This window comes from Dermacentor andersoni, chromosome 3, assembly GCF_023375885.2.
Source record: "Dermacentor andersoni chromosome 3, qqDerAnde1_hic_scaffold, whole genome shotgun sequence".
Classification (NCBI taxonomy): Eukaryota; Metazoa; Arthropoda; class Arachnida; order Ixodida; family Ixodidae; genus Dermacentor; species Dermacentor andersoni.
Window position 1 is genome coordinate 126041798 of NC_092816.1, and position 144179 is coordinate 126185976.

The 144179-nt window shown below is 46.8% G+C and overlaps 2 protein-coding genes across 2 annotated transcripts; both read left to right on the plus strand.

The window, feature by feature from the left end:
* The first annotated feature begins 13389 nt into the window (after window positions 1–13389).
* Window positions 13390–66622, plus strand: LOC126537932 (neprilysin-1-like). The gene is made up of 10 exons (XM_072286892.1): window positions 13390–13566; window positions 23692–23901; window positions 26662–27096; window positions 28325–28462; window positions 44110–44289; window positions 46660–46819; window positions 47401–47499; window positions 59950–60228; window positions 62721–62952; window positions 66538–66622. The coding sequence occupies exons 1-10, from the start codon at window positions 13390–13392 to the stop codon at window positions 66620–66622; spliced, it is 1995 nt and encodes a 664-aa protein (XP_072142993.1).
* Window positions 66623–74908: 8286 nt separating this feature from the next.
* On the plus strand, window positions 74909–76779 carry LOC129386239 (neprilysin-1-like). Its single transcript, XM_055073940.1, has 2 exons — window positions 74909–75050; window positions 75536–76779. The coding sequence occupies exons 1-2, from the start codon at window positions 74922–74924 to the stop codon at window positions 75872–75874; spliced, it is 468 nt and encodes a 155-aa protein (XP_054929915.1). The 5' UTR covers window positions 74909–74921; the 3' UTR covers window positions 75875–76779.
* Window positions 76780–144179: the final 67400 nt, after the last annotated feature.

The window sequence follows — 144179 nt, forward strand, 5'->3', positions numbered from 1 at the left end:
TTTCTGAATTATGTTACGCACTTGTATTTTGTAATGCGTTAATCATAATGTTTATGACTCAGTTATGCACTGTAGTTACGAAGTGACACACTGGGGCTGCACATTTCATTTAATTAAATACAGGGACACATTTTCGAACCTATTGGGAAGTCGGAGAGACTGCTGCTAGAGAGAAACGACGTCACTATCTGTCTAGCCAATGGCCCACCACACCTTTGCTGTGATAATAATGACATCATGATCTTGTCTTAACCCCATCCCCCTCTGTGTCCCTTCCCTGCAATAATACGCAGATATAATGTATGTTTGAAATGCATAAGCATTTCTATGTCTACCCAACAAGAAATGTCTCCGTCCATCATGCAAGGCGAATGCAATGGCTCACACCCCCTTAAACAATGGCTCATACCCCTACAGTAAAGTTTTTGGGATCGGACCATGAGTGTTTCGCCTAGGCATACACAGCTTCACTGTAAAAAGAATGAACGCCTTTCTGCTAGAGACCAAGACAATCATGAGGTGTATTAACAAATGAAAGTTTATTGAACATGCCGAGTAAATGCTGTTCGACCAGCAATAAATCGTATTTACACAAAAAGCAGAAGCAAGATCTGATGTGTGTCCATACAGATCCCAACAGGAAACGCATCCATCTCTGAAAGTGTAACAGCGGCCATGCTGACACAAGATTCTCCCAGTGTATTTGCATCTACAGCATCCATAATTTCTCTAGGCAGCCGATCTCCACAGAATGCTAGCTTCTTCCTCTACAATGCACTCTCCACATCTGAGCGTGCATTGTAGAGGAAGAAGCTAGCATTCTGTGCAGATCGGCTGCCTAGAGAAATTACGGAAGCTGTAAATCTAAAAATGCTGGGTTAATCTTGTCAGCACGGCCTCCTTTAGAAATGGATGCATTTCCTGTCAGGAAACGCACATGCATTTTTGCTTCTCCTTTTTGTGTATGTTCAGTCCATTGCTTGTAAGCGAGCATTTACTCGGTGTGTACATTAAACTTTTGGTTGTTAGATCATCTCGGTTTTCTTGTTTGTCCTATGTGTTCTCTGGTGCCATTTGCAGCCAGGCTATTCATTTTTTTTTTAGACTGCAACAAGTCACTTTAATGGCCCTCATGATACCTTATAAAATCTTTTATTTGGCCAATGTAGCAAGAATGTACAGTGTGAAGCAGTAAGAACAGGGTATGCTAACTTCTAATTAAAAGGTTTATTGTGAAAATGCAGTGATCTATAAAGGTTACCACAAAGTAGTACAGCAATAAAACCTGATAAAGACTAGTGCTTGATGAAACCAAACATAAAAGCGGGAAAAGGAGAAAATACATATAGATATACAAGTCCAGGGGAAAAAAACATTGTGATCACCAAGTGTGCATGTGATTACCCTCCAGGAAACTCATTTTTTTCCCAATGGCATGGAAGTGGAAGAATGTGCTTGCATAAGCAAGCTGTCAGTCTGTCTATTGGAATAACAACAGTGTTTCTTGAAAGGTGCCGGCATGCAGGATTGGCAATTGTAATGATTTTTTCCTGCACTTGGAATTTTTCTCTATTTTCTTTCTGTAGCATATTTATTTATGTTTGGCTGCATCAAGCACCAATTTTATCTATCCTTCAAAGATGTCTTTCTTTTTCTGGGGAAAACTCGGGGAAGGCAGGAGATGGAAATTCAAGACGATGAGCAACATGAGAACAAGGTGAAAGTAGGAGCCAACGTTTCCACACGTGGACCTTGAAGAAGACAAGTCCACTTGTCGAAACGTTATATGGGGTTTAAGTTTATGTAGTGTCATACTACTGTTACACTGCTATTGCCAGATCAGTGTACTATATGTGCCTTATGTTTGCTTGCATCTTCATGATTAGCAACCTCCTCTGTGTGTTTGGCAGTTGCATGCAGTCTCCTGGCCTAATTGTTTGCCCCCATATTCCACGGTATGGGCCTGTTATGTTTCAAGTTCAGGTACTCCCGAGGTTGTGTTTCTGAAGGGAGGGGTAGCCGTCTTTGCATCTTATATGCTAGCTGGCATAGTATCTTGGGACGAGGTTCTGAGCTCTTGAGACAAAGAATTTGTGCTGCAGGCTGCAACCCTACTCTGTCTAGGTGCTTGTTCGTTAGCTCTTTCTCATGGAGGTCTTCAAGCATGGTACAGTTGGAAAGACCTGTTATTACTGCCCGATGCCTGTATTCGATGAGTTGTCTTTTTTGTGTGCTGCTGGTAATGCATACCGTACCACACCTTGGACACAAGCACAGCATCTGTGATTTTCTATAGTATCCACTCGTCCACCCCCATTATTTCAAGATTATTCTTTTCGCCAGGTGTGGAAGTTGCGCCCAGGCATTGCATAATTGTTTCACCCACGTGCTGGCTCTGCCGTCATGGGCTTACACTAGCTGAGGATTTGTGGATGTTGACTTGCGGGCATATTTGTCCAGCTATGTGGATCACAATGTGCAATCTGGGGTAGTTCTTGATTCTAGTCTTTCTTTTTTTGCCAACGTCGATATGAGCTGACTTATCAGAAAGCGAGGCCAGACTGGCCAAGAAAGTCTGCAGTGTTGTCGAGGGCTTGTTGAATCATTCTTGATTTCTGCATAAGATAGCTTTCCCATAGACTGTAATACACCATAGGCTGTAGTGTTTCTTGTAGTATGCCTGTGTTGTTGGTGTGCGTGGGCCTAATGTACCTCCAACTCTCACCTGGAATTTTCTGTCTTTCAGAAAGTTACTGTTTAAGTGCTCTACCAGAAATGTTTTTGCTCATCGTTCCTCTTATTAGAGCAGCATGAGCTACTGCTGTTAAAAGCCTCTTCACTCTCTTCATTCTTTCATAAGCGGTATTACACAATGTCCTGCAATAAAGTTTCTGCTGCTTATGGCCCACTCATATCTGCCAGAAGGGACAACTCTTGAAAAAGGTTTTTTTTGTGCTATGTGTGCGACGTAGTATGAGCATTCATGCCTTGACATTTATACATCTGTAGAACCAGCTTCCTGACAGAGTACTTGCTATACCTGATCATGCTTATTTGTGCAGTGCTGTTGAACAATACATATTGGTGCAATGAATATTTACACACTCGAATTATCATGAAAGATGGTTGTTTTACAATTCTGCCCTTTGCTTTCTATTGGTGTTAGATTTTGCTTAAGTATGCCCCCCTATGCAATAGTATTTTGAAGTTTAAGGGTTCAATATAAGGTGGTGAACTAAATCTAAGTGCAAGAGCTTTTTTTTACCTATCACTCCCATCGAAATGCGACTTCCATGGCTGGCAAATCAACCCCTCGCCTTGTGTTAGCAGCAGAATGCTATAGCCACAGTGGCAGGTGAACAAGTTGAAGAACGATATGTCTGTCTATAATTTCTTTTTCTTGCCTGTATGTAAGTAAAGTTTGGAATAAAATTGTCATTGCAAAAAAAGCCCAGTTTGTGGTCCTTTATTGAATAAACCACATATTGTGTATAGTTGAAATGCAGCAATTTGTTCTAAAATCCTCGGGTGATGTATGTTCTTGCAAGTAGCATGGTATTTCATTACTTATAAAGATAGTAATCGCAGCGGATATCGTTATATGGGTTTACACACTAATATATGTGATCACAAACTTATTAGAAACTTACTAGAAACATGTAAGGCATGAATGTTTCTGCACACTTGATCAGCTGTGAACATGCAAGAACTGCTTGTACTGGCTGACTTCACTGCACAGTTTTGATTTACTTTTCTTCAGCGTGTCGTTTTGTACTGGTTTATCCCCACAAGAACAGGCCGTTTGCCTGCTTTTCGCATTGTTGCACGAGTTCTACATAATTGTGCAGGAGGGTACGTCGTCACTTTGCCACTATAGCAAGCAATTTAATTAATCTACTAGCTGTACAGTTAATTACCTTGCAGAGCAAGTGAACAAAGTCCGCAACATAGTCTATGTTTATTGGTTTCTGTGCAAGGAAAAAAAATTCTCCAGAGAAGAGGTGCAACTTAACATGCACGTAATATTTTATTCAAACCACGAATTTAATGCTATCGTAGCAAATTCATTACGATAGCCTACACTTTTGCTCTGTCAAATTTAATAAGAGGCAAGATAAGCTTTCAAGATGCATCGGGAAATTCATGCTTGAAAACCGACAAGAAAATGCAACTGAACAGTACCGCGTTCAGCGCAACGTTGAAACTTCGGGTGCTTTGCTGTCTTGTCATTTGCCCTTGCCGAGGTTGAAATAATTCAAGCTGCTCCGTAAGCGCGATTTTACAAAAGAACATTGTGACGACCTCGTCGTCTGCTGGGGATCGAACACCCCCTAGCACTGACAACTCGCAAAGGCGTACGAAGCAAACGTGAAAATGCACTTCATTTGCTGTGTAGCGTGTCAACAAACGCGTAGCAATCGGAGAATGCAATCTGCGGTACAAGTTTTTTTATTCTCCCTGCGCGTACGTACCGAATTCGACGATCCACGTCTGCGCGCATTGCACTTGTCGTACGAGACGCCATTTTCCAAAACAAACCGGCGAAATAGCTCCGTTGACAGCTCTCCGCGCAATTTCGACGGAAAATCGCAGCGATCGGTGCGACGGTGCGACTGTGCGACCAACCGGTTGGTCGCAGCCGAAAATCGGGGGGTCGGCACTGCGACTGCGATTTTCATCGCAAACGACGGAAATCGCACTTCCGGTGCGACGAAAATCGCATCATGTGAAACAGGCTTTAAAGGCGACGCCGCGAGCGACGGCGCGAGTTGGAGCCCCGTTTCTCCTCTGTCGGGACGTCACGGTGTCACGTGGTATGGCATGGGGTCACTAAAGGTGATTGAAGGCGACACCGCCGCGCCTGAGGGGCTGGGTTGAGCTCTAGTAATATGCTTCGCATAAAATGCGGACGAGCGTAACTTCGCGATGCCCCTTTTTACCAGCTTTGAGGGAGCTGACGCGTAATGGAGCCACGGCTTATTGGCCGTATTTCCAGTATATCTCGGAATAAGAATATAATATCGAAAGAGCATAAGCTTCCACTAGACGGCAACTTATGAGTAAAAACGTTTGGTGATATGCCCTGACCTACGAAAGATAGTGCGCTTGATGTGCCACAGATGTTGCCATACATATGCTCACTTTCTTCTGAACAAAACAACTTTGTAATCCTGCACTCATGTGTCTTAGCCTCTTCTCTGTACTCGTCTTGTGCGCACGAAGCTGCATTCATGTCCTGCCAATATGACCAAACAGTCACCGCAGTGACCTACATTATAGAACGCGGGAGCGTCGTATCCGAAAATCCGTTAATTTAGAGCAAGTATTCGCACACTTGTAAGCTTTATAACTCTAGATGAGCGCTGCAGGCTTGAGTTTGATATATCACACGTATTATGGCCGGAGTGCGCAATCTCAAACGCAATCACTCCCGGTCGAATGGAAAAACATACTGTCGAGGTATATATGCTATTCTGAACGCGCAGCAAAAGGCAAAATTTAGCGCTCATTGCGTTGTATGTTGCGCAACAATGGTGGCAAACTGCGCACGCGACACATGCACAATCGAGTATTGGATCCTTTTATCTACACAAAAATAACAAAGTAAGGCGCAGATGTAGTATGGTTGCAATGATATAAGCGATAACGTTATAAGACGTTTTCGTTATATGTGGTTTTGTCAACCGATTACCTACGCTGAACGAACTGAAAGACGTTTCACGTCGAAACTGCGAGTTGAGCCCCTTTGTAAAAATACAATACAATACAGTATTATATAAATTTGTTTAAAGAAAAGCTGTGAGCGTTTTGAACGTGTCGTTCATGCAAAAGCATTCCTAGGATGGGGTGGGCGGGCATACTTTACCACGTACGCAAAGTTACAAATGACAAAGAAAAAGGCATTCGCTAATTAAACTATATTGTGTTTTTTGTGTTGTTGCGTGGCAGAACCTTAGTATGAAATTAAATATAAGCATCCGAGCCCCTTTCATGCGCATGCTGCTATAACGAAATTCCTTTTTATTGGAATCTTTAAAATAGCACACAACTGAATATTCCTTAACAAATTTCAATGCTCAATCCAGGCTACATTAATACCGAGCGCACCAGAAGTGCAGAACACACCGGCTCAACGTGCAGCGAATTTAGAAAGTTCGTCAAAGAAACTGCGTGCTTTCTTACCATAAACGTGGTTCGTACACTCGCCCGTGTGGACACTGTCTCAAACAAAGCAAGGTGCACGCAACCTGCTCGACCTTCAATAATCAGCGACTAGAAATTAGTGATCACGTTAAAAGTCAGTGAATAGGTTTATTCCTAGTGTGCAATTCATGGTTACTCTTCCCATCTTCTCTTTATCTCTGTGCAATCAACAGAACAAGGCCGCGGATACCTGAAATAGAGGGTTCACCCACTTTCGGGGATCAGCAGCTTGGTCTCTCTAAAAAAGGTTGATTCACCCAATATGCGCGATGGATCCAAATCTGTCACCCACAGAAATGACTGGTTCTACGATTCGTATCAATCTAGTGGACGCCACACATGGTTTTCATTGAACCACAAGAGAAAACGCGAACACACCACGCTCCGCATCAGAAAAGCATCACCACCGCAATATACTAGCCTAATGAACACGGCCAAAAATAAATTAAGCGAGACGATGGTAAGTGTTGCCATTCCCGCAATAAACGTTGCACTTTCGGCGAATCATACGTAGCCTGCATTTCTCCGTTATGCTAAGCGTGGGGACGAATCCCGCATAATTGCAAAGGGAAAGTGCAAATCAGCACTCGCAGAGCATTGGTTCGGAATCGGCTTGAGATAGCGGTTGACAAAGACAGTGCGCCCAGTGGTAATTTCCAGCAAGTGGCGAACCAGGAAAACTTGAAATACCATGACGCTGCATAGCGCATGTGCCCATAATGATCTTTTGCAAGCCCCAATATGCAAAAGCAGTACTGCTGAATTGATGGTGCCGTAGTATAACGCTATCTCCCACAGTAATATGTTATTTCATTCTTTCCATGCTTTTCAATACGTCAAAAGCAGACTTCGAAAACAATGAAATCACAAAAACTGTTACGTTTGCAGTTTGTTGCAGAAATAATAATTGAAGTCTGTCTGTAAAGTTCGCTGGTTGGAAACATTAACGTGAACGGGACAGATCAATCACATTATTTATGTAACGCAATTCACTCAAGCTATCCGAGCACCGCACAGATGGCTCCACAATTCCTGGAGGCTCAGCGCATCGTAAACAAAGACGCAGTAACATGAAGCTGCAGCACTGGTAATGTCAGCGCTATTAAATTAGGCCACGTTCTATAAACATTACTTAAACAGTTGCTATTTGCCTACCCATTTTCTCATTGCGGAATACGGGTTGAGGATGGCGTAAGAAGACCGCTTCTAATGAAACTTGTATTGAGTTCATTAGTACACACAGGTAGAATTAAAGTTTATACGAAAATCGTGCCTCTATAATATTGATCGACTATTACTGTGAATAACTCTAAATGTAACTACATGTGGTAAAGGGGAACACTCCAATCAAAATACAGCCACGCGGCAACTTGTCAGGCGGCTACTCCCCAAAGTCGCACTTGTTGGGCTGGTTCATAGGTGTTCATAGGTGTTCATAGGTGTAGGTTCACGCGTCCAAGAACTCCACCATGTTCATCAAGGGTACTATGCAGCTGGAGCGGCCTGGAGCATAACGTAGAGATGGGGGGTGCTTGTATTCGCACCACTTGATGCAGTTACTTATGAAGAACAAGCACTCGGCAGTCACGTTGAGGCCTGGGAGCGTGATGTAGCGCTGGAGACCCGGCAGTGAAGTGTAGGCAGTGTACCCAATCCTTGTGCCGACCAAGTCGCATATATTCTCCGAGTCCGAAGTGTCGTTCACCGTCGCTTGTCGGGCAGTAATTCTCTGCTGCGAATGGCCATGAAAGGAGTTGACACAAAATTTGAGCCTAATTTTGATGCTTTGTTGATTAATGCGCTGACACGTAATCTTCATTTGAATCATGTAGGCAACAAAGGCGTTTTTATGACGAGCCACAATATTCGGATGCTCCTGCAAAGAGTGAATGACAGATAAATTGAGGAATGTCTGAAGAATTATACGATAAGGAAAACCGATTTCAAGCAATGTGGTAGATAATCGAAAACTAAGGTTGAGTGCACTGAAAACCCTATATCACGCTCAAAGCAATTCAAGGAGTGATGCTTGTGTGGGCATGTGCAGATATATGCAACAGAAAACATTTCCTGTAGTAATTTTTATCGGAGCCATTGGAGCCCTTTGTAGGCAAATAGTGTTTGTATCACAGTTGCAAGTACATTTTCGCAAAATAGGTTTTGGTATAGCCAAAACTGCAATAAATGCCTAATAAGTATTACAGGAAAATTCTACACCATGGGTCACTATATAATCACGTTTTTCCACGCTGGTGCAGCTAAGTGTAACGTTGAAATACCTTTTCATACGCCAAATATCTAGTATCTGGCGCACACTAGGAGTCACAGTGCACTATGTTTTACATATAGTTCACTTCTCACAGAGAAGTTCTCTACTTACATATTTGTGTGAAGCCGAACTATCTTCTTGAAGTGACCTACGCAATATTGTTAGGGTCTAAGAGCTTATGGGAGCTGGACGAATGCACTTCACCTAGGCCATTTAAAGGCCGGTAGTGTGTGAAACTACGGTATAATATGTTGGACCAGAAATAGTTAAATCTTTCTTACTTGTCATTACAAAAGAAAATCTCTGGCTTACTTTTCAGTAAATATGGCTAGGAAGAACCTTTTTGAGCCGTACTTCCCAAAATGTAAACAAAACAGAAGCTAACCAAAACACCTAAATTTAAGTTTAGGGCAGAACGAATAATTGTTCCTATTTCCCAGTATTCAGATTTATGTTAAGTGTATAGCAGCTGTGTCTTACCAGTATTCACGTACGGGGCAGAAACCTGGATGCTTACGAAAAGGGTTCTACTAAAGTTGAGGACTACGCAACGAGCTATGGAAAGATGAATGATAGGTGTAACGTTAAGGGATAAGAAAAGAGCAGATTGGGTGAGGTAACCAACTCGAGTTAACGACATCTTAGTTGAAATGAAGAAAAATAAATGGGCATGGGCAGGAAATTTCATGAGGAAGGAAGATAACCGATGGTCATTAATTGTTACGAACTGGATTCCAAGGGACTGGAAGCGTAGCAGGGGGAGGCAGAAGGTTAGGTGGGTGGATGAGATTAAGAAGTTTGCAGACACGACATGGCCACAATTAGTACAAGACTGGGTAATTGGAGAAGTATGGGAGAGGCATTTGCCCTGCAGTGGGCGTAACCAGGCTGATGATGATGATGAGATTCATGTGACCCGTGGGCAGGCTGTCATTGTAAGGGTAACTGTCATCAGATTGCTCAATGTGCCATTGTCTGTGGCGATACACAATATCTCACACTTAAATCTCAATTGCTTTCGACTTGCAGGCTTGCCTTCCAAGTCTACCGTCGAATTCACGTTGCCTTGAAAGACACTTGGTATTAACACAAGGAACAATGTTGTTTTGAGCTCTCTTCAAAACAAAGTCCTCTATTTCATTTTCATGGTGTCAATTTTTCACATTGAAGTTGCAGATCACGCCACGCTATTTCCTGCATGAAGTGATCGTGTATGAGTTTGATGAGATTATGTTCCTTGAGGCCCCTGTGTCTATTGGCAATTCTTATGATGAGCCCAATAGCGTTGTTGGTTTTGGTGATGAGCTTCTGAACCGTAGAGGCATTGACGTCTTTAGTCTCTATGATCCTACCCAGGACTCTGACTTTGTTGACGCACGGTATGGCGTGTCTCGAAGTGGTTCGTACGATAATTTCTTGGTTATAGTCGAAGTCTGACGAGTATGGCCTGCGGCCTTTCTGCGTGGGTCTGCGTACGAGCAGCTCCGACTTGGTAGGCGAGCATCTGAGTCCTGTGGGAATTAGAAATTCTTCTATGGCGTTCACTGCTTCTTGCAAAATGTCCTGCACCATGCCCGGGGTTCCTTTGGACACCCACATGGTGATGTCATCTGCGTATATGGTATGCTCGAGCCTGTGGATCTGCACTAGTTTCTCAGCAAGTCCCGCCATGGCAAGGTTGAAAAGCATAGGGGAGATGACCTAGCCTTGGGGGGTGCCCCTGCTCCCCAGGGAGAGTGTCCCCGTGGAGAGGAGCTTGACCATTATGGACTATGGCTCCTTAATCTGCCACAATCCCATGCGAGGCTCGGACACGACACAAGGCAAGCAGACACGACACCAGACCTAACATGGTCCGCTAGGCCCAGTACCAGCCAATGGAAATTTCTACAGGACCCTCTTGGCAGTGACCATATTCCAATTGCCGTCCCAGTGAGAACAAATGGTTCCTCGTGCCGCGCGTCGTCTTACAGACGGGATTGCACGAGTACGCACTGGGACAAATATTGGATGCTGCTACAAGAAAATGGCCCAGTTCACAATCTTGACTCCTTAAAGCAAGCTATGACGCGTGCCAAGCGCACAAGAACTAAGACGCTGCGGGTTTCTCCGGATCAACCTGATCCGAATAGGCACCTCCTGCATCTATGGGACCGCAGGCTCAGACTTCTGTCTTCTTATCGAGCGAAGGGGCGCCCCCGAAGACTACGAACTAAACTACGCTCTTTACAAAAGGAAATCAAGAAGTATACGGGAGAGCTAGCTTCCGAGCATTGGATGCAGGTGTGCGAGCAACTCAACGGATCGACTAATTCAAGTAGGGCGTGGGTTATATTGAGATTTCTTCTTCGGAACCGTAAAACCTCAGACGCCTCAGGCCATCTTACCTTGAATGAAGGCATCACCAATGCCTAACCCGCAGAGAGAGCGGCAGATGGTACTATTTGAATTGGGAAAAATATATGAATATATTTGGGAAACATATATATGAATAGAACCTATGCGAGGAACGATGACCAAGACGGACACGATGATCTAAACCAGCCCTTCATGGTCAGCGAGCTCGAAGACTCCACACGCATAATGAACATCCGTGGGGCTCCAGAGGTTGATGGAATCACGGCACCGCACATTCAAAACCTTACCGAAGGATGCAAAATTACTCTTCTGGCGGAGTTTAACCGTATATGGAAATAATGAACTATCCCACAAGAATGGCGGCACTCTATTGTCAAGCCTATTCCGAAACCGAACAGACCACCGAACGGCCTGGGAAACTTAAGACCAGTTTCGCTCAAATCATGTCCGTGCAAACTTTTGCAGGGCATGGCGAACGCAAGGTTAATAGGGTGGTTGAAGGTAAATTGTCTTCTGCCAGACACTCAGTACGGATTCCCGCCTGGTCTTTCTAGTCAGTGCATTATGATCCGCCTAAACGAAGACGTGCTCTATGTCTCGTCGTCGTGTCCTCGCATAGTATTTGGGGTGGACATCAGGAAAGCTTTCGATGGCCTTCCCCACGCATGTATCATGCTGACGATACAAGAAATGGGCATAAAAGTCAACATGCACACCTTTATTGCTGCGTTCCTGCGAGACAGAACGTTTCAAGTTCAAGTAGGCAGCGACCTCAGCTCCTATCATCATAACGGGTTTGGAGTCGCACAGGGAGACGTAATCTCTCCAACATTATTTAACACCGTCTTCGTAGCTCTTCCTGCAAAACTAGAGACAATCAGAAGCATTGAGCACGCTATCTAAGCAGATGATGTGACGCTGTGGACTACGCGAGGTTCTCTAGGAGAACAAGAGGAGGCCATGCAGACGGCGTTGAATACCATCGAGAACTTCACGAGTTAGATAGGGCTTACACGAGTACCGCAGAAGACTGAGTTTGTCGTTATCCATGCTGGGAAAAGGTCACAGTTGAAGGACGAGGATAAAGCCAGCGTCCATCTCTCCGTCGGACCGACACCCATTCTCAGGAAGCGGGTCATCCGCATACTTTGTATGTTTTTAGATGAGCAGTGTATATCCATAACGTGGTACAATTAAACAATAAAGGTCACCAAGCAGGTCACTCAAGTCCTCCTCAGGATTTCCAAGCGTACAAGAGGCGTCAAAGAAAAAGAAATGAGACACTTTGTGCGGGTTTTCCGGCATTCTGGCATCCTTTGTGGGCCCCTTTTCACCCCATCACTCGAACACAGCTACATACTCTGGAACCCCTCAACAACGAGGCAAGGTGAGTAATGACAGGATTGTCAAAGTACACGCCACTCCCTGCACTCAAGAGCTGCAGCGCCTTGGGTGACATCGCTGATGTTACTTCAACGCACGAGCATAATCATCTGACACGCCCGAAGCCCACAAACGCAGGAAGGGCCACATTGGTTAAAATTGAGCATGAGATCTCTAACCTTGCGGCACTTCCCCGGATATCTTCTCCTTGGGCGCACGTACCAAATGCGTATCCGAAGCCGCTGCCGAAGAAGATGGGACAAAATCAATTGGCAAGACAGGCCCGCGCCAAACGCCACAAGACATATACGCACCAACTACGTGAGGGGGGCAACAAGTCTGGCAGGTGCCATATAGTCTACGTGGATGCTTCTATCGGAGGCCCAGAGGAGTAGCCAATGTTCACTACGGCGTGGCCTAATATGGAAGCAACCGAACGGGCCAGTAAACTCCACCTCACAAGACATGTTGTTCACAGCTATACGGCAGAACTGTATGCTATCCTGGATTTTGCCAAGCATGCTGAACACACAGTCAATAAATTTCCAATAGAGGCTAAGCACCACTGCAGAGTGTTTACGGGCTCTCAATATGTCTTTAGAGCTTGCCAGGACACTCGTACAACAACTGCTGTGGTCCAGCAACTCCGCCTCCACGTGCGTCGTCTGCGTGACCAAGAACCAAGGTCATAATTTTGAATTACATTGGATTCCGGGGCACACGGGTGTACCAGGAAATGAACAAGCCCACCGACTAGCACGCGCCATGCTACTATCCGTGCTGTCGAAACAGCCCGAACAATTACTGAACAAGGTACCTGAAGACACGGAAATACACAGTCAGTGATACGATCCCATGGAAGCAATAGCCGAAGCCAAGTGCCACCGGCGCCGCTATCTCTTTACTACGCCCAATCCCATTGACATTCCTCCTCTTCCCTTCCAGGCTGTTACTTGATGGCAGCAGGTTCTGCTCCGTCAGGTACAGACTCGCACCCTCCTTACTGCCATTCCTCGTGCAGCCTTTTCGCAGAAAGGACTAACCTTGTGGCCTGGAGTGTTCGCGGGCGGGTACCTGCAGCCCATGCAACACCAAAGCGGACCTCGAACACTTAATCTGGGACTGCCCGCTGTATTTTGGCCCAGGCAAAGGGCCCTTGCTTCGCTCCCAACGGAATGGCGACCGACCTCCCTAAAGACCTGGGCGCTACCGAGACGCTGCAGTGCTGCGACCGCCAACGAGCTCTAGAGGCCACAACACAGTACGAATTCCTGGATGATCCTGAGGCTCCAGCCACTGGGACCAGGCTTCTTCATCTCGAGAGTACTAGCGAAAGCATGAGACCTCATGGTGTAGATAATTAAGTTCCCCATGGTTTCCCTTACCTTCTCAGTCCCGCGACTGCCCAAGCCAATTCACCGCAGCCCTTTAAAGACAACAATTATGAATAAAGAAGCGTAAACAACAACCAGGAGCCTTTTCATAAGCACACGGATTGCAAGCCACTGTCGTCAAACGCCACGCGATTACCAGGGACTCACAGGTAACTTGGAACAGAGGTTGTGGGGCCCATCTCTATACCAACGAAGCGGCTGCCCATGAGTCCGCCACGTCTTCCGCTCATAAGACCAGCGTTGACAGAGAGAACCTTGCCATATGGTGATAGTACCCGAACGAGGAGTTCGTTCGGAAAGTATTTTTTATTTGACATTATTTTTATTTAATGCACTCTCAGGCCATTGGAATTAGAGAGGAGAGTGGTTACATGCATACAAATCAAGAAAAAATAGGAAATGAAATACAAAGAATAGAAGTATTGCAATAAAAAGTTAACAGGTGTGTCTACTGACACAATATTAGCTAAGGCGTTCTTGAAAAGCTGGTAAACTTTGATGATGTCTGTCAGTGCGGGAAGGTGATTCCACTCTGCTGCTGTACGAGGTATAAATGACTGAAAGAAAGCGTTAGTTCTGCAAAATGGGACAACGATCTTGTAAGCATGATCTAATCGCGAATATCGGTGACGTGGGGGAGGAATTATGTCACTACGCAAGTGTGGATGATGAAACATCTTTTGGAACAGACAGATACGAAACGCTTTGCGACGTAAGGCTAGGCTAGGGATGGCAGATTAAAGCTTGATTTCATTGTAGATATGCTAGCGGTCCTGTTATAGTTGGAAAGACTGAAACGAACCTAGTCATTACGTCCGTATTCTAGATTCGGACGTATTAACCTTTTGCACAACAGCTGTGTCAGGGATGAGGGCGCTTTAGAAAACTTTAGAAAAGCAAGAAGTTTGGGGTCTATGTTCATGAGCTGTAGGTTGTTAAGTAGCAGTTTGTGACACACTTTATCCAAAGCTTTCGAATAGTCAAGGAAAATGCAATCTGCCGTTGAGCGAGCATCAAGAATTAGGTGCAGCTTATGTATGAAGGAAGCCAGCTGCGTTTCACAAGAATATGTTCTTCGAAAGCCATGCTGTGAACTTGAAAAAAAATGAGTTTGACTCAAGAAAGTTAGCAAGCTGTGAATTTAGGATATGTTCCAATATTTTGGATGGGACACTGGTTAGTGAAATAGGCCGATAATTGAGAGGAGAATCCTTGTCGCCTGATTTATAAAGTGGAATCACCTTACCGACTTTCCAATGAAGGGGCAGGTATCCTGTGTCAAGCGATTTCATGGAACTTAGGCCATGGCCAGGAGCAGAGGAGAGACGCAACGATTTAATAACGGTTTCGACGTCACGTGGTTCAATTGTAATTGGAAACTTAGCCTGGTAATCATAACAAGGTGCAGTGGGTGGGGAGACATTCCAGGTTACAGAAAAGTTTTGGATAAATGTTTCATTGAGGACGGACGCAATATGAAAACAGGGTATTGCATTCCCAGAGTAATCTACAAGAGTTATGGTGTTGTCATCTTTTTGGTTAATAACGCGCCAGAATTTCTTGGTATCATTTGTTAACATGGACGGCAGTGCGTGTGACATTAATAAATTATTTCTGGCGTTTCTTAGCGCTGATACACATTCGCTTGAAGGCAATCGGTACGCACTCCAACGAGCTTCACTCGAGGAAATCTTTGCCGACCTGTACAATCGACTCTTCTTATTTGATAAGCGTCGTATATGAACATTATGCCAGGGAGCGTCTGGTTTGCTAGTTACGATGCGAATGTGAATGTACTTGCTGGTTAGGTAAGTAACGTTTTCTACGAAGATTGCCGAGTTAGTTTTTACTGTACGACTACCAAAGCTCTGGAGGAAAAGATCGAGGAATGAACATAATTCTCTATTAATCGCGTCAATGTCTGCTTTATTGTAATTACGGATGGTTAGTTCTTTAGACATGTTTAGACGACAGCAAGAGACAGGTTACGTTGGGGAGCTGCGGACCGACGGGAGCGACAGGACAACACTCGCCGCCAATGACAAGGCAGTCAGCGCCGATGATTAGAGCATTGGAAGCCATGCTCTTGACGGTGACATTGAAGTTGAAGCCTCACACGTGCAGAATGCAGTAGACCTCAGAGAGGCCAACTATTGAGGCCTTCCCATGAACCACGCTCTCGGGACCATTCCCCGCAGGGACAACGTCATCGAAGAGCTGGGTCTTCGAAGGAGTCCACGGCACTGGAGGTGTCATGTCGTGAGAGGTGGGCGCGCCTGATTTGAAACACGCAGGGACGTAAGCACAAACTTTTCTTTTCGTCTTCTTCTTATGCACCCAAAGGTCTGTCTAAGTGGCCGCGATGGCTAAGTGGCAGTACGATTCGCAGAGCATACGCACTCATTCTTGTAGGCCCTCGGCCTAGCACAAGTCCGTTATTGAAGTAATTGAATTTATCCAGGTACAATGTGTCCAAAGATTGGCAAAGGACGACATACACACACCCTGTAGCCATGATAGGATGTGATTGTAATTAGAATAGATGAGAAAACATTATTATCATACGCGGAAACTCAAATACCAAACCTTCCAGCTGCCGTTTGTTTTTGAGTGAGCACGCGGCAGACACACACACAAAAAAAAACCCGATCAACTAGAGGCTAATAGCTGCCCTGTAATGTTTCTGTAGAATTCATGTCATGATGAATATCGGCAGCATCATGATAACAATCGAGCAATGAGCAACATACCATAGTCCTCAAGTCGCATTTAATTAACACGTGTATAAGTAGTTGTGAGGCATTCCTCGATTCAGCTGCATGCGACATACTCCGATATCGTCAAACTTTGCATTGGCATTCAGTGGCCAGAGTTCTTATGAGCATGGAGGCATGACGGCGACGCTGTGACACCGACGCAGTGACAATAGAATAACGAAGAAGGATTGATTACGACGGAACGAAAAGGACGTATAAAGAAGGTGGCATGACGACAGCAATATGCCGATCATTAAATTAAGGCGATTCTTAAATTACGACTACGCCATGAGCAGAATCAGCCGAGGACGCGTGTATGACGAAGGTGGTATGACGGCGACAGTATGTCGATAACCTGATGAAGAAGAGGGAAGGACCACGACGACATGACCCAGACGGCAAGACAACGATGATATATCAACCGATGCTTGATAGCGTCTGCATGACAACGATGCAATGACGACGATGGTATGACAATGGCGGCATAGTCAAAATCTAATGATGAAAGCACGATTACGATGGAATGGCGAATACGGTGGCATGACGACAATGTAGTGGCTATGCCAAAGTGATCAAGTGAAACGAATGCGTTACGACGATGTTTAGGAACTGTACGACGATGACGAGAAGGAGAGCTTGATGTCGGGCTGGGTGTCACTGTGTGCGGGGTTGCAGTGACGAAGAGGGCATGAGTAAAGTAATATCACGAAGCTCGAATAAACGTAATGCAGGGAGCCTGACGACATCATGACCAGGAACACATACCTAGTGGCCTAAGCAAGTAGACAACTTATGTAACAGGGTTGGCATAAGAGGCTATATAGATTAATAGCAGATACGTTCAAAACAGCTGAAGTGGGAAAAAAAGTGATTTGCGCACCAAAAAGCAAGGTTTCGTTGTCTTTATGTGGTGACAACAATTTGTCAAAATCTGCGCGTGGGCATCCGTCATAAGGTTAGGAAGAGAAGAAGACGAAGAAGAAGGCTGTGTCCAGGTAACAAGCACCACCTTATTGAAGCAGAAAGAAAACTGCCGATATGCTGTCACCAAAAACAGGGATGACGTTTCCAGCTTTTGAAAGCACAGACAAGGTAGAGTGCCCTTTCATATCCTTCCTTGCTTTCGCGTATGACGGGCGCATGGGCCATGTTAGGGGCTCCTATTCAAGCACTTAGACTGATGAGGGAATCGGTTTGCACTTATGAGCAATTGCGCAAGGATTCGTTACTGATGTCTTCCTTATTTGTCGATTCACCTGGGTTGCAAGTTCCGTGCTGCATAACGTGATATTCCCTTCGCGCTACCTAAGAAGTTGTGTATCCCTCTAGCAATAAGAAAACATCGAAAATCAAATTGAGAAGGCCGAGACAAGTGTTCACTGAATGATACACTACTGCGCTAGGCTCTAACGTGTTTCACTTGGGTGTTGAATTAGGTTGGTATTGGCGCGGCCCCCATTAAAGGCAGCGCCGGAACAAAGGGAACAAGGCACGTCGGGACGGCAGCCGTAACAGCAGACACGGGCCATGCTGCGTACTGAAGCGAACATCTGATTTATTGCAGGGACGGCCGGTTTTATAGATGTGCCGATTAGTGTAACGCCGCTTGAAGGCAAGTGAATCTGGATCCGAAAACGAAACCCATTAACCCACAACACCACAGTGATTCATTTGACTATTTGGCCTCAAACATTCTTGCTTTACTTGCAGAATAAGACGAAAAGCAACGACCGACGATGGAGTTAAGTGTATTAAGTAGTTGTAGAAGTACCTGCAAGAAATAGCAATGTTGTTAAAACCGGCAAACTTGCTGGTAGTTCATCCTATTTAGTATAATGTCTCGTTGCGCGGCCCGTGTTATGAGGAAGTTGGCGATTCCGGTAGGTGCACTCTTGCTGACAGGAAATGATATAACATAGCGTAACTGCAAGGAATAATCCTGTTATTATCAATGTCACGAACCTATTTATGACGAGTGCTGCATTTCTTCACACCACCTTGCCACAACTATAATTGACAACATTTCGACATGTTATTTTTTTGTTCGATATATCGCACTTTCAATCTATCATTGCGTACGGAGTAGTTTGGAAAACAGCACAAATATACCAGGAACGAGAAATATATATATGTAAATATATATATATATATATATATATATATATATATATATATATATATCATCATCAGCCTGGTTATGCCCACTGCAGGGCAAAGGCCTCTCCTATACTTCTCCAATTACCCCGGTCATGTACTAATTGTGGCCATGTTGTCCCTGTAAACTTCTTTATCGCATCGGCCCACCTAACTTTCTTCCGCCCTCTGCTACACTTTCCTTCCCTTGGAATCCATTCCGTAACTCTTAATGACCATCGGTTATCTTCCCTCCTCATTACGTGTCCCGCCCATGCCCATTTCTTTTTCTTGATTTCAACTAAGATATCATTAACTCGCGTTTGTTCCCTCACCCAATCTGCCCTTTTCTTATCCCTTAACGTTATACCAATCATTCTTCTTTCCATAGCTCGTCGGGTCGTCCTCAATTTAAGCAGAACCCTTTTCGTAAGCCTCCAGGTTTCTGCCCCGTACGTGAGTGCTGGTAAGACAGAGCTGTTATAGACTTTTCTCTTGAGGAATAATGGCAAACTGCTGTTCGTGATCTGAGGATATCAGCCAAACGCACCAAAGCCCATTCTTATTCTTCTGATTATTTCAGTCTCATGATCCGGATCCGCAGTCAGTACCTGTGCTAAGTAGATGTATTCCCTTACCACTTCCAGTGCCTCACTACCTATTGTAAACAGCTGTTCCGTTCTGAGACTGTTAAACATTACTTAGTTTTCTGCAGATTAATTTTTAGACCCACCCTTCGGCTTTGCCTCTCCAGGTCAGTGAGCATGCATTGCAGTTGGACCCCTGAGTTACTAAGCAAGGCAATATCATCAGCGAATCGCAAGTTACTAAGGTATTCTCTATTAACTCTTATCCCCAATTCTTGCCAATCCAGGTCTCTGAACACCTCCTGTAAACACGCTGTGAATAGCATCGGAGAGATGCCTGCCTGACGCCTTTCATTATTGGGATTTTTTGCTTTCTTTATGGAGGACTACGGTGGCTGTGGGGCCGCTATAGATATCTTTCAGTATATTTACGTACGGCTCGTCTACACCCTGATTACGCAATGCCTCCATGACTGCTGCGGTTTCGACTGAATCAAACGCTTTCTCGTAATCAATGAAAGCTATATATAAAGGTTGGTTATATTGCGCACACTTTTCTATCACCTGATTAATAGTGTGAATATGGTCTATTGTTGAGTAGCCTTCACGAAATCGTGCCTGGTCCTTTGGTTGACAGAAGTCTAAGGTGTTCCAGATTCTATTTGCGATTACTTTAGTAAATACTTTGTAGGCAACGGACAGTAAACTGATCGGTCTATAATTTTTCAAGTCTCTGGCGTCCCCTTTCTTATGGCGTTTTTCCAAGATTCCGGTACGCTTGAAATCATGAGGCATTGCGTATACAGGGTGGCCAGTTTCTCTAGAACAATCTGCCCACCATCCTTGAACAAATCTGCTGTTACCTGATCCTCCCCAGCTGCCTTCCCCCTTTGCATAGCTCCCAAGGCTTTCTTTACTTCTTCCGGTGTTACTTGTGGGATTTCGAATTCCTCTAGACTATTCTCTCTTCCATTATCGTCGTGGGTGCCACTGGTACTGTATAAATCTCTATAGAACTCCTCAGCCACTTGAACTATCTCATCCATACTAGTAATGATTCTGCCGGCTTTGTCTCTAAACGCATACATCTGATTCTTGCTAATTTCTAGTTTCTTCTTCACTGCTTTTAGGCTTCCTCCGTTCCTGAGAGCACGTTCAATTCTATCCATATTATACTTCCTTATGTCAGCTGTTCTATTCTAGCTGTAGGGTTAGGGGCTTTCACACATTGGCGTTTTTTTATCAGATCTTTCGTCTCCTGCGATAGCTTACTGGTATCTTGTCTAACGGAGTTACCACCGACTTCTATTGCACACTCCTTAATGATGCCCACAAGATTGTCGTTCATTGCTTCAACACTAAGGTCCTCTTCCTGAGTGAAAGCCGAATACCTGTTCTGTAGCTTGATCTGGAATTCCTCTATTTTCCCTCTTACCGCTAACTCATTGATAGACTTCTTATGTACCAGTTGCTTCCGTTCCCTCCTCAGGTCTAGGCTAATTCGAGTTCTTACCATCATATGGTCACTGCAGCGCACCTTGCTGAGCACGTCCACATATTGTATGATGCCAGGGTTAGCGCAGAGTATGAGGTCTATTTCATTTCTAGTCTCGCCGTTCGGGCTCCTCCACGTCCACTTTCGGCTATCTCGCTTGCGGAAAAAGGTATTCAGTATACGCATTTTATTCTGTTCCGCAAACTCTACTAATAACTCTCCCCTGCTATTCCTAGTGCCTATGCCATTTTCCCCCACTGCCTTGTCTCCAGCCTGCTTCTTGCCTACCTTGGCATTGAAGTCGCCCATCAGTATACTGTATTTTGTTTTGACTTTACCCAACGCCGATTCCACGTCTTCATAGAAGCTTTCGACTTCCTGGTCATCATGACTGGATGTAGGGGCGTAGACCTGTACAACCTTCATTTTGTACCTCTTATTAAGTTTCACAACAAGACCTGCCACGCTCTCGCTAATGCTATAGAATTGCTGTATGTTACCAGCTATGTTCTTATTAATCAGGAATCCGACTCCTAGTTCTCGTCTCTCCGCTAAGCCCCGGTAGCACAGGACGTACAGGACGTGTCCGCTTTTTTGCACTGTATATGCTTCTCTATATATATATATATATATATATATATATATATATATATATATATATATATATATATATATATATATATATATATATATATATATATATATATATATATATATATATTGATTCATTTTTGAGGCCAACTTTAAGTGAACTGTCAGCTTTTGAGAATGCTTCCGCACGTGAATTCTAAGGCCACAATTGTATTGTGAGAATTACTTCTGACATTTTGCCCAAACCATGGCCGACGATTGTCAGTGCAAGCGAATAGCCGGATACATATTAAAAGCTACTCGCTTTATTAAATAAATGATGTGTTGGTTGCGTATGTTTGTTACAGTGACGACATTTACGTGGCGGTTGTTGTGTCATTTCATAATGATGTAATGGACAGAGCCATTGTTCCGCATATCTACTGCGCCATGTTGTCTGCAGGGACGCAATCACTGCCGTAGAGCGTCACTGCCACATTACTCTCTCATGGGCGCCCTTTACCGCCTCTGCAAATGGAGAGAAGGGAATGGGAAAAGAGGAAAGCTATCTATGCCAAGCGCTGCACTGCAGCATCTAAACCTTCAGAATAAATAGCAGTTTCGCAAAAAAAAACGCAAAGCATCTATTGCCATACCAAATTCATAGACAGCTATAGGAATTTTGTATAAGTTTATGGGTCGTGTAAACTTGTAAACATTCGCTTGCTAGCTACATAAACAAACGTGCTGTCACGCCCGCACAATCTAAGGTGAACACGTCTCACTCGATGACCGCGCACAATGGCTATCAAAACGCTGGAGTGAGAAAGCACGGGCGCAGCAGCGAGCAAAATTACCTTCGTGCTGCTTCTCCCATTAACGCGAAGTATGTGGCTAGCAGACAGTTCACACGAAGCTATCAGCACTATGCGCACATGTGCCTACTGCAGATTGCTTTGAAGATAAGACCACGCGCGTTCACGCCACCCGGAGAAGCCGCCGATGTAGGGCGCCTGCTGCGTGACCCGCGGCGGGAGACGGTGCACTTCCTCCCCGCTTTCCTGCGTTGCGCGAGAGATATCGAGCCACCGTCGTCTGCTCACCCTCGCACGCATTAACTGGCGCATATAGCGTGGGGCACGCGGCGATAATTTTATCTTCCTTGGAATTGTTACGGAACAGCACGGTGTCTGCCACGGCTACGGTTCAAATGTCCCTGGCGTGTGCATACAATATCTGTGGCAATCAAATACTACAGTTGGCGTTTGGCGAGGAACGCGCCACGCAGCTCAGTAGCGAGACAGCACCCGCCTGTTGCATCGGCGCCATTGTACCGACGGTGGAAGTGAAACTACCGACCACCAGCCACGGAAACAGACGTAAGTGGCAACGAAAGCTGTTCGCTTTACGAAAGACACGTCAATGCTACCTTTAGAAAGAACATGGAAACCACACGGTCATTAGAAGGTCTTAGACTTCGGGACCAAAGTGGCCTGGGGACCGAAGATAAACGCTGGCGGCAACTGCGCATGCTCATAACCCAAGCCAGTCTTGGGTTCTTGCGTTCCCGTTGACCCTAGAGAGTAAAATCAAAACTAGCGTGGATCCCTAAGCCGTCTTGGGTCACCCTCGCGGCGTCGCTTTCCTTAAAACAGCATTCTGTTGGTTTTCACTTGTATGGAACGCTTTCCTTCTTTTTTTTTTTTTTTGCTCTCAAGCGCCATTTTCCCTACTGCGGCATCGCAAGACCTTGACCCAAAGTTGTCTGCGTTTGACCCATATCTTAGACGCTGCTGTTCTTGTAAACCCCAAAAGAGCAGACCCACGTGGCTTGGGAACACAGATCCTTCAGTCTCAATTCTAAAGTTCCTTATTGACAAAATATTTACGTGAGTCGCGACATAAATATGTGTAGAATTGTGTAGATGCCACACGTTTTTCACAGTTTTCATGATTTGCCGCCATTCCACGGGGCTACACATTTGGTCTATTTCTTCCCTGAGTATGAGCATAAAATCTGTCGTAATCATCTTTGCCCACCCACCAACAGCGAATTTCATCCTTTTCTTAATAGCTTTGCTATCGTTGCTTTAATAGCTAACAAAGAAAAAATGCTGCCAACGCAGCTGTCGGCTTGTGCACACCACGGATCACCGAATGTACCATTGCATCAGAGGGCTGCGCGCAGCTCCCACCATCTCGTACTGGCACGCGGTAGTACGCTGCTCGCGAAAATTCGCCGATTTACACGCACTACCCAATGCGATTGATTCCGAGCTGAAATATTTTTCTCCAAATTTTGCGCTTTCAACTTGGGGGTGGGGCCCTTACGCGGGTGTGGCTCGAGCACGAGTGTATATGATACGTTGTATAGTAATCACGCATTTGACGACTCTTCGGCGGGGACTGTCGAAGAAGAAGACCCATTTCAAAAGAGATTGCAGCGAGCGTTTGTCCTCGTGGGCTCTTTTTGCGACAAAACTGCCTAAGTTGTTCTCCAGGTCATAAATATTTATTCTTTCTTGAACTGCTGTTCCCATAGGTGAGCATCCACCTGCAGGAGTCAGACATCTACTTGTTAACGCCCGTTGGAGACACTCAGGAAGACAACGAAAAGCGGCAAAGCGGGAGCAGTCGGGATTCCATCACGCTAATGGTCTGCGTGTTCGGCCTGCTACCAGGAATTATGATCACTGCACTCCTGACCATCTATTTCCTCTCCAGTGATTCGCTATCCGAAGCTACCATGAAGGTGAGAGCGGTGTCACTATCCGAGTTTAAACGGCGAAGAAAAGAGAGAGAAAAATAAAGAAATAGGGAGACATATATTGCAAACATTAAAATTTAGGTGAAACGATGTTGTTAACGCAGTTCACCTGTTTATATCCTGGGGGTATTTTAGTGGACTCGTCCATTTCTACTGCGGCTGAAATTCTGAATGGCTGGGCTGGGACACGTGTTACAAGGAGACAGGAGCTTACACATAGTCAGTCCTTCAGTAGCAGACGAAATGGACATGTCCACTAGGTTAACACTTACACAATACAGCAACCGACGGATGCCGTGACCAAGTGACCATGGATAGAAACTGCCCCGAGAACTGTCCCACTTTACGAGTGCGCTACCTCCAGTGTTTGCACAAGTTACCCAGTCGGAAAGCAAACAATACGATGCACCAAACACAGTGAAAACGAGACATAGAAAGCAAAGCTTCAATATAGATAATATAAGCTTAAATTTCAAAGTGATAATACTTCAATGTCATAATGCTTCAATATCTCTCGGCAAAAGACACGTTGGCTGGCTGGTTCGTTAGAATCCCTGATAGAGTTTATAAGCACAACCGAACAAGGATGTAGAAAGAAACAGATACAGAAGCGCTGCCTCTTTGTATCTATTTCTTTCTACGTCGTAATTAAGTCGCGCTTATACACTGTATAATAGACTAGGGAAAAATACACAAATCGGTCATTTGACTCGAGGCCACGTTTCAATTAGGAAAGTAGTCTTTGTCGGGGCACTGAAGAAGCAAATTACTTTTGTGGAAACGTTAGGTTCTGTGAAATTCATTCGTTGACCACTGTTGATTCCTTCAACTGCGCATCTTCGAGCGCGCGTCTGTCTGGTTCGAAATACCATCCAATATATCTTTCAGTGATCGCAGCACAACCTCTAATACCTGCTGATCAGGAATACTTTCCAGCGAGCAGAATTATGCGCTTTTCTGTCTACATGACATTTGGAAGGGCTGCGTACCTAAACCACCAATTAAAATTCGAAAAAAAAAAGAAAATGTGTAGATCCAAAGCACATCTTGGAATCGATGAAGTGATGCTTTCGTGCAGAGCTTAACTAAGTGCCTTACATTTGGCCATCTCATTTTTGCTTGTTTGGTGCGAAGGAAACGTGCGGGCACCTGTGTTCTCTCCCACACCCGTGCTGCACAATGTAGCCCACGAGGCACTTATCGGGAAGATCTAGTTTACGTTCTTACTATAGAAGCAAACGTGCCATTGTAGCAAACGTACGATTGTAGCCTAATGATTATATAATTTATTCGAACATAATGACCAGAAACTCTTCGATATTCAAGTTGACAATAAAGCGGAAACATCCCAGCTGGGCAGGGCTATGTAATGTGTAGGGTACATAACTGTAGATCATTAGACCAACATGATGGGTACCAAGGGAAAAGAAGCACAGTCTAAGATGGCACAAAATCGGAAGGGATGATTAAATTGGTAAATTTGTTCCTGCAATTTCGAACCATCGAGTGCAAGAGGGGGATAATAGCGATCGCTCGGAGGCGCCTTCGTCCTGCAGTACGTACAAATATATGTTGGAAATGATGAGAATAATGAGTAAAGCTACGGGCTGCTGCGCAGGGAGACTGAGGTTCGATTCCGCTATTGGGCTCATTTTCAATAATTTTAATGCGTGAGAATTATTTGGCGACTACCCCCGATCCCTCACGCGAAAAGTGATGCGAACAGTGTAATGCTGCGCATGTGCACAAAATAGTATATTTCTCCAAGGCAAGACATTTAATCCTTACAATATTGTAAATGTACATGACTAGTAGCTTTATAAGCGATGATAGTTATATTGAATCAAGAAGGCAAATAAATTTCATCAGACAGAATACCCAATTGGATACATAGGGCTCCGTAGAAATGCATGTGCAATATTATAGTAGGGGTGCGCTAATTGATATGTGGCAGTATGTTTTTGCATACTTAGACAACTGTAGTGGAGATTCTGTATACTTTTGGTTTTATATGATCTATTCAGCAAAACAGCAGCAGCATAAAGCAGCCACCGTCAGGAAAGTCCAGGAGGGGGCGCAATGAAAACTTCCTTTAAAGAAAGAAGGGGGATGGTCGCAAGGCTTACGGCAAGTAATGACGAGAGAGTGAGGCGTTGAATCCATGTAGTTGCTTTCAACGCATGGTGTAGTTCCAAGTCTACATTTCACAGCCTGAATCAAGCTGTTGCAAATCTTGGCGGAGTAGGATGCACAAAAAGCATAATAATATCTTTCGCCTCGTTAACGTTTAAACTTATGCTGAGAATACGTGTTTTATTAAATATACAGCCTATTGCAGTGAATCATAAAATGATAAAGCCAGCACGAGCTCACAGGCATAAATAGAGCGGTTTTAAAGTATGCGGCATATTACTCTACTTACCTATGCAGCCTTTACCAGAAATAAACAAGTTGAAGTGAGTAGAGCAACTTCTTTAGGAAGCCTATGTTGCTTGTGCAAAATGCAGTACGTGCAGAAGTTGTTTTTTGCGGTTGTAAAATTTATCGATCTTGTCAAGCTGCACATCCATTTTCCTTTTCTACATCATTACAACGCCGCCACGCCATCATAATTCTAAAAAAAGAACTAGGGGTTGCCTTGTTCCAGTTTCTAAATACATGATAACAGTTGTAAAGATAGGCTACGTAATAGCAATTTGGTGCTACAGGTAGGTAATCTTATCACTGTGTTATTCCCGCAAACAGGGTACGCAAGCGCCAGAATCTCCGGGTGGTAGCATGGTTGTGCCGAGCGTCGAGTCAATAAGCACCCGGCAGTCACACACAATGGAAGCTCATGGACCTCTTTCCACAGCCAAGACTGTACCTATTCCTATGGCATCACCTGTTTTGGGGACTGAAACGGCACTCCCGACAACTGTTTCAGCTGACACGGCACTCCCGACAACTGTTTCAGCTGACACGGCACTCCCGACAACTGTTTCAGCTGAAACGGCACTCCCCACAACTGTTTCGCCATCTGTTGGTGCGAGCGACAACGTATGCACGACTGACGAGTGCCACTTCATGGCGCAGTGGCTGCGCCAGAAGCTGGACCCCGAAGCAGACCCGTGCGAAGACTTCTACCGTTTTGTATGCGGCACATTCAAGGAGGGGCCGGGCCCTAACGTCTTCACTAGGGTATGCCACGATAGGCTACATGTACCGTTGCGGTGTGAAGAGCTTTTGAGCCAATTGATTGTTGTGCGTAATTGGACCTGTACAGGTGATGCGTCAGACGCAGCTGCTGATGCTGATTGCGTAGGAAGGTCTCTGTACATTTAGTTCAATACAAAGAGAGGGGGAAGAAAAAGCATGCTGCTCAAGCCAGTGTTTGGATGAGACAACATGTCCTCGCCGTGAAAAATACTTTCTTTTCAAAAATTCTTCCCTACACCGATATTTTTTTATCGCTCTACCGACTTCAAGCCTACATATTTCTAGGAACTTCTATACACTTGGGATCGCCTTACACCAGTCACTTCACTGAATACTTTAAACAGAGTGCAAGCAAGGACGGCGGACCTATCGGAGGCACAGTTAAATGAACTGGTTGCACTTACTTAAACTCTGGAAGGGTTACCAAGTTAGTTGCGGTGGACATCATTAGATCTGTAATCAATAACCACAAACCAGCTGGAACCTTTACGTGATTAATTCGCTTGTGAGGTTGCCACATGGCTGGTTTTCCAAACAAACATTCGCTAAAGTTTAATCCTGCAGTATGTGCACTTGGCGTATCGGTACTTCGTAGATTGTCCTTCTTACTCGTGCTACGAACACCGCTACCAAAGACTACCTGAATGTAGCGCCTTTTACAATGAGTTTTGAGCATTTTGCTCCCCAGGTAAATAACGATCGACACCAACGTGACAGCTGCTCATTCTTTGTCGCCTAGTTACGCCTCTTGTAGAATGAACGTGGTAAAAACCGGGCAGTATTTTGGATAAGATACCTTAATAAAGATGTCAATTGATGAAATTAATTATTATTGCGACAGTCATAAATACTGACGGGCAGATGTATATGTGTGGTTTTTATCCTAGATGTTGCTCCCAGGCGAAGTAAGAGTAAGCATCAGATTACGAGTGCGGCCGCTATCAACTTCTATCAGGCCACATTTGCAAGAGCCTAATTGTAAGCGATGTTTCCCTGCAACGTTTGTGATGTGCTGTGCTCTGTATTGCAAAATTGCGCGAGCATAAACTCCTTTTTACCGATTCTAGGCCTGAATAAACGTATGATTAGAGTAGTATCCCGTTACGCAGTACGGCATCTATACGGTCAGATCTACAGTGACTTGGCAACCTTGGATGTAAATTTTATGATGTGTAAAATTGCTCCGTTTCTTTTTCGTCAACTCTCTCAGGCTACTCATACTATGATAAGCATCATAATAGGAGCCGCGTACGCTGCCCGAGTTCCAGCCACTGGTCAGACTTCATGGCAAAAAGCTGCCGGCATGTTCCAGGCCTGCGCTTCCCTCATCGCGACAGACCGATCCGAGGTATGTGTGAACGGTATTGTACGATGAAGGCCGGAAGCTTTTTGATAGAGATCAGTTTGTGGAACTCTGCCATGCCAACAACATTTTTTACCGCACTTTCTTATTGTGCATTCTGCTATAATATAGCTAATTGTCGCACTCCGTCTTTCATTCTGTCACTTTTACAACCAGCAATTTTTTGAATAGAAGCACATAACATTAGCTATAATATTGAACTAGCCACCGGTTTAGCGATTCGAAAGCTGATTTGTGCACGATTAACTTATTACACGGTGCACTCAGTAACGATCTTTAGAATATTGTTTACCTGAAAGCGTGCGTATGCTTTGTACATACGCACATAGTAAGTAAATAGTTGCACAAGAGCTCCCAGTTTTAACGGTTCCCTTTCTGTGCGGCAGATGGCAGGCAAACCAAACTGCTTATTCCTTTTGCTTACCTACGAACGTATTATCCTTCATAAGCTCTCTAACTCGGTAAGCCCCGTGGTTTTTGCGAGCAAAACTGTAGTATGTCTACAACCAATGAAAGGATACGTACCAATGAAGTTAACGATCAAATTATTATGACAATGGCGTACACGTTCACACCGTAGAAATCATAAAGCCCTGCAGTTAGGCTTCATGTGGTGTCCGTGTCGTATTTTGTGTTGTCGGTTACCTTGTTGAAACATATTCTCAGGCTGCGCTTCCCAGCACAGCGATTTAACCTTTGTAAGGCCAAATAGCACCTATCCGCTCGATATAAATATTCCTTGGCGCCTACAATAGAAGAAAACATTTCTTAATATGTACTCTACTGCAAAACTAAACCGTGGGGAAAATGCAAGATTGCTGTACAAGCGAAAATTGCATTGACAATATATATGCAGGGATGGAAGGCTGATGTGAAGTTGCATTTAGAAAAAAAGATCCCGGTGTATCACTAAAAAAAAATTTGAGACATCTGCAAGCTCTCTCATAGAATGAAAAACAACTTGAACCGGATTGTTCATGAAAGTTGAGATCCGCAATCTTCTTGTGGCAGGAAGAGCACATTTTCAGAAAACGATGCTGTGACATATTGACGCTGCAGTTCTAAACACACCACGGAAGAGCAATGCGAGGGATGACTTATCTGGTGGCAAGATTGTATTAGTCACGTTAGCTTTGCTCTAACGAATGTAACGGTTGCACTACTCAACTGAAAGTTCCACTAGCAAGTATGTGCTCGCGAGGCTTTCTCTTCTACCTAACAATAAACCTAAACAGTGTATGTACCATTACTGAGGTGCGTCACTGTCCGAAGGTGGAACATAACAGGCAATATTTTGGCGCAATCAGCTGTGTGGAAGACAAAATCTTGCATTTTTCTTTTTGCTCTGCAACAGCATACTGATGTCCACAATTCGGCACATTGTAGTTGAAAAGGTCAACGCAGGGAAGGAATATAAAATAAGTAAGGATTATTTTAGGAAGACAGCGGCGGTTTCTCGTTTTGATGCAAGACAATGCTTTATAATTGAAACATTATAGCCTGCGTCAACAAACAATATAGCACGATGCGTGAAGTGAGATTCTGCATCGGCAGCTACAATTCCCGAAAAGACAGACAGGAATTGTAGGATGCTACGTCAGCTATAACGCACGGCCAATTTACCAGAACTGCTAGATACGGGGCATTGGATGTTCTTTTCCGCTTTTGCCTCACACCCTCGCCTCTTGGAAGATCGCAAAGGTTGGCCTTTAGGGTGTAGTTGGTGCAGCGTTGTCGATGTTTCCGTGAGAATTAGACACGAAGAACGGAACGTTGATAGACATGGCTGAAGTATTAACCGAACCATTTTATTTTGTCTGAGAGCTGCTGAAAATGCACTTTCAACCATGAACGCAGCTAAAGAGATGAAAAGCGAAGACCCCCAAAAAATCAATATGTAGGAAGCATTCCACCAAATATGTCAGATATTCCGCGATAGGAAATCACGCTTATTTCTATTGAACGAATACCATAACACAGATAACCGATTCTTAAAGATATATTGTGCTCCTTTGAATTCTTTTGAGCTTGTTATCGCTTCCTTTCGCAAATACATGCGCTTGCACAAGGAGAACTCGACAACCACAATCTTGGCAATGCACCCCAAGGCGCTCGCTAACAATTCATTCTATTATACGTATGTTGTCGAAGTTCGTGTACCCTCCAATTATTTGCTCCAAGCATTAGCTCCGGTCCTTCGTAATATATATGTATATATATATGTATATATATATATATATATATATATATATAGTGTATATTAGCAACTGGTGTATATGGGGTTCAGGCAACTGCCAGACTTCGTCTTCCTCTAGTCCAATTCAACTTCTTCCTTCCCTTCACCGTAACATCACCCTCCCGCTGGAGTAGCTCCGTCCCGGTGCAAGTTATAGAGCCTCACTTAATGGGCGGACATAGGGCTTGAGCCTGGCGACGTAAACAACATCGCTGGTGACGTAGGCAGGCACTGAAGGCTGACCGACTGCGGCGATCTCGTATGTAACGTTGGACAGTTGGCGTAAGATCTAGCACGGACCACAATAACGGGAAAGTAGTTTTTCCGACAAGCCGATGGGACGTGAAGGCGTCCAGGGAAGGAAAAGGGAACCAGGTGAAAAATGGTAGTCTCGGTGCCGAAGGTAGTCGCGTCGCTTGTGTGAAGCTTGCGAGAGTGTGAGGCGATGACGGGCGACATCTCGTGCCTGGGCGGCTTAGTCAATAGCATCGCGAGTGTAACCAGTGCTGGGCGATTGTACTGCAGAAGGTAACAACGTGTCAAAGAGCAAGGTGGGGTCGCGGCCAAACAAAAGGTAAAATGGTGAAAATCCGGCAGTGTCGTGACGGAACGAGTTGTATGCGAAAATGATGTATGGTGAAGCGACGACGCATTCGCGGTGATCGTCGGAAACGTACATGGCCAGCATTTTAGTCAGCGTGCGGTTGAGTTTCTCGGTGAGGCCGTTCGTTTGAGGGTGGTACGCGGTAGTAATCTGGTGTTCTGTAGAACAGGAGCGCAGCAGATCATCGGCGACCTTCGATAGAAAGTAGCGGCCGCGATCCGTCAGCAACTGGCGAGGGGCGCCGAGGTGCAGGATTACGTGGTATAGCAAGAAACCGGCGACATCTGTAGCGCAGCTGGTTGGTACCGCTCGTGCTATGGCACATCTCGTGGCATAATCGGTTGCTGGAGCAGTCCATTTGTTTCCTTTGAGGGAAATCGGAAAGGGGCCAAGGTGGTCTAGGCCCACACGGAAGAAAGGCCCTGTAGGGATATCAATTGGTTGAAGCAAACCAGTGGGAGGCATAGCAGGCGTCTTCCGGCGCTCACACAGGTCGCAAGAAGCGACATAACGAACGCCCCACAGAGCGTTAATCTTCGGCCAGAAGAAGCCGTGCCGCAGCCGGTTGTATGTGCGAGTGATGCCCAGATGTCCAGCAGTAGGAGCGTCGTGAAGTGGCTGGAGTACGGCGAGTCGAAACCTTGGGAACGACTAGGAGGAGCTCCGGGACGTCACCAAGAACGCTACAACGGTATAAAGTTCCATCGCGCAAGGTGAACATCAGGAGGGACAGGTCGTTGGGTGAGGAGGTTAGGCGTTCCATAAGTGTTCGAAGAACAGGATCTTTGCGCTCCTCGTCGTCAATATGGAGGAAGCCAGACAGGGATAGAACACTGATGTCCGAGTCTGCATCGGTATCGTCAGGTTGATCCACGGGATTGCGGGAAAGGCAGTCAGCGTCTTTATACAGGCGCCCTGAGTTATACATAATAGAAAATGTATATTTTTGTAGACGCGATGCCCAACGGGCAAGTCGTCCAGTTGGGTCCTTCAAAGAGGACAGCCAGCAGAGGGCGTGATGATCGGTTAAGACGCAGAAGGTTCGACCGAAAGGGTACGGCCGAAATTTCGCGACCGCCCATACGAGAGCGAGACATTCTCTGAGTAATGGTGTAATTTCGCTCGGGCATGGAAAGAAGGCGGCTAGCGTAAGCGATGACACTGCCTTGGCCTTGTTAACGCTGAGCGAGGACAGCGCCGGTGTCATGGCCACGCGAGTCAATTCGTACTTCAATGGGCGCAGAAGGGTCAACGTGTGACAGAATTGGGGAAGTTGTAAGCCGCCTGTGTAAGACGTCTTTCTCAAGAAGGTCACTGAGAGGGTGAGCGGTGTCAGCGAAATTTTTCACAAATCGCAGGAAACAAGAGCACAAGCCCAAAAAACTACGTACATCGTTTGTTGAACAAGGTACAGGAAAATTTCACACGGCGTGAACTTGCTGTGGATAAGGTTGGATTCTGGCGGCGTTTACGAGATGGTCGAGCACGTTAATTTCACGGGGACCGAAATGGCACTTGGAGGAGTTTAGCTGAAGGCCAGCCCTGCGAAACGCGGAGAGGATGGTTGTGAGGCGCCGCAGGTGGCTCTCAAGGTTCGACGAAAACAAAATCACATCGTCGTGGTAACAGAGGCATGTAGACCACTTCAAGCCGCGCAAGAGAGAGTTCATCATGAGCTCGAATGTAGCTGGAACATTGCATAATCCAAAGGGCATGACTTTAAATTGGTACAGACCATCCGGTTTGACGAAGGTGGTTTGCTCCCGGTCCATCTCATTGACGCTAGCCTACCAATAGCCGGAGTGGAGGTCAATTGATTAAAAGTATTGGGATCCGTGAAGGCAGTCAAGACGTTCATCACTGCGAGGTGGGGGATAAACATCCTTCTTTTTATCCTGTTGAGGTGACGGTAGTCAACGGAGAAGCGCAACGAGTTGTCTTTTTTCTTTACTAAGACAACCGGTGATCCCCACGGGCTACTGGAAGGTTCAATAATGTCCTTTTCCATTATCCTGTCTACCCCTTTGTGTATGTTGGCCCTTTCTGTTGCGGAGACACGATATGGCCGCCTATGAATGGGGCTGACATCACCGGTATTGATGCGATGCGTGACAACAGATGTCTGGCCAACTGGACGGTCGTCCAGTTGGCCAGGAAGGTCAGGGGCGATCTTCTCAGAAACATCGTTCGCTTGTGTCGAGTACGGAGGAGTGGGTGACAAAGGTCCGTTGGCGCTGAGGAAGGATTCAGAGGTCAAAGAAGAAATCTCAAAATCTTCCAAAGGAGTGATATGCACTATGAAGATGCCGTGTGGCCGCACACGCGACGAAAATCCAAAATTGAGGATGGGCACACGAGCGCAGTTTTTGCAGATCCGGATGAAGGTGCTCGGTAGGGCAATAATGCGCGACAAAACCCCGTCAGTAAGCGCCGACACGATGTAAGCGCCATCAGGTACGGGAGGACAGGGCGTCAGGAAGACATTTGTAGCCGCCTGTGGAGACAGCCTTGCAAACTCAGCGGAATATAAGCGGCGTGAAACACAAGTTCTTGCGTCGGCAGGAAGCGGCCGAGAATTAGGTCGTGCAGACAGTGTTACAGGACAATAAATATATATATTGAAAGGGTGTTTATTGATTGAGGGATGGCCAAGTAGCTCATAATCACCAGTCCCAGCCTTTGGCATCAGCAGCTCGAGCTCGGGTCTCACGCCGCAGCGGTGGCAGTGCCCACAACGCTACATGCTTATTTTACACTATAATTGCCTCCGTGGCGAAGAGGTGCCATCGAGACAACCTAAGGTGCTCACACGATGAGGAGATTGCGGTGCGGCTTCCGGCGGCTTCTGTGAACCGTCTGGCGCCCACGGCGGCTCTTGTCCGAAGATGGCGTCACCGGTTCGACTACATAGTTCACAGGTGGTGTACACTCGACGATCCAGAACGGAGCCTGATATTTCGGAGCAAGCTTTGGGCTAAAGCCTCGAGATTGGAAGGGTAGCTGAAGCCAGTGGTGAGAGCTGACGGCAAGGACTATGTGGGCTGATCGCTTTCGTGGCTATCTTTGTGGATGTGTTGGGTATCCGACGTGAATGAGCAAGCCGGTGGACGGCACTCTTCAGCATGGTGAGCAACTTCTGAAAGAGGGGCAACTGAGAGGAATCCAGATGATATGGTAGTACTATGTCCAGGGTAGTGGATGTTTCAGCGTCATAAAGAAGAAAAATTGATGAGAAGCTTGTGGTAGCCTGACGGGCGGTATTATAGGCGTCCGTCACGAAAGGGAGGGCGTCGTCCCAATTTGAATGAACGGACACCACTCGCATTGGGAGCATGTCATCAAGAGTGCATTTGACTCCTTCTCTTAGACCGTTAGTTTCTGGGTGATACCACGTACTGGCGCGTAGAATAGTTCAGTACGCGGCGAGTAGCTCATAAAAACCCTCCGACAAGAACACACGGCCTCGGTTGCTTAGCACTTCTCGCGATGCACGGCGCGTATCATGAAATGCCCTAAGATGAACGTGGTGACGTTGCCAGCAGCGGCCGAAGCAACATCAGCAGTTTCGGTGGATCGTGTTTCATGGTTGGCTGTCATAAATATCCAAAGATTTCCGTTAGCAGCGCATGGAAGAGGCCTGCAATGGTCAATGCCATCCCGGTCAAAAGGGCCTGCAGGAGACGGTAAAGGTTGCAGAGGGCCTGTCGTATGAGGAGATGTCTTGCATCGCTGACAGGCTGCACATGACCGAATGTATTTGCGGACATAAATATACATGCGGCATAAGTATACATGGACATAAGTATACATGCTCGTAGGTTTTCAGGACGCTAGCATAAGCTTCATGTGGGTCGGCGTGGAAATACGTGCATATGTCGGAACGAAAATGGCGAGTGATGACTAGCAGCCGTTTGCGATTGTCTGGCTGATAGTTTCGGCGGTACAAAGTTGCGTCCAGTAGCAGGAAATGGGTGGCTTGGCTACGAAGGGCTCGATGGCATGCAGCCTTTGAAGAACTGGTGACATTGTCAATAAAAGACTCAATCCACGGATCTTTTCTCTCTTCAGACAGTCAGTAACAGCAAGCGTAGCAACGGGTCACTCCATGGATAGGGCTGGCGTTCCGTCAGATTGCATGTGTGATTGGGAGAGCGCATCTACGTCAGAATGTACACGCCTGGAGTGGTAGGTGACGTGAATGTCAAATTCTTGGAGCCGAGTAGCCCAAGGTCCAAGACACCCTGACAGGTCTTACAGTGATGGAAGCCAGCACCGCGCTAGGTGGTCTATCACAACTTCGAACGGATGACCATACATGTAAGGGCGAAATTTGTTTAATGCCGAAACTATAGCCAAAAATTCTTTTTCTGAGACAGAATAATTGGTTTCTGTCTTCGTGACGGCACGATTCGCACATACAACCACTTATTCCGGGAAGCCAGGCTTGCGTTGCGCAAGGACAGCTCCAACACCAACGTCACTGGCGTCTGTATGAATTTCGGTCGGACCTCTCGGGTTGTAGTGCCGTACAACAGGCGGTGAGGTAAGTACACGACGGAAAGTGGGGAAGGCTTGGTCACATGCCGGTGTACAATCGCGAAGTTCACTAGGACGAACCAGGAACTTCTTCAGAGGTGTAATGATGTAGGCAAATTGCGCACAAAGCGACGAAAATAAGAGCAAAGCCAGACAAAACTTCGGAGGTATTTCACTGTAGCCGTCCGAGGAAACTGTGCCACAGCACGAAGCTTGTGAAGGTTGGGAAGGACGGGAAGGACGCTGCCTTTGGAAACGACGTGGCCAAGTATGTTCAGCTAGCGGGCTCGGACGCGGCACTTCTTCAAGTTCAGTTGAAGGCTGGTGGTGGCAAGACAAGTTAGAACTTCGCGTATACGAGACACGTGAGTGTTGAAATCGGGGGAGAAAACTACCATGACGTCCAAATAACACAAACATGTCTTCCATTTGAGGCGTGGCAGAATATTGTCCATCTTTTCGAATGTCGCGGGAGCATTGCATAGGCCGAATGGCATTACCGTAAACTCATACAGTCCGTCAGGCGTAGTCAAAGCTGTCTTCGAGCGATGGAATTCATCCATCAGGTCTTGGAATAGACCATTCACAAGTGCAAAGAAGAAAAGAATTCGTCAGCGTGTAGACAAACCAGGGCGTCATGTATACGCGGTAGAGGGTACATATCTTTTTTGCGTAATCTTGTTGAAGCGACGATAGTCCACAGAGAAACGAATTGAGCCATCTTCTTGCTTAACTAGTACTACGGGACGCAACCATTGACTGCTGGATGGATTGATAACACCATTTTTAATGTTTTGAACTTGCTGGGTGATGACACGACGCTCATTAGATGACACGCGGTACGGACGCTAGAGTAATGGTGCGTGGTCTCCCGTATCAATGTTGTCAGAGATGGTGCTTGTGCAGCATAATGCCGCTTGGTTCAAGTCAAAAGAAGTGTGAAAATCAGTTATAAGAGTAAGTAGCCTCTCACGTTGTGTCGGCTCGAGGTGATCGGTAATAGATTGACAAAAAACATCCGGTGAAATTCGCTTAGATGACACATGGGGCGTCAGTGGTGTTACATTAGCAGTATCCATGTCATCGGCAACAGGCAAATGCACAATAACGTCAGCGTCTACAGTCTGCATGGTACCAATAGTCTCGACATAGTGCAAAGCCAAAGTGTACGAATTTGGGTTAGAAACCAGTATTTCTGCAGCACCATGGCGAACCGCGAGGAGTGCGAAAATCAACAATATAGGCTGGTGCGACTGAAGAAGGCAGCACGTGTAAACTTGGCCATCGCGTGGGCAAGCGATGCGCATGAAACTGGGACAAATACAGCACTGTGAGTAGGAAGATCCGTATCCGAAGCTACAAAAATCCTACGAACATCATGAACTTATGAACTTGAAATTCGTGAGATGGCAAACCGCATAGAACGGAGAACTCAACCTCAGCACGTGCGCTGTCAATGACGGCATGATGGAGCGACAGAAAAGCCCCACCGAGAATCACGTCGTGGAACCAACAAGTTAGCACAAAGAAATCAATCGAATACAAACTGTCTCGAATCAGCACCTTGGAATGCACATAGTGACTGGCTGAGCTTGTGCACTGTCTGTTCCAAGCGATACTACCGAATGGGTCATGGTCAGTTTCGCTAATGCACAACAAAGTTTTTCACTAATCACGGATACAGCAGTACCTGTATCGACGAGCGCAAAAGATTTGGTGCTATTACCAGATTTGGGCAACAGAGATTTGGGCACTCCAATACCGTTAGCGGGCAAAAACGAGGACTTTTATGTTCCGACGACGACGCAGTTCGTCCCTGTGGAACTACAGAAATCAGATTTCTACCTCAGTATTACTGTCACTGGGCCTACGACGCATGAGTGAGAGTGAGCGCAGATGAGGGGAAGGCGAGCGACGAGTTCCATAGAGCTGTGACTGCGGAGCTGGTATGTCATTAGCAGCTTAAACTTGCGGTGCCGGCTGTTGAGGCATACGGTGGTTGGAAGCCGTGACTTCTGTAGCTGGGAGGTCGCGAGGTGCCCGTCAAGCTCGGCAAGCGCCGGCGGCAGAAACACACTACATGTCCCGGGGTACCACGGCGTAGCATATTGGGCGGTTCTCAGCAGTGCGCTAAGGATTTGTAACCTGCTGCTGTGCCCTTAAAATGGGAGCCGCCGTCTGGCGAGGCGAAGGCGGAGGAGAGAACACCAGCGGGCGAGGCACCGAAGGTGGAGGATAGTGCCCAGGAAGACAAGGCGCCCGTACAACGGCTTCAGCATACGTCAGAGGCGTTGCCACGGGATCCGGCTGACACGGAGGTGGAAGGGCTTCGCTCACTTGCTCCTGGATTATCTGTCGGATCGCTGGAGCGCTGCAGCGCCAAAGCCTTCTCCGACCACGGAGAAGCCTTCTCCATGGTCGGCAAAATGGAGAGCTGTCGCGCGACCTCCTCGCTCACAAGTTGCCTGGTTGTCGCCAATAACCAATGCTGCTAGCGAATCGTCCGTGGCCGGTGGGTGCCGAGCTAAGATGCGCTGTTTCCGTAGCTCGTCAAAACTTTGGGACAAATTGATAACTTCGGCGACGGTACCCGAATCCTTCGATAACAACATTCGAAACGCGTCCTCATCAATGCATTTCATAATGTATATTATGCTGTCCTGTTTTGCCATTGACGGATTCACGCACTTACACAGGTCAATCACATCTTCGATGTAAAAAGCCACGTAAGCGTTGTTTAGCGCGACGCTTGCGCACAGCATGCACCCTAACACTTTTGCAAAACAAATCTTGAATGCGCTCCATGTTTGGAAATCGTGTTCGTGGTTTCAGAACCAGAGGTTTGTGACGCCGGTAAAGCAAAGCAGCACGTTGTGCAACTTGGTGGCACAACGTGCTGCAACGTCCTGCCACTTGTGCTGGCTCCCCTGGTCGCACGATGACAACCAATCCTGCACGTAACCACCATCGGTGCGGCTAAAGATGGCAGGATCACGCTGGCGCAACACACCAAAAACGATGACCGCTGGAGACTGGTGTGTCTTGCTGGGTGCTTTCGTCAGGCATGGTCGCACCAGTGGGTAGCATCCAGCTTCGGAGTTCCAGTTTTCGATGTTACCCGGCACCTCCACCAAATGAAAGTGGGTTTATTGAAGCTCGTTCGAGGGATCGCGAGTAGCTTTTAATGACCCGTTCTAACTCTTGGCATCGTCAGCTCGAGTTCGGGTCTCGCTCCGCAGCGGTGGTAGTGCGCAGAGCGCTACACACACACACACACACACACACACACACACACACACACACACACACACACACACACACACACACACAAACACACACATATATATATATATATATATATATATATATATATATATATATATATATATATATATGTATATATATATAACCTAGGGTAAGGAATATTTATGAAATATTATTGTCGCATTGTTGTCAAAACATGTGCACCCATGTTTTTCGCTGAGCTCCTCTGTAAACGCTGCATGTGTTACTTTAGTTGGTCTATGAACCTACTTTTACAACCATCCGGTTCCGGAGTGGATTCTTACCTTTTTTGACATGTGTGCTGATGATTCATGAGGGGTGCAGTCACCTTTCAGCGAAAGTCTGTCTGCGGTCATGGAGCTTGCTTGTTTATTTAATTATTTTTGTCTAGCCACGTCGCATGATTTTCCGTAAACCCTGTTTTGCTGTATATGGCGTTGCTCTTCAAACCTGTTACAACTATCCTATCGCATATTTTTTTTTCTTGGTATGTACTCTGGATTTGCCACGAGCGCTGGCTCCGTACAGTAACAGCGTGTCTTCGCAGTTAATAAACGCATAGAGGGGCTCTCTAACCTGTGTAGGTATTTAAGCACAATGCCTTGCCGTTCCATGTATTCCCTGACAAAGGCCGAAATAAATAATAAATAAAGCTTATTTTTGTCCAAGTAGTTCAAATTATGGGTGTCATGGTGTTTTTTACGCCTTATGTGGAACACTAAATGCTTAACAAACGATTCACGCCTGCATCTTATTATGTTGGATGCGCTTTTATATAATAATAAATAAATGATGTCAGGCTGACTACAAATAGGGAAATAAAATTGTGAAATAGCATCAAACGAAGAATAAATTATTTACAGATGCGGCCAGCGTTTCTGTTAGTAGCTTTGCTTTTAACCGTCCAGACACAGTAGAAATATCCAAGAAGTTGGAGAAAGGTGCTGCAACAGGACGCAACACATGAGGATTAAAGTTCAGCTACACATATAATATTTTATTCAGCGTTACGACAACGCATACGCCTGCAGACTTTCAGGTGGAAAAATATTATTCAAGGAGAAGACGACATGATGTTTCTACTGCGCCAACCAGTCTCCTACGTGTGTGCTTTGGCAGTATGACGGTAGTAGCGTCATTAGTTTTTTTTTTTTACAATTTCCTGTTCTTTAACGGATGCTGTTTTGTTCTCAAAGGACTTTGAGAACACAGCTTTCATCACGCCGGATGGCTTGTACGAATTTACCGAAATGCCACTCGGGCGGTACAACGCGCCCACTACTTTCTAGCGTATGATGCACACCATCCTTCGTAACTAGAAGTGGAAAACACGTCTGTGCTACTTTGATGATATCGTTGTGTTTCAGCCAGATTTCCCGACCCACATCGTTCGCTTGCATGAGATACTGACCTGCCTCCCCCCTGCTGACCTCCAACTTAACACCAATAAGTGCCGTTTTGCTGCCCGCAAGTTAACAAAATTGGGAAACGTCCTTATCCAAGGACGGTGTGCTTCCTGTCCCAGCCAAGCTTCGCGCGGTCGCAGAGTTTCCGATACCCACTACTCTTAAGGCACTCCGCAGGTTTATAGGGCTCTGATGTTACTTTCGGCGTGCTGTGCGCAATTTTGCAACTATCATCGCACCACTGACCAATTTGCTTACCACTACCAACGGCATCTCCGTGTGGCCAACTTAATGTGACGAAGCCTTCAAACAACTACGTTGCCTACTTACGTCGCCACAGATTCTTCAACACTACGATCCCACAGCGCCCACATAGGTACACACGGTGTTACGGTTGGCGTCGGGCACCACGTTTCGCACTAGAAATCGTCTCGTCCTTGCCCGGTCGCCATGATGTATCGGATGCCTGAGCCCGCCGACAACGCCACGCTACCCCATTAGTAACGTCGGTCGAGCTTCAATAGGCAAGCGTCGCTAGAACTCGGCAGCAGTACGATATGCTACCCTGGAGTACGCAAAAAACTGACTGGCAGCGGTTGGGATCCGGAACCCTGGAGACCCCAACTTGAACGACAACTATGAGATCGTAGCCTCTTCGTCCTGGTGACAACGTTCGGGAGGAAGGTGTCTGGATTCATGACTGCATATGGTGAGTGCATGCCTTTTCTTCAATAAGATATCACTTGGCTTTACGTATTTTTTTTTAAATATACAGTGCAGTGATTTTTTTTACCGTTGACCGAAATTTTGAGTACGTCAAGGTTGTTATCGAGTGAAGAGTTAGCAGTACCAAGGGCAGCCATGAACTTGAAGGCACTGAAGAAGCCGTACTTGTTGAGCTTGGCCAGTGAGTTGGTCCTCCAAATTGCCGAATCGATGAGAAAGCCGGAGATCATAGAGGAGATCGAAGCGATCGGGGCAGACGACGATGAACTGAAGGAATGCCTAGAGAGCATTGCAGAGAACGAGGTCGAGCTTCGAAAGGCAGGCGTCGCTACAACTCGGCAGCAGTACGATACGCTACCCTGGAGTACACAACAACGGACGCCAGCGGCATCGGACTTGGTGCAGTCCTTGCACAACGGAAGGACGGCTATGACGAGTACGTCTTCGCGTATGCGAGCCGCACTTTAAACAAGGCCGAAGCCAACTACTCAGTAACAGAAAAGGAGTGCTTGTTCATTATTTTGGCTCTCATGAAATTTCGTAAACATCTATATGGTTGCCCTTTTGACATTATCGCCTACCCCCATTACCTTTGCTGCCTGTCCTCGTTGAAGGATCGTCAGGCCGTCTAGGCCAATGGGCACTTCGCTTTGAAGAATATGACATCCGGGTTGTCTACTGATCGGGCAAAAAGCACTCTGACGCCGATGCACTTTCCTGATCACCGTTACCTTCTGATGTAGTTTCAGTGTCTCCGCTCTTCGCATCCATGTCAGCCTTCAACGCCGCTGATATGCCAGACGAGCAGCGTAAGGATGCCCTGCTTTCAACTATATTGAATATCCTCTACGACCCATCTGCCACACCCTCTTCACGAACACTTCGTCGCCAAGCCGCTCACTTCGCTGTACGAGACAACTTCCTTTACCGCAGAAATTATTTGCCTGATGGTCGCAAATGGCTCCTTGTGATACCACGAGACCTGCGTTCTGACATATCCGCATATTTTCATGCTGCTCCTCATAATGGTCATGCCGGTGTTCTGAAAACGTGTACTGTTTCTACTGGCACGGCATGTATCACTTCATGCATGGCGTGCCAACGGCGATAAATTCCCCAGCGCCCTCCTGGTGAGCTACAGCCGCTGCCTTGTCCAGCTCGGCCATTCGATCGCGTCGGCATGGACCTATATGGTCCACTTCCCTGCAGCTCCTCGTGTAACCGATGCATAATTGTAGACGTCTGCCACTTTGGGCGCTACGCCGAGACTGCCGCACTCCCGGCAGCCTCTGGGCACGAAGTTGCGTTTTTCATCTTGCGGAACTTTGTTCTTCAACAAGGCACACCAAGCGAACTGCTCAGCGACAGGGCACGTTTCTTCTTGTCCGAAGTAATCCAAGCCCTTCTCGCTGCATGCAGCATCGTTCACCGCAAGTCTACAGCCTACCACCCGCAAACGAACGGCTTGACGGAGAGGTTCAACCGCGCACTTGGTGACATGCTAAACTATGTACTTCGCCTCAGACTACAGTAACTGGGATATTATATTGCCGTTCGTCACGTATGCCTATAATACGGCCACACAAGCTACCACTGGCTTTTCGCCCTTTTTTTCTGCTGTATGGACGAGAGCCCTCGTGTACTATGAACACGTTGCTCCCATACCGACCCGACGCTTCCGAATCCGCTCCTGTGTCTGAAGCCGCCAAATACGCCAAGGACTGTACGCAGCTCGCGCGAATCCTTACGACCGCTGCCAAGGTCGTAGAAAGCTGCGGCGTGACAGTGGTGCGCTTACACTATTTTTTCCGACTGGTTCCCTTGTTTGGTTGTGGGTCCCGCCTCACAGCCCTGGCCTTTTTACTAAACTCCTTGCACGTTATGATGGCCCCTACCACGTCATAGACCGTACCTCCGCTATCACCTACGTTGTAGAACCTGTGACGCATTCACCCGACCTTAGGCAACGTGGGCGCGACACGGTTCATGTAAACCGACTTAAACCGTACTATGACCCCCTCATCCTACCTACGCCGTATATCGCCAGGATGGCGGTTCGTGTACGGCCGGTGCAACTAGACTGTGCCTAGTGCCTTGTAATAAATCGTCATATTACACGGGTTTGACTGTTTGCTTCACAGTATCTGCTTCACAGTGTATGCCTGCATATAACAATATGCTGGAGAAATAGTTTCTCTTCACGCGAGAGGATGCGTATCCATTGAGGAAGAGATATGGGCGCACCGCTGCTAGTACTTGTGTGCCTATTTCGCATGCGAAACTGGGCGAAGAGTTTCATTGCCTTTGGGGGGGGGGGGGGAGTGGGGAGGAGGGCATGAGCTTCTTCGGGTCCTCCTTTGAATACGTGCCTGGCTTCTTTGACTAGAGTTCAGATAAAAGAATCATGACCTACAAAAAGCACGTTGACAACCTCCAGCCTTTGTCGTCGTTTCTGCTGCTACAACCCTGTATGGCATGTACCTAAGACGAAAACGGCTATTCCCGTGAAAGGACGCGGAGTTGACCTGCTACGCTCATCACCGCTGCAGACACGCTTTTAAAAAGCATTTGTACTTCAACAATTGACCACGCAAGACTAAAACACATCTTTTATTGATTTAGGCTTGTGAAGTGTACGTGCTTCATGCTCGATGATGGTTTCGGTTAAACACCATAGGTACACCTATTCCTCAGCGGACTCCCTTTTGACAATGGTGTTATGTGATGACTGCATTTTTCAACTTATGCCAGCAGGGCACTAAAAAATGAACGACAACGCTCAGTTAAGATTGCACCCACAATGTTTTCTTTGGCGATCAGCTGGGTTTTGTTCCCGCAGACGGCTTACCTTGTGGCGTGGATGACTTCAATTGATTTGGACCTGAACAACCAGACTGCGCTACAGAGCGTCGACCCAAAAGACATGATGGTGCGCTGCTCACTCGATTTCGGAGTCCAGGCAATCATTTCCATCAAACTTCTCGAACTTTTCTTCTTCAAGAAGAAGAGGGGAATTTTGGTGAGCCTACTTTACTCCTATTCTTACAGACTCTCAGGAAATCAGAGTAATTTTACGGTGTATGTTTGCGTTACACTTCGTCATTATTGTGATAATTTCTCCTCAGTGAAATTCACAGTGCACATCTGTCCTTCATGGTAGTGACGGTAGCAATTAAATCGCGATGTCGGCAAGCACGCGGCTCGGATATAGCATTTCAGAATGCTGAGCGTGCTCTCATCCCGCGTTGTTTTTTTCACTGTTCTGCGGAAAGCTTTCAAAAATTACTTGCATTGGGTGTGCAAAACTTCACATGCTATGTGTGGGCACTCAATAATTTTTGAACCGGTGGATGTGCATGAAAAAAATGTGTGGTATTTTTAACTGTCATTATAATGAGGCACAAATTGAATGGAGTGACACTCTGATTTAGTGCACAGCAATAAATTTCCAGAAGTAGACAAGTTAAGCCCATCACTTTATAGTGTGTAAACATCTAGCTATATAAAGGCAGCAGTATATATTGCACTCTGCCCATTCAAGAATCATGCTCAATGTGTGTATTTTCTATCATAAATTTCTATATTTCCTTTGTATGTCGAGTAGATGGACGCGCTTCTATGTTCGTGCCTAATATAAATGCCCATACTTGTGGACAAAACTATTTGTTCCAGCGGCAGGTTTTCATTCCGGAAGAAGCTGCGCCGGAAAAATAATTCCAAGCTTATCGATTGCTCATTAACATTCACGTTCGCTTTAGGTGTCCAGCGCATCCAAGTTCTTTCGAAATAAATAATGATAGGAGTAGCTCTCCCAGCTCTACGGTACGTTTCTGTGTTTGCTACTGGCGGGTTATGCCGTGTTGAGCCGTATAAGTGGTATGATGCCATGTAAGCACAACGGCTGTTTCACATATAACTACATGAACGACCAAATCTGGTGCAGCCGCATGCATCGTTGTAAAATCCAAAGAAGTATGGTTGTAATTCGTGCTGGCTCTTCTATTTCAGTCGTTCAGATAGTGAAACTCCCTTGCTGCTCCACAAGGGATCGGTGCCGTTCATCATCTAAAAAAAGAAATGCCGTGCCTGTATGCTTTATAAATATATTTTGAACTCTTTAGAAACACATGCTGCGTCAGCCTAGAAGCTTCGGCGTTGCGCTACATTCCTACAGGTGGCGGGTTCAAATCAGGCCGTGGCAGCTGCATTTTTAAAGGAATGAAGTGCAAGAAGCCTCATGTACTTAGATTCAGGCGCAAGTTAAACAACCCCAGGTGCCCAAAATTTTTCCGGATCCCTCGACAGCGTACATTACAATCATATTGTAGTTTTGGCGCGTAAAACACCAGGATTTATTCAATGTTGGATTTCCACAAACGATATACAAGGATTTCCTACAGAAACGAAACGTTCTCATGGACCTTGAGCACGCAAATACCGTTAATTACCTGTCACGACGTGGGCCTTGTGCAAGCGTATAAAATCAGAAGTTATTTGGGTATAACAATAAAGAGGTCAAAATAATATAGAGGCAAGGCTATTCGCAGCTCGATCAATGTCACTTCAACAGTTACGTCATTTCATTCGTGAAACAAAAAAAGTCGTTGTTGCATACTGACACGAGTACTTGTTTACTTGTTTCGGGTGGCCGCTTTTCAGCGTCTAACAAATGTTATGGCTCAGCGCGGAATGCGCACGCATGTATCAAAATTTCCCCGATGTTATGGATGGTTGTTCTTGCTGTCTCTTGCCAGAGAAGCTTCCGTAACCTGACTGAATGTGCGACAGGAATTGTGGAGAACTTTCGGGGAGACGGGGGCACCAGTGATTACTTTGGAACCTTCGATGACCTATGTACAATAACCGGCGTGGTAGACCGGCAGAGCAGATTTCGGCAATCGCCGTCTGCGTTCAACGCTATCGCTGTGCTTTGAGCGTAAATTGCTTTCATGGGCACAAGTTCGCCCAATAAAAAGATAGTTTCGTCATTCACAGTTTTGCCGCTCTATTATTTACCGTCACTACTACAAGACAATACAATGCTTCTGTAACAGCTTGCGAAATAAACGGCAGCAAAGCCGCGTCCCCCATTCCTCGTCCGGGGTCCCGTTTCATGCAATAGCCTCACGCACCCACGGCCGCGTCCTTGTATTTGGTTTGCCAGACAGCAATAGCAGCAATCGTAATTGCTCGTTCTCCGTGCGTCGGACTTGGTGGAACCGATCTGCAGAGGTTTTGCAATGACAGCGGCAATCGGAAGGCGGCAGACATTACACAGTCACAGAATAAAATTGGCATCATGTGAACTACTTTATTAGGTAATTCTGTTGTGATATGGGAGTGAAGCGTGGAACTGTTATCATCATCAAGATCCCCTGTTCTCTTGCAGCTGACTTACAGCGAAAGAGACTCTGAGCGGCTGGCTTCAGTCAGGAATGTTTCGGAAAAGGCGAAGTTGCGCGATTACGTCCAAATTCTCAGCTTGTACGGCTTGGACTCAAATGAAACGGAGAGACTCGCTTCCCTCATCAGCAAACACGAGTCAAAACGTGAGACATCTTTCATTTGTAAAGCACTTCTGACATAAGAACAAAGCAATTTATTGAAATCTGGTTAAGCTCCCAATGCTTTTCCAAATCCTGAACAACCATGGAGAGCATGTATTCGCAATGAAATTTGTACGTTAAATTGCCTTCTAAGAATATTCGCTGAATAAACTTGATTTCTATTTTAATATAAGCGGGTGCAGTCGGTCGGATTAAAGACATTCTTACAAAGAAAATCGTACTTGTGAGTTCCGACCCAGAAGCTATTTCTTTCCTCAGAAGAGTTACATCTGCCTAATGCTTTGCTATAAAACGCCGTCGGTATTTTGAGCAACATCTTTGAACACCTCGTTCGAAGAAGCTGAAATAAGATAGCCAGTGGCGACATATTCCTTTCGGAAGCGATTCCGCATGCATTCCTACAATTATGTTCTCCGTATTAATTTTTCGACAAAGATGAAGTTTTCGCACCAATTGCCTGTTTATTCCGCACGATTCAAGAAAAAATGTTTAAGAGTTCGCCAATGCAAGGTTTTTAGACTATGAATTCCTTTCTTCAAATGTTTACTTCTTGCTCGTTTCAGTTGACAACATCGTCTTGAATGAAAATATGGCGCAAGCCAAGATGTTGCTGGGAAATATTCGTTCTATGGGGATGCAGACACAACCGTACGTCAAGGGAGGTGCGTATATATATATATTCACACGTGTACTTATCTTTAACGGGCGACCACGTTTCGCCGCCTGAGAAATGTTATCGCACAGCGCGGGACGCGCCCGCATGTATCCGAAGTTACTGGAAAGTTATCGATGCTTCTATCGGCTGTCTGTTGTCGCCGAACCTTGTGTTATCTGATTTCATCGCCTGACGCGAATGGTGTAGAACTTTGTGGAAGGCACGCGGGTCCCAACGATTAGTGTGGAACATTCGACGACTGCTGTATAAAAGCCGACGCGCTTGACCCGCCGATCAGATTTTCGACGATCGCCGACAGTGTTCGCCGCTATCGTTGTGCTATATGTGTAGCCTGTTTTGTGGGCACAGGTTCGCCCAATAAAAGTTAGTTTTGTCGTTCACAGTATTGCTAATGTGTTCTTCAACGTCACCACCAGTGACATCTGGTGGAGGTGCTTTACGTTCATGTACGGGACGCCCCCGACAAGCCGTAATCCAAGCCCGGACCGCAAAGACAACACCAACGTCGTCCAAGGACACCGAGCAAGCCGCCGGCTACAGCATCTGCCCCCGGAACACGGTCGCCTACCATATACGACCAAGAAGACTGTCCAAGAAGATCGTCCAGAAACGACCAAAAAGACATCCCCAATGGCAGCCGTAGCAGCCCCAATTATTCTTCAGCAGCCCAGGGAACCACCGACATTCCGCGGTTCCACATTTGAGGACCCGGAAAGCTGGCTGGAAACGTATGAGAGGGTGGCTACGTTTAACAGCTGGGAAAGCGACGACAAGCTGCGACATGTCTATTTTGCATTGGAGGACGCCGCCAGGACATTGTTCGAGAACCGAGAAGCCACCTTAAATACCTGGGACCTGTTCCGAAGCGCCTTCCTGCAGACATTCGCAAGCGTCGTGCGCCGAGAACGAGCCCAAGCGCTATTAGAAACCCAGGTGCAGCTACCTAATGAGACAACCGCGATTTTCACGGAGGAAATAGGCCGTCTGTTGCGCCACGCCGACCCTGAAATGCCCGAGGAGAAGAACGTCCGCCTACTCATGCGTGGTGTGAAGGAGGAACTTTTTGCCGGAATGGTACGAAGCCCACCGAAGACCGTCGACGAGTTTCGTCGCCAGGCCACCAACATCGAAAAGACACTCGAGATGCGAAACCGGCAATTTGACCGCCGCACGAACTCGACAAACTACGCCGGAGTTCAGTCACTGGCCACCGACGACCTACGCGAGACTATCCGAGCGGTCGTGCAGGAGGAGCTACAGAAGCAGTTCTTATCATCACAGCCTCAAGTGGGTTCGATTGCCGACGCCGTACGTGAGCAGCTCCAACAACAACTCGGAGTAGCCCCTGAATTGGAGCAGCCTCATCCGCAAGCGATGACCTACGCCACCGTCACCCGCCGTCAAGGTCCTCCTCCACGACCGCGCCAGGGCCCCGTAACGCCACAATTCCGTCGACCACCACCGCCGATGCCAGCACGCCCAGCCGTCGCCCAGCGCAGCTACCCGAGGAAGACAGACGTTTGGCGCGATCCTGACTACCGCCCTCGCTGCTACCACTGCGGAGAAGCGGGTCGCGTCTACCGACGATGCCCATACCCGCAGATGGGACGGCGAGGTTTCGCCGTCAACGCTCCGCGCCCGTAGCAAGGTGAACGCCCTCGCGATATCGCTGACTACCTCGCCGCTACTCAGTGGAGCTCTCGACGACCGTCGCGTTCGCCATCGCCAGGCCGCTACCTGTCGCCGCAGCGCCGACCATACACTGGCCCAGCCCGGGGCCGGTCAGCGAGCCCATATCCGGAAAACTAAAGACAGCAACCGATGGAGGTGCGGTTGCTGTTCGTCGAACTGACGAAGATCCTCCGCGGCCGACGAAGGCACCGAAGAAACTTCCTCGACGACATAACGACACGCCGCCGTCCCGACGAAGTCTGAAAGCAAATAATGCGACGACAAAAGACGACCTGACGACGTCACATACCAGCCACAGGTCAACGCGACGCAGTCGTGATCCGCCGCCAAGACCAAACTGTAATGCAAAACAAAGAACCACCCACCTCGACGTGGTTCTCGACGGCCACACAGTCACCACCTTAGTCGACACAGGGGCTGATTACTCCATCATGAGAGGACACATCGCCGCCCAGTTGAAGAAAGTTAAGACTACATGGGAAGGCCCTCAAATTCGGACCGCTGGTGGACACATAACGCCGACTGGAATGTGCACGGCAAGAATTACCATTCACGACCGGACTTACCCTGTCACCTTCGTTATCCTCCAAGAGTGTTCACGAGACGTCATTCTCTGTATGGACTTCCTGGACCAACACGGCGCAATCATCGACCTGAAGTCGAAGTCAATAACGCTGTCGGAAGATCATGCGATACCACCGTAGAGCCTTCCTATTCACCGCGCCTTGAGTGTGCTCGAAGATCAAGTGAGCATCCCGCCTCGCTCTAGCATCGTTATTTCGGTCGGCACCGAAACACCCGCTGACGTAGAAGGCGTCATCGAAGGCGACCAACGTCTACTGCTCGACCGTGAAATTTGCGTCGCAAGAGGGATCGCTCGACTGCATGGAGGAAAGACGAAAGTATTGCTGACAAACTTCAGCCAGGAGTTCAAGCGCATCAACAAGGGCACGATGAGGGCATACATCGAGGAAATTCTGGAAAACAGCAATGCGTTTGTCCTCTCGGATTCTGCCGCATCTACCCCGACGACCCTAGTTCCCGAGCCAGACTTGGACATAAATCCAAGTCTCCCCATGATTAAGCAACAACAGCTCAGAAGTCTACTTCGACAATACAAAGAGTGCTTTTCGACATCATAAAGGATTCGACGAAGCCCAGTCGCAAAGCATCGCATAATAACCGAAGAGTGCACTCGACCTCTCCGCCAGAGCCCATACCGAGTTTCGACGCGAGAACGTGAAGCTCTAAGGCACCAAGTCGACGAAATGCTGCGCGACGACATCATCTAGCCCTCCGAAAGCACGTGGGCATCTCCTGTAGTCTTGGTGAAAAAAAATGACGGAACCCTACTTTTCTGCGTCGATTATCGTCGTCTGAACAAGATCACGAAGAAGGACGTATACCCCTGCAACGGATAGACGACGCATTGGATCGGCTCTGCAGCGCTAAATACTTCTCCTCGATGGACCCCAAGTCTGGCTATTGGCAAATAGAAGTCGACGAAAGAGATCGCCAAACGACGGCCTTCATTATCCCAGACGGCCTCTACGACTTCAAGGTTAAGCCATTCGGACTGTGCTAGGCGCCTGCAACGTTCCAGCGCGTCATGGACACGGTTTTAGCAGGATTGAAGTGACAAACCTGTCTCGTTTACTTGGATGACGTCGTCGTCTTCGCCGGAAATTTCGACGATCACCTGACGCTGCTTGCGACAGTACTAGAGGCCATCAAGCCATCAGGGCTCACTCTGAAGCCGGAAAAGTGCCGCTTCGCTTACGATGAGCTTCTGTTTCTAGGCCACGTAATCAGCAAATCTGGTGTCCGCCCAGACCCGCAAAAGACAGCTGCCATCGCACAGTTCCCGCAACCCACCGACAAGAAGGCAGGGCGTAGATTCCTTGGCATGTGTGACTACTACAAGCGCTTTGTCAAGGACTTTTCACGCATCGCTGAGCCGTTGACACGACTAACTATATGTAATGTTGAGTTCAAGTGGGAAAAGCCTCAGTCCGATGCATTTGAAGAACTCAAACGACGCATGCAGTCGCCGCCGGTTCTTGCGCACTTCGACGAATACGCCGATACAGAAATCCATACTGACGCCAGCAGCCTAGGCCTCGGTGCCATTCTAGTCGAGAGGAGAAACGGAGTCGAACAGGTGATAGCATATGCTAGCCGGTCACTGTCAAAAGCGGAAGGCTACGACCGGAAAGGAATGCCTCGCCATCGTTTGGGCTACAGCTAAATTTCGCCCTTATCTAATGGCAGGCCTTTCAAAGTCGTCAGCGACCATCACGCGTTGTGTTGGCTAGCGAATATAAAGGATCCTTCAGGACGACTGGCGCGGTGGAGCCTCAGACTACAAGAATACGACATCACGGTAACCTACTTGTCCGGACGAAAACATGCCGATTGCCGATTGCCTATCACGTGCCCCCATTGACCCGCCGCCGCAAGATGACGAGAATGACGACTTATTCCTTGGAATGATAAGCGCGGAAGACTTCGCTGAACAGCAACGCGCAGACCCGGAGCTAAAAGGCCTCGTCGAATATTTGGAGGGGCACAACGGCGTTGTCCCCACGGCATTTAAGCGCGGATTATCTTCCTTCACGCTTGAAAACAATCTACTCGTGAAGGAGAACTTCTCACCAGTCCGCGCCAACGACCTTCATGTTGTTCCGTCGGCGCTGCGTCCAGAAGTACTGCGGGCCCTACATGACGATCCGACCACCGGGCACCTCGGCTTCTCCCGGACGCTATCGAGGATACAAGAAAGGTATTACTGGCCGCGCCTAACAGCTGACGTCGCCCATTATGTCAAGACATGCCGAGACTGTCAACGACGCAAGACGCCAACGACAAGGCCAGCGAGACTGCTACAGCCGATCAAGCCTCTTTGCCGACCTTTTCAGCAGATCGGGATGGACTTGTTGGGACCGTTTTCGACACCAACTTCCGGAAATAAGTAGATCGTCGTGGCGATGGACTATCTCACCCGCTTCGCTGAAACCAAAGCTCTACCGAAAGGAAGCGCAGCCGAAGTGGCGAAATTTTTCGTCGAGAACATCCTGCTGCGACATGGTGCTCCAGAAGTCCTCATCACCGACAGAGGAACGGCTTTTACAGCAGAGCTCACGCAAGCCATTGTGCAATACAGCCAGATAAGTCACAGGAGGACAACTGCCTACCATCTGTAGACGAATGGTCTCACGGAGCGCCTGAAGAAGACCCTCGCCGACATGCTTGCAATGTACGTCGACGTCGAGCACAAGACGTTTCTTACATTGCCTTTCCATGATGAAATGCCTTCCGCCACACGCCGCAAGCTTGGTGACCCATTCATATCATTGCGTTGGCTCTCGGTTCCAAACTTGTGGCTCACTATAGCGTTCGGTATTGGCCACATATCCGCGCGATGCCCGGTTTAGTGGATAATCCTGCACACTTGGCTGGTTGGTTTGTAGATTCAGCACAGGGATTCGCGACCCCATGAAAAAAAGACCATATTGGCGGAACACCACCATTGATAAGCATAATGGCTGTTTTGAACAAACCAAGCATTCTCATTCGCTCGATCACCAGCCCTGGTTGTGTACCCGGTGGTTGGCGATGAGTTCCTCCGGCGTGGTATTGGGCGGGATAATGTGCATTATAATGTCCCCCCATCGACGCGCCACCGCTGCTTTTGTTAAGTAGCGCCAACCTTTGAAGTGCGCCGCTCTTGCCTGATTCATTGCTCAAACCACTTCTGCTTCCTAGGTTTTCGTTTTCGGTCATAACACTTCCGAGATTTCCCGCTCCTAAATTTACCTTGTTGCACGCTCGCATCTCTGATCAGGACTGATGTCACTTCCGCTTAAAGCCAGAAGCTTCGACTGCGTAAGATCTGCTTCAGGCTTAAAGCTGACGGTAGGGAGCAGTGAGGGAGGTGCTTGGAAAAGGAGGGTACGTTGGCGGTGAAAAGGGGTATGGAGAGGCTTTAGTGTATATCTCAAATGGATTCTCTGGGTGCGCCAGATACACGTTAAATGGATGTGTTCAACCCAAATGTGGAGGTGGGCGAATTTCCTCCCCTGTTCGGGCACGTGGTAGAGCGACGTCTAAATGAAGATGATGTTGGAGCCACGACATATGTGTGGTAGAAAACAGGTGCAGTTGCATTGCCATTCGCCGACGTCGAACACGGCCATAGACAGCTCTGGTTCGAGTAAGTTTCGACAGCAAAACCATTGAACGGCCTCCTCACAATTTTAATTCTGTACCTCAGTAAGACCGGAAGGGGTAGTCGTCTTCTTTGACGATGCCTCCTCTTCTTATGGCTATTCAGAGACGAAATATCTCTCGGCACTTAGGTGACCGTGTCATGTTCCACCGTTTTTTTTCTCTTTTTTTTCTGTTGCGCCTGTTTATTCTGTCGTCGTGACAGGACCACCTGCCAGCCATCTTCTAGCCATGCGTCATCATTCAGTGCGCTTTGGCAGGCGGCCAGAATGCCCTCCCACTTGTTCACTCACTTATTCAATTCGTTATTCACTCACTCACTCACTCACTCGCTCGCTCGCTCGCTCGCTTGCTCACTCACTCATTCACTCACTTAGTTCCTCACTCAAAAGAATGTCACGGGCGGTGATCCTGTCCTCGGCGCTTGCACGATGACGGTGTGGCTATCTAGTGTGCACAGGCTACCCCTACCCTTGCTGCAGGGTTGTACGCCTTTCTTTGTAAACGTATTCACTGTATATAGATTCCCACAGTACCTTTGTCGGTAGAGGTGCGGGGTCAGCTCGCTACAACACAGGGAACTAGATCTTCACACAGGAGGGCATGTTGCTGCCACCGCAATGACAGACGAAGCGACCCAGTAAGAACAAGGCCCGTCACTTGTCAGTCTCTTGGATCCTTGTTATCCCGGTGCTTTCAACGGCACAAGCGGCGTGGACGTCGATGAGTGGCTGGCTATGTGTGAGTGCTTCAGCAACAATAAATAGTGCCAACCGACGATATAGCTTGCGAATGTAATCTTCTTTTTGGTGGACACTGTGGTCTCTGGGTCTACACGCATCAGGACGATTTCACAGGCTGGAACGTTTGTGAGCAGAAATTACGTGATCTATTTTAGAAACCAATCTGACGACAGCTAGCGTCTAAGAAGGAACTCGAGATTCGTGCCTAGACGTCCACAGAGCTGTACATCTATATTCAAGACGTGTTGGCTCTCTGCCACAAGGTTGCAAGGACATGCCTGAACCCGGCAAAGTCTGACACGTAGACAAAGGCAGAGCCGACGGTGCTTTCAATCTGCTACTGCGTAACAATTGTTCTGCGGGGGAGTCCGTCTGCGCAGAATGTCGTCGTTTTAACCATGCACATATTAGTGTATTATTCGCCGCCTCGACCAACTTTCCAATACGGCTGCCACATCCTCATGCCAAGCTGTCTCCACACGACGGGAAAAGTCAGCTCCAGAAAATGTCACGAACATCGTCCGTCGACACCTCAAACCCATGACATCCGTTACTCATATGACGGTATGGTTCGCTGGGAGGTCGAAAATATGGGCATTTTACCGCCTTTAATAACGGTAGCGCTGCTCGTAACCCGGTCTCCCCAGTCGTAGCTGCTGGCTACACCAAACACAACTTTCATGCCACGTTCCAGTAATCTCCCCTTATAGCGCAGGCGAGATAATTGGTTCTACTTCAAATGCCCCAGGATTGGACACATCGCTCGCCATTGCCGCCGCCGCCGAGCTACGTCACACTGACACATCTTTTACAATTAGTGGCGCCTGGAACTTGCACTATATACTCCCTCGTTCCGTCGAGAGGGCCCTAGTGCTGAACGGCGTCCTACCGAAAACCAGACCAGCCGCCTCATCATCGCCCCAGCGCCGTCAGTTCCACTCACCGGAAACTCGCCGCTCTTTGTCTCCCTGCGGCTGCATCACGGAAAACTAGCCAGTACAGACCGAAGATGCCACGCTGTATTTAGAACCTGGCTTGACAATCATCTGATTTTCCTTCATAAACAATGCAATCTTCTTGAAGTTCTGGTGGATGACGTGGCAGTTACTGCTGTTGTTGGTACTTGCGCACGAATCTATGTAATGAGGTCTAACCCGGGCCGCTGACGCCGTGGCTTCACCTATGTTCAGAGAAGCTGAAGGGAGTACACCTGCCGTGTTTGGAAAGGGCACTGCCCACGACACAATTTCTCGTCACCATACGTCTTTTTTTCTTCTTGTCCTAGTACACTGCCCTCATGACCTCATCCTTGGAATGGACTTTCTCTCCGCACATGCGGGCCTGATCAACTGCTCCCTGGTACTTCTGCGCCGAGAGCTTCCTTCGTGCTCCGACAGCGTTCAACAGTCTCGCTCCCCTGAATACCATGCTTATTGGTTTTCGCTGTGGTTGCCTTCAGCCTAACTACTCGACATGTCCATTTGCGCACTGCGAAATCTGCATACCCGGCCATGTTGTAGACGCTGTAGGAGTGCGAACAGACTCTCACAAACTTAGCGTGGTTACAGTTTTTTACGCCATGGTAGGGGAAGGGCGTGCGCAGTTTTCTCGGCCTATGCTCGTACATCGGTCAGTTTACAAGACGTTCGTGGAAGTAGCCCGCCTTCTCACTGACCTACTCAAGAAGAATTTCATTTTCAATTTGGGTCCTCAAGAAGCGGACACCTTGACATCGCTCGTTGCCATCTTAATGAAGGCACCTGTTCTAGAACATGTTTACCCGTCAGCCAGCACGAACATGCGTACTGTTGACAGTGGCGACTGTGTGGGCGCCGTCCTCGAGAAACAGCAGCACGGCATACACCGCGTGGTCGCCTACGCAAACCGCCTCCTCTTGCTGCCGTAGCAAAATTACTCGATCAGAGAAAGCGAGTACTGAGCTCTCGTCTTAACCATTGAAAAATCTGATCGTACCTGTATGGCAGGGACTTCTCAGTAATTACAGACCTCAATGCAGTTCGCTGGCTTCCTTGAGCCCAGTGGTCATCTTTGCCGTTGGGCACTACGCTTGCATGAATACAGATTTTCTGTGTTCTATTAATTTGGACGACGGCACCACAACGCCGACGGCTTACCTCGTAACGCAGTCGATCCCCCTGATACACTGGAAGATGAGCCTGACCCCTTTGTGCTCTTCATTACCGACTTCGAGCGAATAGCTGCCGAACAGCGCCCTGACTCATTGTTGTGGCATATTACAGGTGGTCTCAACTCTCCACACCTGGGCCCATTCTTTCGGAAGTTTGTCATTCACAACGACGCTTTACACCGCTACAACGCCCGCCCATACGGCGCTTAGCTCTTGTTTGTTGTTGCCGCGCATCTTGGCTCTGCTGCTGTGGGCCAGCTTCAAGATGCACTGACCACCGTAAGCTTAGGCGTATCACGCACGTATGATCACATACTTAGGCGCCTGTTATGGCCTGGCCTGTTATGTTCTGTGCGAGAGCACGTTGCAGCTTGCGACTGCTGACAGAGACGCAAGATGTCTGCTCTACTGCCTGTTGGCAACCTTCAGCCCCTTAACATCCCTGATGCACCACATTTCCGAGTAAGACTCAATCTCCTTGGGCACTTCCCCATGTGAATCACTGCCAATAGATTGTTTGTAATCGTTGCGGACTACGCAGCGCGGAACGCTGTGACACGAGCACTTCCCGGCAGCTGTTCTGCTAGTGTAGCCCATTTACAACGTCTTCCTGCGCCACGATGCTCCTCGTCCGTTACCAGCCGCTGCTTCCACTCTTAAAATTGTCGACGACATTCTTCGTTCCTGCTCGGTCATCCCTAGTTCACCATTGCGCACCATCCAAAGACAAACGGCCTTAATGAACGCCTCTATGCTTGCTGTGTACGTGTCTGATGACCACCGTGACAAGGAGATCAAGCTGGCGTTTGTGATCTTCGCCTAAAACTATTAATGGTATGCCAAAGATGGCTACTTGCCTTTTTACCCACCATTGCCATGTACCCCATGCTCAATCGTAAAGCAGGCACATCCGGTGCCTATGCTTATGATGCTGTTGCCCATGTTCACATCTCCGCCAGTTTACCCGTGATCGTTTATCACTTTAAGAGATTAATCAAAATGTATTTAGGTTCGCCGACAAGGGGAGGTGAGTTCTCTCCAGGCTGTGGTTGCCTTCACGTCGCGTCAGCCTACGCGATGATCTTCTATCACGTTATGTTGGCTCTTAGGGCGTCATACGCAAATCACGAATGTGACCTTTCAGGGCGCTCTACTAAATCCTACGCCAGCATCTGCAACAATGACGAGTCACATAGCCTGTCTTACTTCTTAAACCGTAGTAATCCTCATGCGAACACTAATTGCACCGGGGTGGTGCTTCTCCCAGCGAAGGGAAATTTCATGGGCTTGTGCTTAGACGATGTCGATGACGACGGTGTGGTTATTTGTTGTGTATGCGCTAGCCTTACCGCTGGTGCAGCGTCGTGCGCTTTTCTTTGTAATTATATCCTTTGTATACAGATTCTTCCCGTACCAATAGAAACAGTCGACAGACTCCTAAATTGCTGCTAGCTGCAAAGTGTGACAGTTCTCGTGTAAGTGTGCATGACATCAACGCAACATTCTGTATGCGCGCCGTTTGCTCACCATGTGAAACCGAATTGCACTTGGGAATCCGCCATAATGAAGTTTTATGCAGGTAAGCGTACTTATTTGTTCGTCGCCGCTGTAGCCCGTCATAAATCGGTACGCTACGGTAAATGTATAACAAGACGTGAGATCTGGAATCCAATTTATATATTGTCACCACCTTCGTCATTTTATCACAGGGCTGCAAACCGCTCATACTTGGCAAGGACTAGTTTCAGGAATATTGCGCCGTGAGCTGCGAAATGTCACAGTTGGGGCATAAATATGCATAACGCTAAAAAGAGCACGTAGTATGCGCACTGGCTACCCACCATTTGAGAGCGAATTACATTTGTCCAGCCGAAATGCGAAAGGGCTATGCAGGCCAGATATTTCACGCTTACCTAAATCACTGGGATGTCAGTGGTGGAACGGGCAGGGCTGTGCGCGATGCTCGAGCCCCGACCTTTGCTTCGGCCAATCTGGGCTCCACACGCCGCCAGTGGTGAGTACAATTCTTTACGTAGCACCTGCTACCTACCAAGCAAATGGCGGCTGTCTGAAGCAGTGGTGGCGTGGTTAGATTGAGGTTAGATTTAAGCGGCGTTAGGGGTTCTGAATTTGTGCCTAAAGAAGAAAAATTGCGGCCGCGGCATTCTCACGATGACTGTCAACGGTACTGCGTTTGCATTGAATCAGTGCAGTCACACAACGTTTCGCCACCATCGAAACGAGTTAAGAAAAGTTGACAGTCACGTAGCGTACGCTAAAGAGGACGAAGGTGAAAAGCATGTGCACTCACGAGGCACTGGTTAAATAACATGACATTCTCATTCGAAGGCGTCGTTACTGCAAATAAGTTGTTTTATCCCGCCAAAGGTTGCAGTGTAGACTGCCTTCTTTTCACTGTGTCCTCCTAATCGGTATGCCCTAATTAACTTCGCCTTAACACCGACGCTTGTGGGTCCGACTCCCGTCAAAGCTCATGGGTTCAAGTACCTTATCTCTATCTCAACCGTGCCCTAACGGGGCTGTTCTACTAGAACAAAAAAAAGGTCAATGTCGTAATTACCTATTCTGACTGCCCCTTATTACCCATGTAATAATCAAACGCTACAGTGGAACGACTCGCATCAAGTTCGCGGGCGTTTAATTTTGATGCATAACACCGGACTGCCAATTCTTTAATAAGGCCTCATTAAATGCCTGTGCTGCAGCGGGACACCTCCTTCGCCCTTTTCCAAGTTGATCTGATGGTTGGGTTCGAACCGTGCAACTTCGGCGCAGCGCGATGCGCCAACGCTGACAACCCATGGACCCAGGACGGTGGAAATGAGGTTTAGTTACAAACATACAAAGATGCCTAGGTAGATAGCCGTTGGAAAATTACTAGAATGCCCAAAGAATGCTAAGGCACCATTTCTACCAATAACCGAAAGTAATGCTGACGGTCTGATCCCAGCTTTGGTGAAGCTCGAGCCTAGACCTTCGGCCAACCTGGGGTACACATGCCACCGGTGGCGAGTGCTATTCCTTTGTTAGCCGCCGCTACAAGCCGAGCCAACGGCGCCTGCTTTATGCACGCGGCCACGGCTCGGCTGATTGAGTTTAGGTTAAGCGGGGTTATATCTTTACGGGGTTCGTCATCCAGTGCTGCGATGCAGTGAACTTCTTGGGTGCCAACCTTAGTCACTGGGTTTTACAATGACAATACTGTACTGATGTAAAACGAGTAATAATGTGCACGCTTGATACGCACCCACGTGCTAAAATAAGACGTTTAATCACTATAAAAAAGGACCAACGGAGGCCACAGCTTGGAAGAAAGTACAAAAATTATTATTCAGGTTAAATTATATTCCAACTACTAGGGAGTGCTTTTTTTGGTGTAACTTAGTTGCATTTATGTCCCACTCATTGTTTCCACAAGCTGATGCCGGTTGCTTTTATCTCGGGCTGTGAACATTTTGACATTGTGTGTGTCTCGATGTAGCAGAATAAAACATATACCTTCAACTACTTCTCGATGCTCAGGCAACACAGCTTAACAAAAGCGGCATCAGCTTAATCACTGAAGCGTCACTACCTCGTCCTTCTATATTTGCATGGCCATCAGAGGAATGGGCCACGGCTTTTTCCAAATACACCAATAATACCTACAAAGGCGACGACCTCATAGTGTATAAGACGGACATACTCAACATTGTCGCTGCACTCTTCAAGTCTGTGAAACAGCAGTGGATTACCAACCTCATCGCTTGGAGTGTCTACAGGCAGCTGCTGCCGTTCACAGATCGGAGGTTTCTAGTGAACCCGGAAGAACCAAGCCAAGCCTGCTATTATTTCGTCAAAAAGGTGATGAAGCTGGCAATTGCGGCTCCGTACCTGCTCTCCGGTACGTCGGCCCCCTGTAACATTTCTACTATAAATTTTGTCACCTTGTTGTTATCGCCTAATGGTTAGATTAAAAAGCCAGCAGCAGACGCTACAAAACAAAAGCCCTCCATTCAGAAAGAATTCAAGGGGTATGTACTACCAAAGTGAATTGGTAGACATGTTTTCCGCATATCTTAACGCGGTAGCGTAAGGACAAGGACGAATATCACTTATCTTTATTAGAAAACATCACTTTAGTATGAGCATTTTGATTACCAACCACGTTACATTGCATAGCCACAGTGAAGGCTACGAAGTTAAAAATGTAGTGAGCGAGAGATATCAATCATATCGCGCAATTTTCGGAAAGGAAATGTCTTTCAAAGATATTCACGTATCACCATTCCGATAATTAAAATAGTACGCTTTGGCAGCTTATGTCAGACGGCTACTTTGGCGTTCCGATTGTCTTGGTACGCGGGGAGCCCGTGTTTTATTTGCCGATTGCCTTTACGTTCGTGTTATGATTTTTTTTATTTCCTGAAGCAGTAGAGTCGTCTTGTCGCACATGTCAGAAGCATGTATCATTGAGAAAAAGTTCGCACAATTTTGGCTGCACAACCTCATCATTTGACATTGTCTGAAGAATATCAGCCCTACAGAGCAGGTGAACTAGCGTTACCTTAAACGTTGCAGTTACTGGTTTCGCACTTATTTGACGATGATTTATCCCAGTAAAGACAACTGTAATATAGTTACTGAAACGAGGTAAGTAACTTACTGGAACAAGTATTGCTGAGTATTTTGTGACGTAACGTCAGTCACTACAAAGGTATTTAAAACAATATTTTTCGCCAACTTCGATGCTTAAACATCTGATTTGCTAGTAATACTCACTGCTGGTATATGACGCAATGTCTCACCTGCTAGACAAGGAATCAGACACACGTACACGAGACTGTGCATATATCATTGCAGTATGTCATTACAATTCGTCAACACAACAGCACGCGACACAGCGAGGTTACAGCACTGTGAGGTGGTACGAGATCCACGTATCGCTTTCTTCAGCCGCCGTCTCAGTGACACAACCCTTAGTACCGGTGTGCACTCGTCAGTGCCAAGATACATGATGGTACGGTTTTATTGCTTAAACCAATGATTAAAGCGTTTCCTCGGCATATCTGCAAATGACTGCCAACTCAGCATCACACAAGAACTTCGACGCCATAGCAAATGATAACAATGATTAATAATAAGTCCGCTGCGGCATGAAAGTCTTTCGCTACAATCTTCAATTCAATAACTCCTATCTCGCATCAGCATCCTGCATCATAGGCCTGCAAATTTAGTAATTTCATCCTACCAGTTTTTTTTTCTAAAATTTCAGACTGCTTCCTTTCCTGTAGAGCCCGTTCATTTCTCTTAACCATGAGCATACTATATTACGTGCCACTGCCCCATTCAGTTGTCCATAGGTAATATTCAAGCTTCTTTTTACATTCCGTGCTCTAGTCTAATATTGTACTACGGATGGAATGGCTGTGCAATGATCGTTTCAAGGATAGCGGTAAGCTCTCGATCACGCAAATGTAATGGGTTCTGCATGTTCTCCAATCTTTTGCATTCCTCGGCTGATTTCCATTTCGTGATCCCCATTCACTGCAATCGATCGACTCAGATAAGCGCATATTCTAGAAACCAAATTCTCGTTCTGTTACCAGCATAGGTCGGCAAACTCACTAATGAGTCAACTTTGTCAAACTCAGACTCACCTGACCCGTGAGTCTGACGGAGTCCATCTGAATAGACGTTTGGTGAATCGGAGTTCCACTGAGTAGAGCTAAATAGAATTTTGGTTTGTTTGAATCTCAGTGAGCCTGCATGAGTATAATTTCGGTGTTTTTGATTGTGAGAGACCATTGCTAAGTTGAATTTTAGTGATCTATAAGTGAGCCTGAGCTTCGACAGTTCTTGTGCTTTTTCTTCTTGCCTTGTTAGAAAAAGGGCCGAAATATTCTTCATGCAATGGCAAAGAACGCGTCCTTTTCCTATTTAAATGATTTGCAAAAAAAAAACCCTTAATAGCCTGCCAACAAATATTTCCGGTAATAAGTTAACGAGATGACTTAGATTTGCTTGCTATGTCATTATATGTTAAAGTGAATGATGTTGCTTGTTAAAATAGGACATATCTCTCCAACAGAAGACCAGTGTCTGTTGTTTCTGGTATCTTATATTTATGATAGTTACGACGAAAACCCCAAACTTGGGGTGGTGAAATTCCGATTTATACCCTGTTATACTCTTGAAAAATAACATTCCTATTATTCCCCACCCCCTACCGACTGAATACGAAAGATCCTATGAATATTTCATCGATATCTGCCCAAGACTCTGCTCCTTCGGTTTTCGAAGTTGAACTCTTGATTGATCAGTATTTTTTAGATAATCTCACTTGCACTGGGGTAAGTCAAAGCGGGATTTTTTATGTTCGTCCATGGCAACCAGTGACCAACCAAAAGACGCTGAATGAGACAGCATCAATGGTTGAAAATATTCGACGAGCCTACCGGACAGCCTTCGAGACATCAAGCTGGGTCACAGGTGGTGTACGACAAGTGGCCGTCCAGAAACTCACAAACATGAAGTACTACGTGGGAAGTCCTGGACAGCGGCTAGACCCCGCCGCCATTGAGAAGTATTACGGTCAGCAGGTCCCTCAAAATATTTATCCAACACAGTGCGTGACTCAACATCGCAAATATACATTGCCTTATTCTATTAAGTTATTATTTGTTAAGCAGTGCCGAAGTAAGGTGATGTCGTGCCTTTTGGTTAGAATACAGTCACGGCAATGTGGTAGCTTAAAGGGGTCCTGAATCACCCTCGGGATTGGTCTAAAAACAGAGTTTGCGGATAGCATAAGCTGCTGTGAAGATCTAAATCAAATTTTGCAGACGTGCGTGACGCGTGGAGCTTGCAAGCGAAGTGCGAAACGACGTTTTTCTCAAGCAGTCTCCTCTCTTAAAAGAAGCTTTCTTACTCTTTTCGGGTGATATATTTCCCCAATTACCTATGCGGCTGGTGCTGGCCAATAGCTGACATAAATAAAGAAGGGTGTTCGGAGCAGTGCGCTTCTTCCTACTGTTACAGTGTGCATTTATTGACGTTTTTAATAAGCACGCTGAAGTAAACGAAAAACCGCCTTCGAATTTCGATCAGAATTAAGTACTTTGACATTACGTACTTGTGATATCATGTCTACGCTAGAAGCCATACGTTCTTCCTAGGAAACCCTGCTAAACGACATGAAATCCGTTCGTTCCAACCTGTGCCAATACGAAAAGGCCTACGACGACGCCATTTCAAGGTTAACACAAATAGAGAGCGGCTGTTCCGCTCTGGTCTCGCTTAAAAACCAGGTTGAGGACCTCCAGACGCTCGCCGAGCGATACTCCACTGGTATTTAAACTTTAGCACAGTGGTATTTAAACTTTAGCCGACAGAATTGACAATTCCAAGTACCGCGCCCGCCGGTCAAACCTTCTATTTTTTTGGCTTCGATGATGACGTAAAGAAAAGATGGGCACAATCCGAAGAACTAGTATTAAATTCTGTCGCGAAGCACTCCAGGTATCCCTGGATTCAAGAAGCGTGGAGCAGGCTCACAGAATGGGCCGGTTACAACCAAACAAAAAGCGTCCAATCGTCGTGCGTTTCGCACACTACAAAGGCAAAGAAATCGTTCTTTTAAGTAACAAGAAGCTGAAAGATTCCGATTATAGCATTGGGTACGACTGTTCACCAAACAGCCGCCTTCTGCAAAAACGCCTAATCGAGTTCGGCAAGTCCCAGCACAAAACCTGCAAGCTCCGTCATGACAAAATTTTGCTTGAAAAAAGCACTTACATCCTTGATCGCCGTGCGCAAAAAGTAGCCCCTCGACCCCCAAGAGCCAGCAGTTCACAAATCTTCTGAAGGAAGCGCAATCAGTAAACCTTATCACTAAGATACACTAACCTTCGAAGCCTTCTGCCTAAACGCGAAGATGTTCGCTTCCTCATTGATACCACTGAACAGACCTAATAGTGCTAACCGAAACATGGATGTAGTCTTGAATTTCCGATCCAGAACTCTTGTCTTACTTCCCACATCGCAATATCTTCCGACTTGACTGCGTGACCAAACGAGGCGGTGGTGTTCTGATAGCAGCTCACCAACAACTTGAGTACAGTCCTCTCAACAGCCCTTCCACCCCCTAGAGCTACTAATTTTAAAATTCAATCATTCTTATCCTTGCCTAATTACTGGTGCATGTTACCGCCCCCATGACGCTCATCCTTCATTCATAAGAGAATTCCACAGCGTCCTAAATCTACTTCCCATATCTAATCCCTGTGCTCGCATGCTTATAATTGGCGACTTTCATTTCCCAGCGATAACTTGGTCTCACCTCACGCTGACAAAATCAAAATGTACCCTGGAAGGTAATTTTGTCAACACGTGTTTAACTTTTGGCTTGTCACAACATGTTTCTGCGCCAACTCAAGAATTCTATAATTCCTCGAACATACTGGACGCTATCCTTACTCCGCATGCCAATAGGACATCACCACTTACACATTTACTGCCTAAGTGATCGTACAATAATCCGCGCCACATTTCATCGCAAGTTATCACAACAAAAAGAAAGTTACAAAATTATCACGCTCTACGGTAAGGAACCTGCAATGCCATCAATGAAGAACTAACAACATTCTGCGATTAGTTCCTCAAATACGTTTTGCGGCGCTCAGTTGAGTCTTTCTCGGTCCTTCTTTAAGAACAATATGGAAGAGTTAGTTGCGAAGCACATTCCCACCATTACCGTTATAAAAATCGTCCTCCCCCTTGTTCAGCGCTTCACTCAAACGCCTGAGTAACAGGAAGAAAATATTATTCCCGTCAGGGAAACAGTCAAACAACCCATTCGCACGGGCCAAATATTGTGCTGCAGGTAAATCGTTCGCAGAGCTATCTCAAAAGCCCAAACGGGTTTTCTTTTGAACAACATTGCTAGATACGTTAGGAAATAATCCAAAGCGATTCTGTAAGACCATTAACCTTAGCAGTCTGAAATTCTTGTCGTTAACTGATGAACATAACCCCCTGTTGCAGAAAGCGATGTCGCCCAAATATTGAACAAATCTTTCTGCTCCGTATTCACCAGCGAACCTAAAAACGAATTACCTGAAACCCTATTCTTAAACCACGATGTCATGCTATGCTTAACGTTTGAACCTAATGGAATTTTGAAAGTTATTGTTTCATTGTCACTAACTTCTTCATCTGGTAGTAGAAATGATACAAGCTTGATGTTCACATCAGCATAACTTGGCACATGAATAAAATGTAACCAATCAGGATATTTCTTCTGAGTAACTGCACAACATTTCAACGCGTAAGCACTCTATAGTTGGTTTTATTGCCTAGAGCAATTTTAGGATTAATTTGTTGAGTCAGAACATGGACACTCTTAGAAATTGATTCGAACTGTGAAACACATCAGTGGTCGTTTTAAACAAGTTGGCCTTTGAATTCGTTCCGATAGTACATGCGAAGGCGTCCCTTGTGGGCGCCACTTAATCGGAAAGCAATAGTACAACTGCAGTTAGGCCCGCTCACTCAGTACACAGCAAATACACTACTTTAGGAAGGAAGCATCCTGCCATAAGGGCTGGCTGGTAACTGAACTCTTACAAAGAGCATCACTTAGGACACTCGCAGGAACAGCACAGCTAAACAAATTGAAATTTTTGAACAGATAGGCGTAACTTCCGCGTTCCAATGCCACCTGCGCGGCGGCAAGCAACAACCTTCAGATGAGAATAAGAGAAGAAGACAAAAAGGCGATATATATATTCTGACCTAAACATCCCCGGGGGCAGTTCGCAGGACTTGGGCATGTTGTGCAGGCTTAGAGCGTGACAGAAGGCATGCGAAATTTGCAGTTGTACATAATTACGTAGTTGTACATAAACACGTGCTTGTTGAATTTCGATTCGTTGTTGGGAAGCTTGCGATTTACTCTGAGGTCATACCACGGAGCCAAATAATGACCTTGGGTGGGTTGTTCCGTTACTTGTGAAGCGCTTTGCCACTGAGCCAATTCTAGGTGTAGTGGAGCTCCTACTCGCCCGTCATGACATGTCGCTTCACTGCTACGTTCAATACAACGACAACCAAAGTTCACAAAGGTTTAAATGTGCGCCCACGATTTGCGTATAATTTCGTTAACAGGGAGCATGTGACCAATTCAGCCTGCACTGTCTTCATCACATGTTAGATGCAGTGCCGGACGTGACTACGGACAAATTTTTCGAAGCATGGAGGAAGGCACTATCGGTTTCTTGTCATCAGACTTGGGCTGACCAGAAAACCTCGATCTTCGACGAAACTACAGTGAACGCCTACTATGTGGTTAATTTCAATACTGCGTTTATTCCAACCGCAATTCTCCAGCTCCCTTTCTTTTATACCGGAGCTCCTCCTGCTATCAACTATGGCGGCATTGGCGCGGTAAGTATATGTAATCTTAAATACTATGTTATATATTAAGATAGTTTCTTAAACTTAAAATTGGTATTAGTACGCGCAATTCATTATATATGCTGTCCTGCTAGCACAGACGTTGTAAACAACGTTCCAGGCGTCCAAAAAGTATTCACAGGTATTTGCTTCCGTCGCCATGCCAGCGAATTCGCCGTTGATGAGCTGCTTTAACAGGCTCCACAGAAGATACTGCAGCGTTGCTAAGAAGGTCCGTGCATTTTGTTTCCAAAAGTGTCACGGAATTTCGCTTAAGTTGTAGGCACTGTACATGCTGCATAGTTTACTACACCTTTTCTTGAAAAATGCTGTACTCTGGTCACTATTCCTGCGCTTTGCAATGCTACTGAAAACTTGCGGCATGGCAATAACGTCTTTATGCGTTTTCTTTATTTAGATGGTTAATTTCACAAACCCACGAGTGACTGTGTGAAACCAAAAAGAGCGAGCACTATGAAAGCAGTGGACAGTGCATTCCCTTGTGCCACCTACATGGGAACCGGCGGACTACAGCTGCCGCGACAATTTTAGATGCGGTTACATAAATAAATAGTAAATCTTGCGATTCTATTAAATACTTCAGCGTCGTAGAAAGTGTCCCGAGTGGAATTTAAGGGATATTCGACTGCATTGCAATAAAAACGCATGCCTCCGCTTTAGGCTATATTGCGAAAGTAGCAACCGAAATAATGCAGTAGTTAGAGCAGCACGGTTTTGATGATTATGGGCGCCATAACGTAAAACTATTCCAAACTTCTATTCCAATATTCCAATTCTGCTATCAGCCGACCACAATTGGTCAAAAACTTTTGTCGACCACCCCCACTTCACCTGTCTGTCACGCGACGTCACAAAAACCGCGATACCTCCCCATCTGATATGATGTGTACACACTGATTATGCATGATTTGACAGAAAAAAGAAAACCGTTATTTCTGATTCGACAACTTTTTGCCATTAGCCCTCCGCTATTGGTAAAACGTTTTCGGGCTGCACCCACTTCACCTGCCTACCACGCAACGTCACAAAACCGCAAGAACTCACCGCGTCAAAGTGACGTGTACGCGGTAAAGATGCATTAATATGCCGAACAAAACTGAATTTTCTTTGGAATAGCCGCAGGCGGCCCCGTTCCGAAAGGAATAGAAGATGGCTGCCGCCGATCGCTCAGACGCTGGCTACTCGCACCTGCCGGAGAGCATGGTTGTATTTGCGTATAATAAAACTTCTTGCGTGGTCGTGTAACGTTTTCGAGCAATTTTATCACGTTTACCCCCTCATTCTGCTAACTAACTCTTCTTTGCTGAGGGTCCGTTTTAGCGTCATTCTTGAGCTTTCGTTGGATGCCGCCGTGATTTTCGACCAGCCACCGCAAGCTAAGTAAGGAAAAGCCGACCAATCGTAGACGTCGGCACCACCCTCTTCATCCGGTTATCGACTTTCAGTGCAGGGGCTCGGCCCTATCGAATCCCTCTCCACTTGAGCGTTCTCCTCGCATCTTGTCAGCCAATTAGATATGACAACCCGCTCACTGTAGGCAATGTTATTCGTTTTTCAAGCAAACAAAAGTGACCTCCTATGAACGAGAAGAGCGTTTGATTGATCTGTTCAGACAACCCTGCGGGTGACAACCCGGTGCTTGCGTTAGTGGTTACGCAAATTTCACGTCAGGAGATTGGAAAAGAATAATAGTGGAATAGTTTTACGTTATAGGGCCCTATGATTCGCTATGTTTTATTCCGATTAACCATTGGAATCACGCTACGTTTACTATATGCTAAAATGATCTTACTTTAGTATGCTTCTGATCAAACATTATTTTTCTTGGAAATATGCGGCCAGTATATATCTTTATGGGGGCCTACTATTTGTCTATGAGAAAATAAGTAAGCACATTTGTTTTCGGCATGACACTTTCGTATACTTTTGGAAAACAGCAAACTTTGAAGTGAAACTACTGCTGGCATTGGATCGTTTGCTCTGCCATAAATGCGGGCATATTTTAACCGAGTGATCAGTAGGATGTTGGAAACTCTGATGTTGTATATTGGTACCAGCTGCCAGTTTGCACAATTATTTAAGAATGTTTACGCTCCAGCTTGCATGGGCGGCATGCACCGGGACTAAGACGGTGGCAACAGGTTCTGACGAATGTTGTAAATAATACTTAGCAACCTCAAATGCCAAACGCGCCGTTTAGAGGCTTAGAGTGTATGAGGAATTCAGAATAGGTTGCTGGGCGTAAGTAAATATCACTTTTTGTGTTGTCTGCTTTCTGGTACATTGACTTCTTCGACAGTATGTCCCCGATGCCGCTTTATATCGAAGACAGTGGCTTGTCACTGCATTAATTTATTACAAATGTTGGTGCACAGCCCTAAGGTATCCGTTCCAGCGTTAAGCGTCAGAGTGCCTCGGCGTCCCTCGTAACCGAGCGAACGAGCGCAGCGAAGAATCGGAGCACAGAGCTGCCCGGTGCTCTTGTGTGTTTTTGGCGCTGTTTAACATGAACGAAACAGCGAACATGGAGGCCAGCGGCAGATGAAACACGGCGATAGCGAACACAGCGAGAGTATTTAGGCGGAGGAGAAAGGCGCAGCGAAATCACGAGGCCGAAATTGGACTTGCAGAGTATGGCGATAGCGTGAGAAAAAGAGCGTAAGTGCCGTGCAAGGCGGGCACTGCGGCGAGGATGGACACGTGGTGGCGCCAGAGTAGAGAGCGTCGGACATATAGAAAGATAGCGCTGCATGAGTGGAGGTCCGTCTGCGGCGACGACTGTGAACCGCGCGCATGCGTGACCCAGGCGCTGCCTCTCGCGATTTTCCGATTAGCGAGGCAGACCCGCAGCACTTCGCTCCATTTGCAACGTTCTACACGAGACATATTCTCCGCGCTAACCAGTATACTGCGAAATGAAAAAAGCATAGAGCTAGGCTCAAGTTCCGCATTAGGGGGTATTGTACTGGTCGGTGACATTTTTCCCGACTTAGCGGACGTGAATTGAGCTTAGTAATCATCCCTACCTACTCAAACAAATGAATATTTACCACTGCTTATTAGTCAAGTGTACAGCTACCTGTATTAGGCAACAAGAAGCATATTGAAGAAAGTTTTTCTCCAGGACGTAAAAGTGTCCATGATTTGCAAGGTGCAATGAAATTACCTGGTACCTCAGGCCATTGACCATAATTAGGAATACAATGTAAATTATGATTTGGATAACCAACCATTTGGAGTTTTAACGCGAACCATTATTTGCGAACTTCAAGCTGTTCACATATCTATCTATCTATCTATCTATCTATCTATCTATCTATCTATCTATCTATCTATCTATCTATCTATCTATCTATCTATCTATCTATCTATCTATCTATCTATCTATCTATCTATCTATCTATCTATCTATCTATCTATCTATCTATCTATCTATCTATCTATCTATATGTCATGACACGAGTGACATCATGGCATGTAGGTTGTGTGAGTCACGAAACAGCCACCTATCTCTTGGTGCTCTTATGGTCGTTTCGTTAACTTGTTAGGCACCCTGCACACTGCTTTAGTTAACATCGAATGCCACAGGGCATAGCATCTCCCTGCTTTTCTTCCGTGACCGTTTACCTCAAACCCTATAGGACTCTTAGGATAGCTAATTAGATAAACGTAATATAGAGTAGGAGCAAGGCGATGACCAATGCTGCCAAATAAAGCGACCTTTAGATCGCAGCTCTTCGGCGTGGACTCCTGCGTTGAAAGCCGACGTGCCTCAGCGTCACTCGGCGTGAGCACAGCGAAGGATGGATATTAACACGGATCAGAGTGGATGATGAAAGACCACGATAGCGAAGAGAGGGTGAGCAAGAAAGTTGAAGAGGAGGGAGGGTACGGTGAAAGCATAAGAAAAGCGTAGTTACGGGCAACGCGGGCTCTGCGATGAGGATGGCTACGAGATGGAGCCAGAGTAGCGCGCGTCCGCATACTGGAGAGTCATATCTGAGCGGGTTTACGGGCGAGCTGGCCCAGCGGAAGAGCGAAGACGCGACTGCGCAAATGCGGTAGGCTGAGGTGGCCAGCGTGTTTACAGAGCGGGTAGCTCATTCGCTGGCATCCTCTCCCTAGCGGAAACAAACATGGCGACCACCCGCATGAACAGTGGCATGTCGTCAGCGTCATCATGCACGCGGCGCTGGCTTTCCTGCAGGCGATAAAGCCTCGAATGTGTTTTACCACTGTAGAGGAGTTGTGTATCCTGCAAGAGGTTTCAGCAACGAGGCCGTTTAGCCACGACTTCAAGGGCATGACCCCGATCGAGAACCGAAGCGAACGTACTGGTATCTTCACAGTAACTCCAGCCTTGTTGGACAGATTGTGCAGCAAAGCACTTTGCTCGACCGAGCGAAGGATCGCTCAGGTAAATCTACAGCGCTCATGCGGCGCTCGGCTGCTGTTTCCGCTCGCCCGCTGAGCCCGCTGGTCCGTAATACCTCTGCGCAATAACTATTTATTGAAAATATCCGCGGCATGAGCGGAAGACTCTCTGAGGCATCGGCTGTGAATCATGTTCACGCGTAACCCACGCGCTTTCTCTCGCGATCTCCTGATTCGTGAGGCAGTCACGCCACACTTCGGTCTATTTGTAACGCGCCGCACAGGCGTATTGTCCTAGCGAGCCATTATATCGGGAAATCAGAACACGTATAGAGCTGCGCTCCAATTTCGCATCAGGGAGTATCGTAATCGTCCGCGTAGTTTTTTTTACAGTGAACTTCCTAATGAATAGGGTTCCTCGAATATTTCTTCTGCGTGTGCAAACACCATGGGCCGATCCCAGAGACAGTGCTATACCAGGACGACACGCATCTGAGGTGTAGTAGGTATGAAACGCTCCGCCAACTTGCAAAAATAAGTTTATATTTTTGGACCAAATCGAACGCATATCGCACATTAAGCTGATAATAAGAGGTACTGCACTTCGAGCAGCGTCGGCCATGTCTACGGCCGCAACGCCCTCTCTTTTTCGGCATTCGAAGCGCTTGGCTATCGGCTTTCCCTTCCCCCGGCTATCGCGTGGTTGCGATCTCTTCGAACCATGACGTGTACCTAGTTTCCCCCGGCTCCTCTCGCCGGCGGTTCCGCCGTACACGCGAATGCAAATAAAAAACACGGTAAATGAACTCGTACCTTGGTAGAAAATCCTGCGTCACGTCTGTGCCGTGTTCTAAACAGTTTCGCTGGTGCTCCGCCTTTGCAGAGTGCAATGGCTCATGAGTTTTACACTACTCTTTCCCAGATCGCTCTGTACGAGCACAGTAACGTATCAATCTTGGAGCCTTACACGTGTGTAGAGTGTGAATATTAATCTTCAAGAGCACGAAAAACAGGTTGCATGTCATTACAGCACGATGAAAAGTAGCTCAGTAGCTATGGTGTTGCAATGCTTCGGTGCGCGGGCCGGGTTTTCATGGGGGACAAACTGATTAACGCTCGTTGTGGCTAAAATTATTCCAGAGCGCCCCGAGCCAGAGAGATAACGAGTGTGCCTCATAAGCTGATCGTGCTTTTGGCAAGTAAATACAAACGGCTTTCTAAGCTGTAGGAGACGACTCTATACGACAGCTTAAGAGGGACAAAATATTGTTCAAAATATTTTTTATTGGGTGATCATTATTTCACGAGTACCCCTGTCGCGTCATGTGAAAACTTTACTGCCCTTTATCTGCGCAGAAAAGCTTAATTTGCGAATATAAAGTATTTATTCGTTATATTAGTCTAAACCAAGATGATGCGTAGCGTTATAAAAGATAAGCAGTGTTTTAAACAAACAAATAAAGAAAGAAAAGCGAATGTCCATAGGAATACAGAGCGCTCCATAGAAAATGTACGGCAGAGCTTCTAGTAGGGCTGGGCGAACTGAAATTTGGGGGTTTGCCTATTTGAAATTCGAAGGCGCGTCAACTTGAAATTTGGAGGTGGGTCAAATGAAATTTATAGGTGGCACGACTTAAGTTGGGGTGGGCCAACTTGAAATTTGAAAGAGTACCAAATTAAATTTACATGAGGGTGAACTATATGTTTGAGGTGGGCTAGCTTGAAATTTGGGGGAGGACCAACTAAAATTGAAGGTCGGGCCAACTTCGAATTTGAGGGCTGGACAACCGGAAATTTGCACTTGGGTTAACTTAAATTGTGGGAGCAAGATGAAATTTGGGGATGGGCGAACTTAAATTTGGGGCTGGGCCGACTTAAAATTTTGCAGGGGCCAGCTTCGGTTGGTGTCCTCGCCTGTCATATACCTGCACTAATAATGCCTGTGACTTCACATATAAACGTCAGAATCGAACTTTGTAAATTAAATTCGCATATCAGATTTTTTTATGAATGAGTGAAGAACCTTATAACGTAAGTGCATCTTTACTTTCGACATTGCTATGTTTTGAATGTACATGACAAGATGTTCGTGGTTCCAATAAATGTATTTGTTTTTATCTTGCATTGTATATTACTTTTGACTATTTCAAAATACCAGGGACGAAAATATTTCTAATTTTTAATTTGTGAATGTATCAGATTGACTGCTGTCTGTATAGTACCCAGATCCCCTCGACTTGTCTACAACTTTTTCTGCCCTTAGGAATCTCACCTTTGCGTTGGAAAAGTAAAGTGAAAGTTTAAGTAAGAATTTACATTTGTGGGTGACCCAGAAGGTTTGGGTGGGCCAACTGGATCCTTTGGGGAGGCCCAACTAAAATTTGTGGGTGAGTTAAATTGAAGGCTGCAAGACAAACACTTAAAAAGGGAGTAGACCAGCTTGACACTTTCAAGTGGGTCAACCTAAAATTTCGAGGCGCGCCATATTGAAATTTACATGTGGGCCACCTTAAATTTAGGGGTGGGCCAACTTGAAATGTGGGGGGGCGACAACCTAAACTTTGGGCTGTGCCAACTAAAACTTTGGTGATGGGTCAATTTAAATTTCGGGGTGGGCAAATTTTAAACTTGGTGGTGGGCGAACTTGAAATTTGGGGGTGTAAGCATGCTTACACATTCATAGATAAATTCTGTGGAGCTTTTCCATTCTTTTTTTCTTGGCTTGTACAAATGCAGTTTCAAGATTTATATGCTCAGACCAATTTTAAGCTTTCGTGGAAATCTAAATGGAAGAACTTTTAAATGTCTACGGCATCTTTTAGTTATTTCGCGATGAACTGTTGGACTGCTTTCCTATCGCTGCTGCCTTTGACGAAGAGTATGGTTTTCATAATCCCTGGCTCCCTGACGATCACTGCTTCAAGTGGGAAGAAAGGGTTTATACGGTTGCTCACTTCGAAACACTTCACAGTGAGGCCATTCTGGTGCAGCAGGTTCTCTATCCGTATTCAACAGCACATGTTGTTGCTCAATTAATTCCAGGAAGGAGAAAGTTACTTCTGGATTTCAAGAACTAAGTAAATCAAAATTACCGTAACGCGCGCGATGACTGTCGCGCATTTTCTATACAATAGTAAAATCCGCATTCACGAGAAATAGTTTACACTGTCACCGCTGTGATTAGCTCGGTGTTCTGTCAAAGTGTTTTATGAAGGACGCCATAACAAACCTGATTCTAAAGTTGTACAACGGAATTGATAAATAGATAAGTACACTCGGACTTGTGTGTCCCTTTTCTACGTTAGTATATCACACAGAAAGTTAAAAAAAGGCAAGCCCATAAAGCATCTGTTAGCTGCCGGATGAGAAGACATTAAACAAAAATCCAAGCCGGTGATAAAGTTATCAGGGTAGGCAACTTTCCTGAAGGATGAAATGGGTCAGTTGGGAATCCCTTCAGGCCAGTGAGGTTACTCAACTGTGAGAACCGATATTTTTTTATATGTGCGCGGGAATGAAATTCCGGGAACTGCTACACAATCGCCTAACTTTTCGCTTTTGCTATGTTTATTGTGTGGTCTCTCGGATATCGCAGTTAGGTTACTCGATCTTCCGTTGTGTTACAACGCTCGTGCAATTAGCAATTTTCAAATTAATCTCTAGTTTTCAAATCAAACTGCGTGTTATTATTATGCGCGGATTTGGTTCTGCCATTTTGTTCCATTGCAGGTAGTTGGTCACGAGATTATGCATGGTTACGACGTAGAAGGGACCATGTACGACGCTTCCGGGACGCAGCGTCAATGGGCAACACCTGAGTTCCTAGCGAATTATACAGAGAAGGCTATCTGCTTGCGGGAATCTCACAAAGCTGCCGTGAGTTTATGCTTCATCACATTGCTGACAAACTTTGCGGGCTATTGACGGGCGCTCCCGGTAAGCAAGGCATTGCGCATTAACAAGTAATATCTTGAGGTTGTGCACGTCTGCAAGCAACTATAATAGGGACACAAAAGCCAAGCAGCGTAGAGAAACGCTATGCGACAGTCAACAGTAGCCAACAGTTGCTCCTGCAGTTCTTCGTGTCGGGAACGGGACCACTTCGCACGCGAGGACATGCCGCGCGTTCTCCGGTAGAAACGTGCTAGCAGTAAAGTGTGGAGTTGACGGCCTTTTCAAGCCAGAGAGCGAGCGTGAAGTTTAGTACCGGCGCAACGTCCGGTGTTCCACACAGGAAAGTGAGGAATTCCTCTTGAAGGTATCAGATACGGATAAAACACTTCCAGCTCCATGCGTGAAACTCTCTGCCCACAAGTATTCGTGCCAGCTTCCTGATCAGTGCTTTTCAACACCCTTCGCAGAAGAAAATGAAAGCCCGGCAGGCTGTGCTTGACGACACCCTCGACTCGGAAAACCTCGCTGACTTCGCGGGTGCCACGATCACGCACGCAGCCTACGCTTCGTTGCCCGCCCTCCAGCGGAATCTGAAGCTTCCGGGCCTCAACCTGACAGCCGAGCGTCTCTTCTTCATCGGCCACTGCGCCAAGTGGTGCGAGAACATGTACAACCATTCAGCACGCTATGCCCCTGGCCGTTCCCGCTGCATTGTGCCACTGTTGAACATGGTCGAGTTCTCGGACGCGTTCGGGTGTGCGCCAGGGACTCCCATGAATCCGGCCAAGAAGTGCGTCTTCTGGTAGTGACCGCGATTCATGGGCCTTGCGTAGTTTTGCGTTCGACCTCCATTGGGCCTTTATTGTCAATGACATTGGTGCTTAAGTTTTTGGTGAGAACAACCCAAGTAGCGCCGTAGAAGAGACTTTCCTTGCATCTCCGTTGTGTCGTATTGAAGCCTAATATATGTGTGTGATCGTAATGTCCGTGGTAATTAATTATCGCTACGTGCATCAGTGAAATCGTTGTTTGAAACAAAACACGCTCAATGCGCTAGGTATAATTCTTGAACAGAATCTTTATTGGCTAACGACTATACAGCCTAATTGGTTGAGTGCATGTATTTCAATAGCAGCTAGTTCTTCCTTTACTTACGCTTTAGCTCCAACTCAGTGTTGCTGCATTTACACTTACCATGGATACTGTATGTGATACCCCATATTTCTTTGTCATTATTGCAATGTGCACTATTGAATGTACCCCGTGAAGGTCTCACCATTCGGAATACTCATACAGAACATTGCTTCTGAGAAGTGCACTCTATTACGCTCCAGGAGAATTACTGCAGGATGATGTTCCTACCATAGACTAAGGTTACTTATCTGCAGTGGCCTGGCCTGCTACTATCGTGTAGAAGACAGGTCGGCGGTTAAGCATATCATACCTGGACGTTAATTTCGGCTTTAACAGTAACGCAGTGAAAGTTACGCGCCGAAACCACAATGAGGCACGCATTTTATACCCTGAGTTTAAAGTTATGTAGGAAGTAGCGCTACTTAATTGCGCAAGAACCATTTATCTTTTTTTGTTTACGTATGTGCTTTATTGTATAATGTATAATAATGTATAATATTCCCAGTCCTGCTGTAGCCCTGCATCGGACTTCAGTATATGCAACAAAATAAATAAAAAACAGCGCCGACCAAATGCACATGACCTTGATTCTGTTTTGTATTAAAATGCATATGGAAGAATTGCGCCGGTATAGGCGGAGGTTGTACGGATTATTGCTGTTCACGAACGCCTCAACTACGAAAAAGCATGTGGGAGTGAACGCGCACTTAATTACTTACTGATTTCTTCCTTCAGAATTTATCGTTCTTTTACAATAATTTAGAATACAAAAGTAAGAAGTCCAGCTTACGCCATGTTTATAGTCCTCTTGTTTTTCGTCGCGTGTGAGGAACATTCGGGCCCACGTGAAATACATGCGCAGACTTATCGACGTCTCCGTGACGTAACGACGTAACGGTTTGCCGCCGTTGCCGAATGATAGACTTCTCAGTATAGCGACACTCTACTCATGTGAAGCAACATGAGCCGGTGAAGTACAAGAGCGCACTGTTCGACCCTTCTCGTTCTGTCAGTCCGTATAATGAGTAGTGCTCAAAACCAAACTACAGCTTCTGTACATTGAACGAGAGGAGCGCCAGGGAGTCGTCATCGTTCGGGCGCTGTGCTCGGGAAAATCAGAACAGAGAGCGCGGGTTTTCGCAAAGGCGCTGCGGAACTCCTGCCGCAGCAAAATGAAAGCCACCTGCCTAAGCAAATTTAGTTTCCGTCGCGTGCGTTTACTGCAACGTCAATCATTTTAAATGCGTAAGCATATATACGCCCACCCAATGAGGAAATCCATCCGTTCTTCCGTCCGTCCGTCACGTAAGGCGATCGCTTTTGAGATAGGCCGTGCAGCAGTGAGCGAATTGACTTTCGTGCTGCCTCTTGCTTCGACGCGTACTAAGCGGCCGCGCCATACGCAGCAGCCACCGCCGGAATATGGCTGATCATGGTTGATAATGGTTCACATTGAGAGGAGGCAGCGTCTTCAACCACGTCTACGTTTGTGGTCTGCCATACGTGACACTGTTTAATTACGTCACGTACGCATCGGCCAGTGCTCATCTTCTGCAAAGCAGCGGTAACGTACAAACCCACCTTCATGTAACAAGAGTGCACATTGTGTCTTCTTCGTTGTCTCATGCTACTAGTTAACATTTCGGTATTGAAACACGCTTCTCCGCTTCCCAATTATTTCGCGGTGTTTCTCGGGACTGTAGCAAACACAGCAACGGATGACGGAACAGCAGGTGATTGGTATCAAATGCTTGCGCATCATTGAGATAACCCCTACAGGAGCTTCTACGCCTAAATTTTCATGTCAAAAATAATTTACCGCAAAAAAAATGCAAAATGTCGGTTCCCAAGTGCTAAGCGGCACATAATTGCACGAAATGCAAGGTACGGGCACATGAACCTCTCTCCTCCTCACACCAGAATTTCTGCGAATCAGGCAGAATATGTGGCCGAAAGCAACTTGTGACAACGCTCGCTGCTCAGTCACCTCCTCCCAACGTATCATGTTGGTCCCCCCTCCCCCTAAAATAAATTCCTGGCAACGCCAACGCGAGGCATACTTCGACATTACTGGCCGAAGTGACTGCTATTTTTCGAATTTCATAACGCAGAGTAACGTGCGCCACATCTAACGTCCTCACATTTTTCAATGTGGTTCGTAAGAGCTCTGCCTGCTGGACCCATAGAATACTGTCGACAAGTACACACAGTGGAGGTGGTGTGCCAGTTGTCCACTGTGGTCATTCTGTATCTTTTCAAATGAAGATTTGAAAGAACAGAAAGAAAGACATCTTGGGGCGCTATAACGTCAAACTATTCCAAACTTTTCTATTCCAATTTCGCTATCTGCCCGCCGGAATTGGTCAAAATCTTTTTTGGACCACCCCCAATTCACCTGTCTGTCACGCGACGTCACGAAAACCGCGATACCTCCCCATCTGATATGACGTGTACACAATGATTATGCATGATTTGACCGGAAAAAAAAGAAAAGCTGTTATTTTTGATTCGACGCCTTTTGGCCATTAGCCCCCGACTATTGGTCAAACGTTTTCGAGCTGCACCCACTTCACCTGCCTGTCACGCGACGTGACAAAACCACGAAAACTCACGGCGTCAAAGTGACGTGTACGCGTTAAAGATGCATAAATATGGCGAACAAAACTGAATTTTCTTCTGAATAGCTGCAGGCTGCCCCGTTCCGAAGTGAATAAACGATGGCTGCCGCCGATCGCTCAGGCGCTGGCTACTCACACCTGCCGGAGAGCATGTGTTTATTTGCGTATAATAAAACTTCTTGCGTGTCCGTATAATGTTTTCGAAGCACTTTCAGCACGTTTACGACCTCGTTCTCCCTACTCTTCTTTGCTGAGGATCCGGTTTAGCGTCATTCTTAAGCTTCCGTTGCATGCTGCCGCGATTTTCGACCAGCCACTGCAAGCTGAGTAAGGGAAAGCGGACCAATCGCAGACGCCGGCACCACCCTCTTTATCCGGTTATCGATTTTCAGTGCACTGGCTCTGCCCCATCGAATCCCTCTTCACTTGAGCGTGCTCCTCGCCCCTTGTGAGCCAATTAGATACGAGAAGCCGCTCAGTGTAGGCAATGTTATTCGTTTTTAAAGCAAACAAAAGTGACCTCCTATGAACGAGGAGAGCGTTTGATTGGCTTGTTCAGACAATCCTGCAGGCGACCGCCCGGTGCTTGCGTCGGCGGTTACGCTAATTTCGCGTCAGGAGATTGGAATAAAAACTTGTTGGAATAGTTTTACGTTATAGGGCCCTTGATTCGCATGTTCAATTTTTCCTAATGCAAGAAATGGTTAGTGTTCCTTTAACATATATATGTATATAATTCCACAGGATGTTCTTGTAAATCCGCAGGCCGCCTGACAGAGGACCAGTAAAACAGGGCAGTCTCAGCAGGACAGCAATCGAGCGCACACTACTAGTTCGTCCTTTTACTCTTCCACTCTTCACCATGCCAGAGCCTGTAATCTTCAGTGCAATCACTCCCCGCCCAGAAAGGAGCCATCCTACCGACTTAGAGAAAAACAGCATCGGCGGGTCGTAGCATCCTTGAAACCATGCTATATGAACTATTCTGCACCTTCTGCGATGGTGCTGAGAAGACGGCTCGGGCGGCTCGATATCAGTTTACGGGTGACGCTTGCTGCAGTACGCGGTAGGGGCCGTGATAGTTTGATAAACATTTAATGGGTAGGCCCAGAGGAGTGAGCGGGACCCGACGCCAAACAAGGGTTGCGTGGGTATAGCGGGCAGTAGGAGCGGATACGTCATGGCGAGATTTTGGCGCCACTGAGCTTGGGTGGTCAACGAGCGAGTGACTTCGCGACATTTTTCAGCATAAGCAGCAGCTTCTGAAAGAGGTGTCACTACACAAGCGTCGCGATGGCAGGAGAAAAAGGTTCTCGTCCTTAGAGAAGAAAGAAAGGAGAAGCCGGTTGTTATGACTGCTACCGGGCAGGTACGGCATCACGCTGGGTGGCCAGGAGCATAATAACGCTCACTCAAGAACGGGAACACTGTGCCCGTTTATTCAGTGACTGCCCTTTTCCAAGACATTCCGAAGCAGCTGGGCAGACGTCCAGGGCGAACGCGGGTTTTTTGTCTTCGTTGTCGCTTTCACTTTACAGTACTCTTCCGTCCTTGAGGTGAGTACCGCTGTACGGATTTTCTTATACGGGTCGATCTACGAAGCACAGCTGGTTCGGCCTCTTCTGGTAGCGCCGTCACACCAGCTGATATCTTGCGCAGGTTGTGCTCACCCAGGACAGTATCGAGGACGGACTTGATCCGTGTGACGCTCAAGCTCAACTTCTGTCGTTTCAACGGCGATGATTCGGCATCCTCTTGTTTCTTTCACTGTGGCTGGCCACCACCTTTCACCCTCTCCAATATTGCGAGCCCAAACAGGAGTTCCCGGGTTCAGCTTGCTTCCTTGATCTGCCTGTGGACAGATATGAAAGTTTACGGACGGTGGAAGGCACCTGTCTAACCGAGAACGGATCGTACATTATTTAGGGGCGTTCTACGGTAGCTAAAGAGAAGATTAGCCAATCGCTCAGCCTAGCCACCTGACCCAACCTTCCTGAGGCCATCTTTGAGCGTCCGCACGGCGCGTTCAGCAAGCCTGTTCGATTCGGGGTAATATGGTGCCTTACGAAAATGCTTTGTTATTTGCTGTCAGAAACTTCGTCAAAGTCTCTGACGTGAACTGAGTTCCGTTGTCTGTCACCATCGCTCTTGGTATGCCCAGCTTGCAGAAGATTTCACGCAAGGATGTAACTGTCGATTGCGCTGTGGTATAACGCATTGGAATTGCTTCGATCCAATTCGAATCTATGGCCACTAGGATCATGGTGTTATTCACTGGACCACATATTCCAAATGTACACGTGACGAACTCTCGTGCCCAGCTTACTGGTATTTTCGCCGGTGGCTTTGCGCTTGCTTGTATGCATGTAGTACAATTCCTACTAATTTGTTCGATAGCTCTGTCAATGCTGGCCCACCACACGACCGTACGGGCCAACGCCTTCATTGCAGACGTTCCCTAAATATGTCTCGTGCAGGAGTTGGAGCTTGTCACCGCGAGCAGCTTTGGGAATCACGACTCTGTGACCCCAGTTACTGAGACCTTCGTAAACGGTTAGCTCACTCTTTCGTGCGAAGTATGGTTCCAACCGCGGATCGGGTGCTTTGCGCCCCTTAGGCCAACCATGAACGACGTAGGACTTGACATTTCCAACTACTTGATCTTTCTCGGTCAACTGTCCCATTGCTGGCGTAGAAAGGAGTGTCATCCCGCTGCTGCAGTGAGTGCATGTACTACTCATGTAGCTCCTCTGATGTGTCCTCGGTGGTTTCTAGGGGAAGCGGACTTAGTGCGTCTGCATTCAGGTTTTCCGAGCCAGGATTGTACTCTATCTTGTACTGGTATGCTCCCAGCAGCAAGGATCAATGCGCAATTCTTGCGGCAGCCATGATGGGCATGGCACGATCTTCGCGAAATAGACCACCCAGGGGCTTGTGATCTGTGTTCAAGGCTAATGTTATTCGAAGTAGGTAGTCCCGAAAGATTGATACCCCGAACACTAGGGCCAACGGTACACGCTCAAGTTCTGAATAATTGCTTCCGCTTTGGCAAGTTCTCGAAAGCTAAAACCTATAGGCTTGTCAACATTGCCAATGCGATGGTACAGTACCGCTCCGATTCCGTTCAGTGACGCATCGCACTCCAAGCGCAGCGGTAGTGAGGGATCGAAGTGAGTAAGCATTTTGGCATTGCATAAAGCGTTTTTTGACTTCTGCAAGGCTTCCCGTTGTTGAGAACTCCAATTCCAGTGACGTTCTTTCGTTAGCAACTGGCCATATTGGGAAGGAACTTGCTGCAATACGTGAGAAGACCCAAGTAGTAACACAGTTCACTCACGTTCTTGGGTGTTGAGGCCTTCATGATAGCGTCCATGTTCTTCTCCAGAGGATGCAGCTCTCCCGTAATGATATTGTGGGCAAGGTACAAAACCTCGGGCATCCTGAAGGTGAACTTGTCCTTCCTTAGCTTTACGCCGTACTCTCGAAAGCGCTGCAGAGCTGCTTTCAGGTTCTTTCCGCCGTCATTCCCTTCTCGGTGTCCCGAACGTTGTCCAAGTACGCCTGGACTCGCGGCAACCCGTTTAGGATGCTGTTATTCGTTGAACGATTGGTGGGGCTGAAGACACACCCAATGGCAGGCGATTAAAGCAGAATAATAGCCAACGCGTGTTAATGACCGTCAGCTGCTTTGACTGCTCATCCAGGGGAACCTGGTTGTAGGCGTCTCGAAGGTCCAATGTGCTCAAAACGTCACCCTCGTGCAGTGCAGAAAAAAAGGTCATTGATTAACGGGAGTGGGTACAGCTCTGGCATACAGCCGGCATTTACCGTTAGCTCGTAATCGGCGCACATTCGAACTGTTCCGTCTTTCTTCTTTACCGGAACTATCGGCGTCGCCCACTACGAGTGAGTCACCGTGGACAGTACTCTGGATTTAAGAAGTCTACCCAGCTCGCTAGAAGCCTTTCTCGCATTGCATATGGAAATGGCCTGGCTTTGAAGAACTTTGGAACCTCATCCTGCTTCATTTACAGAAGAGCGGGTGCAACCTTGTACAGACCCAGTTCAGTTCCAAACACGTACTCGTACTAACACAGGATCGCTGGCAAATGTAGCTCTTGCTCCTTAATGCTGGACACGCTTAAAACCGCGGCCCCTTCGTTGTTCAGTGCCTGGATGAGATCACGGCCGCACAGGCGTGGTCCGGAAACGCGAACAACGGTCAGTGACGCCGCAACAGTCATGCCGCAACATGAAACTGGAAGCGTTAGCTTTCTGGCTATAGGCAACGGACCCACGTAGCATGATAACTTCAAAGTACATTTTTCAAGGCAGGGCCAGCTTGTCCCAGGACACCACGCACATGGGTAAGCCGGTGTCATTTTCCATCACGATTTCTGCTCTGCCCCATCAAAAATTACGTCGTACCGGGCTGACGAGTCCGTTGTCTGCGGTTGGTTGCGGCTTAAGTGTATAGAACTGTGCGCAGAGCTCGGTTTCAGTATTTTTCATTTAGCCGCTGCTGAGCGCCAAGCTCTGCTGCGGTCGTTTTCCTTTAGATCGACACACGGTAGCTAGGTGCCCCTTTTTCCTGCAGTACAAACAATTGGCGTGATTGAGGGCACAATTTTGTAGGGGTGTACAATAGCGCGATTAAAATACGGGACAAAACAAGACACACAGGGCCACACACAGCGCTAACTTCCAACAATCTTTATTACTGAAAACCAGGTCGTACTTATACGCTCAGCCAACTTGAGTCACAGCCACTCGAACAGATAAACAATCACTTAGAGCGAAACATTTTTTAAGTAAAACGTTAAGCCAAGCGCGAAAATTTCAGTTCTTTTTCAGAGAGAGGCAATGACGGTTTGATGATGCATGAATCCCCTAGGGCAGCAATCTGCTCGGCTTGTATTACAAGTCTAGTGAGTTCGCACTTATTTCTACCAATAATGGTGGTTTATTCGAAGAGAGGGGAGCATTTATGTTGCTTACAATGAAGTGAGAGAAACCCATGTGATACAACTTTGTCGACTTTCCTTTTGTGTTCGCGCAGTCTGTCGTTAATGCATCCGCCCGACTGTCGGACGTAATACTTTCCACATGCTTTGTCGTACTTTATCATAACCATCTATTTATATTTATCATATTTTATCATATTTTATCATATTTTATACATATTTTAACTAGGTTCTTGCCTCTGCGCATCGCGAAAGCAATAGGAAACAGAGAAAATGACAGTCTCGATGTACATATTAGAGCGAAAACGCACAACGAAGGTGTCTCGATCAGGCTAATAGTATCGGAGAAAGGCACACGGCAGAAATCTATCGCAGTCTATTTATGGGACAAACTTAGCCTACTCGAGATTAAAGATCCGTTGATCACGAGAAATTCCGAGGAACTTTTAGCCTTTGTAGAGGCCATGTATAACGCGGGGCTAAAGGCCTTCTCAGCATATATGAAGTACTTGTATTCTTTGCCCCAAGATGAATTTTTAAGTTGTGTTCAATCATGTATAGATTATTTTGGGGCTGTAAGATTTAGCACCAAAACGGGCACAACCATTGAATATTTTTTTATGATTTTAGACTTGTACATGAATCAACATTCGTGCAAAAAAAATGACATTCCGTATCTTCGAAAACAAGGGGTCTGCATAGGATCCTGCTTAGTGCCTGTTTTAAGCAACCTGTACTTAGCTAAGCAAGACAGAGACCTGTGTTTGCGCATCCATGATACAAAACTTGTTAAAATATTTACATTTATTGATGATGTTTTAGTGTTTGTCAATGTTAAGCTAGACAACTTTGCCACAGAGTGTTCAGCTGTTAGTAATATTATACGTGAGTGCCTCTGTCCACTATAAATTATGTTCGAAATGCCCATAGAACAAACTATCAAGTTTCATGATGTTAAATTTACCTTCTCTGATGATCTAACTTCCTGGTGCTAGTCTCAGGACAATTAAACCGCTGTTTCATATCATTCAGCTCATTCTAAACTGGTTAAAAGAGGAATTGGAAAAATCTGTTTTACTAACGCACTTACTAAACTATGCCATCATTGCATTGACGAAGCGTTCAGACAATAGGACATGCGGCTACATGAAGCAGGTCATCCCAATCATGTTCTGGCATCAGTTCCAGAGGGAATACTTAGGTGAGTGTATCAATCTGGGACTTGTAAACGTGCGGAAGGCAATCGTAACCGCGAGCAGAAAAGGCCAACATTGATAACTTCTATCCACCGGTTGTCGCACAACTTAAAGAAAATTGCCCGCCGAGGTAACACCGATGTGGTTTCTTCTGCACCTATCAAACTAATCACCTTGTGCAGGAAAACAACACCAGAAAAGCAAGAGATTTCTCCTAGAAAGAGATTTCCCTAACGTCGTGCCTGCGCAAGCTGTACGAGAAAGTGATCACGAAAGGATCCAGTCGCACTTGGAAAACGAGCGATGGTACCCAGACAGCATATACGGGTCCAGAGCCAACCTCTCAACGCAAGACGTGCTACTCCATCTCAAAGAGGAAGTGCTCGAGACGATGCCGAAAACGGTCGGAAACGTCGTCATGGCCCTCGACATAAAGGGGGCCTTCGACAACGTGAGGCACGCGGCCATCATGGAAGGCATCAACAACACCAACTGCGGGAAGAGAGTGCACGATTACGTCAGGGACTTCCTGAGCAACAGAACGGCGACGGTGGGGCGGGACGAACTGAGAAGCAACGTCTTCCCCACGCCGTGCAAGGGCACACCCCAAGGATCCGTCATATCGCGCGTCCGTCATATCGAACGTGGCAATGATTGGCCTGGCAAGAAAACTTAAGGAGATCCGAGGCATCCAGCACGCTATGTACGCCGACGACGTCACGATCTGGGTCACCCAAAGATCGCTCGGAGAGAAGCATGAAAAATTGCAGGAAGCGGCGACCTGCGTGGAAAACTACACCAGAGAAAGGGGACTGCGATGCTCCACGGAAAAGTCGGAGCTCCTCAGGGTCGGCAAGCATCCAACGCATGCGACACTGGAGGTGACCCTCGAGGGACAGAACATCCCAGAGAAGAACATGATTAGGATCCTAGGCATGTGGCTACAAGGTAGCCGGAAGTGCAGCCACACCATTAGGCTGCTGAGCAGGGCGGCGGAGCAGGTGGGCAACATGATCAATAGGGTCTCCCAAAAGAGATACGGAATGAAAGAAGACACTCTGAAGCTAGTCAACAGCCTAATCGTCAGCCGAGTCACGTACTCTCTGCCGTACCACGTGACGACCAAGGCAGAAAGAGAGCAAGCAGACACCATCCTCAGGAAGGCGTACAAGACGGCTTTGCATCTACCCAGAAATACGTTAAGTTGCTCTAGCTGGGCATCAGCAACACCTTCAGCGAGCTCGCCGAGGCTGTGCTGGGTAGGCAAAACCGAGACTCAGAGGCACCCCTACGGGGCGAGCTCTTCTGAGGAGGTTGGGTCGGGATACGAGCAGACTGACAGACAGATACGCGGACGTACCGGACCACCTCCAAAAAGCCATTAATGTGGGACCACTGCCAAAAAATATGGATCCCAACCTACACGAAAACAGGCGAAAAGCTAGGGCCGAATACGTTGCGGGAACGCTAGCCCAGCTAGACAATACAGCATACACGGACGCCGCCGTATATCCACACGGAAGAGAACGCGTGGCCGCGACGGTAGTGGTTAACAAGGAAGGAAAACCGATCACGTATGCCACAGCAAAGGTCGCTCGCACAGCGGAGGCCGAGCAGATTGCCGTAGCACTGGCGGCAGCGGAAGGTTACAGAACAGGCTGATCTCTCAACATACTAACGGAATCAAAAGAGGTGCAGGAACTACACGAGGGGCAGAATCAGCAAAACTGCCCTCAGAATACTCAGCGGAGCCACCTCCGCCGAGAAGGAAAAGCCCACGCAGAACCTAATCTGGATCCCGGGTCACGTAGGCATAGGGGGGAACGAAAGGGCAGACAGCCTAGCTGGAGGCGAAGCGTTCCGAACAGGCCGGTCGAATACCCCGGAGACCCACCTACAGGCTTGCGAGGGGGGATACGCAGAGACCCTGAACTTACATAGAGGAACTAGAATTAGATATCCGCCACCACGCAAAGCCCTGACAAAGGAGGAAGCGACCAGCTGGCGCAGACTACAAACAAACTCCTTCCCCAACTTACACGTGCTCAATAAGATGTTTCCGACACAATACAGGGCCACCTATCCTTGGTGCGGTGCCACATCTACACTCTACCACATCACCTGGGAGTGCGAACGCAGCAAAGCATTCCACAAACACCAACACCCGAGTGCGGAGCAATGGGAGAGTCGGCTCACCAGCAGCGAGCTCACGGCCCAAAGGGCCGTAGTGCAGCACGCGAGCGATGCAGCACGACTCAGTAGAGCCTTGGAATAGGGGCCCACCCTAGCTGAAGAGAAGTCTGAAGTCGCCAGCACCAAGAAGATGAAGACGATGGAGACCTCGTAACCGCAAAACTCTCGAAAGACTCAATAAAAGTTTTCACTCACTCACTCACTCCTAGGTGCCACGGTAAGCGCAGGATGAAATTTAGAGATTGTAAGACATGAATTATACATTGTATACCATTATCATGTGGGAAGTATTAGGTCGGACAGTTGGGCAGATGCATTAACGATAGACTGCGCGAACACAAAAATAAAGTCGACAAAGTTGTATCAGATGGGTTTCTCTCCCTTCATTGTAAGCAACATAGGTGCTCCCCTCTTTTCGAATCAACAACCATTGCGGGTAGAAATAAGTGCGAACTCACTAGACTTATAATAGAAGCCGAGCAGATTGATGCCCAGGGGACGCATATATCAGCAAACCGTCATTGGCTTTCTCTGAAAGAGAACTGAAATTTTTGCGCATGGGTTAAGGTATTACTTACAAAAATATTTCGCTCTGATTGATTGTTCATCCGTTCACGTAACTGCGACTCATGTTGCCTGATTGTATAAGCACGACGTGGTTTTCCATAATAAACATTGTTGGAAGTTAGCGCTGTGCGTGTCCCTGTGGGTCTTGTTTCGTCCCGTCTTTTAATTGCGCTACCGTATGCCCCTTCAACTTGCATTACCAACAAGCCCACATTGCAACCCTCGTGAACTTTAGAGGCACAAGTAGCCTCACCGTGCTCGCAGCTTCCACACCGGTGACAACCTTTAGAAGATCCACTGTGTTTTTCCTGCATGTCGCAGCCGTCTATCGACCGCTAGCCTGTGAAGCTCCGGCTCTTCCTTCAGTTCCGTCTGCTTCATATGCTGAACAACATGCTGTATAGCCTCTGCTGCAGGCACGATGTTTTCTCCCTCCTGCAACGTCAGTTTCAGGTGAGAAAGCAGTGCATTCTGCACATCACTGTTGTGAATTGCGCACACGATCCTGTCTCGCAGCAGGTGGCTTAACATGGACCCGAAGTTGCATTTATTAGCCAGGCGTCGAAGCTCCACGCCACGTTGTCGTCCTCGATGATAGTCCTAGACATCATCGATAGATAGACCTAGACATGGATAGATAGATAGGCCTAGATAGATAGACCTAGACATGGACGAGGGTGGTTTCCGAATTGTGCGCCATCGTAAAGACAGGGCGGAGGGCGTTCCAGTGTTAATCACTGCAACATCTGAAAGAGAAGATTTAAGGCAAGTAAACCCTATTCTCCTGTATTCCGAGCTTGAAACGATTCTCGGTGGAGCAGCAGTGAAGAGCCACTTCACAGCACAGGGAGCATTGCTCTTAGATGTAGAGACAGAAGGACAAGCCAACATCCTTCTAGAGACCAAGAATATCGGTGGCATAGTCATATCTGCCCGTGTCCCACGCAGTTATATGAAAAACACGTGCATTGTTAGAAGAGTCCCTAAATGGCACTCGGATGAGGAGCTGCTCACCTACCTGAGACCTCAGGGAGTATTCCATGCAAGAAGAATCATCCGTCAGGTCCAAACCTCGTCATCTGAATGGGAGTAAAGGCGCACCAACTCGGTGGTTCTCACATTTGCTCCAAATTCTGAACGCCCGGAGAAGATCAACCTTGGTTTCACCAGACACGAGCTTGTTGACTACGTGGAGACCCCACCACGCTGTTTTAAGTGCCAGCGCTTCGGACATATCGCTCAGTACTGTCGTGGGGAACAGAGGTGCAAGCGCTGTGGGGGACCTCATGACTTTAAGACGTGTGCAAGTAAAGACAACTTTGTGTGTGCTGATTGCGGCGGTGACTATCCTGCAAGCTACGGTCGATGTCCTGCGCGGACAGCTGCTCAGCGAAGAAATAACTTGTTTGTTCTGGGTCCAAAGAGTGCAAGCGCACCATCGAACACCAAGAAGACGTCCAGAGCGCCACAACTAACTGGTTTGGAAACAGAGTAGGGATCTCATTTCGCGCGTCTCACACCGATAAACGAAGTTATAGAGCCAGTGCAAACGGTCCCAGCGGCTAAGAAACCTGTTCGAAAAGAGTCCGAAAAACGGACCTATGCGGCCGCAGTAAACCGACCTCAAGTACCGCTTGGCAACAGTCAGCAGGAAAACTGCCAGCATGTGATACGCGCTTTGTTCACGGCACTACGTTACCACGTCGCGAAGATGCCTGCTAGTTAAACGAAAGATATGCTGGAAGCAGTGCTGGCTCTTGAGTCAGTAATACTCTGTTCTACTTCCAGATACACTCAGTAGCATAATGGCAATGTCTCGCCCACTTGGTCCATTCCGTCGTTCAAAAGTGCCCTTAATAATGCAATGGAACTGCGCCGGTATAGGACACTTCCTTGTGGGACGCCGAGGGAAATTCGTCGCTTGTCACTCATTTTATTTCCGAGCTTAACTTGGACACATCGATCACTGAGAAATTCATGGACGAATCGAAGAGCATTTCCCGAGACGCCCATGGCTCGGAGTCCGTTGATGATGCCTGTATGAAGCACACGTCCATGAAGCAACGTCCATAAAGATGGCGAGTGTGGAAAGGCCGTCTACGCGATGGTGCTCGATATGGGTTAGTAGATCCAAGACACTGTCCTGGGCACTCAACCGTGGACGAAAGCCGGTCATACATGATGGCAGTCTATTTCATTGCTCAAGATACCATGTTAACCTCGTACATATTAGTCTTTCCGTCAACTTTGATACGCATGATGTTAGCGATACTGGCCGATATGAGGTGAGGTTTGCAGGATCCTTTCCGTACTTGAGCACTGGCACCACCCATGCTGTCTTCCAAGCTTCTGGGATCTCTCCTGTGCTCCAGACGTGATTAAATGTGTCCAGAAGTGCTCGTTTTCGTTCATCTGGCAGATTTGTCAGCATCTGATTGCTGATCGAATCGGGACCCACAACACAGCGTCTTCTTAATTTGCTAAGCGCCAAATCCAACTCACGAAAGGTGAACGGCGTATCCATGTTATGGAATGCTTCAGACAACAGAGGGTTCGATACTCCTGCTGACCTGCCAGATGTGTATACGTCTGCAAAATCTTCAGCAAAGGTTTGCAAATCTTTTCCTTGCTTTAAAGCAAGTGCTTCGAATGGCCTGCGTAGGCGAATCTTTCCGGATAGGCTATTCATTACTCCCCATATCCTTGTCATGGGAGTAAACGCCCATAAACGAATGACAGCGTTTATCCTGTTGTATTCAGTTTTCGCAGATGGATTTCCCGTTTTTCTCATTAGATTTCGCTCCGCTCTCCTACGCGCTGCGCAGAGGTTCTTTAGTTTCAAATCAGGAGTAGGGAAATGATCTGGCAGTTTCAACATTGAGGTAGCCACTCTTTTGCTCCGCAGCATATCTGCGAACAGCTCACCAGGGGATTCGTCCAACGCTTCTCTGTATGGGTCCCAGCGGGTCACAGCACAGAATTGTCGCCCAGCAGTGTGAAATCTGGTGATGTTGGTGAAAATCGGAAAGTGGTCACTGCCCATCCTGTCTGGGGCCGTTGTTGACGATATGACAAGGTCTGTAGAATGGATCACGGCACTCCATGAATCTGGTGGTCTGAAGAAAGTCGGTTTGCCATCGTTCGCGATACACAGGTCAGCAGCATCCGCGGCTGTGACAAGTTCCTTGCCTCGGAAATCTGCAGTCTTATCTCCCCAAAGCGAATGATGTGCGTTAAAGTCGCCACAGATTATTACAGAAGAGGGGCAACGAATGCAAAGGTCCTTTATGAACGCCTCAATGGAGACCTTCCTGCGCGGACTTATATACACCGATACCACACTGAGTTTTCGTTTTCCTAGGCACACTTGCACAGCGGCGACTTCCAAGAAGGTAGAACAAAGGTCTTGCACTGGTAAGGTGACTTGAGGTATTTCTCGCCTGATGTATATCATCGCACTTCCATTTGCAAATGATGGTATACTCGGATTTCCATGTCTGATGTACCCTGATATCGTCCTTCTATTTGGGAGGCCGTCCTCCGAGAGGGCTAGAATTGGTATGGGTATGTCTCGAAGGAAAAGGCTGAGTTCAGATAGACGCTGTAGAATACATGGCGTGGTGCGGTCGAAAATGTTGTGGCTGCATCAGTGCAAAGAATCAACGCACTTCGTCGATTGGCAGGTGTACGTTGGGGAAACAATCCTATATCCATGCTTAAACTGAACGCTGCGCTGATAACAAGCCGCATTCTCAATCAGTTCCCTCTGATATCACAGTCATCGAGTCAATTCGAGCGCTTGGAGGCAGTGCACAGAAAGGGACTTCGCTTGGCGATGGTAGTTCCAACGGCGACTTCAACCAAGAAAGTCACTAATGAGGCTGAATCTCTTCCACTCCGCCTCTTGGCATCTCAGGCCTTGCTGACGCAGCTATTAAGGCTGGGCGAGTCACGCGCAGGCAAGGCGCTTCTCCGGCGGCTAAAAGCAAGAAATCGAACACCTTCCAATTTTTAGTATTGGAATGGCATCAACGAAGTCGCCTTGACCCGCCATGGTCTTTTCCGGATGTTACCTGCAGCCTCAATATACCCCACCTAACGACGAAACGCACTTTTTCAACTGCCGAAGCCAAGTTTATCGTGCTGGACCACTTGAGCACTGTGTTTCAAAGCCATCTACAAGTGTACACAGACGGTTCGGTGTGCGCACAAACAGATAGCTGTGCAGCGGCATTCTGCATACCATCTCTTGATGTGTCATGGTCTGGCCGACTGGATCGCGTAGTTTCCTCTACAACAGTAGAAAGCGCCGCAGTCACCAAGGCTTTGCGGAAACTACGGGCCTTTTCTGCACGAGATGTCGTGGTGCTGACGGATTCCAAGTCAGCATTATAGAGATTACATCGGGGCCTACCTCTAGAGAAATTTACAAGGCCGTCTCTGGCGCTGATCGACGACCTAACGAGCAAAGGATTTAACATAAGGCTTCAGTGGATTCCATCACACGTAGGAATTGATGGAAACGAGGAAGCTGACGCCCTTGCACGCCTAGCGCTGACATGTGACCCAAAAGTGAAAGCTCCAAAAGCTTTTCGAAACCCTAAGGGTGCAATCCGCCTTCACTTTAGACAGATGCACAAGAATCCACACGAATCCTGTGTGACTCATGGATTTACACGCGAACAAGCGACGCTTTTATACCGCATCAGGACCGACTCCGCGTACACCCCAGCTTGGTTATTCAAGACTGGGCTTCGCGCTTCCCCACTCTGTGCTTTCTGTGGTGACATTGGCGACATCGAAAATTTCATTTGGCTATGCCTGCCGTTTGACACAGAAAGGAAAGCGATGGTCGACAACCTACAAAAAAGCGGTCTCACGCACAAGACCTTTGAAGACGTTGCTTTCCCCGTAGGGCCCGCGGCATTCAGAAAGAGAGCGCAACGACTGCTGATAGCCTTCCTGCGAGAAACGGGGCTCATCGACACCTGGTGACACACCCCTGATCTCAACTCGAAGGAGGATCAGGCGGAACAATTGCCGGCTATGTATGCCAGGCTAACCCCGCCTGCTTCAACATCACCACCACCACCACCACCATCGAAGCTCCACGATAAACTGCTGAGCTGATTCCTCTTCCCTGTGAATGCGGCTAAAGAACTTGAAGCTTGCGGCAATCTCATTTGGCGTGGGTGCGTAAAAGTATTTGAGAATCGTAACCGCTTTCGCTTAGGCTAACTCGCTCACCTTCCGCGGGGCACAAAACCCACTCAAAACATCTATAGGTTTCGAACCCAGTGCCGAGATAAGAAGCACTCTTTTTTAGCGTCATCGACGATGTCGTGTTGCCTTCGAAGTACCACTCGACTCCGATGTAGTACGACGACCACTTGTCCATGGCGTCGTCGAACTGTGGAACTTGCTACGCCATGGCAGGAGTGTTCGCCGTCATCAAGGTGCTGGTTCGCTGCTTGTCGCCGCTGTTATGACTGCTACCGGGCACGTACGGCATCGGGCCGGACGGCCAGGAGCATAATAACGCTGACACAAGATCGGGAACACTGCGCCGGTTTATTAAGGAACAGCCCTTTTCACAGACGTTCCGAAGCAGCTGTGCACGTGTGTACGGCGAACGCGTTTTTTTTGTCTTCGTTGTTGTTTTCACTTTGCAGCAGCGGTGGTAGTTTGCGTGGCAGAATTATAAGCGTAAGTGACAAAAGAGGGCATCCGGACGCAATTGGAGTGATCGCCGGACACATACATCGCAAGCATATCACCAAGCATACAAATGAAACGTTCCGTCATGCCTTTAGTTTGAGGATGGTAGGTGGAAGCGGTGCGGTGAACGATGTTACACTCCTTCAGCAGGGCCTCAATGGCAAAGGAGATAAAGACGCGGCCATGGTTACTAAGTAATTCACGTGCTGCTGCGTGTAGCATAATAACGTAGCGAAGAAGGAAGCAAGCGACGTCTTTCCCGTTGCGGATGTTTCGGTGTGCAATGTGAGGTGGTCTACGGCAACAATGATCTAATCGTTACTATCAGGAGTGTTTGGAAAGGGGCCGTAAAGATCAATGCGAACAAGGTCGGATGGCCTGGCATGGCAAGGTAAAAATTGTAGACGACCTGCGGAACTCTGATGAGGCGTCTTGTGGCATTGACATGTAGCGCATGAACGCATGTACTGGAGAACGAATCTGTGCTTGCCTCGCCAACAGTATCAGAGACGAAGACGGCACTACGTTTTAAAGACGCCAGCGTGGCCGCATTTGAAGTCATCATGAAAAGCGGCGCAGATTTGAGAGCGCAGATGACGGGAAATAACGTGGAGGCATCTTCGGCCATCGGCGAGGTAATTCCGTCGATACAACAGACCTTCACGCATGGCGAAGTGTTGTGCTTCACGAGAAACGGTGCGTGAGAGAGACTCAGGTGACGGTTACACAGGAAGCTCAGCAGTGAAGAGGTGAAGGGATCCTTACGCTGCTCGGCTGTCATGTCATTGAAGAGCTGACAAATCGTGGGTGATACTTAGTGAGCAACAGGGTCCGAAGTCTGCGGAGTAAAGTCCGCAGGCCGCCTGGCAGAATGAGTGAGTGAGTGAATAAACTTTTAATAGGTCCATCGAACCGGCATCGAACGCGCACCCTGTTAATCTCACGACGGGACCGACACGTCTAGCCTGCAGGCCTGATTGCGGGCATGCTGCAGTGCCAGGATTTGGTCTTCAGAGACGGGACATCGCAGGAGCGCGTCCCAGAACACAAGTAAAACGGGGCAGTCTCACCTGGACAGCAATCAAATTAGATGCAGATGTAGATCATTTTGATCTACTGGCACGTACGCCCTCTTAAGAATTGGCCAAGAATCGGGTAGGTTATAGCAAAGTGTAAAATAAACCAATATCTATATTAGGTAAGTTATAATCGAAAGATAGATGCTGTAGAACCTGCATGATTTTATGAGCTTGAAAATTCTACCATGGCCCTAAATTACAAACAATTTAACTTCGATTTTTGTGATAGAAAATGATGCTAAAATTTTGTATACAGAGTAGCTTAAGCTTCGTCTTTAAGAGTGGAACGCGGCAGGATTCAAAGATCACTGACTGCTTCCCATGCTTCCCGGCAACTGCAGCGTATGTAACCGTAATGTTTGCCAGGAAACGCTTGCCACGAACCCTATGCACGAAGGCGAGCTTTCTGGTGGAACCACGGCCTCTTGCGCGGGCCGCGATGCGGCGGAGGCGAGCGCCAGTTGGAGTTATTGCAAAGAGCCGGGCGCGCCGCTCCGTAGCCCCCAAGACACCCATCGCACCGGCGCGCGCAGAATGGCGGACGCCGCGGCTATTCTGTGAACGCTGCGGCCGGTTTGTGTGTGTAAAGCGGTTTTCCTGAGTTTTCGCGTAACAGAATTATTTTTTCTCTTATAGTAAAATTACAATCTGAGAGCTATCATGTGTGTAGGTTGTGTGCATGTCGTGGTTTACGATTTTTCTACGTATTTTAGCTTGAGAAATTGAATTATTTGATTCCGTTCCATGCGTCATATGGAACGCCTTTGTATACGTTGCTCGAAATTGTTTTGGACGATGCGATGTCCGACTGTTTGTTTCTTTGTTTGTTTGTTTGCCACAGCGTTACAATTGAAGAATTGATGCATGTCTTCACAAACAACTCGTTGTAGCTAAGGCCTTTCGGCTGGACTCACACTTTTCAGAAGACAGATTTCTCTCTCCGCCTGAGTTGTCAATAATTATGTGGTTTTACGCGCCAAAACCATGATCTGATCTTGAGGCACGCCGTAGTGGGGACTCCTGAAATTTCGACCACCTGGAGTTCTTTAAAGTGCACCTAAATCTAAGCACACAGGCGTTTTCGGCGTGGCTAGGATTAGATCCCGTTACCTCGTGCTTAACAGCCCAACACCATAGAAAGCATCCACGGCGGGTTCCGTCTAAAAGGTTGACGCAGGCATCGGTTGCTATTTAAGTGCGGGACGTTTTCAATTGGGCACACACAAAGACACACATATGCATGCATGCGTGTATGTATATGTATATATATATATATATATATATATATATATATATATATATATATATATATATATATATATATATACATATATATATATATATATATATATATATACATATATATATATGTATACATATATATGTATATATATATATATATATATATATATATATATATATATTGAGAGAGAGAGAAAGAGAGAGAGATGTATCTAGTTACGTATCTCACTGGACAAATAGACGTACACCCATACACTCAGCAACAAAATATTGGGGGGCCGAAGATTGAAGAACCAGCGGAATGTCTCCGCAACCTCACGACGCAGTCTGGTATTGGCATTTAGGATTACCACTAGAATATGGTAAGAACATTGACGTACACATTTTTACTGGCTACTCCCAAGGCTGTTTGGGAATTGAACGTTGTCCGAGGTCCTGTGGTCCGTCAACTTGTGCCGCCTGGTATATATATATATATATATATGTATATATATGTATATATATATATATATATGGGTGTGTGTGTGTGTGTCTACATGCATTCTACCTTATTGTTCTTACGGACGCGTCACCGAACATGCACCACAAAAAAGCAGAATAGGCTCTTGCAAGCTATTTGTGCGGGTCTCTATGACGTCGATTTCCGCACAGTGCAGGGGACGTGCTGATCTAATCAGTGTGGCTGGCGGGTTGCGCCAGCCACACTGAGACGGGGGACCACCAGCCCCTTTACAGAAGGCTGTGCACTGTGAACTTCGGTAATAATTTTATGACTGTTATTCATTTGGAGTCTTATACAAGAGCGGATATGACTAACCCTTCTCTTTCCACGTCCTGGGGCCCTATAACGTGAAACTATTCCAGCATATTTTTATTCCAATCTCCTGACGTCAAATTTCTGTATCCGCCGACGCAAGCATCGCGCCGTGACCCGCAGGGTTGTCTGAGCAGACCAATAAAACGCTGTACTCGTTTATAGGAGGTCACTTTTATTTGCTTTAAAAACGAATAACATTGCATGCAGTGAGCGGCTTGTCTTATCAAATTGGCTGACAAAAGGCGAGGAGTACGCTCAAGTGTAGAGGGATTCATGGGGCCGAGCCAGTGCACTGAAGATAGATAGCCGGATAAAGAGGGTGGTGCCGGCGTCATCGATTGGTCCACTTTCCCTTACTTTGCTTGAGGGGGCTGGTAGAAAATCGCGTCGGCACGCATTCGAAGGTTAAGAATGCCGCTTAAACGGATCTTCAGCAAAGAAGAGCTGGCAGAGTGAGGTCGCAAACGCGCGGAATGTGCTTGAAAACTTAACACGGCCACGCAAGAAGGTTTAGCGTACGCAAATAAACCCATGCTTTCCGGCAGGTGCGAGTATCCAGTGCCTGATTGATCGGCGGTAGCCATATTTTATACCTTTTGGAAACGGCAGCCTGCGACGATTCAGAAAAAGATTTAGTTTTTTTCGGCATATTATTACGATATCGTTGTGCGAGGCTCAAGAGACGAGCCGCCGCGAGAACGACGAAGTTGGTCGCTGCCCTTGGAACGAGCCAGCCTGGCTGTCTGGCTCCAGTGTAAATAGCGTGTAAATGGCATCTTTCGTCTGTGTCTTTCCACACGTAACAATATTAATGCATCTCTAACGCGTACATGTCACATTGACGCAGTAAGTTTTTGAGGTCTTGTGACGTCGCGTGACAGGCAGGTGAAATCGGTGCAGCCCGAAAACTTTGGCCAATAGGCCCAGGGTTAATGGCTAAATGTCGTCGAATCAGAAACATCTATTTTTTGTTCGATCCAATAATGCATAATCAGTCTGTACGCGTCCGATCAGATAGGGAGCTATCGCGGTTTTCGTGACGTCGCATGACAGTCAGGCGAAGTGGGAGTGGTTAAAAAAGTTTTTGACCAATCGCGGAGGGCTGATTGCAGAATTGGAATAGAAATGTTTGAAATAGTTTTACATTATAGCGCAACTGGTTGGCCGCCATCGGCAGTAGGTTCTTCACACTGCATGGAGCCGATGAGGCAAAGTATAGACTTGTCCTCCTGACACCTGACATCAACTGACCGGGCCAAGGAAAGGTTTTTCATTTCGGTGATGATGGCCCTTAAATATGGCACGCATGGCCAATGGGGATAAGCCAAGAATCTGTCAGTTTTAGGTGTTGCACAAATAACTACGTCAGTCAAACGATCAAGTTGAATAATATAAAACTAATTAACTAATCTAAGCAAGCGAGTTGACAACTTTCTTGAGCACAAGCAGCAGCTTCTGCACGGCGCAGCTTGCAGCGCCGCCATATATTGGGAACGCGCTTAATAGCTCGGAACCACCGCGGCAGAATGACCGCAAATGGGTTCGTAGTGAGAAACGGGATGAACGCAAAAGAAAGCCGTAAAACTATTTCTTCGAGCGCCCACCGAGACACTTACAAAAAGAGAAAAAGAGACAGCTAGCTCAACGCCACTAAGAAGGAAACTGCATTAAGTAATTATGCTGGACTGATGATGATAATGATGCCTTACTCAAATGGAAAATTCCAGTGCGGTGGATAGGCCATGAACCGGTTGGTAATATAAAAGCACGAAAAATAGTTGAATAATCAGAGGTCAGCAAGAAGCCGATAACAAATTAAATAAGTAATGTGTAATTAGGCAGTGGGTCTTGCATAGATAGGAATAGTAATATATAGCTAATAATAAAAACATTCTAAATACACGATAGACCCAAAAAATGGCTTTTACATTTAAGTACACTTTTTCACCTCTAGAACAAATGCGCGAGCCGAAGCTTTCTTTCTTACATGCCAAAGCACATGATAGTCGTTTAAATGTTTAACAAGTTAAGCAACTATTATTAGCCGAAACGCTTCTTTTGATGCATTTCATGCATGAAATAAATTTTAGTTCACATTGACTTCTGCCCTTAGCTTCGGACTGTGGTGTGCATGAAAATTGAAATAAAATAATACTGAAGAATATGACTTCAAAACGCTATATAGTCGTATGAAAGCACTCGTAGGTAAATAATAATAATGAAATCATGGCTTCATTATTACCCAAAATCTTTTGTAGTTTCTTTTACAAAAATCGCAGGTTCATTCATCTCGAAACCGTAGTGGAAGACTATTAGTCAAATGAATCCCCCAAACAATCTGAACTTACAGATCTCTTTGTTGGTAACCTGAGGGATTTTAAGGACTTTCCCTGTTCTTTTCCCTCACTGCCTACTTCATGTTCTTTTTTTTCCTCTGGCACGAGTTTGCACAGTGCATATACCGAAGGCAGTTTGTGGGCAGCATATCCTAAGTCTTTGTTGGTTTGTTTATCTTTATTTTAAGTAGGAGTAGCAGTAGAAAGTGGCAACTCTGCCAAGAAGCATACTGTCACGTTGCAGTGACCGTGACGAGCCAGGCAGTGAAGCACTAATTTAACATTGGGACAGTAATTAAACGCTTTATTTGAAGAACTGGCGTTCAGAAAAGTAAGTGGCACTCAAAGCGCAGCGATACCGGCCGTCGCACTCATTCGTTGACGAAGCCTGGCATACGAGCCTATGCTTTTATTCCTGACTCTTCGTAGACTGTCGAGTAATATTTGATGCCTTGGCGCCTTTCCGAATGTACGCTAGTGTTAGCGTTGGGCATGTGATCTGATTCGACAGGACTTTTTTCTCTACGGCATAGGCGACAACGATCGAAAGAGTTCCCATACATTAAAGCCCGTTCTGCACCGAGCGGTAGTATTGGAACAGTTGTGACGACTCGGATAAAGACAGTCGCCGCAAAAAGATAAAGACTGCGTTGTGTCATTATGAGAGTGGCGTTTATTTGAATTAACGCTATGAACATGATTCTCGCGTACGCTTGCAGTACGATGGCACTGGTTTGTCTTTAATGTGAAACGACGGCGAATGATGGCGCAAGTAGTTTTTCAGAAATGTTGTTTACATTTGTTTCATATTCCTTTCTTCACATTTTTTTTTATATTGAACTATCACGTTATTGGCCAATACCCACGCATTATTGGGTATGTACCTCAAAATCAATGCGTTGCGTTTTAACGACAGTGAAAATTTTACCTCAGGAGCTGTGGCAGTTTTCTTGCAAATGTTCAAAATACAGTTCTATAAATAGACAATCGTTTATTATTTACTGATTCGCTGGAAGGGAGAAGCAATGACTAGTTCCATAATACAATTATACATTACGAAGTTCTCGTTAGCAGGGATGTATGACCATTGAGCGACCGAATTCATGAGTACGCGACGTCACGCAGTCCACGTCAACCACCCCAGCGCTGAAGACAACGGACTCATCCGACTTCTGCTCAGCTTCACGTAAACGCCTACACTAGTCGACACCGGAGCTACGTGGCATAATGGCGGTCTTAAAAAATATATCCTTCCGTGGAAGACGCGCACGTTTCTCTCTCGCCTCTGTTTCGGCAATCGATAGTTCAGCAGCTCTCAAAATGCTTAGCCACGAGTAGTCTTAGCGTGGTCTCTCAACAACGGCATTTTTATAATGGCTATCGCCACTAGTCTAGAAACGGGAGCCACCCATCATTTCCAGACTTTAGAAAATAAGTAAAATAACTTTTAGCCGTCTTCTGTTAATCACAATTCGTGAAAGCGTTCCGTCTTAGCATAAAAAAAATATTCATAGGCAACTTAGTCTCAAAATTTGGCCTGTACACTCCAACTTATCATACAAGGGTCTCACAGTCTAATCGTCCTATTACGCTGATTTTCCACTTATAGTGCGATCGCCGCGCTCAAAGGCGGTGGGCGCGAATGTGCATCCCTCTGTCGTGCAGCTTGTGTCTCTTCAGGCCATTCCTGTACCCTGCGTTAACAATCCACCTTTTTTTGCGCACAAGACGAGGACAGAGAAGACCCTGAGACTTACAACAGTGTTTTATTTCGAAGTGACCAGATATATGGCTATTCTGTGTCAGCTCACGTGCGTGGCGCCCACAGAAAATTTCTATCCCTACTCAAGAAGGATAGCTCTTAGCTGGAAAGGGCGATAGATGGTTTAGACACACAGGTGTCGCCACACCTGTCAATCAATTCCGCTTCGATGATCGCGTGGTTTAGTTCATTATGACTTTTACTGATATTGAGCAAGCAGTATATACCGGTTTACACGTGAGCGTTCTTGTGGCCCTTTGCCTGGTTATACATTCCATTCCTACAGTGTGCAACCAAAAACCCAGCTCTCATCTCTATCACATCGTAACGATGTTCCCGAAGCCCATTATTAGAACATCGTCCGCTCTGACCAACTTAGACCCACAGTTCACAGGCAGATTGTAAACTATTCCTTCCGCACAGGCAACGAAATTTGACTGATGTCCCATTCTGCATGAAGAATCTTTGAGGGCACACGAACTGGTCAATCGGCACAACGAGTGCAGGTTATCGGGAGCGGAAAAAAAACACTTTTATATTGGCCCACTGGCCAATTCTATTCAGCCGATGCGATATGCCGTTGATATACGGAATAACCACGACTTCTTTGTCAAGTGTGGAAGACTGAGTGGCATCAGTTATTTGTGGTGGCATGCGCTTCAAGAGGCTTTCAGCAACGCTTACGAAAACATCCGTGAGGCTATGGGCCACGAGCCCTGGGCAAGTCTTGCATAAAAACATGGCTGTGGCTTAGCTAAGGTTAAGCCCAGGATGCGAAGCATACTAGCCTTTATTTTAGTTCTTGAAGCACTGTTTAGCCTGGTGAACTGCTGTTGCTTGGCTATATTTGGTTCGGCTAGACGAAGAAAGAACTCATGCGTTACTCCGCTTCGCCTTCATGAGTGGAACGCGACAGCGTTCCCGTCGACCCGCCAAGGGGTGTAAGACAATGGGCTACGGCGCAGCGACTACGCGCCCCGCATTGGACGCGGTGAGCGTCGAGCAACGCAGCGTTCGGCGCGGCAACGAAATGTGCGCCTGAACAAGAGACGCACGCCTGAGCCTTAGAAACAGCTCGTTTCTAAGTCAACACCGCATTCACTAGAGGCGCTTTTGTACCGCTTTGAAGCATCGTACTCGTGGCTCAGTGGTAGCGTCTCCGTCTCACACTCCGGAGACCCTGGTTCGATTCACCCACCCAGCCCATCTTGCAAGAGTTGAGCCAAAGCCACCTTAGAAACAAGCGCAGCTGCTTATATACCGCCGCGACACCGCGAGCGACGGCGCGAGTTGGAGCCCCATTTCTCCTCTGTCGTGACGTCACGGTGTCACGTGGTCAGCCTTGAAGGCGACGCCGCGAGCGACGGCGCGAGTTGGAGCCCCGTTTCTTCTCTGTCGTGACGTCACGGTGTCACGTGGTATGGCATGGGGTCACTAAAGGTGATTGAAGGCGACCCCGCCGCGCCTGAGGGGCTGGGTTGAGCTCTAGTAATATGCTTCGCATAAAATGCGGACGAGCGTAACTTCGCGACGCCCCTTTTTACCAGCTTTGAGGGAGCTGACGCGTAATGGAGCCACGGCTTATTGGCCGTATTTCCAGTATATCTCGGAATAAGAATATAATATCGAAAGAGCATAAGCTTCCACTAGACGGCAACTTATGAGTAAAAACGTTTGGTGATATGCCCTGACCTACGAAAGATAGTGCGCTTGATGTGCCACAGATGTTGCCCTACATATGCTCACTTTCTTCTGAACAAAACAACTTTGTAATCCTGCACTCGTGTGTCTTAGCCTCTTCTCTGTACTCGTCTTGTGCGCACGAAGCTGCATTCATGTCCTGCCAATATGACCAAACAGTCACCGCAGTGACCTACATTATAGAACGCGGGAGCGTCGTATCCGAAAATCCGTTAATTTAGAGCAAGTATTCGCACACTTGTAAGCTTTATAACTCTAGATGAGCGCTGCAGGCTTGAGTGTGATATATCACACGTATTATGGTCGGAGTGCGCAATCTCAAACGCAATCACTCCCGGTCGGATGGAAAAACATAGTGTCGAGGTATATATGCTATTCTGAACGCGCAGCAAAAGGCAAAATTTAGCGCTCATTGCGTTGTATGTTGCGCAACAATGGTGGCAAACTGCGCACGCGACACATGCACAATCGAGTATTGGATCCTTTTATCTACACAAAAATAACAAAGTAAGGCGCAGATGTAGTATGGTTGCAATGATATAAGCGATAACGTTATAAGACGTTTTCGTTATATGTGGTTTTGTCAACCGATTACCTACGCTGAACGAACTGAAAGACGTTTCACGTCGAAACTGCGAGTTGAGCCCCTTTGTAAACATACAATACAATACAGTATTATATAAATTTGTTTAAAGAAAAGCTGTGAGCGTTTTGAACGTGTCGTTCATGCAAAAGCATTCCTAGGATGGGGTGGGCGGGCATACTTTACCATGTACGCAATGTTACAAATGACAAAGAAAAAGGCATTCGCTAATTAAACTATATTGTGTTTTTTGTGTTGTTGCGTGGCAGAACCTCAGTATGAAATTAAATATAAGCATCCAAGCACCTTTCATGCGCATGCTGCTATAACGAAATGCCTTCTTATTGGAATCTTTAAAATAGCACACAACTGAATATTCCTTAACAAATTTCAATGCTCAATCCAGGCTACATTAACACCGAGCGAACCAGAAGTGCAGAACACACCGGCTCAACGTGCAGCGAATTTAGAAAGTTCGTCAAAGAAACTGCGTGCTTTCTTACCATAAACGTGGTTCGTACACTCGCCCGTGTGGACACTGTCTCAAACAAAGCAAGGTGCACGCAACCTGCTCGACCTTCAATAATCAGCGACTAGAAATTAGTGATCACGTCAAAAGTCAGTGAATAGGTTTATTCCTAGTGTGCAATTCATGGTTACTCTTCCCATCTTCTTTTTATCTCTGTGCGATCACCAGAACAAGGCCGCGGCTACCTGGAATAGTGTTCATCCACTTTCGGGGATCACCAACTTGGTCTCTCTAAAAAAAGGTTTATTGACCCAATCTGCGCGATGGATCGAAATCTGTCACCCACACAAATGACTGGTTCTACGATTCGTATCAATCTAGTAGACGCCACACATGGTTTTCATTGAACCACAAGAGAAAACGCGAACACACCACGCTACGCATCAGAAGAGCATCACCACCGCAATATACTAGCCTAATGAACACGGCCAAAAATAAGTTTAGCGAGACGATGGTAAGTGTTGCCGTTCCCGCAATAAACGTTGCAGTTTCGGCGAATCATACGTAGCCTGCATTTTTCCGTCATACTAAGCGTGGGGACGAGTCACGCATAATTGCAAAGGGAAAGTGCAAATCAGCGCTCGCAGAGCATTGGTTCGGAATCGGCTTGAGATAGCGGTTGACAAAGACAGTGCGCCCAGTGGTAATTTCCAACACGCCATGCAAGTGGCGAGCGAGGAACACTTGAAATACCATGAGGCTGCATAAGGAATGTGCCCATATTGATCTTTTGCAAGCCCCAATATGCAAAAACAGGACTGCTGAATTCCTCGTGCCATAGTATTCCGCTACCTCCCACAGCAATATGTTATTTCATTCTTTCCGTGCTTTTCAATACGTCAAAAGCCGACTTCGTAAACAATAAAATCACAAAAACTGTTACGTTTGCAGTTTCTTGCAGAAGTAACTGAAGTCTGTCTGTATAGCTCGCTGGTTGGAAACATTAATGTGAACGGGACAGATCAATCACATTATTTATGTGACGCAATTCACTCAAGCCAACCGAGCACCACACACATGGCTGCACAATTCCTGGAGGCTCGCCGCATTGTAAACAAAGACGCAGTAACACGAAGCTACATCACTGGTAATGTCAGCGCTATTAAATTAGGTCATGTTCTATAAACATTACTTAAACAGTGGCTATTTGCCTACCTATTTTCTAATTGCAGAATACGGGTTGAGGATGGCGTAACAAGACCGCTTTTAATGAAACTTGTATTGAGTTCATTAGTACACACGGGTAGAGTTAAAGTTTATATGAAAATCGTGCCTCTATAATATTGAGCGACTATTACTGTGAATAACTCTAAATGTAACTAGATGTGGTAAAGTGGAACACTCCAATCAAAATACAGCCGCGCGGCAACTTGTCAGGCGGCTACTCCCAAAAGTCGCACTTGTTGGGTGGGTTCATAGGTGTTCCACGCGCGCAGGCGAACGCGTCCGAGAACTCCACCATGTTCATCAAGGGTACTATGCAGCGGGAGCGGCCTGGAGCATAACGGAGAGATGGGGGGTGCTTGTATTCGCAGCACTTGATGCAGTTACTTATGAAGAACAAGCGCTCGGCCGTCACGTTGAGGCCTGGGAGCGTGATGTAGCGCTGGAGACCCGGCAGTGAAGTGTAGGAAGTGTACCCGATTCTTGTGCTGACCAAGTCGCATATATTCTCCGAGTTCAAAGTGTCGTTCTCCGTCACTTGTCGGGCAGTACTTCTTTGCTGCGAATGGCCATGAAAGGAGTTGTCACAAAATTTGAGCCTAATTTTGATGCTTTGTTGATTAATGCGCTGACACGTAATCTTCATTTGAATCGTGTAGGCAACAAAGGCGTTTTTATGACGAGCCACAATCTTCGGATGCTACTGCAAAGAGTGAATGACAGATAAATTGAGGAATGTCTGAAGAATTATACGATAAGGAAGACCGATTTCACGCAATGTGGTAGATAATCGAAAACTAAGGTTGAGTGCACTGAAAACCCTATATCACGCTCAAAGCAAATTCAAGGAGTGATGCTTGTGTTGGCATGTGCAGATATATGCAACAGAAAACATTTCCTGTAGTAATTTTTATTGGAGCCATTGGAGCCCTTTGTAGGCAAATAGTGTTTGTATCACAGTTGCAAGTACATTTTCGCAAAATAGGTTTTGGTATAGCCAAAACTGCTATATCTGCCTAATAAGTATTACAGGAAAATTCTGCACCATGGGTCACTATAAAATCACGTTTTGCCACACTGGTGCAGCTAAGTGTAACGTTGAAATACCTTTTCATACGCCAAATATCTAGTGTCTGGCGCACACTTGGAGTCACAGTGCACTATGTTTTACATATAGTTCACTTCTCACAGAGAAGTTCTCTACTTACATATTTTTGTGAAGCCGTACAATCTTCTTGAAGGGACCTACGCAATATTGTTAGGGTCTAAGAGCTTATGGGAGCTGGACGAATGCACTTCACCTAGGCCATTTATAGGCCGGTAGTGTATGAAACTACGGTATAATATGTTGGACCAGAAATAGTTAAATCTTTCTTACTTGTCATTACAAAAGAAAACCTCGGACTTACTTTTCAGTAATTATGGCTAGGAAGAACCTTTTTGAGCCGTGCTTCCCAAAATGTAAACAAAACAGAAGCTAACCAAAACACCTAAATTTAAGTTTAGGGCAGAACGAATAATTGTTCTTATTTCCCAGTATTCAGATTTATGTTAAGTGTATAACAGCTGTGTCTTACCAGTATTCACGTACGGGGTAGAAACCTGGATGCTTACGAAAAGGGTTCTACTAAAGTCGAGGACTACGCAACGAGCTATGGAAAGAAGAATGATAGGTGTAACGTTAAGGGATAAGAAAAGAGCAGATTGGGTGAGGTAACCAACTCGAGTTATTGACATCTTAGTTGAAATGAAGAAAAATAAATGGGCATGGGTAGGAAACTTCATGAGGAGGGAAGATAACCGATGGTCATTAATTGTTACGAACTGGATTCCAAGGGACTGGAAGCGTAGCAGGGGGAGGCAGAAGGGTAGGTGGGTGGATGAGATTAAGAAGTTTGCAGACACGACATGGCCACAATTAGTACAAGACCGTGTAGTTGGAGAAGTTGGAGAAGTGCAGGGCATTTGCCCTGCAGTGGACGTAACCAGGCTGATGATGATGATGAGATTCATGTGACCCGTGGGCAGGCTGTCATTGTAAGGGTAACTGTCATCAGATTGCTCAATGTGCCATTGTCTGTGGCGATACACAATATCTCACACTTGAATCTCAATTGCTTTCGATTCGCAGGCTTGCCTTCCAAGTCTACCGTCGAATTAACGTTGCCTTGAAAGACACTTGGTATTAACACAAGGAACAATGTTGTTTTGAGCTCTCTTCAAAACAAAGTCCTCTATTTCATTTTTATGGCGTCAATGTTTCACATTGAAGTTGCAGATCACGCCAAGCTATTTCCTGCATCACAAAAGCCTAATGCACTTCAACAAAATGTGAGTGAAGCTAAAGGCTATGGGACACGACGCTCACCGTGATGCACATCACCCTGAGAGGAAGTTTTTAAACCTTTTGTATTCTACCAGAGACTTCGCTCAGGCCGCATCCTCGGCGACATGTACCAGTCTCCCGCAGTGTTCGACTTCGATAACAATATTGCAATTGGAAGTGCAAGTGGATATGCATCTAGTAACGTTCAGTTCATAAGACGCGAACAGGTATGACATGTTTGGAAACAGCTTTAATGCGGAAATCCAGCACACTCTCTGCGAATTTCTTTCTCTCTACACGCACTCACTAAGTGTTTCTATTGTGAATGGAGGCGAGCAGTCATGCCTTGATAAAAAAAGACATCTATGACTTGACTTCTATGAAACTTGAAAAAAAGACATCTATCAATTCTTCCTAGGTATGCAGAGTGCCTAGAAATGTCCCTCCTGTTCCCTCCGTTCATAACAGTGGTCTGTGGATGTACCGAAGTGGTGTAACATACCGCTGTACTTGACAGACATCAACATAATACGGAGCTGTAATCCCAAAACTGCACCTATACTTGAAACCCGGCCATATGCAATGCGTTTCTTGCTCATCTAAAGAACTATAACATATACCGTATATCCTAATAGTTGTTTAGACTGAAGACAACAATAAATGTCCTTGCCACCATTCTAAACTCCTCAGCTCCCCGTAACAAAATTAGAACGAGGATAAAAACATGCTTCATGTAGCGCCATGAATAAAATTTATGCAGCATGAAAACGTTTTAAAATATATATACAGAACATGTTTGTAAGGACAACAGATTCAAATAAAGAATGAATGAAAATGTACAATTTTAATAAATAAAATTAACCAGGAAGCAAGTCAAAACAATAAAGCATGCTGTTCCATTCGAGCGAATCCCGCGCTTCAGAGATGGACCAAGAACAGCAAAGAACTGAATCAGACACTATCAAAATGGATTTTATTGGCCACCACTAAATTCGGACACGAGACAAATGAAAGGACGAATTACTAGTGCTAAACACTATATATCACGTTGAACTGGCTCGTGTATCAGAATTCATTACAATAAAATGAATGATGATCGACTGTTCATAACTAAAGCTATTCTGGAAGCGGCAAACATCGGTGGAAGCCTCAAATCAGCAAGAGGTTTGCTGGATATTTTTAGAAAGGAGACGTATCCAGTCAAAGGAAATGTAGAATGTCATTAGCCAATAATATTTTATTCTTAAGGCCATCAAAAGAAATTATAATTTACAGCTCTCTCAGCAATCTTGTATGTACGATTAGACATGCTTGCAAAGAATCCACGAAAGTTAGAAGTGTAACTACATATTCATGTACCCGCCAGTTCGGAAATGCGTGCCCGACCATCGACTGAGTAATGCAGTCGCCACTGCACCTTGACCAACTCCCTTGACTATATCTCAGATCTAGAAAAAGAGGCGCGGGAAACTCTTTACAAACAAGAGCGCGAGTGCGCGTCATGAGGAACGTGGACGTTGAGGCGCCAAGGTTTTGCTGATGAAGATACAGGTAAACATAATTCAAACATAACTGGTCTGTGATCGGAAATATAAAGAGGAGATAAACGCAAATTTATCGCATCAAATTGGGAGAAATACTAATCTAAACTGCTTGGCACAAACCACGGTCTAAACTACAAGTACGGTCATTCCCCAACAAGCATTGCGAAGTGACCGGCCCGGAAATACACGCCCAGGGCACGAAAACAATTATTGGGCTTAGTGGCCTGCGCGGGTCCATAGACGTACAAAATACGCAGCCTAAATGAAGATGGCACACAATGAAAGCCGAGAAGGATGGTCACATGCGTCGCTTTCGTGGCCATGTATGCCACAACGGCCACATAATGCTGCGGTGCACTGTGCACGAGTAGTGGTCCCTGGAGCCACGGACTCGCCACCAGGTGGCCTAGCTGAACGGACGTGTGCCTTTTCGTCTCCAACAGTCCCTGTCTCTCTTCTGTTACTATGGGCCTTGGGGCCCAAAAGTCACATCGACCGCGGCCATGGATGACCCAGAGGCAGCTTTGAATGTTCCATTACCCGAGGACATGGAGTTACAGCAGTTGGAAGACGCCCTCACGCCAGAGGATGCGACAACCCTAACGAGCATCTCCACAGACACCATGGTAGACACCACCGCTTCGAGAAAGACGCCGCTGCATCGAGACGTGAATCCATTCGCTCCACTTGCTGATCCTGTGCCACCAAGGGGAAGGAAAGGCAAGTGTGGTGATTTACTCGTCTCACACCTATTCATTCTACCCACCACCAAGCATGGGCAGAAACGCGCACGTGGAACACTGTCCGCGATAGCTGCATCTGCATTAGCTAAACCAAGGCTAAACCCAAGGCTGCGTTTCGTCATTGCGTTGCTCGCTACAACGTCAACGCGACGCCAGTGTGTAAAGCGTATGACTGGAACTTGGCGTCTACTGACTAAGATGACAGCGAACAAGAAGCATGGAAGACCGTCACATATAAACGCCGCGATCCAGGGAAGAAACAAGCGCACGCGCGCGCTCAGCGCCGTTCATACGCTCCCACTGTGATCCTAAAACTTCAAGAGCCATTCAGAATTATGGATGAAAATTTCATTGTTATTGATGATGCAATTTGGAATCACACTCAAAAGGCTCCCTCAACCCATGAATGGGAAGCTGACCCCATCGTTCAGATCGGAAACTTGGACAGGAGTAATCGAGTAGCGGTTGACACCAATCATCGCGACACGCGAGATGCCCTTCTGACTTTAATACAGCTTCCAATAAATGGTATGCCAACTGCATTTCAAGCATACGAGGCCATACAAAAGGATCAAAATCGGGGCATTATCCGCAACGCAGGAGGAATGACTGCCGAGGAGCTTATGATGAACCTGCACTGCCGGAAGTGCGACATTTTGAGCGTTTGCCCAGTTGGGGAGAAAGGCACTGCTGTAGTCACCTTTAAAGGGACTAGCCTTCCATACAAACATACAAAATCGGGATCAAGTCTTTCACAATACGAGTCTACCCGTTAATGTCGCAGGTCAGCGCTTGTGAGACGCGCCACAATATAGGGCACGGAAAACAGCATTGTCCGAATTTTACCAGCCCGCGTTGTGCCACATGTTGCGGAAAGCCGCATGGCAGTGACGAGGTCTGTCCCAATGAGGGGCCGAAATGCCGCGATTGTGGGGTTAAACACCTTGAAACGGCTCGAGACTTCCCCCAGCGCATAAAAATCAACAAACAGCTGCGCGTGATGTCAAAACGCCCTCAGAAACAAAGCCAGAACTCCATAGGGTCACAACCGCAAGTTCATGAGCGCCTTCAAAAGACAGTGACCATGAGACACAACTTTTACACTGGCCTGCCCGCACTCTCTCAACATCAACTCCTGCCATACCGCCGGAAATAAACCACTTTTCGACCACGGCAAACATACCTTTGATAATGTCGTCAAGATGGCTAACAGCGAAGCGTTAGAGCACGCGAAATCGAGTCACGCCAAAATTACAGGTCAGTCTGTCCCCGCCTCAATTTCAGCAAATGAAGGTGCACGTGTTCAGGGACAAGTCCATGAAACGACCTCTCGAGCCCTCACTGTCGGGGCACCAGAGCAAGCCAGAATACACTGCCAGAAAACGCAGCCAAAACCACAATATCAGCCTGATTACGAAGCCATCTTGTCTGCACGCGTAGCACAAATTGAACACAACATAATGTCTACGGTACAAACGATGATAGAACGAGCTATCGAAACATGCGTTCGCACCGTCATGGAGCGCCTAATGCTCAATGGAACGCTCTCTTTCGGAGGTCTTACCGCGGCCGCATCAGTTATTACGCTGCCTTTTCTGTGTGTACAGACAGCTCCGACGCAGATGGCCCACACACAACATGGCTGAGCTAATCACTCAATGTTCGCGGTCACGGTCGCGATGTGGGGTACCCATCCCACCATGATTCAGTGGAACTACCGCTCCCTCAAGAAGGAAAAAGCAGACGTGATTTTACATGGTGGCCTGTCGCATAACAATCTCAGACCCGCCGTCCTGGCATTGCAGGAGGTGAACTGCTTCATTCCACGCTTACCAAACTACGAGGACTATGGCTTCCCCGAAGGCACCGACACACCTGTGTGCACAGCTGTGTATGTGGATCGAAGACTCACCCACAAAAATGCTTGACATTGAGCCTTGGTGTTCGAATATTCCTATGGTTACTGGATGCCGGATTCAACTTGCGCCCGAAAGAAGAATAATTTTTTCCGTGTACATACGTCCAGAAAGTGCACGAAGGAATACTAAGCGCACCTCCGTAGACTTCAGCTACATACAACATTTTCTGAAGATCTATCCCAAGGATACAATTCTAGTCTGTGGAGACTTCAATGCTTAGCACGTAGCTGGCAACTATAATAAGTGCAGCCCACGCGGTCGTCGTAGCATGGAAGAGCTTGACCATTATGGACTATAGCTCCTTAATCTGCCACAATCCCATGCGAGGCTCGGACAGGACACAAGGCAAGCAGACACGACGCCAGACCTAACATGGTCTGCTAGACCCAGTACCAGCCAATGGAAATTTCTACAGGACCCTCTTGGCAGTGACCATATTCCAATTGCCGTCCCAGTGAGAACAAATGGTTCCTCGTGTCGTGCCCTGCGTCGTCTTACAGACGGGATCGCACGAGTACACACTGGGACAAATATTGGATGCTGCTACAAGAAAATGGCCCAGTTCACAATCTTGACTCCATAAAGCAAGCTATGACGCGTGCCAAGCGCACAAGAACTAAGACGCTGCGGGTTTATCCTGACCGACCTGATCCGAATAGGCACCTCCTGCATCTATGGGACCGCAGGCTCACACTTCTCTCTTCTTATCGAGCGAAGGGGCGCCCCCGGAGACTGCGAACTAAACTACGCTCTTTACAAAAGGAAATCAAGAAGTATACGGGAGAGCTAGCTTCCGAGCATTGGATGCAGGTGTGCGAGCAACTGAACGGATCGACTAATTCAAGTAGGGCGTGGGTGATATTGAGATTTCTGCTTCGGAACCGTAAAAGCTCAGAGGCCTCAGGCCATCTTACCTTGAATGAAGGCATCACCAATGCCTAACTCGCAGAGAGAGCGGCAGATGGTACTATTTGATCTGGGAAAAATATATGAATATGTTTGGGAAATATATATATGAATAGAACCTATGCGAGGGACCATGACCCAGATGGACACGATGATCTAAGCCAGCCCTTCATGGTCAGCGAGCTCGAAGACTCCACACGCAGAATGAACATCCGTCGGGCTCCAGAGGTTGGTGGAATCACGGCAACGCACATTCAAAACCTTACCGAAGGATGCAAAATTACTCTTCTGGCGGAGTTTAACCGTATATGGAAATAATGAACTATCCCACAAGAATGGCGCCAACTATTGTCAAGCGGCCTGGGAAACTTAAGACCAGTTTCGCTCAAATCATCTCCGTGCAAACTTTTGGAGGGCATGGCGAACGCAAGGTTAATAGGGTGGTTGAAGGTAAATTGCCTTCTGCCACACACTCAGTACGGATTCCGGCCTGGTCTTTCTAGTCAGTGCATTATGCTCCGCCTAAACGAAGAGGTGCTCTATGTCTCGTCGTCGTGTCCTCGCATAGTATTTGGGGTGGACATCAGGAAAGCTTTCGATGGCCTTCCCCACGCCTGTATCATGCTGACGATACAAGAAATGGGCATCAAAGGCAACATGCACACCTTTATTGCTGCGTTCCTGCGAGACAGAACGTTTCAAGTTCAAGTAGGCAGCGACCTCAGCTCCTATCATCATAATGGGTTTGTAGTCCCACAGGGAGACGTACTCTCTCCAACATTATTTAACATCGTCTTCGCAGCTCTTCCTGCAAAACTAGAGACAATCAGAAGCGTTGAGCACGCTATCTACGCAGATGATGTGACGCTGTGGACTACGCGAGGTTCCCTAGGAGAACAAGAGGAGGCCATGCAGATGGCGTTGAATACCAACGAGAGCTTCACGAGTTAGATAGGGCTTACGCGAGTACCGCAGAAGACCGAGTTTGTCGTTATCCATGCTGGGAAAAGGTCACAGTCGGAGGACGAGGAGAAAGCCAGCGTCCATCTCTCCGTCGGACCGACACCCATTCTCAGGAAGTGGGTCATCCGCATACTTTGTATGTTTTTAGACGAGCAGTGTATATTCATAACGTGGTACAATTAAACAATAAAGGTCACCAAGCAGGTCACTCAAGTCCTCCTCAGGATTTCCAAGCGTACAAGAGGCGTCAAAGAAAAAGAAATGAGACACTTTGTGCGGGATTTCCTGCTTTCTCGCATCCTTTGTGGCGCCCATTTCACCCCGTCACTCGAACACAGCTACATACTCTGGAACCCCTCAACAACGAGGCAAGGTGAGTAATGACAGGATTGTCAAAGTACACGCCACTCCCTGCACTCAAGAGCTGCAGCGCTTTGGGTGACATCGCTGATGTTACTTCAACGCACGAGCATAATCATCTGACACGCCCGAAGCCCACAAACGCAGGAAGGGCCACATTGGTTAAAATTGAGCATGACATCTCTAACCTTGCGGCACTTCCACGGATATCTTCTCCTTGAGCGCACGTACCAATTGCGTATCCGAAGCCGCTGCCGAAGAACATGGGACAAGATCAATTGGCAAGACAGGCCCGCGCCAAACGCCACAAGACATATACGCACCAACTACGTGAGGGGGGCAGCAAGTCTGGCAGGTGCCATATAGTCAACGTGGATGCTTCTATCGGAGGACGAGAGGAGTAGCCAATGTTCCCTACGGCGTGGCCTAATATGGAAGCAACCGAACGGGCCAGTAAACTCCACCTCACAAGACATGTCGTTCACAGACATACGGCAGAACCGTATGCTATCCTGGATTTTGCCAAGCATGCTGAACACACAGTCAACAAATTTTCAATAGAGGCTAAGCACCACTGCAGAGTGTTTACGGGCTCTCAATATGCCTTTAGAGCTTGCCAGGACACTCGTACAACCACTGCTGTGGTCCAGCAACTCCGCCTCCACGTGCGTCGTCTGCGTGACCAAGAACCAAGGTCATAATTTTCCATACATTGGATTCCGGGGCACACGGGTGTACCAAGAAATGAACAAGCCCACCGACTAGCACGCGCCACGCTACTATCCGTGCTGTCGAAACAGCCCGAACAATTACTGAACAAGGTACCTGAAGACACGGAAATACACAGTCAGTGGTACGATCCCATGGAAGCAATTGCCGAAGCCAAGTGCCACCGGCGCCGCTATCTCTTTACTACGTCCAATCCCATTGACATTCCTCCTCTTCCCTTCCAGGCTGTTACTTGATGGCAGCAGGTTCTGCTCCGTCAGGTACAGACTCGCACCCTCCTTACTGCCTTCCTCGTGCAGCGTTTTCGCAGAAAGGACTAACCTTGTGGCCTGGAGTGTTCGCGGGCGGGTACCTGCAGCCCATGCAACACCAAGGCGGACCTCGAACACTTAATCTGGGACTTCCCGCTGTATTTTGGCCCAGGCAAAGGGCCCTTGCTTCGCTCCCAACGGAATGGTGACCGACCTCCCTACAGACCTGGGCGCTACCGAGACACTGCAGTGCTGCGACCGCCAACGAGCTCTAGAGGGCACAGTACGAATTCCTGGATGATCCTGAGGCTCCAGCCACTGGGACCAGGCTTCTTCATCTCGAGAGTACTAGCGAAAGCATCAGACCTCATGGTGTAGATAATTAGGTTCCCCATCGTTTCCCTTACCTTCTCAGTCCCACGACTACCCAAGCCAATTCACCGCAGCCCTTTAAAGGCAAACATTGTGAATAAAGACGCGTAAACAACAACCAGGAGCCTTATCATAAGCACACGGATTGCAAGCCACTGTTGTCAAACGTCACGCGATTACCAGGGACTCACAGGTAACTTGGAACAGAGGTTGTGGGGCCCATCTCTATCCCAACGAAGCGGCTGCCCGTGACTCCGCCACGTCTTCTGCTCATAAGACCAGCGTTGACAGAGAGAACCTTGCCCTATGTTGATAGTACCCGAACGAGGAGTTCGTTCGGAAAGTATTTTTTATTTGACATTATTTTTATTTATTGTACTCTAAGGCCATTGGAATTAGAGAGGAGAGTGGTTACAGGCTTACAAATCAAGAAAAAATAGGAAATGATATACAAAGAATAGAAATATTGCAATAAAAAGTTAACAGGTGTGTCTACTGACACAATATTAGCTAAGGCGTTCTTGAAAAGCTGGTAAACTTTGATGATGGCTGTCAGTTCGGGAAGGTGATTCCACTCTGCTGCTGTACGAGGTATAAATGACTGAAAGAAAGCGTTAGTTCTGCAAAATGGGACAACGACCTTGTAAGCATGATCTAATCGCGAATATTGGTGACGTGGGGGAGAAATTATTTCACTACGCAAGTGTGGATGATGGAACATCTTATGCAACAGACAGATACGAAACGCTTTGCGCCGTAAGGCTAGGCTAGGGATGGCAGATTAAAGCTTGATTTCATTGTAGATATGCTAGCGGTCCTGTTATAGTTGGTAAGACTGAAACGAACCTAGTCATTATGTCCGTATTCTAGTTTCGGACGTATTAACCTTTTGCACAACAGCTGTTCCAGGGATGAGGGTGCTTTAGAAAACTTTAGAAAAGCAAGAAGTTTGGCGTCTATGTTCATGAGCTGTAAGTTGTTAAGTAGCAGTTTGTGACACACTTTATCCAAAGCTTTGGAATAGTCAAGGAAAATGCAATCTGCCGTTGAACGAGCATCAAGAATTAGGTGTAGCTTATGTATGAAGCAAGCCAGCTGCGTTTCACAAGAATATGTTCTTCGAAAGCCATGCTGTGAACTTGAAAAAAAATGAGTTTGACTCAAGAAAGTTACCAAGCTGTGAATTTAGGATATGTTCCAATATTTTGGATGGGACACTGGTTAGTGAAATAGGCCGATAATTGAGAGGAGAATGCTTGTCGCCTGATTTATAAAGTGGCATTACCTTACCGACTTTCCAATCAAGGGGCAGGTATCCTGTGTCAAGCGATTTCATGGAACTTAGGCCATGGCCAGGAGCAGAGGAGAGGCGCAACGATTTATTCACGGTTTCGACGCCACGTGGTTCAATTGTAATTGGAAACATAGTCTGGTATTCATAAGAAGGTGCAGTGGGTGGGGAGACATTCCAGGTTACAGAAAAGTTTTGGATAAATGTTTCATTGAGGACGGACGCAATATGATCACAGGGTATTGCATTCCCAGAGTAATCTACAAGAGTTATGGTGTTGTCATCTTTTTGGTTAATAACGCGCCAGAATTTCTTGGTATCATTTGTTAACATGGACGGCAGTGCGTGTGATATAAAAAAATTATTTCTGGCGTTTCTTAGCGCTGATACATATTCGCTTGAAGGCAATCGGTACGCACTCCAACGAGCTTCACTCGAGGAAATCTTTGCCGACCTGTACAATCGACTCTTCTTATTTGATAAGCGTCGTATATGAACATCATGCCAGGGACCGTCTGGTTTGCTAGTTACGATGGGAATGTGAATGTACTTGTTGGTTAGGTAAGTAACGTTTTCTACGAAGATTGCCGAGTTAGTTTCTACTGTACGACTGCCAAAGTTCTGGAGGAAAAGATCGAGGAATGAACATAATTCTCTATTAATCGCGTCAATGTCTGCTTTATTGTAATTACGGATGGTTAGTTCTTTAGACATGTTTAGACGACAGCAAGAGACAGGTTACGTTGGGGAGCTGCGGGCCGACGGGAACGACAGGACAACACTCGCCACCAATGACAAGGCAGCCAGCGTCGATGATTAGAGCATTGGAAGCCATGCTCTTGACGGTGACATTGAAGTTGAAGCCTCATACGTGGAGAATGCAGTAGACCTAAGAGAGGCCAACTATTGAGGCCCTCCCATGAACCACGCTCTCGGGACCATTCCCCGCAGGAACAACGTCATCGAAGAGCTGGGTCTTCGAAGGAGTCCACGGCACTAAAGGTGTCATGTCGTGAGAGGTGGGCGCGCCTGACTTGAAACACGCAGGGACGTAAGCACAACCTTTTCTTTTCGTCTTCTTCTTATGCACCCAAAGGTCTGTCTAAGTGGCCGCGATGGCTAAGTGGCGGTACCATTCGCAAAGCATACGCACTCATTCTTGTCGGCCCTCAGCCTAGCACAAGTCCGTTATTGAAGTAATTGAATTTATCCAGGTACAATGTGTCCAAAGATTGGCAAAGGACGACGTACACACACTCTGCAGCCATGATAGGATGTGATTGTAACTAGAATAGATGAGAAAACATTATTTTTATACGCGGAAACTCAAATACCAAACCTTCCAGCTGCCGTTTGTTTTTGAGTGAGCACGCGACACTCACACAAAAAAAAGCCCGATCAACTAGAGGCTAAGAGCTTCCCTGTAATGTTTCTGTAGAATTCATCTCATGATGAATATCGGCAGCATCATAATAACAATCGAGCAATGAGCGACATACCATAGTGCTCAAGTCGCATTTAATTAGCACGTGTAGTGGTAGTTGTGAGGCATTCCTCGACTCAGCTGCATGCCACATACTCTGATATCGTCAAACTATGCATTGGCATTCAGTGGCCAGCGTTCTAATGAGCATGGAGGCATGATGGCGACGCTGTGACACCAAGGCAGTGACAATAGAATAACGAAGAAAGATTGATTACGGCGGAACGAAAAGGACGTATAAAGAAGGTGGCATGACGAGAACAATATGTCGATCATTAAATTAAGGCGATTCTTAAATTACGACTACGCCATGAGCAGAATCAGGCGAGGACGCGTGTATGACGAAGATGGTATGACGGCGACAGTATGTCGATAACCTTATGAAGAAGAGGGAATGAACGCGATGACACGACAAAGACGGAAAGAGAACGACGATATATCAACGGATGCTTGATAGCGTCTGCGTGACGACGACGCAATGACGACGATGGTATGACAATGGCGGCATAGTCAAAATTGAATGATGAAAGCACGATTACGATGGAATGACGAATACGGTGGCATGACGACAATGTAGTGGCTATGCCAAATTGTTGAAGTGAAACGACCGCGTTACGACGATGTTTAGGAACTGTACGACGATGACGAGAAGGAGAGCTTGATGTCGAGCTTGGTGTCACTGTGTGCGGGGTTGGAGTGACGAAGAGGACATGAGTAAACTAATATCACGAAGCTCGAATAAACGTAATGCAGGGAGCCTGACGACATCATGACCAGGAACACATACCTAGTGGCCTAAGCAAGTAGACAACTTATGTAACAGGGTTGGCATAAGAGGCTATATAGATTAATAGCAGATACGTTCAAAACAGCTGAAGTGGGCACAAAAAGTGATTTGCGCACCAAAAAGCAAGGTTTCGTTGTCTTTATGTGGTGACAACAATTTGTCAAAATCTGCGCGTGGGCGTCCGTCATAAGGTTAGGAGGAGAAGAAGAGGAAGAAGAAGGCTGTGTCCAGGTAACAAGCACCACCTAATTGAAGCAGAAAGAAAACTGCCGATATGCTGTCACCAAAGACAGGGATGACGTTTCCAGCTTTTGAAAGCACAGACAAGGTAGAGTGCCCTTTCATATCCTTCCTTGCTTTCGCGTATGATGGGCGCATGGGCCATGTTAGGGGCTCCATTTCAAGCACTTAGATTGATGAGGGAATCGATTTGCACTTATGAGCAATTGCGCAAGGATTCGTTACTGATGTCTTTTTATTTCTCGATTCACCTGGGTTGCAAGTTCCGTGCTGCATAACGTGATATTCCCTTCACGCTACCTAAGAAGTTGGGTATCCCTCTAGCAATAAGAAAACATCGAAAATCAAATTGAGAAGGCCGAGACAAGTATTGACTGAATGGTACACTACTGCGCTAGGCTCTAACGTGTTTCACTTGGGTGTTGAAGTAGGTTGGTATTGGCGCGGCCCCCATTAAAGGCAGCGCCGGAACAAAGGGAACAAGGCACGTCGGGACGGCAGCTGTAACAGCAGACACGGGCCAAGCTGGGTACCGAAGCGAAGATCTGATTTATTGCAGGGACGGTCGGTTTTATAGATATGCCGATTAGTGTAACGCCGCTTGAAGGCACGTGAATCTGGTTCCGAAAACGAAACCCATTAACCCACAACACCACAGTGATTAATTTGACTATTTCGCCTCAAACATTCTTGCTTTACTTGCAGAATAAGACGAAAAGCAACGACCGACGATGGAGTTAAGTGTATTAAGTAGTTGTAGAAGTACCTGCAAGGAATAGCAATGTTGTTAAAACCGACAAACTTGCTGGTAGTTCATCCTATATAGTATAATGTCTCGTTGCGCGGCCGGTGTTATGAGGAAGTTGGCGATTCCGGTGGGTGCACTCTTGCTGACAGGAGGGGATATAACGTAGCGTAACTGCAAGGAATAATCCTGTTATTATCAATGTCACGAACCTATTTAAGACGAGTGCTGCATTTCATCACACCACCTTGCCACAACCGTAATTGACAACATTTCGATATGTTATTTTTTTGTGCGATATATAGTACTTTAATTCTATCATTGCGTACGGAGTAGTTTGGAAAATAGCACAAATATACCAGGAACGAGAAAGGAGACAGAACAGCCGACCTCCGGTGTGTTTCTAATTGTCCCGGTGTTTCCGGGATCGTATCTGCCACTGAAGTAAGCGCCAACGTACCCAACAATTCACATTGCTAAGCAAATACGCGTCATGTGCCAAATCCACGAAAGACCAGTAAGACGGTCACACAGATGTAGTTTACTAAGTCAGCACGGCGGTCCCTTTCTGGGATTTCTGTATTAGAGGATCTGTAATGTGCTATACATATTACACGACTTGTCCAACTTCACTTCATCGTCCTCACATCACGCGGCTTTCGGCTTCTTCGCTAATTCTTTCCCTGAACTATTTTTCGCGTACTGTCACGCCTCTCATTAGATATCCATCGCGCGATGAGCGCCGGCGAGCGTTTACGCAACTTTGTTTGCAGTCCTCCAATTTCCGACCACAAAACTTATTATTGGCAAACTATATATATATATATATATACAGTTTGCCAACTTTAAGTGAACTGTCAGCTTTTGAGAATGCTTCCACACGTGAATTCTAAGGCCACAATTGTATTGTGAGAATTTAGAAATTTTGCCCGAACCGTCGTCGACGATTGTCAGTGCATGCGAATAGCCGGATACATATAGAAAGCTACTCGCTTTATTAAATAAATGATGTGTTGGTTGTGTATGTTTGTTACAGTGATGACATTTACGTGGTGTTTGTAGTGTCATTACATAATGCTGTAATGGACAGAGCCATTGTTACGCATATCTACAGCGCCATGTTGTCTGCAGGGACGCAAGCACTGCCGTAGAGCGTGATTGCCATATGACTCTCTCATTGGCGCCCTTTACCGCCTCTGCAAATGGAGAGAAGGGAATGGGAAAAGAGGAAGGCTATCTATGCCAAGCGCTGCACTGCAGCATCTAAACCTTCAGAATAAATAGCAGTTTCGCAAAAAAAAAAAACGCGAAGCATCTATTGCGATACCAAATTCATGGACTGCTATACGAATTTCGAAAAGTTGGTTTATGGGCCGTGTAAACTTGTAAACATTCGCTTACTACCTACATAAACAAGCGTGGTGTCACGCGCGCACAATCAAAGGTGAACGCGTCTCACTCGATGACCGCGCACAATTGCTATCAAAACTCTGGAGTGAGAAAGCACGGGCGAAGCAGCGAGCAAAATTACCTTCGTGCTGCTTCTCCCGTTAACGCGAAGTATGTGGCGAGGAGACAGCTCACACGAAGCTATCTGCACTCTGCGCACATGTGCCTACTGCAGATTGCTTTCAAGATAAGACCACGCGCGTTCGCGCCACCCGGAGAAGCCGCCGATGTAGGGCGCCTGCTGCGTGACCCGCGACGGCAGGCGGTGCACTTCCTCTCCGCTTTCCTGCGTTGCGCGAGAGATATCGAGCCACCGTCGTCTGCTCACCGTCGCACGCATTAACTGGCGCATATAGCGTGCGGCATGCGGCGATAATGTTACCTTCCTTGGAATTGTTACGGAGCAGCACGGTGTCTGCCACGCCTACGGTTCAAATGTCCCTGGCGTGTGCATATAATATCTGTGGTAATCAAACACTACAGTTGGCGTTTGGCGAGGAACGCGCCACGCAGCTCAGTAGCGAGACAGCACCCGCCTATTGCATCGGCGCCATTGTATCGACGGTGGAAGTGAAACTACCAACCACCAGCCACGGAAACAGACGTAAGTGGCAACGAAAGCTGTTCGCTTTACGAAAGACACGTCAGTGCTACCTTTAGAAAGAACATGGAAACCACACGGTCATTAGAAAGTCTTAGACTTCGGGACCAAAGTGGCCTGGGGACCGAAGATAAACGCTGGCGGCAACTGCGCATGCTCATAACCCAAGCCAGTCTTGGGTTCTTGCGTTCCCGTTGACCCTAGAGCGTAAAATCAAAACTGGCGTGGATCCCTAAGCTGTCTTGGGGCACACTCGCGGCGTCGCTTTCCCTAAAACAGCATAGCTATTAGTAGCTGTAATACAATGATTGCGTTTAATAAACTTTAAGTTTGCCCTGCTTGCTCAAAAATGCATTCTGTTGGTTTTCACTTGTAAGGAAGACTTTCCTTCTTTGTTTTTTTTTTTTTTTTTGCTTTCAAGCGCCGTTTTCCCTACTGCGGCATCCCAAGACCTTGACCCAAAGTTGTCTGCGTTTGACCCATATCTTAGACGCTGCTGTTCTTGTAAACCCCAAAAGAGCAGACCCACGTGGCTTGGGAACACAGATCCTTCAGTCTCAATTCTAAAGTTCCTTATTGACAAAATATTTACGTGAGTCGCGACATAAATATGTGTAGAATTGTGTAGATGCCACACTTTTTTCACAGTTTTCATGATTTGCGGCCCTTCCACGGGGTCACACATTTGGACTATTTTTTCCCGGAGTATGAGAATAAAATCTGTCGTAATAACCTATGCCCACCCACCAACAGCGAATTTTATCCTTTTCATAATAGCTTTGCTATCGTTGTTTTAATAGCTAATAAAGAAAAAATGCTGCCGAAGCAGCTGTCGGCTTTTGCACACCACGGATCACCCAATGTACCATTGCGTCAGAGGGCTGCGCGCATCTCCCGTCATCTTGTACTGGCACGCGGTAGTACGCTGCTCGCGAAAACTCGCCGATTTACACGCACCACCCATTGCGATTGATTCCGAGCTGAAATATTTTTCTCCAAATGTTGCGCTTCCAACTTGGGGGTGGGGCCCTTACGCGGGTGCGGCTCGAGCACGAGTCTATATGATACGTTGTATAGTAATCAAGCATTTGACAACTCTTCGGCGGGGACTGTCGAAGAAGAAGACCCATTTCAAAAGAGATTGCAGCGAGCGTTTGTCCTCGTGGGCTCTTTTTGCGACAAAACTGCCTAAGTTGTACTCGAGGCCATGAATATTCATTCTTTCTTGAACTGCTGTTCCCATAGGCGAGCATCTACCTGCGGGAGTCAGACATCTACTTGTTAACGCGCGTTGGAGACACTCAGGAAGACAACGAAGAGCGGCAAAGCGGGAGCAGTCCGGATTCGATAACGCTAATGGTCTGCGTGTTCGGCCTGCTACTGGGAATTATGATCACTGCACTCCTGACCATCTATTTGCTCTCCAATGATTCGGTATCCGAAGCCACCATGAAGGTGAGAGCGGCGTCACTATCCGACTTTACACGGCGAAGAGGGAGAAAAATAAATAAATAGAGAGACATATATATTACAAATATTGAAATCTATGTGAAACGAAGTTGTTAAGGCAGCTCAACTGTTTATATCCTGGGGGTATTTTGTAAATGTTCACCTAGTGGACTCGTCCATTTCGTCTGCAGCTGAAATTCTGAATGGCTGGGCTGGGACACGCGTTAGAAGGAGACAGGAGCTTATACCTAGTCAGTCCTTCAGTAGCAGACGAAATGGACATCTCCACTAGGTTAACACGTATACAATACAGCAACCGACAGATGCCGTGACCACGTGACCGTGGATAGAAACTGCCGCGATAACTGTCCCACTTTACGAGTGCGCTACCTCCAGTGTTTGCACAAATTACCCAGTCGGAAACCAACCAATACGACGCGCCAAACACAGTCAAAACGAGACATAGAAAGCTAAGCTTCAATATATATAATATAAGCTTAAACTTCAATGCGATATAACTTCAATGTCATAATGCTTCAATGTCACTCTGCAAAAGACACGTTGGCTGGCTAGTTCGTTAGAATCGCTTATAGAGTTTATAAGCACAACTGAACGAACGAGGATGTAGAAAGAAACAGATACAGAAGCGCCGTCTCTTCGTATCTGTTTCGTTCTACGTCCTAATTAGGTCGCGCTTATACGCTCTATCATGGACTAGGCAAAATGCACAAATCGGTCATTTGATTCGAGGCCACGTTTCAATTAGGAAAGTAGTCTTTGTCGGGGCACTGAGGAAGCAAATTACTTTTGTCGAAACGTTAGGCTCTGCGAAATTCCTTCGTTGACCACTGTTGATTCCTTCAACTGCGCATCTTCGAGCGCGCGTCTGTCGGGTTTGAAATACAATCCAATATATCTTTCAGTGATCGCAGCACAACCTCCAATACCTGCTGATCAGGAATACTTTCTAGCGAGCAGAATAATGCGCTTTTCTGTCTACATGACATTTGGCAGGGCTGCGTACCTAAACCACCAATTAAAATTCGAAAAAAAAATGAAAATGTGTAGATCCAAAGCACATCTTGGAATCGATGAAATGATGCTTTCGTGCAGAGCTTAATCAAGTGCCTTACATTTGGCCACCTCATTTTTGCTTGTTTGGTGCGAAGGAAACGTGCGGGCACCTGTGTTCTCTCCTACACCCGTGCTGCACAATGTAGCCCACGAGGCACTTATCGCAATGATCTAGTTTGCGTTCTTACTATATAAGCAAACGTGCCATTGTAGCACACGTATGATTGTATCCTAATGATTATATAATTTATTCGAACATAATGACCAGAAACTCTTCGATATTCAAGTTGACATTAAAGCGAAAACATCCCAGCTGGGCAGGGCTATGTAATGTGTAGGGTACATAACTGGTAGATCATTAGACCAACATAATGGGCACCAAGGGAAAAGAAGCACAGTCTAGGATGGCACAAAATTGGAAGGGATGATTAAATTGGGAAATTTGTTGGTGCAATTTCGAACCACTGAGCGCAATAGGGGGATAATAGCGATCGCTCGGTGGCGCCTTCGTCCTGCAGTACGTAAAAATATATGCTGGAAATGATGAGAATAATGAGTAAAGCTACGGGCTGCTGCGCAGGGAGATAGAGGTTCGATCCCACTATTGGGCTCATTTTCAATAATTTTAATGCGTGAGAATTATTTGGCGAGTACCCCAGATCCCTCACGTGTAAAGTGATGCGAACAGTGTAATGCTGCGCATGTGCATAAAATAGTATAATTCTCCAAGGCAAGACATTTAATCCTTACAATATTGTAAATGTACATCACTAGTGGCTTTATAAGCGATGAGCGTTATTTTGAACCAACAAGGCAAATAAATTTGATCAGACAGAATACCCAATTGGATACATAGGGCTCCATAGAAATGCATGGGCAATATTATAGTAGGAGTGCGCTAACTGATATGTGGGACTATGTTTTTGCATACTTAGGTTACTGTAGTGGAGATTCTGTATTCTTTTGTTTTTATATGATCTATTCAGGAAAACAGCAGCAGCATAAAGCAGCCACCGTCAGGAAAGACCAGGAGGGGGCGCAATGAAAACTTCGTTTAAAGAAAGAAGGGTGATGGTCGCAAGGCTTACGGCACGTAATGACGAGAGAGTGAGGCGTGGAATCCATGTAGTTGCTTTCAACACATGGTGCAGTTCCAAGTCTACATTTCGTAGCCTGAATCAAGCTGTTGCAAATCTTGGCGGAGTAGGATGCAGAAAGCAGCATAATAATATCTTTCGCCTCGTTCACGTTTAAACTTATGCTGAGAATACGTGTTTTCTTAAATATACAGCCTATTGCAGTGAATCATAAAATGATAAAACCAGCACGAGCTCACATGCATAAATAGAGCGGTTTTAAAGTATGCGGCATATTACTCTACTTACCTATACAGCCTTTACCAGAAATAAACAAGTTGAAGTGAGTAGAGCAACTTTTTTAGGAAGCTTATGTTGCTTCTGCAAAATGCAGAACGTGCAGAAGTTGTTTGTTGCGGTTGTAAAATCTATCGATCTTGTCAAACTGCACATCCATTTTCATTTTTTACATCATTACAACGCCGCCACGCCATCATAATTCTAAAGAGGATCTAGGGGTTGCCTTGTTCCAGTTTCTAAATACATGATAACAGTTTTAAAGGTAGGCTACGTAATCGCAATTTGGTGCTAGAGGTAGGTAATCTTATCGCTGTGTTATTCCCGCAAACAGGGTACGCAAGCGCCAGAATCTCCGGGTGGTAGCATGGTTGTCCCGAGCGTCGAGTCAATAAGTACCCGGCAGTCACACACAATGGAAACTCCTGGACCTCTTTCCACAACCAAGACTGTACCGATTCCTACGGCATCACCTGTTGTGGGGACTGAAACGGCACTCCCGACAACTGTTTCAGCTGACACGGCACTCCCGACAACTGTTTCAGCTGACACGGCATTCCCGACAACTGTTTCAGCTGAAACGGCACTCCCGACAACTGTTTCACCATCTGGTGGTGCGAGTGACAACGTATGCACGACTGACGAGTGCCACTTCATGGCGCAGTGGCTACGCCAGAAGTTGGACCCCGAAGCAGACCCGTGCGAAGACTTCTACCGTTTTGTATGCGGCACATTCAAGGAGGGGCCGGGCACTAACGTCTTCGCTAGGGTATGCCACGATAGACTACATGTACCGTTGCGCTATGAAGAGCTTTTGAGCCAAATGATTCTTGTGCGTAATTGGACCTGTACAGGTGATGCGTCAGACGGAGCTGCTGATGCTGATTGCGTAGGAAGGTCTCTGTACATTTGGTTCAATACAGAGAGAGGGGGAGGAAAAAGCATGCTGCTCAAGCCAGTGTTTGGATGAGACATGTCCTGGCCGTGAAAAATACACTTTCTTTTCGAAAATTCTTCCCTACAGCGATATTTTTTTATCGCTCTACCGACTTCAAGCCTACATATTTCTAGGAACTTCTATACACTTGGGATCGCCCTACACCAGTCACTTCACTGAATACTTTAAACAGACTGCAAGCAAGAACGGCGGACCTATTGGAGGCACAGTCAAATGAACTGGTTGCACTCACTTTAAACTCTGGAAGGGCTACCAAGTTAGTTGCGGTGGACATCACTAGATCTGTAATCATTAACAGCAAATCAGCCGGAAACTTTACGTGATTAAGTCGCTTGTGAGGTTGCCACATGGCTGGTTTTCCAAACAAACAGTCGCTAAAGTTTAATCCTGCAGTATGTGCACTTGGCGTATCGGTACTTCGTAGATTGTCCTTCTTACTCGTGCTACAAACACCGCTAGCAAAGACTACCTGAATGTAGCGCCTTTTACAATGAGTTTTGAGCATTTTGCTCCACAGGTAAATAATGATTGACACCTACGTGACTGCTGCTCATTCTTTGTCGCCTAGTTACGCCTTTTGTAGAATGAACGTGGTAAAAAACGGGCAGTATTTTGGATAAGATACCTTAATAAAGATGTCAATTTATGAAATTATTTATTATTGCGACAGTCACAAATATTGACGGGCAGATGTATATGTATGGTTTTTATCCTAGATGTTGCTCCCAGGCGAAGGAAAAGTAAGCGTCAGATTACGAGTGCGGCAGCTATCAACTTCTATCAGGCCACATTTGCAAGAGCCTAATTGTAAGCGATGTTTCCCTGCAGCGTTTATGATGTGCTGTGCTCTGTATTGCAAAATAGCGCGAGCATAAACTGCTTTTTACCAATTCTAGGCCTGAATAAACGTATGATTCGAGTAGTATCCCTTTACGCAGTACGGCATCTATACGGTCAGGTCTGCTGTGACTTGGCAACCTTGGATGTAAATTTTATGATGTGTAAAATTGCTCGGTTTTTTTTTTCGTCAACTTTCTCAGGCTACTCATACTATGACAAGCATAACAGCAGGAGCCGCGTACGCTGCCCGAGTTCCAGCCACTGGTCAGACTTCATGGCAAAAAGCTGCCGGCATGTTCCAGGCCTGCGCTTCCCTCATCACGACAGACCGATCCGAGGTATGTGTGAACGGTATTGCACGATGAAGGACGGAAGCTTTTTGACAGAGATCAGTTTGTGGAACTCTGCCATGCCAACAACATTTTTAACGCACTTTCTTATTGTGCATTCTGCTACAACATAGCTAATTGTCGCACTCCGTCTTTCATTCTGTCACTTTTGCAACCAGCAATTTTTTTAATAGAAGCACATGACATTAGCTACAATATTGAACTAGCTACCGGTTTAGCGATTCGAATGCTGATTTGTGCACGATTAACTTATTACACGGTGCGCTCAGTAACGATCTTTAGAATATTGTTTACCTGAAAGCGTGCGTATGCTTTGTACATACGCACATAGTAAGTAAATAGTTGCGCAAGAGCTCCAAGTTTTAACGGTTCCCTTGCTGTGCGGCAGATGGCAGGCAAACCAAAGTGCCTATTCCTTTTCCTTACCCACGAACGTATTATCCCTCATAAACCCTCTAACTCGGTAAGCCCCGTGGTTTTTGCGAGCAAAACTGTAGTATGTCTACAACCAATGAAAGGATACATACCAATGAAGTTAAAGATCAAATGAATATGACATTGGCGTACACATTCACACCGTACAAATCATACAGCCCTGCAGTTAGGCTTCATGTGGTGTCCGGGTCGTATTTTGTGATGACGTTAAATTGTTGAAACATATTCTCAGGCTGCGCTTCCCAGCACAGTGATTTAACCTTTGTAAGGCCAAATAGCCTCTATCCGCTGGATATAAATATGCCTTGGCGCCTACAATACAAGAAAATATTTCTTAATATGTACTCTACTGCAAAACTAAACCATGAGAAAAATCCGCAATCTTCTTGTGGCAGGAAGAGCACATTTTCAGAAAACGATGCTGTGACATATTGACGCTGCAGTTCTAAACACACCACGAAAGAGCAATGCGAGGGATGACTTATCTGGTGGTAAGATTGTATTAGTCACGTTAGCTTTGCTCTAACGAATCTAACGGTTGCACTACTCAACTGAAAGTTCCACTATCAAGTATGTGCTCGCGAGGCTTTCTCTTCTACCTAACAATAAACCTAAACAGTGTATGCACCATTATTGAGGTGCGTCACTGTCCGAAGGTGGAACATAACAGGCAATATTTTGGCGCAATCAGCTGTGTGGAAGAAAAAAGCTTGCGTTTTTCTTTTTGCTCTGCAACAGCATAGTGATGTCCGCAATTCGGCACAATGTAGTTTAAAAGGTCAACGCAGGGAAGGAATATAAAATAAGTAAGGATTATTTTAGGAAGACAGCGGCGATTTCTCGTTTTGATGCAAGACAATGCTTTATAATTGAAACAATATAGCCTGCGTGAACAAATAATATAGCACGATGCGTGAAGTGAGATTCTGGATCGGCAGCTACAATTCCCGAAAGGACAGACAGGAATTGTAGGACGCTACGTCAGGTATAACGCACGGCCCATTTACCAGAACTGCTAGATACGGGGCATTGGATGTTCTTTTCCGCTTTTGCCTCACACCCTCGCCTCTTGGAAGATCGCAAAGGTTGGCCTTTAGGCTGTAGTTGGTGCAGCGTTGTCGATGTTTCCCTGAGAATTAGACACGAAGAACGGAACGTTGATAGACATGGCTGAAGTAATAACTGAACCATATTATTTTGTCTGAGAGCTGCTGAAAATGCACTTTCAACCATGAACGCAGCTAAAGAGATGAAAAGCGAAGACCCCCAAAAAATCAATATGTAGGAAGCATTCCTCCAAATATGTTAGATATTCCGATACGAAATCACGCTTATTTCTACTGAACGAATACCAAAGCACATATAACCGATTCTTAAAGATGTATTGTGCTCCTATTAATTTTTTTGAGCTTGTTATCTCTTCCTTTCGCAAATACATGCGCTTGCACAAGGAGAACCCGACAACCACAACCTTGACAACGCACCCCAAGGCGCTCGCTAACAATTCATTCTATATGATACGTATGTTGTCGAAGTTCGTTTAGCCTCCAATTATTTGCTCCAAGCATTAGCTCCGGTCCTTTGTGATATATATATATATATATATATATATATATATTAGTATATTAGCAACTGGTGTATATGGGGTTCAGGCAACTGCCAGACTTCGTCTACCTCTAGTCCAATTCAACTTCTTCCTTCCCTTCACCGTAACATCACCCTCCCGCTAGGGTAGCTCCGTCCCGGTGCAAGTTATAGAACCTCACTTAATGGGCGGACATAGGGCTTGAGCCTGGTGACGTAAACAACATCGCTGGTGACGTTGGGAGGCACTGAAGGCTGACCGACTGCGGCGATCTCGTATGTCACGTTGGACAGTTGGCGTAAGATCTAGCACGGACCAGAATAACGGGAAAGTAGTTTTTCCGACAAGCCGATGGGACGTGAAGGCGTCCAGGGAAGGAAAAGTGAACCAGGTGAAAAATGGTAGTCTCGGTGCCGAAGGTAGTAGCATCGCTTATGTGAAGCTTGCGAGAGTGTGAGGCGATGACGGGCGACATCTCGGGCTTGGGCGGCTTAGTCAATAGCATCGCGAGCGTAACCAGTGCTGGGTGATTGTACTGCAGAAGGTAACAACGTGTCAAAAAGCAAGGTGGGGTCGCGTCCAAACAAATGGTAAAATGGTGAAAATCCGGCAGTGTCGTGACGGAACGAGTTGTATGTCAAAATGATGTATGATAAAGCGACGACCCATTCGCGGTGATCGTCGGAAACGTACATTGCCAGCATATTAGTTAGCGTGCGGTTGAGTTTCTCGGTGAGGCCGTTCGTTTGAGGGTGGTACGCGGTAGTAATCTGGTGTTCTGTAGAACAGGAGCGCAGCAGATCATCGGCGACCTTCGATAGAAAGTAGCGGCCGCGATCCGTCAGCTACTGGCGAGGGGCGCCGAGGTACAGGATTACGTGGTATAGTAAGAAACCGGTGACATCTGTAGCGCAGCTGGTTGGGAGCGCTCGTGCGATGGCATATCTCGTGGCATAATCGGTTGCTGCAAGAGTCCATATGTTTCCTTTGAGGGAAATCGGGAAGGGGCTAAGGTGGTCTAGGCCCACATGGAAGAAGGGCTCTGTAGGGATATCGATTGGTTGAAGCAAGCCAGTGGGAGGCATAGCAGGCGTCTTCCGGCGCTCACACATGTCGCAAGAAGCGACATAACGCCGCACAGAGCGTTAATCTTCGGCCAGAAGAAGCCGTGCCGCAGCCGGCCGTATGTACGAGTGATGCTCAGATGTCCAGCAGTAGGGGCGTCGTGTATTTGCTGGAGCACGGCGAGTCGAAAGTGCTTCGGAACGACTAGGAGAAGCTCCGGGACGTCACGAAGAACGCTACGACGGTATAAAGTTCCATCGCGCAAGGTGAACATCCGGAGGGACGGGTCATTGGGTGAGGAGCTTAGGCGTTCCATAAGTGCTCGAAGAACAGGATCTTTGCGCTCCTCGTCGTCGATATGGAGGAAGCCAGACAGGGATAGAACACTGATGTCCGAGTCTACATCGGTATCGTCCGGTTGATCCACGGGATTGTGGGAAAGGCAGTCAGCGTCTTTATACAGGCGCCCTGAGTTATACACAATAGAAAATGTATATTATTGTAGACGCGATGCCCAATGTGCAAGTCGTCCAGTTGGGTCCTTCAAAGAGGAGAGCCAGCAGAGGGCGTGATGATCGGTTAAGACGCTGAAGGTTCGACCGAAAAGGTACGGCCGAAATCTCGCGACCGCCCATACGAGAGCGAGACATTCTCTCTCAGTTATGGTGTAATTTCGCTCGGGCGTGGAAAGAAGGCGGCTAGCGTAAGCGATGACACTGCCTTGGCCTTGTTGACGCTGAGCGAGGACAGCGCCGGTGTCATGGCCACTCGGGTCAATTCGTACTTCAGTGGGCGCAGAAGGGTCAAAGTGTGACAGAATTGGGGAAGTTGTGGGGAATTGAGAAGTTTCTCAAGAAGGTCACTGAGAGGGTGAGCGATATCAGCAAAATTATTCAGAAATCGCAGGAAATAAGAGCACAAGCCCCAAAAACCACGTACATCGTTTGTTGAACAAGGTACAGGAAAATTTCGCTCGGCGTGAACTTTTTGTGGATCAGGTTGGATTCCGGCGGCGTTTACGAGATGGTCGAGCACGTTAATTTCACGGGGACCGAAATGCCACTTGGAGGAGTTTAGCTGAAGGCCAGCCCTGCGAAACGCGGAGAGGATGGTTGTGAGGCGCCGCAGGTGGCTCTCAAGGTTCGACGAAAACAAAATCACATCGTCGTGGTAACAGAAGCATGTAGACCACTTCAAGCCGCGCAAGAGCGAGTCCATCATGCGCTCGAATGTAGCTGGCGCAATACATAATCCAGAGGGCATGACTTTAAATTGGTACAGGCCATCCGGTATGACGAAGGTGGTTTGCTCGCGGTCTATCTCATCGACGCTAGTCTACCAACAGCCGGAGTGGAGGTCTAGTGGTGAAAAGTATTTGGATCCGTGAAGGCAGTCAAGACGTTCATCATTGCGAGGTAGGGGATAAACATCCTTCTTGTTTATCCTGTTGAGATGACGGTAGTCAACGTAGAAGCGCAACGAGTTTTTTTTTCTCTTTACTAAGACAACCTTTGATCCCCACGGGCTACTGGAAGGTTCAATAATGTCCTTCTCCATTATCCTGTCTACCTCTTTCTGTAAGGTGGCCCTTTCTGTTGCGGAGACACGATATGGCCGCCATGAATGGGGCTGACATCACCGGTGTTGATGCGATGCGTGACAACGGATGTCTGGCCAACTGGACGGTCGTCCAAATCGAAGATGCCCCGATAAGATGAGAGGATGTGACGAAAAGCTGTTGTTTGCTTGTAAGGAAGGTCAGGGGCGATCTTCTCAGAAACATCGTCCGCTTGTGTCGAGTACGGAGGAGTGGGTGACAAAGGTCCGTTGGCACTGAGGAAGGATTCAGAGGTCAAAGAAGAAGTCTCAAATTCTTCCAAAGGAGTGATATGCGCTATGAAGATACCGTGTGGCCGCACATGCGACGAAAATCCAAAATTGAGGATGGGCACACGAGCGCAGTTTTTGCAGATCCGGATTAAGGTGCTCGGTAGGGCAATAATGTGCGACAAAACCCCGTCAGTAAGCGCTGACACGATGTAAGCGTCATCAGGTACGGGAGGACAGGGCGTCAGGAAGACATTTGTAGCCGCCTGTGGAGACAGCCTTGCAAACACAGCGGAACATAAGCGGCGTGAAACACAAGTTCTTGCGTCGGCAGGAAGCGGCCGAGAATTAGGTCGTGCAGACAGTGTTACAAGACAATAAATATATATATTGAGAGGGTGTTTATTGATTGAGGGATGGTCAAGTAGCTCATAATCACCAGTCCCAGCCTTTGGCATCAGCAGCTCGAGCTCGGGTCTCGCGCCGCAGCGGTGGCAGTGCACACAGCGCTACATGCTTATTCTACACCATAATTGCCTCCGCGGCGAAGAGTTGCCATCGAGACAACGTAAGGTGCCCACACGATGACGAGTTTATGGCACGGCTTCAGGCGGCTTATGTGAACCGTCTCGCGCCCATGGCGGCGCTTGTCCAAAAATGGCGTCACCGGTTCGACCACATAGTTCACAGGCGATGTACACTCGACGATCCAGTACGGAGCGTGATATTTCGGAGCAAGCTTTGGGCTAAGGCCTCGAGATTGCAAGGGCAGCTGAAGCCAGTGGAGAGAGCTGACGGCAAGGACTATGTGGGCTGATCACTTTCGTGGCTATCTTTGTGGATGTGTTGGGTATCCGACGTGAATGAGCAAACCAGTGGACGGCACACTTCAGCACGGTGAGCAACTTCTGAAAGAGGGGCAACTGAGAGGAATCCAGATGATATGGTAGTACTGTGTCAAGGGTAGTGGATGGTTCAGCTTCATAAAGAAGAAAAATTGATGAGAAGCTTGTGGTAGCCTGACAGGCGGTATTATAGGCGTCCGTCACGAAAGGGAGGGCGTCGTCCCAATTTGAATGATCAGACACCACACGCATTGGGAGCATGTCATCAAGAGTTCATTTGACTCGTTCTCTTAGACCATTAGTTTGTGGGTGATACCACGTACTGGCGCGTAGAATAGTTCAGCACGCGGCGAGTAGCTCATAAAAAACCTCGGACAAGAACACACGGCCTCGGTTGCTTAGCAGTTCTCGCGATGCACGGCGCGTATCATGAAATGCCGTAAGATGAACGTGGTGACGTTGCCTGCAGCGGCCGAAGCAACATCAGCAGTTTCGGTGGATCTTGTTTCATGGTTGGCTGTCACAAATATCCAAAGATTTCCGTTAGCAGTGCATGGAAGAGGCCTGCAATGGTTAATGCCATCCCGGTCAAAAGGGCGTGCAGGAGACGGTAAAGGTTGCAGAGGGCCTATCGTATGAGGAGATGTCTTGCATCGCTGACAGGCTGCACTAGACCGAATGTATTTGCGGACATAAATATACATGCCGCATAAGTATACACGCGGCATAAGTATACATGGGCATAAGTATACATGCTCGTAGGTTTTCAGGACGCTAGCATAAGCTTCATGTGGGTCGGCGTGGAAATACGTGCATATGTCGGAACGAAAATGGCGCGTGATGACTAGCAGCCGTCTGCGATTGTCTGGCTGATAGTTTCGGCGGTACAAGATAGCGTCCCGTAGCAGGAAATGGGTGGCTTGGCTACGAAGGGCTCGATGGTATGTAGCCGTTGAAGAACTGGTGACATTTTTAATAAAAGATGCAATCCACGAATCTTTTCTCTCTTCAGACAGTCAGTAACAGCAAGCGTAGCAACGGGTCACTCCATGGATAGGGCTGGCGTTCCGTCGGATTGCATGTGTGATTGGGAGAGCGCATCTACGTCAGAATGTAGACGCCTGGAGTGGTAGGTGACGTGAATGTCAAATTCTTCGAGCCGAGTAACCCAAGGTCCAAGACACCCTGACAGGTCTTACAGTGATGGAAGCCAGCAGCGCGCTAGGTGGTCTATCACAACGTCGAACGGATGACCATACATGTAAGGGCGAAATTTCTTTAATGCCGAAACTATAGCCAAGAATTTTTTTTCTGAGACAGAATAATTGGTTTGTGTCTTCGTGACGGCACGACTCGCACATACAACCACTTGTTCCGGGAAGCCAGGCTTGCGTTGCGCAAGGACAGCTCCAACACCAACGTCACTGGCGCCTGTATGAATTTCGGTCGGAGCTCTCGGGTTGTAGTGCCGTACAACAGGCGGTGAGGTAAGTACACGACGGAAAGTGGGGAAGGCTTGGTCACATGCCGGTGTACAATCGCGAAGGTCACTAGGACGAACCAGGAACTTCGTCAGAGGTGCAATGATGCAGGCAAATTGCGCACAAAGTGACGAAAATAAGAGCAAAGCCAGACAAAACTTCGGAGGTATTTCACTGTAGCCGTCCGAAGAAACTGTGCCACAGCACGAAGCTTGTGAAGGTTGGGAAGGACGGGAAGGACGCTGCCTTTGGAAACGACGTGGCCAAGTATGTTCAGCTAGCGGGCTCTGACGCGGCACTTCTTCAAGTTCATTTGAAGGCTGGTGGTGGCAAGGCAAGTCAGAACTTCGCGTATACGAGAGACGTGAGTATTGAAATCAGGGGAGAAAACTACCATGACGTCCAAATAACACAAACATGTCTTCCATTTGAGGCGTCGCAGAATATTGTCCATCTTTTCGAATGTCGCGGGAGCATTGCATAGGCCGAATGGCACAACCGTAAACGCATACAGTCTGTCAGGCGTAATAAAAGCTGTCTTCGAGTGGGGGGATTCAACCGTCGGGACTTGCCAATAGTCCAATCACAAGTGCAAAGAACAAAAGAATTCATCACCGTGTAGACAAACCAGGGTGTCATGTATACGCGGTAGAGGGTAGAGATCTCTTGGTGTAATCTTGTTGAAGCGACGATAGTCTACAGAGAAACGAATCGAGCTATCTTTTTGCTTAACTAGTACTACGGGACACAACTATTGACTGCAGAATGGATCGATAACACCATTTTTAATCATGTCATGATCTTGCTCGGTGATGACACGACGCTCAGTAGATGACACGCGGTACGAACGCTCGAGTAATGGTGCCTAATCTCCCGTATCAATGTGGTCAGAAATGGTACTTGTGCGGCCTAATGCCGCTTGGTTCAGGACAAAAGAGGCGTGAAAATCAGTTAGAAGAGTAAGTAGCCTCTCACGTTGTGTCGGCTCGAGGTAATCGGTAATAGAGCGACAAAAAACATCGGGTGATATTCGGTTAGATGGCACATGGGGGCGTCAGTGGTGTTACATTAGTATTATCCATGTCATCGGCAACAGGCAAATGCCCAATAACGTCAGCGTCCACAGTCTGCATGGCACCCATAGTCTCGACACAGTGCAAAGCCAAAGTGTACGAATTTGGGTTAGAAACCAGTATTTCAGCAGCGCCATGGTGAACCGTGATGAGGCCGAAAATCAACAATATAGGCTGGCGCCACTGAAGAAGGCAGCACGTGTAAACGTGGCCATCGCGTCGGCAAGCGATGCGCATGAAAGAGGGGCAAATACAGCACTGTGAGTAGGAATATCAGTATATGAAGCTACATAGATCCTACGAACATCATGAACTTCTGAACTTGAAATTCGTGAGATGGCAAAGCCCACAGAAAGGAGAACTGAACCTCAGCACTTGCACTGTCAATGACGGCATGATGGAGCGACAGAAAAGCCCCACCGAGAATCACATCGTGGAAGCAACATGTTCGCACAAAGAAATCAATCGAATACAAACAGTCTCGAATCAGTACCATGGATGTCACATAGCGACTGGCTGAACTTGTGCACTGTGTGTTCTAAGCCATACTACCGAAGGAATTATGGTCAGTTCCGCTAATGCGCGACAGAGTTTCTCACTAATCACAGATACAGCAACACGTGTATCGCCGAGCACAAGAGATTTGGTGCCATCACCAGATGTGGCCACCAGAGATTTGGGCACTTCAATATCGTTAGCGGGCAAAAACGAGGACTTTGATGTTCCGACGACGACGAAGTTCGTGGCTAAGGAACTACAAAAATAGTTTTCTACCTCAGTATTACTGGCACTGGGCCTATGACGCATGAATGAGAGTGAGCGCAGAGGAGGCGAAGGTGAGCGACGAGTACCATAGAGCTGTGACTGCGGAGCTGGTATGTCAACAGCACCTTAGACTTCTGGTGGCGCCTGTTGAGGCATACGGTGGTTGGAAGCCGTTGCTTCCGTAGCTGGGGGGGGGGGGGGGGGGGGTTGTGAGGTGCCCGTAAAGCTCGGCAAGCGCCGGTGGCGGAAACGCGCTACCTTTCCCGGGGTACCGCGAGCGTAGCACATTGGACAGTTGTCAGCAGCACACTAAGGATTTGTACGCTGCTCATGTGCCCTGAAAATGGAAGCCGCCGGCTGGCGAGGCGAAGGCGGAGGAGAGAACAGCAGCGGGCGAGGCGCTGAAGGCGGAGGAGAGAACCCAGGAAGACGATCCGCCCGTACAACGGCTTGAGCATACGTCAGAGGCACGGCCACCGGAGCCGGCTGAGAGGGAGGTGGAAGAGCTTCGGTCGCTTGTCCTTGAACCATCTGTCTGATCGCTGGAGCGAAGTGTGGAGAAGGCTTCTCCGTGGTCGGCAAAATAGATAGCTGTCGCGCGACCTCCTCGCGCACGAATTATTTTATCTTCGTCAACAAAGTTGTCCGGCTATCGCCAATAACCAACGCTGCTAGCGAAGCTTCCCTGGCTGATGAGTGCCCAGCTAAGATGCGTTTTTTCCGTAGCTCGTCAAAACTTTGGCACAAACTGATAACTTCGGCCACGGTACGCGAAGCCTTCGCTAACAACATTCGAAAGGCGTCCTTATCAGTGCATTTCATAATGTATTTTATTTTGTTCTGTTGTTGTTCTAATTTGCTTACCACTACCAACGGCATCTCCGTGTGGCCAACTTAATGTGACGAAGCCTTCAAACAACTACGTTGCCTACTTACGTCGCCACAGATTCTTCAACACTACGATCCCACAGCGCCCCCATAGGTACACACGGTGTTACGGTTGGCGTCGGGCACCACGTTTCGCACTAGAAATCGTCTCGTCCTTGCCCGGTCGCCATGATGTACCGGATGCCTGCAGCCCGCCGACAACGCCACGCTACCCCACTAGTAACGTCGGCCGAGCTTCAATAGGCAAGCGCCGCTACAACTCGGCAGCAGTACGATACGCTACCGTGGAGTACGCAACAAACTGACTGGCAGCGGTTGGGATCCGGAACCCTGGAGACCCCAACTTGGATGACAACTACTAAATCGTAGCTTCTTCGTCCTGGTGACAACGTTCGGGAGGAAGGTATCTGGATTCATGACTGCATATGGTGAGGGCATGCCTTTTCTTCAATAAGATATCACTTGGCTTTACGTATCTTTTTTAAATGTACAGTGCAGTGATTTTTTTTACCGTTGACCAAAATTTTGAGTACGTCAAGGTTGTTATCGAGTGAAGAGTTAGCAGTACCAAGGGCAGCCATGAACTTGAAGGCACTGAAGAAGCCGGACTTGTTGAGCTTCGCCAGAGAGTTGGTCCTCCAAATTGCCGAATCGATGAGAAAGCCGGACATCATAGAGGCGATCGAAGCGATCGGGGCTGACGACGATGAACTGAAGGAATGCATAGAGAGCATTACAGAGAACGAGGTCGAGCTTCGAAAGGCAGGCGTCGCTACAACTCGGCAGCAGTACGATACGCTACCCTGGAGTACGCAACAACGGACGCCAGCGGCATCGGACTTGGTGTAGTCCTCGCTCAACAAAAAGACGGTTATGACGAGTACGTCTTCGCGTATGCGAGCCGCACTTTAAACAAGGCCGAAGCCAACTACTCAGTAACAGAAAAGGAGTGCTTGTTCATTATTTTGGCTCTCATCAAATTTCGTCCACATCTATATGGTCGCCCTTTTGACATTATCGCCGACCCCCATTCCCTTTGCTGCCTGTCCTCGTTGAAGGATCGTCAGGCCGTCTAGGCCAATGGGCACTTCGCTTAGAAGAATATGACATCCGGGTTGTCTACTGATCGGGCAAAAAGCACTCTGACGCCGACGCGCTTTTCTGATCACCGTTACCTTCTGATGTGGCTTCAGTGTCTCCGCTCTTCGCATCCATGTCAGCCTTCAACGCCGCTGATATGCCAGACGAGCAGCGTAAGGATGCCCTGCTTTCAACTATGTTGAATATCCACCACGACCCATCTGCCACACCCTCTTCTCGAACACTTCGTCGCCAAGCCGCTCACTTCGCTGTACGAAGCAACTTCCTTTACCGCAGAAATTATTTGCCTGATGGTCGCAAATGGCTTCTTGTGATACCACGAGACCTGCGTTCTGACATATCCGCTTATTTTCATGCTGCTCCTCATAATGGTCATGCCGGTGTTCTGAAAACGTGTACTCGGCAAAGACTGTTTCTACTGGCACGGGATATATCACTTCGTGCACCAGTACGTACGCGCTTGCATGGCATGCCAAAGGCGTAAAATTCCCCAGCCCCCTCCTGGTGAGCTACAGCCGCTGCCCTGTCCAGCTCGGCCATTGGATCGCGTCGGCATGGACCTATATGGTCTACTTCCCTGCAGCTCCTCGTGTAACCGATGGATAATTGTAGACGTCTGCCACTTAAGGCGCTACGCCGAGACTGCCGCACTCCCGGCAGCCTCTGCGCACGAAGTTGCGTTTTTCATCTTGAGGAACTTTGTTCTTCAACATGGCACACCAAGCGAGCTGCTCAGCGACAGCGGACGTCTCTTCTTGTCCGAAGTAATCAAAGCCCTTCTCGCTGCATGCAGCATCGTTCACCGCAAGTCTACAGCCTACCACCCGCAAACGAACGGCTTGACGGAGAGGTTCAACCGCACACTCGGTGACATGCTAAACTATGTACTTCGCCTCAGACTACAGTAACTGGGATATTATATTGCCGTTCGTCACGTATGCCTATAATACGGCCACACAAGCTACCACTGGCTTTTCGCCCTTTTTTTCTGCTGTATGGACGAGAGCCCTCGTGTACTATGAACACCTTGCTCCCATACCGACCCGACGCTTCCGAATCCACTCCTGTGTCTGAAGCCGCCAAATACGCCAAGGACTGTAGGCAGCTCGCGCGAATCCTTACGACCGCTGCAGAGGTCCTAATAAGCTGCGGCGTGACAGTGGTGCGCTTACACTACTTTTTCCGACTGGTTCCCTTGTTTGGTTGTGGGTCCCCCCTCACAGCCCTGGCCTTTTTACTAAACTCCTTGCACGCCAGAATGGCCCCTACCACGTCATAGACTGTACCTCCGCTATCACCTACGTTGTAGAACCTGTGACGCGTTCACCCGACCTTAGGCAACATGGGCGTGACACGGTTCAAGTAAACCGACTTAAACCGCACTATGACCCCCTCATCCTACCTACGCCGTATGTCGCCAGTATGGTGGTTCGTATACGGCCGGTGCAACTAGACTGTGCCTAGTGCCTTGTAATAAATAGTCATATTACACGGGTTTGAATGTTTGCTTCACAGTATCTGCTTCACAGTGTATGCCTGCATATGACAATATGCTGGAGAAATAGTTTCTCTTCACGCGAGAGGATGCGTATCCATTGAGGAGGAGATATGGGCGCACCGCTGCTAGTACATGTGTGCCTATTTCGCATGCGAAACTGGGCGAAGAGTTTCATTGCCTGTTGGGGGGAAGGGGGGAGGAGGGCATGAGCTTCTTCGGGTCCTCCTTTGAATACGTGCCTGGCTTCTTTGACTAGAGTTCAGATAAAACAATCATGACCTACAAAAAGCACGTTGACAACCTCCAGCCTTTGTCGTCGTTTCTGCTGCTACAACTCTGTATGGCATGTACTTAAGACGAAAACGGCTATTCCCGTGAAAGGACGCGGAGTTGACCTGCTACGCTCATCACCGCTACAGACACGCTTTTAAAAAGCATTTGTACTTCAACAATTGACCACGCAAGACTAAAACACATCTTTTATTGATTTAGGCTTGTGAAGTGTTCGTGCTTCATGCTCGATGATGGTTTCGGTTAAACACCATAGGTACACCTATTCCTCAGCGGACTCCCTTTTGACAATGGTGTTATGTGATGACTGAATTTTTCAACTTATGCCAGCAGGGCACTAAAAAATGCTACGACAAGGCTCAGTTAAGATTGCACCCACAATGTTTCCTTTGGCGATCAGCTGGGTTTTGTTCCCGCAGACGGCTTACCTTGTGGCGTGGATGACTTCAATTGATTTGGACCTGAACAATCAGACTGCGCTACAGAGCGTCGACCCAAATGACATGATGGTGCGCTGCTCACTCGATTTCGGAGTCCAGGCAATCATTTCCATCAATCTTCTCGAACATTTCTTCTTTAAGATGAAGAGGGGAATTTTGGTGAGTCTACTTTACTCCTATTCTTACAGACTCTCTGGAAATCAGAGCAATTTTACGGTGCATGTTTGCGTTACACTTAGTGATTATTGTGATAATTTGTCCTCGGTGAAATTCAAAGTGCACATCTGTCCTTCATGGTAGTGACGGTAGCAATTAAATCGCGATGTCGGCAAGCACGTGGCTCGGATATAGCAGTTCAGAATGCTGAGCGTGCTCTCATCCCGCGTTGTTTTTTCACTGTTCTGCGGAAAGCTTTCAAAAATTACTTGCATTGGGTGCGCAAAACTTCACATGCTATGTGTGGGCACTCAATAATTTTTGAACCGGTGGATGTGCATGAAAAAAATGTGTGGTATTTTTAACTGTCATTATAATGAGGCACAAGTTGAATGGAGAAGATACTCTGATTTAGTGCGCAGCAATAAATTTCCAGAAGTAGACAAGTTAAGCACATCACTTTATAGTGTGTAAACATCTAGCTATATAAAGGCAGCAGTATATATTGCAGAATCATGCTCCATTCTTCGTGATGCACCATCAAAGCCACATGCTGTTATTAATTGTAGAGTGTGTATTTTCTATGATAAATTTCTATATTTCCTTTGTATGTCGAGTAGATGGACGCGCTTCTATGTTCATGCCTAATATAAATGCCCATAGTTGTGGACAAAACTATTTGTTCCAGCGGCAGGTTTTCATTCCGGAAGAAGCTGCGCCGGAAAAATTATTCCAAGCTTATCGATTGCTCATCAACATTCACGTTCGCTTTAGGTGTCCACCGCATCCAACTTCTTTCGAAATAAATAATGATAGGAGTAGCTCTCCCAGCTCTACGGTACGTTTCTGTGTTTGCTACTGGCGGGTTATGCCGTGTTGAGCCGTATACAGTGGTATGATGCCATATAAGCACAACGGCTGTTTCACATACTGTTACATGAACGACCAAACCTGGTGCAGCCGCACGCATCGTTGTAAAATCCAACGAAGTATGGTTGTAATTCGTGCCAGCTCTTCTATTTCAGTCGTTAAGATAGTGAAACTCCCTTGCTGCTCCACAAGGGATCGGTGCCGTTCATCATCCAAAAAAATAAATGCCGTGCCTGTATGCTTTATAAATATATTTTGAACTCTTTAGAAACGCATGCTGCGTCAGCGTAGAAGCTTTGGCGTTGCGCTACATTCCTACAGGTGGCGGGTTCAAATCAGGCCGGGGCAGCTGCACTTTCAAAGGAATGAAGTGCAAGAAGCCTCATGTACTTAGATTCAGGCGCAAGTTAAACAACCCCAGGTGCCCGAAATTTTTCCGGATCCCTCTACAGCATGCATTACAGTCATATTGTAGTTTTGGCGCGTAAAACACCAGGATTTATTCAATGTTGGATTTCCACAAACGATATACAAGGATTACCTACAGAAACGAAACGTTCTCAGGGACCTTGAGGACGCAGATGCCGTTAATTACCTGTCACGACGTGGGCCTTGTGCAAGCGTATAAAATCAGAAGTTATTTGGGTATAACAATAAAGAGGTCAAAATAATATAGAGGCAAGGCTTTTCGCAGCTCGATCAATGTCACTTCAACAGTTATGTCATTTCATTCGTGACACAAAAAAAGGCGTTGTTGCATACTGACACGAGTACTTGTTTACTTGTTTCGGGTGGCCGCTTTTCAGCGTCTAACAAATGTTATGGCTCAGCGCGGAATGCGCACGCATGTATCAAAATTTCCCCAATGTTATGGATGGTTTTTCTTGCTGTCTCTTGTCAGAGAAGCTTCCGTAACCTGACTGAATGTGCGACACGAATTGTGGAGAACTTTCGGGGAGACGGGGGCACCAGCGATTACTTTGTAACCTTCGATGACCTATGTACAATAACCGGCGTGGTAGACCGGCAGAGCAGATTTCGGCAATCGCCGTCTGCGTTCAACGCTATCGCTGTGCTTTGAGCGTAAATTGCTTTCATGGGCACAAGTTCGCCCAATAAAAAGATAGTTTCGTCATTCACAGTTTTGCCGCTGTATTATTTACCGTCACTACTACAAGACAATACAATGCTTCTGTAACAGCTTGCGAAATAAACGGCAGCGAAGCCGCGTCCCCCATTCCTCGTCCGGGGTCCCGTTTCATGCAATAGCCTCACGCACCCACGGCCGCGTCCTTCTAGTTTGTTTGCGAGAAAGCAATAGCAGCAATCACAATTGCTCGTTGACCGTGCGTCGGACTTAGTGGAACCGATCTGCAGAGGTTTTGCAAAGACAGCGGCAATCGGAAGGCGGCAGACATTACACAGTCACAGAAAAAAATTGGCATCATGCGAACTACTTTATTAGGTAATTCTGTTGTAATATGGGAGTGAAGTGTGGAACTGTTATCATCATCAAGATCCCCTGTTCTCTTGCAGCTGACTTACAGCGAAAGAGACTCTGAGCGGCTGGCTTCAGTCAGGAATGTTTCGGAAGAGGCGAAGTTGCGTGATTACGTCCAAATTCTCAGCTTGTACGGCTTGGACTCAAATGAAACGGAGAGACTCGCTTCCCTCATCAGCAAACACGAGTCAAAACGTGAGACACCTTTCATTTGTAAAGCACTTCTGACATAAGAACAAAGCAATTTATTGAAATCTGGTTAAGCTCCAAATGCTTTTCCAAATCGTGAACAACCATGGAGAGCATGTATTCGCAATGAAATTTGTACGTTAAAGTGGCTTCTAAGAATATGCGCTGAATAAACTTGATTTCTATTTTAATATAAGCGGGTGCAGTCGGTCGAATTAAAGACATTCTTACAAAGAAAATCGTGCTTGTGAGTTCCGACCAAGAAGCTCTTTCTTTCCTCAGAAGAGTGACATCTGCCTAATGCTTTGCTATAAAACGCCGTCGGTATTTCGAGCAACATCTTTGAAAACCTCGTTCGAAGAAGCTGAAATAAGATAGCGAGTGGCGACATATTCCTTTCGGAAGCGACTCCGTATGCATTCCTACAATTATGTTTTCCGTATTAATTTTTCGAAAAAGATGAAGTTTTCGCACCAATTACCTGTTTATTCCGCACGATTCAAGAAAAAATAATTAAGACTTCGCCAATGCTAAGTTTTTAGACTATGAATTCCTTTCTTCAAATGTTTACTTCTTGCTCATTTCAGTTGACAACATCGTCTTGAATGAAAATATGACGCAAGCCAAGATTTTGCTGGGAAATATTCATGCTATGGGGATGCAGACACAACCATACGTTAAGGGAGGTGCGTATATATATATATATATATATATATTGGCACGTGTACTTATCTTTATCGGGCGA

Bases quoted from the DNA above. Each gene is read 5' to 3' on its own strand.
- LOC126537932 (XM_072286892.1), top strand. From the start codon at position 13,390: ATGGCGACCGACCTCCCTAAAGACCTGGGCGCTACCGAGACGCTGCAG. The intron at 60,229-62,720 runs GTACGTCGGCCC...CATGGCAACCAG, and splicing joins GGCTCCGTACCTGCTCTCCG to TGACCAACCAAAAGACGCTG. The intron at 62,953-66,537 runs GTGCGTGACTCA...ATCACATGTTAG, and splicing joins CAAAATATTTATCCAACACA to ATGCAGTGCCGGACGTGACT.
- LOC129386239 (XM_055073940.1), top strand. From the start codon at position 74,922: ATGCATGGTTACGACGTAGAAGGGACCATGTACGACGCTTCCGGGACG. The intron at 75,051-75,535 runs GTGAGTTTATGC...CACCCTTCGCAG, and splicing joins GGGAATCTCACAAAGCTGCC to AAGAAAATGAAAGCCCGGCA.